At 33.6% G+C, this 119799-nt stretch overlaps 8 protein-coding genes and 2 long non-coding RNA genes across 28 annotated transcripts; 5 read left to right on the forward strand and 5 right to left on the reverse strand.

The window, feature by feature from the left end:
- Positions 1–586: 586 nt before the first annotated feature.
- On the forward strand, positions 587–22708 carry LOC105333291 (serine/threonine-protein phosphatase 6 regulatory ankyrin repeat subunit B). 7 transcript variants are annotated; one of them, XM_066075493.1, is made up of 25 exons: positions 587–752; positions 1781–2783; positions 3202–3324; positions 3657–3835; positions 4234–4306; positions 7134–7261; positions 7488–7591; positions 8094–8253; positions 8681–8775; positions 9135–9198; positions 9322–9419; positions 9715–9835; positions 10033–10103; positions 13583–13688; positions 14186–14260; positions 14514–14736; positions 15129–15334; positions 15973–16115; positions 16475–16557; positions 16796–16856; positions 16971–17012; positions 17640–17722; positions 18505–18713; positions 20158–20276; positions 20897–22708. In XM_066075493.1, exons 2-25 carry the CDS (start codon positions 1940–1942, stop codon positions 21042–21044), a joined length of 3558 nt encoding a protein of 1185 aa, XP_065931565.1. In that variant the 5' UTR covers positions 587–752; positions 1781–1939; the 3' UTR covers positions 21045–22708. The 7 variants fall into 7 exon arrangements, with proteins under 7 accessions (XP_065931565.1, XP_034302687.2, XP_034302688.2 ...); XM_034446796.2 differs by having other exon boundaries at positions 16989–17012; XM_034446797.2 differs by lacking the exon at positions 16971–17012.
- A 7104-nt stretch (positions 22709–29812) lies between these two features.
- On the reverse strand, positions 29813–30811 carry LOC109619388 (microtubule nucleation factor SSNA1). The gene has a single exon (XM_034443852.2). It carries the CDS (start codon positions 30418–30420, stop codon positions 29881–29883), a length of 540 nt encoding a protein of 179 aa, XP_034299743.2. The 5' UTR covers positions 30421–30811; the 3' UTR covers positions 29813–29880.
- A 14366-nt stretch (positions 30812–45177) lies between these two features.
- LOC105333288 (retinoic acid receptor RXR) lies at positions 45178–62440 on the forward strand. 8 transcript variants are annotated; one of them, XM_011436198.4, is made up of 8 exons: positions 45178–45202; positions 54158–54563; positions 55122–55279; positions 56112–56150; positions 57504–57652; positions 59688–59814; positions 59975–60199; positions 60404–62440. In XM_011436198.4, the coding sequence occupies exons 2-8, from the start codon at positions 54190–54192 to the stop codon at positions 60658–60660; spliced, it is 1329 nt and encodes a 442-aa protein (XP_011434500.1). In that variant the 5' UTR covers positions 45178–45202; positions 54158–54189; the 3' UTR covers positions 60661–62440. The 8 variants fall into 8 exon arrangements, with proteins under 8 accessions (XP_011434500.1, XP_011434492.1, XP_011434495.1 ...); XM_011436190.4 differs by lacking the exon at positions 45178–45202 and adding an exon at positions 46129–46279; XM_011436191.4 differs by lacking the exon at positions 45178–45202 and adding an exon at positions 49663–49815.
- A 1074-nt stretch (positions 62441–63514) lies between these two features.
- LOC105333287 (uncharacterized) lies at positions 63515–72866 on the forward strand. Its single transcript, XR_900928.4, has 3 exons — positions 63515–63762; positions 66640–66727; positions 72424–72866. It is a non-coding gene; the product is annotated as an uncharacterized lncRNA (long non-coding RNA).
- Positions 72867–73389: 523 nt separating this feature from the next.
- LOC136272830 (uncharacterized) lies at positions 73390–74822 on the reverse strand. The gene is made up of 2 exons (XR_010710849.1): positions 74535–74822; positions 73390–74229 (listed from the first exon to the last, which is right to left on the reverse strand). It is a non-coding gene; the product is annotated as an uncharacterized lncRNA (long non-coding RNA).
- Positions 74823–74933: 111 nt separating this feature from the next.
- LOC105338875 (uncharacterized) lies at positions 74934–79204 on the reverse strand. Its single transcript, XM_011444158.4, has 7 exons — positions 77347–79204; positions 76900–77068; positions 76688–76806; positions 76333–76446; positions 75844–76017; positions 75375–75490; positions 74934–75127 (listed from the first exon to the last, which is right to left on the reverse strand). Exons 1-7 carry the CDS (start codon positions 77438–77440, stop codon positions 74960–74962), a joined length of 954 nt encoding a protein of 317 aa, XP_011442460.3. The 5' UTR covers positions 77441–79204; the 3' UTR covers positions 74934–74959.
- A 1844-nt stretch (positions 79205–81048) lies between these two features.
- On the reverse strand, positions 81049–84183 carry LOC105338874 (L-fucono-1,5-lactonase). Its single transcript, XM_011444157.4, has 8 exons — positions 83956–84183; positions 83605–83766; positions 83372–83448; positions 82881–83038; positions 82459–82506; positions 82201–82314; positions 81900–81966; positions 81049–81391 (listed from the first exon to the last, which is right to left on the reverse strand). The coding sequence occupies exons 1-8, from the start codon at positions 83996–83998 to the stop codon at positions 81200–81202; spliced, it is 861 nt and encodes a 286-aa protein (XP_011442459.3). The 5' UTR covers positions 83999–84183; the 3' UTR covers positions 81049–81199.
- Positions 84184–84310: 127 nt separating this feature from the next.
- Positions 84311–94219, forward strand: LOC105338873 (serine/threonine kinase-like domain-containing protein STKLD1). 4 transcript variants are annotated; one of them, XR_004596215.2, is made up of 21 exons: positions 84311–84362; positions 84457–84543; positions 86299–86343; positions 86542–86616; positions 86789–86893; positions 87421–87491; positions 87770–87897; positions 88085–88284; positions 88471–88491; positions 88721–88788; positions 88905–89008; positions 89197–89436; positions 89688–89749; positions 90086–90152; positions 90321–90449; positions 90727–90855; positions 91300–91431; positions 92205–92357; positions 92491–92570; positions 93318–93400; positions 93790–93856. XR_004596215.2 is itself a non-coding variant. In XM_034446819.2 (20 exons), exons 1-20 carry the CDS (start codon positions 84336–84338, stop codon positions 93862–93864), a joined length of 1998 nt encoding a protein of 665 aa, XP_034302710.2. In that variant the 5' UTR covers positions 84311–84335; the 3' UTR covers positions 93865–94219. The 4 variants fall into 4 exon arrangements, 3 of the variants coding, with proteins under 3 accessions (XP_034302710.2, XP_034302709.2, XP_011442457.4); XM_034446819.2 differs by lacking the exon at positions 93318–93400 and having other exon boundaries at positions 93790–94219; XM_034446818.2 differs by lacking the exon at positions 92491–92570 and having other exon boundaries at positions 93790–94219.
- A 13245-nt stretch (positions 94220–107464) lies between these two features.
- LOC105338872 (uncharacterized) lies at positions 107465–112217 on the forward strand. 2 transcript variants are annotated; one of them, XM_011444153.4, is made up of 5 exons: positions 107465–107596; positions 109563–110151; positions 110730–110924; positions 111256–111312; positions 111641–112217. In XM_011444153.4, exons 2-5 carry the CDS (start codon positions 109563–109565, stop codon positions 112162–112164), a joined length of 1365 nt encoding a protein of 454 aa, XP_011442455.3. In that variant the 5' UTR covers positions 107465–107596; the 3' UTR covers positions 112165–112217. The 2 variants fall into 2 exon arrangements, with proteins under 2 accessions (XP_011442455.3, XP_011442456.3); XM_011444154.4 differs by having other exon boundaries at positions 111256–111306.
- A 2843-nt stretch (positions 112218–115060) lies between these two features.
- On the reverse strand, positions 115061–119383 carry LOC105338871 (mediator of RNA polymerase II transcription subunit 22). 2 transcript variants are annotated; one of them, XM_011444152.4, is made up of 4 exons: positions 119283–119383; positions 117638–117814; positions 115604–115684; positions 115061–115427 (listed from the first exon to the last, which is right to left on the reverse strand). In XM_011444152.4, exons 2-4 carry the CDS (start codon positions 117758–117760, stop codon positions 115209–115211), a joined length of 423 nt encoding a protein of 140 aa, XP_011442454.1. In that variant the 5' UTR covers positions 117761–117814; positions 119283–119383; the 3' UTR covers positions 115061–115208. The 2 variants fall into 2 exon arrangements, with proteins under 2 accessions (XP_011442454.1, XP_011442453.1); XM_011444151.4 differs by having other exon boundaries at positions 119244–119367.
- Between the last annotated feature and the right edge of the window lie 416 nt (positions 119384–119799).

Here is a 119799-nt window from a genome sequence, read left to right on the forward strand (position 1 = left end):
ACTCTGGCGTAGGAATACACACGACTACAAAAAACTTCTAATTGTTCGTACCATTAAAAATCTGACTATTTCCAAGGTATTTATAAATAAGTTTCCTTTAAAAAAAATGCTTCAGCGTATATTACATCAAAGTTATTGATTATATTCAAGAACGAAGTCTTGTCAGCGGCGATGATTTGTGCTTAGGTGCAAACACAGTTTCAGTTTCGGTTTGCTAGAGTAACTGCATAGGAGAAATGATTAAAATCAACTCCCCAAAAACACAATTCCTGACATGAATCATGAGTACATGTAACAATGCTTGCTACCCTCTGAAAATTTAACTCGCCATTAAACATCCCTTTTTTTAAAAAATGTTTGAAACGATTACATAAACTGTGTTCGACAGATAGTTTTCCTAAAACATTTTCTTTCTTTTTCAAAACACGTTTTATATACAGGCTTTCAATCACAACACATTTTTATAACAAAAGCAGAACTGAAAGTTTAGTCATTATAATTTATTGACACCATATCACATACATTTTCAACTCGCAGCAACAACGGAAGACCTACTCGTGGCTTTGCCACGAGCTCTGCTCTAGTTTAATCTGTCATTGTTAACTTATGCAAATGCAAGCTAAGCAAGGAAGTTAAATACGAATGGTCTCTTTCATCGATCGTCTGATAACAACAAATATAATCACGTGGTTATAAATAGGATTTGCAGTACAATTAGAACAACAAGTCAACAGCAAATATCACAATCACAGGTAGGTCTATGAACTACTGACAGCAGTTTTCCCCAATCTGTTATATGCATAGATATATGTGTAGTGGATGAATGTAGATAAAACTTTGTTTAAAATAGGCAGCAAATTTATTTATTTTTTCGAATTGAAATTTGCGCATAAATTAATACCATGATTACATAAACATAGTTTTTGGTACAAATGATACTAATAGATTTTTAAGACTTTAAATTTATGGAAATGTTTACTTAATTAATGAATTTTAACAATGCATGTATATTTCTTCAATTTTTATGTCTAAAATTGTTAATTAACATAGATGTTTTCAATGCTTTGACAAAATTTGAAAGTCAAATATATAAAGTTACAAGCGAGTTACAGAGGTTAGAATTCTTTGTATTGTAAACAAAGCTCGAGTCCTGTTAAATATGTTCACATATTTGTTGTATTGATATAAGTTTCAATCTAATGTTGCTGTTTTTTGTGATAAAAGTTTTTATGAACCCATTGAATCAGTCTATCTTGTTTCCACAAGTTATTTTTATAAAGAAATGGCAATTTCTTTACTTTACAGTATTTGTAAACAAATATAAGACTCAAGCTTTGTTGACATAACAACTTCTTTCCTCTGTATCTTGCTTGTAACGTGACTTAAATTCTGACATTTAAATTTTGATGAATCATTCAAAATACAAAAGTAAACTATTTTGTACATAAAAATCAAAAATAAAATTTTCATCTGGTGAAATGGTGTCCAGATCCCTTTAACTTGTTTTATTATAATTGTTTTTCAATCATATATTAAGTGAAGATGAACACATTTCATTCAAAAATGTCGACCTTAAAACTATGACCAGTTTGGAATATTCCCCCCTTCTGCTTTTCAAGTTATATATTATTGCACCATTCAATCTAATTAAAATTAGACTTGTAATTCCGCTCCTCTACGATACGCTTGTATAGCGTATCGTAGAGGAGCGGAATTACAAGTCTAATTTTAATTAGATTGTTGCACCATTCTAATAAAATTTCTTTCAATTTTTTCCCAGAAATTTGGAGTTTCTTATCCAGAGGATATGAACAAAGCTGATACATGAAACACACACACACAAAAAAGCATTGGGCCACCCATGAATTCAGTCCCTTAGTGTTTTTACAAAGATCATGCAGAGAAGTTGTATCAAATTTAGACATCTTTTCTGTCAATCATGGCTTCAGAAGACTATTTCTGTAAGTATTGTGCATTGGAGTCAGAAGGATTTGAGGATCCATTTGGATATCAGTTAGACCCTGGGAAAAAGAACTACAAAGAAATATTTCCTGAACTTCTTCATGACTTTCAATCTAAATCAGAATATATTTGTGCAAGACATCGACACGGGATATCAGTCCATCAGTTTGGAACAGTGAAAAATTCAAACAAGTCTAAGGATGCTAATGTATCCAACTTCAAGTATAATATTGCTAATCCTATAGCAAGGGAGGAAAGGAAAAGGGTTGATGATAAAAAAGTTCAACAGCATGGAGAGAATGTGACATTCATCAACAAAAGCACCTCCTCTAAGCCAGCTTCACCAACGATGGAGAAGACAAAAAGTAAACCCTGTACAACTACTCAAGGGCAATTATCAAATCAACTAGGCCGGGGGTCAGAGAGATTGAACCCCTCCAACAACCAGTGTTGTTGCTGCTCGGAGTACCATCATCACACATTCGAATCTCCTGAATTTTACGTTCCTAGAGATGACTCTTGTTCAAAGTTGGAGGCATCCCTTTCACAAAACCATCAGGATGTGGAGAAAGCAAATGAGACTTTCCTTAATATAAGCAATGCATTTTGGTACCCCAGCTTGTGTCTCAATCAGTTTTCCCCTGAGTTTCTGTACACTAACTTTGAATCCCTGTGGCCACAAGAGGACGTCTTGAGAGACATTTTAAGGGACAGCATTCAGAATACAGTATTACGCAGTGCCATACCTCAGCTGACCAAAGTTGCTATAGTGTGTGGGCCAGTTGATATGTTAAAATCTCTCATCTCTTTGTCATTAGTCAGTAAGTATACCCCAAATGTACCATGATGGTAACTACTCCACTTACATGTACTTAAAATGCGTGTTAACAAATTTTCTATTTTAATGTTTTGCAATTGATCCATGATTGGAATATAATGAAGATACACTCCTCTCAGTTTTATAATTTGGTTGGAAGACATTTAGTTGAAAAAAGAAAAATACTAGACAAGTATATCATGTATATATTATAATTACTTATTAAGTTGATTTAATGCTTCTCATAGGAAGCATTATGGAATTAATATTCCAGTAGAATTTGAACTTATTATTATTCTTTAAATATTGAGAGGTAAAAAACAGCATATATACTACTTCACTATCATGGTAAAACAAACCAGAAAAGATATGCTAAATTGCTATGTTAGTGTGATTGCCACCCAACTTTTGTGATGTTACAGGACTTGATACCTCTGTAGAGGAGGAGGCAGGTCTTCTCCATTATGCCTGTTTGTTCAGAAGACTGGATGTGATCACTTATTTAACCAGCATAGGCATTCCTGCAAAGCTGAAAGATAAGCATGGTATAACCCTAATCATTCATTTATTGACTTTCTGTTTTAAACAGGTAGAAAACTTTAAAATATTGATGATTATTTTTGCTTGAAGATTAATAGAACAGAAATTGTTTTTATGTAGACGTGTATATTTCATTGTCATACTGTCACAATTTATGTTACATGGCATTGTATGCAAATTGTTTTAGATTCAACTAATAAGATCCAATTTGTAAAAGACTAACTAAGATATATCAGTTTTAGCTTCAATTTCAATATGATGTTGAATTTGTTTTTATCACTCATTGTCAATTTATTAGTTACAATAGTTTAAGAGGCATAAATTTTTCTCTTTACAGGAAACTTTGCCAGTGCTTTGAGTTTCAGTTCTAAGGTGTATAAGCATCTCCCTCACAAATACCAGCTGACTCAGGCCCCCCAGTCCGCCCCCAAACTTCCCAGTGCTCAGGACAGGAATGTCATCTTCTCTTTGGCAAAGTCCCCCAGATCACTCTATGACATACAGAGGAAGTTACAGGTACTTAAAATTTCCTAAAGATTTCCTTAAAATTTCTAATTGAACATGATGAATTAATGTACAAGTAATATCACAAGAAGCATCTCTGCATAGATTTCAAAATCACACTTTCATTTTCCTGACGGTGCTAAATATATTAATTGTAACAAAAGTTCAGCACTTATGATTTTATGTTGTGATTTAACACAAAAAAGTGGAATCGTGGAATAAAGTACTTTCGTATAATAAGAATCTACTGTATTACATTTTTTTGAAAAATTAAGTACACAATATTTTTTAAATGAAGGATGTTCACTGCATTGTTTTAATGTTATAACTTTGTTTTGATCAATATTTGAACTCTATATGTAGGTAAATAATATACATGTTTACTATCTTAGTGTCTATTTACATTTCAGTCATTTGAATTCAATGTCAACACTGAATGTGATGAAACTGGTAACTTCCTAATTCATCTGGCTACCCAGACAGGTATGTGTATAGTTTAAGAAATATTTTATTCAAAAATATACATATAAGTATATAAATGAATCTGGATTGAACAGCAGGCAAAAATAGCCTATATTAGTTCTCTCCATCTGAGAGGTACGTGTATATGATATCAATTATATATCAATAAATAATAGGAATCTGAAATGTGATTTGACAAAAACATATGTACAATGGAAAGATAAAAAATAATGCAGGTGTAATTTGAAAAGATTTTATCTAAATAATCAGGCATATTTACAAATGCAGTGTTTATCAATTAGCAATGATAAACATGTGATAGAAAACAACTACGGTAGGTATCTAATTGAATTCATCAGGAGTAGACAGGTGTCATCATTTAGGTTTAGAAAAGGGAACAAGTGGTTCTAAAGATTGACATTCAAACGCAGTAAATGTTTGAGTACTTGTTCAATGTCATGTACTATTACTTATGTATTAAACTTATCAAATATTGTTGTGTAAATAAGACCTTGATCCCTATACATTTTGATAGGTAAAATGTATTTTACCTGTATTTATCTTCCTTGTGTGTTTGTCTGACTAAAACACTTGATATGCGTTCCGGGCTCAAATTTAGATATTATGATGAGGTGTATATACAAACGAAAAAGTTAGGGTATTTTGTGTTATGTAACACACCTAAAAAGAACATTTGTATTATTTGGTTCATTGTAATTGAAAATTGGAGCAAGTTGATATGGTGGTTATGCAAATTATGTTATTAGTCCCCTACCGGTTTCACCGGAGGGGACTTTAGCTTTCCTCTGCGTCCGTCTGTCCGTCTGTCCGTCCGTCCGTCTGTCCATCTGTCTGTCCGTCCGTCTGTCTGTCTGTCCCACTTCAGTTTTCCACACTTTTTTTCTTTATGCATTTGAGGAATAATATGAAACTTGCTGAACAGCTTCAAAATGTCAAACTACAGATCAAGTTTACACTTTTGTAGCGTCTGATTGACATATTTTTGAGAAAATTAATTTTTCATATTCCAATTTTTTAATGTTCGGGTTCGTTATCGGGTTCGGTGTGTATTGAATAAACGAGGCCAGTATGTAGTCATTAATAATATCTTGCGTTACTTGTACCATTCCTTTTATCATTTCTAACAAACAAATAAATTCTGTAAAATAGTGACAAGCATTGTGTTGTAAATTTAATCGGCAGGGTTTTTTTTGTATTATTACAATCGGGTTCGTTTTCGGGTTGGGCTGTTTAACTGTTTGGTTTGATGCGGGGTACAGAAGACGGAAAGAAATGATATTTTTACCAGCGAATACAAAATAGACTTGGCGAAATTCCAGGAGATGAAGTAAAGAGTATTATTTTACCTATTTTGTACAGTATTTAATTTCTATATCAACTATATAGTTTTAATTTCCTCTGTTCTTTTATCTCTGATTAAAGCATGACATCTCGTTTACAATAGCTCTGAAATAGTTGTGTACTTGGAAGCTTTCATAGAACAATACAAACCGGTAGGGGTTTGCTTATGCAATACTCTCAGAATGCTTGTTATAGTTGATTTGAACATATTTTATTGTATATATATTATATACAAAGGGTTCAAACACAAGTTCTTGCAACTTACTAGGTTCTCGCCCTAATTATAGTTAGAAATGTGTATTGATCCTTGCTCTTTTATCAGCTTTTGACATAAGGATTGTGATGGTATTCTCATATATTGATGATAATTATAACAAATAATTATTTATATTGATATAAGTATCCTATATTTATAAAGGATATATAATTTCATAAATTATCTGTTATCATTATGTACATTTACCAAAGTGTAACTGGTTTCTAAGCTTATTCTTTGTTGAACGATCATATTAATGTACCTGGTAAACCAAAGTGTTCTGTTTAGTCAATAGTGTAATATCTTAGAGTGTTATTTTATATCAATTAAGGACATCTGTTAGATAAATGATAGATTATCATTCTAGAGTCTACACTGTTATCATGACAAGTGTGATATCCAAATATTTGTTGTTACACATTGTTGCATACATTTAATTACATGTATATCATAGTCAGGTGAGAACAAGTTGTGGCGTTCTGTCACAGTAACTTACCTAAGTGTTTAACTTTGTCTGTTTATCAGTTACTAGACTAAGTAACCTTATTGACATATTTATTTTATATAACATCAGGAGGTGCATAGAACTTGAAAACAATTCTTAGAAGTAGAACTGCATATTATGACCAGATGTGGGTCAACAATTAATACATCTGTTTTGTACAGTTCATGGAAATGATTTTTTAAAAACAGCCCTGGAAAAAAGCTTGAAAAAGTCTAAAAAGCAGCAATTTATGGAAAAGTGCTAAAAGGACTTTTATAAGGTCCAATTTCTGCCCCATTTTTACATATAATTATATTTATTTTACAATGGCACTGTTTTGGAAGAAAAGCTGCTCAGAAATCGTACAGGTTTGTCCTGAAGAAGAGACAGATATCACAAAACACATTGAGTGTTTTACCACATATACTAGTATATCCTATTGTACTGCCAAAAATTCACATGGAAAACTGTACTGAAATTAATAGCACTTTTGCTCAGTCAAATGTTAACCAGTCTTAAGTAGGGCTTTAAAATTTGCTTTAAAAGTGCAATTGGTGTTATTGAAATATGATTGATTTTAGGCTTTATGTTTCCTGATTCAGTGCAACTTAGCCGTTTCATCCCAGCCGTTGGAAAAAAATCTTCAATCTGTGCCTGATTAGCAGATTTTCATGTAATTTATAACTAAACAAATTAGGTTTTATTGTTTACTGTAGCTATGACTGCACCTCCTTTCTTTTTGCTAGGTCTGTGTCAGCTTCCACTGATCTACAGCCTCAGACACATACAGCATGCAGACATTGAGCTGTGTAACTCGGACGGGCTCACCCCTCTCATGATAGCAGCAGTGGAGGGCTCCAACATACTCTGTGATGTATGTCGTGCCATTTTCCTCACTTTTTTCAGTTCTATCAACTAATTTTTATAAATTAACCTTTTTATGTACAATTAATGTTAATTTAAAATTTGATATATATTTTTCATGATTGCTTACTGGGCTTGTTGCCTTTTTAATAGAACTGTGTATACAAATATTTTGAACACATAAATTGTTATAGTTCTTGTAATTTTCACTAAATATATAAGTTCAATCTGAACAGGTTCTTATTTGTGTGTTTGGAGCTGACCCCAATAAAAACAATGTTCACAATGGCCGGACGGCATTACATTATGCCACACAGTACAATCATGTCAACATCGTTACGTAAGTTGTTGTAGTTACCATTTTTTCCCTTAAAAGAATATGATACTAATTTTTTTTTATCTTTTCTTCTCATTTTATTTCTTTATTGTTTTTAACATATTTTATTAATAAAGCAAAAGGATTGGAAGCAAGTTCTTGCAACATATGAGGTACTGCTAGGCAAAAACGTCCTGGGGAAAACACTGAAATTCTGTATCAGCGTCTACTGTTGGTTTAGAAGGTGCAATCATTATTGTGCCAGCCTCCTGTATTTTACACTGAAGAGGCTGTAATTAGCACTTAACATATACTTATATAGTTACATATATTGGTGTGGAAATGAAAATGTTAAGTCATAAGACTTTATAAACTTCCTGAATAGCTGATATACATATTCACTCATATAGAAGTGATAGTGGGTGGTACATGTAACATGTTTGTCTGAAGTGTTGATTACTTTTCAGAATTCATGTACTGTACTTTGATATTTAAAAAATGGTAGTTTGCATCTAATATTTTTCAGGACTTTGATCAAGAGAGGGGCTGATTTCAATAAGGAAGATTACCGAGGCCTACGACCTGATGACCTCAATATCAGCCTGTATCACCATGACGATTGTAAAGACATAATAACATCACATAGGGCACTCAGGCTGAAACATCTCACAGATGTGGTACAAAGTGTAAGATTTCTTTACTTTGAATGCATTTTTTCCTAAATTTAATTATGAACATTTAAATGTGTTTGTTACATAAAATCAAACATAGACATTCATATCTGTTTTTGTAAATACATAGTGCAAAAAAAAAAAATGCTACCTAAGATATTAATTTTGCAAATCTGTCAGCCATAATTTGAATTGAAGATTACTTCACTCAAAAATATAAAATCTTGATGCAATAGGAATAGATCAAAGAAAATTGAAAACTTATTTTGTTAATATTTAATGAGTATAAACATTAACTTAAAAAACTTAATATTGAAATTATTAACAGTTTTAGATTAACAATACTGTAAATCATAGGTATTGGGGAGAATATAGTCACACTGGTTCAATGAGTGCCAACAAATTTTAAGATACAAGGTATCGGTATATGTTCTTGTTACAGGGGACGCTGAAGAAGACTGATCTGTGGGAATCGGACATTAATGTCACCGACGAAAACAACTTCACTCTGCTGATGGTGGCAGCTCTTCATAACAGGTATATCACATCGTGTGTGGATTCCTTGCAAAGTTGTAGGGGACGGTATTGATTGTAGTAGAACTATTATTTGTATGTGTGTGAAATAAGCCATTGTCAGATGACTGTATCTCTGAAGTGAGCCTAATTTTGGGTCCACAATGAGGGTGATTAGGGAATTTATTGATTTGCTTCATATAGATTAATTTTTCTGAGGCACTGGAACTTAAAATATAATACATATTATGTAATAATAGTTCAATAAGACAACATAATACCCCGCTACACATTTTTATCTTTCTTTCTTCTTGTTTGATATTAAATGTATCATGAATCAATTTCAAAAATGATACGAAATCAATCATCTTTTTGTACTGTAGAGCTGATAATGTTGAAATGATTCTGGAAGTTAGTGCAAATTCCATCAATGCCCAGTACTACCAGGTAAGGATTTACATGTATTCAGGGAGTACATGTGTAACAGAAAAACTAAATGAAGTTGTTGTTTAACTTTAAAAATAAACTCATTTAATTGCAAAGAAATGGTATTAAATGATTATTTTGCAGCTGAATGAGGATCCTTCCAGTGATTGTAACACAGGAATGACAGCATTAAGTATGGCTGCCATGAAGGGGCATGCAACTGTTGTCCATCTTCTCCTGTCGTAAGCACTTCAGTTTTAAATCAAACTTACACATTATTAAATTATAAAGTTCTCTTTTATAAATCATGAAATAAAATTGAATAAGAACTCATTCATCAAATGATTCATACATTAACTTAAAAGTCTTATAAACACTTCATCACAGTTCATATGATCCTCATGGTTTTTTCTCGCACAAGAAGTGAAGTTTATTCTTTAAATTTTATTGTTTAACTGGTACGTGTATGTATGATGCATGGGCATGAATTTAAATCAAACTACCTGTATTTCCTATAACCAGTATTTCATATTGTAGGAAGGGAGCTAACCCTGCAATATCAGACATCATGAGGTTGTCTCCACTGTACCATGCAGTTTTGAACAACCATGAGGAGGCTGTTAAAGCAATACTGGAGTTTTTCCCCACTACCTACTGGGTAAAATTTCCCACTGTTTTCTGAAATATGTACAGAAATGTAAAATCCAGATCTTTGACCTACTAAAATATTCGGATATTAGTGATTTCTTTCTCAGGATACTTCATAAATTGGTTCAAAATGACAATGTTTGAATATTAAAAGAAACTTCACCTGTTTGGATTTGGTCTAAACATGTCTCCATGTTATAATTACAGGGCTTGTTTGAAGCCATGAAAATTAGTAAGAAGACACACATTTACAGCCTGATCAAACAAGCCTGGCAAAGGTGAGCTAGAACTCATCTGTATAATATATATCATCAGTATCAATGACAGAGCAATTCAGCCCAGAAAATGTTGCTTATGTTTTAATCTATCAAAACATTGTGATTAAATTCTTCTTATATTAAAAGTCTACACTTCCTCTTGGCTGTATCACAGATCTTGTCACAGATCATTAAAAATATAAACCAGATTGGTAGTTTAGAATGTAATGTAAATTGTTTGGAACCATGTAGATGGCCATTTCCTGTATACTCAACCAGACGAACCTTTTATCGCTACATTGATTTTCGTAAATAAAAAGCAAGCAAAAAATAGAAGAGTTGCTTTAGTATTAAATGTGTTAACTTTTTAGCTCACCTGAGCTGAAAGCTCAAGTGAGCTATTCTGATCACATTTTGTCTGTCGTCCGTCTGTCCGTCTGTCTGTCTGTCCGTAAACTTTTTACATTTTCAACATCTTCTCAAGAACTACTGGGCCAATTTCAACCAAACTTGGCACAAATCATCTTTAGGCAAAGGGGATTCAAAGTTGTGAAAATTAAGGGCCACACTCGTTTTCAAGGGGAGATAATTAGAAATTAATGAAAAATTTCGAGAAAGGACTATGTGCAGTATGGTCAAATATCTGCCCCCGATTTCAACCAATTTTTTAAATAGTATCGTATAAAAATTAAATCTTCACAAATCATTGTATAGAGGATGCCTTAAACTTTAATCTTAATTTTAGTCATCATTGCTTGTTTGCTGTTTATCTATGACGTCATCTAAATGACCTAATTCCCGCAAATTTGCAAACAAATGAAAATATTCATATTTTTGCTCTATATTTTGCATTCGGAAGTATAGAGCGCAGGTCTGCTCAAGTGCCATTTTAACATATATTTTTCTTCAGATAGTTATACACATTATGCCTAAAAATGGTACTTGAGCAAGCCTGCGCTCGATGTTTCCCAGTCGAAAAACCATCGGAAAACACCCATATTTTGCTACAAAACAACAATTTATCAAAATAATGCAATCTTCATGACGTCATTTCTACATTATGACGTCACTGTGGTGATAACCTTTAACACATTTTTTTCCAATATGATTTTAACTATCTTTCACCTTATTTTTAAAGCTCTTTTTAAAACTTTGATTGGGGGGGGGGGGCAAAGAATGAATAAAACCGCACATAGTCCTTTTCAAAAATCTTCTTCTCAAGAACCAGAAAGCCAGGAAAGCTGAAATTTGTGTGGAAGCATCCTCAGGAATTGTAGTTTCAAATTTGTGAAAATCATGACCCCCGGGGGTAGGGCGGGGCCACAATGGGGGGTGGAAGTTTTACATAGGAATATATAGAGTAAATCTTTAAAAATCTTCTTCTCAGAAACTAATCAGCCAGGAAAGCTGAAACTCGTGTGGAAGCATCCTCAGGTAGTGTAAATTCAAAGTTGTGAAAATCATGACCCCCAGGGGTAGGGCGGGGCCACAATGGGGCGGTTGAAGTTTTACATAGGAATATATAGAGTAAATCTTTAAAAATCTTCTTCTCAGAAACTAATCAGCCAGGAAAGCTGAAACTCGTGTGGAAGCATCCTCAGGTAGTGTAGATTCAAAGTTGTGAAAATCATGACCCCCAGGGGTTGGGTGGGGCCATAATGGGGGGTCAAAGTTTTATATAGGAATATATAGAGTAAATCTTTAAAAATCTTCTTCTCAGAAACCAATCAGCCAGGAAAGCTGAAACTTGTGTGGAAGCATCCTCAGGTAGTGTAGATTCAAATTGTGAAAATCATGACCCCTGGATTTAGGGTGGGGCCACAATGGGGTGGTCGAAGTTTTACATAGGAATATATAGAGTAAATCTTTAAAAATCTTCTTCTCAGAAACTAATCAGCCAGGAAAGCTGAAACTTGTGTGGAAGCATCCTCAGGAAGTGTAGATTCAAAGTTGTGAAAATCATGACCCCCAGGGGTTGGGTGGGGCCACAATGGGGTGGTCGAAGTTTTATATAGGAATATATAGAGTAAATCTTTAAAAATCTTCTTCTCAGAAACTAATCAGCCAGGAAAGCTGAAACTCGTGTGGAAGCATCCTCAGGTAGTGTAGACTCAAAGTTGTGAAAATCATGACCCCCAGGAGGAGGGTGGGGCCACAATGGGGGGTCGAAGTTTTACATAGGAATATATAGAGTAAATCTTTAAAATTCTTCTTCTCAGAAACTAATCAGCCAGGAAAGCTGAAACTTGTGTGGAAGTATCCTCATGCAGTGTAGATTCAAAGTTGTGAAAATCATGATCCCTGGGGGTAGGGTGAGGCCACATTGGGGGGGGGGTGTTAAAGTTTTACATTGGAATATATAGTAAATCTTTAAAAATCTTCTTCTCAGAAACTAATCAGCCAAGAAAGCTGACACTTGTGTTGAAGCATCCTCAGGTAGTGTAGATTCAAAGTTGTGAAAATCATGACCCCCAGGGGTAGGGTGGGGCCACAATGGGGGGGTCGAAGTTTTACATTTGAATATATAGAGTAAATCTTTGAAAATCTTCTTCTCAGAAACTAATCAGCCAGGAAAGCTGAAACTCGTGTGGAAGCATCCTCAGGCAGTGTAGATTCAAAGTTGTGAAAATCATGATCCCTGGGGGTAGGGTGCGGCACAATGGGGGTCAAAGTTTTACATAGGAATTTATAGAGTAAATATTTAAACATCTTCTTCTCAGAAACTAATCAGCCAGGAAAGCTGAAACTTGTGTGGAAGTATCATCAGGTAGTGTAAATTCACAGTTGTGAAAACATGATCCCTGGGGGTAGGGTGAGGTCACATTTGGGGGGGGGGGGTGTTAAAGTTTTATATAGGAATATATAGAGTAAATCTTTTAAAACATTCTTCTCAGAAACTAATCAGCTAGATGATTCTTTATAATTGTTAAGACTTTGGCTCCAGGACAATTCTATGGCCTCACAAGAAGGTTTAGAGTTTGATGTAGCTTAATATCCCATATATAAACAATTGTAAAGGATCTTTTTGAGGACTGCAATACTCAACATGTGATATGACTATAAAATCATCCTGTTAGAAAAGGGACTAATGATTATAAACATAAGAATATCCAGCGGGAAAAATGGATTTTATTTATACAGGATCTACATGTATTATTGTACATTGTCCAGATTGTTTGTATTATGACTCCATTTTAAAAGCTGATTTTATCATACCTATTGTCCTCAGGTGAGCAATGTGGCCCATGGGCCTCTTGTTCTGTAGGGTTTTTTTTTTCATTCTGTATCTTTAATTAAGTTTTCTGAAATGTTGATGTATTTCTATGAGAAGGTAGTAAATTATTATTTTAAACAGCTGTTTTAATTGTATCATGATAAATTTTTTCTCACCCCAAATCATACAAGAACTACAAAGCCAAATGTTTGTTCAATTTTAATAGATTTCTCATAACCATCTTCATTTGACTTCAATTCTTGCTTCCATTTTATACTTTGTGTAGGAGACAGGATGAGATAGTAAGCCCAGGATTGTTTGAGTCCTGTATGTCAGGGAAGGCTGATCAGCTGTACTGTATGTTAGAGGAAGGAGATGTTGTAGACCCAAAGGTAAGCTCATGTATTATTGATTCTTCCATGTCAATATGTATTAAGGGGTCTTGTTGGATTAGTCTTCCATTGTACACCCTAAGTAAACTACAAGTAGTAATTTACAAGTATGTTGATTCTACTGATGTGTAGGTACTTTTAACAATATATGCATATTCAATTTCTGTTTATTAAGTTTATTAGTGTTCATGTTTTAGTATATTGATTCTACTATTCTATATACATGTAAGTGCAATATAGTGTGCAAATATTTACTAGCAAATAAGAATTCATTACTGGTAATTCAATGAAGTATCTTTAATCATTTTAAGTTTTTCCTTTTATATTAGGGCAAGTAAGCAGAAATAAATTTGAATATTGTTCAATCAAACTATAGCCAAACTGTCTAGAAATAAAGAAGTCTCACTGTACTATGTAAACTTTCCCATGTAATTGATTAAGTACCTGCAGTATATTTGTACTTTATAATATACTCATTACATATATTTCATCTCTAGAGTGGTGTTGGCAACTGGCCATTGTTCTTAGCTGTAGAAAATGGACATTTAGAGATTGTCAGATTACTATGTCAGGTAAATACATTTGTTTGTGAACTGTATATAAAATTGTTCCTACATAAAAAAGCAATTATCACTGAACTTTCATTCATTTGTACAATTTAATACAAAATTACCTGCTGATGATCATTCAAGCATTTTTGAAGTATTTTGCAAAGAATTCTATTTGAATTAATGAATGATCTTTTATCTGTCAGTGAATTGTTCATAGGTTAATGTTACCTTATGTAGTCTGCTGTGTGAACACTGTTTTTGTCTGCTGATTCAGAAAGGAGCAGATATACGGAAGCGTTACACCCCCACTGGATCCACCCTCCTACACACCGCAGCGCAGATGGGGCGGGGAGAGGTGATGGACTACCTGCTGGGGCTGTGTCGACCCCTGAAGAAGAGCGAGGAGGAGTACAAGTTAGGGTACTTTCACCGGGGGCTGGACATCAATGCTGTCAATAAAGAAAACAAAACAGCCCTCCAAGTGGCTGCGGAAAAAGGTGAGGAGCTTTATAATTAAAACATTATGGTTGTAAATCCCTGTACCATGGGTAAATCTCTGGACAGAATGTTAGGATTTTGAATTGAAAAAAATTGTTTGCAATGTTGCAAAACTAAAGAATTAACAAACACAATAACATTTTTATACAAATTCAAAATTGACCCTGTTGTTAGTTTTTGAACTTAAGGTCAGAATCAGAGGAATGTTTTGTATGAGGGGGCTTATTCAAAAGTGTGAAATGATGAGATGTATTTTTCATTGTTTTCGAACCTTTTGAATAACGGATGATGCAAATTTGAAACTAACAATTATTTAATCTTTGTTAAATAAAAATAAATGTTACTGGTAAATACTTGAGGGAAAGGTTAGAATTGTTTAACTTATTTACAGGTTACCTCAAGATTGTGAAATCTCTGCTGCTTCACGGAGCTACTACCTCACTGCTGGACTCCAATGGTGCCCTCTTCTGCCTCCCAGAATTTGGAGGAGTCTGGCAAGAAATCAGTGACCACAGACAAAGGCATTCCAACCATATCTTTAACTTCATCACTCTGGATTCCAAAAAGAACTTTGCAGCTCTCATGAAAATATGGCTGGTGAGTTTATTGCCTGAGTTATAAGTTTTACTTAGGGAATGAATTCAATATTTATTTGTTTTTTACGATATAAATTCGTTTGGGGCAGTTCACGCTTTATAAACCGCGAAGCGGTTTATAAAAAAGCGTAAACTGTTTCAAACCATTTTATATTGTGTAAAACTAATAAATATTGGATTCATTGCCTATAATTTAATTTTTTTACTCTTCATTGTAGATAAAAACGGTCATTTGACCTTTAAAATGATGTAAAATTGTACAAAATTCAAACATAACATCAGGTGTATTGATACGTTTTTGACGTTAGTCTTACTATGACGTAGGCAACATTTCTTTATGCGATATAAAATAATCTTTTAGCCAATCAGAAAGCGCGTTACAACCAGAATTAAGTTATATAGTAATCAGGAGAACATAGGCTATACATGTAGTATTTTATTTTAGTCAGAATGTGTTAGGAAGTTGATACAAATATAAATAATAAAAGATTGCGTTTTTTAAGAAAAATCAAAAACCTCACAAATGCTGATTATAATGCTGAATAATTTGATGTGTTTGTTATTAGACAAAATTTCAGTACTATTGATTTTACGGAATATCAATCATTTCATGTATAATCTAATCTATTTCTCTGACAGCCTGGGTTTGATCACAATCTGCGAGACAAGGGGGGAAACACCCCTCTGATGGTGGCTTGTCAGGTGGGCGTGTCTGAAATCATCTCCTTCCTGTTGCAGTCAGCTGTCTACCCACAATCCCTGTACGAGGATGATGATGCCATGTAGGAAACAAACATGATTATGAATAACTGTGTATTTATTGAGTTTGGCGACATTAATGAAAACACATATAATAAACTATTAAAATAAAGTATTACTCAAATTTGAATTTTGAAATAAAAAAAATCATTTGTATTTTGAAATTTTAATGTGATCGAAATATTTTTATGATTTTTTTCCAAATGGAAATAAAATATTTTTTTTTGTCTTTTGTACTAAAGTATATGCATGGACCTGGTTTACTTAACACGATCAATTTATCCCTCATTGTTATTTATTTCTTAAAAAAAAAATCTTTTTCTAGTTACTGGTTGATTGTTATTTGTAATAAGTTTCTGATTTTCTGCTTCTCTAACAATAGCTCCACTTATGATGACAATGACTCGGGGGTCCAAGACACAGTGCTAACCCCACCCACCAAACAGTATGGCTCCTACATAGATGGTAAACACCCCACCCCACCCCACCCTTAATACATTTTGTTCCACATTAATTCAAAGATCATATATTCATCAACATGTATTTCACAAATGATGCTGATAGCTTAAAGATTGTCAGTTACAATTATCTTTCATGTAAAGCATTTACTGATTCAATGAGTTTTACCAATTAACAAAAATTTGTATGTACGGTAAAAGTAATGTTATGTGTGATCTCATTCTTGATGCATCTTTCTTTACAGATGATTTACTCAGGAGCTTTGAGTTCTCACGTGATTATGGTAAAGAAGCCTTTGCCAACAGGTAAATATGATTGTAAAAAACATTGAAATTACACCGTAACATACATCTGTGAATATAATTCTGTGTTCAATCTTCAGACTTTGGCAAATTTAATCCATGTGCTCCATGAAATAGGTTAAACTTTTTGGACAGATTAAAAAAAAAATTAGTTTCCCGGTAAGTAGATTGTACACAATTTGTAACATTTTAACAATCTGCTTTAATTAACTGTTGAAAGGGGAATAATCTTGTCAATGCAAAACTTTTTATACAGTAGTAGACATGAAGTTTTTTGTTGCCTAGGTAGGTAATCAGGGCATGGTTAATGATTCTACTTCTGCAACAGGCTTTCAATTTATGTTACAATTTTAACTTTTGACCTAAAGAATTTTAGTATAGTACATTCATTTCTGACATCTAATAACTTTTTTACTGCGAGCATCCAATGCTTACATCTTCTACAATAAAGCAATTTGTTTCTGATTTTTTATCATACAAATATTGGTACTGTAGATTCCTTATTTTAGGCGAGTACTTAATTCTGCAGTTCAACCATTTTGCATCAAATCCTAAAAATATAGAATTGCGAACGCCAAATTTTTATCATACTTTTATTTAATTTACATCTGACGGAAAGATAAAAGCAGGATTATAAAATCTGCAAGATTTGCTTCTCGCAATTTTATGCAGATATGAATTCCTCGCGTTTAATTAGGAATCTACAGTATCCTATGTCATATTTGAATCTGCTTTACTTCTTATTTAAAATTAATGTGGTTTGTTTTTGTTTTTCTTTTATTTCAGATCAGAACAAAAGAATTCATCAAGTCGACTTGAAACATTGTTAAACGATGTAGATAAACCAAAGGGACTCTGTATTTTTCACGGTTGGTAATTTTTATTTTCAAGTAATTAATAGGAGCTACACATGCAGAGGTCTATATGATTAATTTAAAAGGCCTTCATTTAGTTCTTTAACGCTCTTTGATAATGCCAAACATAGGGACTTGTAAACCCTGCAAAATCACAACCAGAATATGTTTGGTATTAACAGGACCATAATACAGCAGTGCAGTCTGTAAACAGTTTTCACTCATCTTATTTAGATTATATCATTAAACAATACCTACTGATAATTCAGTAATTCAGTATCAAACAGTGACTTATTGAAACTAAGTCATGTTTGGTAACATTTAAGAAAGGTCTGGAGCAGATGTTCATTCAGCTTTTTAAAATAATTTATAATAAAAATTGGAGCCCAAAGTTAATATTAAAAAAACCCATTGAAACTTGTATTAATTAAACTTCACTAAGTGTAAGAGGAAGAGAATTTGTTTAATTATATGTGTTATATGTCAAACAGTACAATCAAAATAAATGTTAGCTTAATTTGGGTAATAATTAAGATTTTAGTTACTGCCTAAATTCTGAAAATTCATATATTAACTGATTATTCTATCTATAGTATACAGGTTATGAGGATGTTTTAGATGGAATTTAGAGTTATGTTTGTGTTGTATCTATTTGTTTTATTTATATTTGTAGATGGACTTGTGAGTCACGTCTGTGCTGTATCTATTTGTTATATTGTATTATATTTATTGTAGATGGTCTTGTGAGTCACGTCTGTGCTGTGTCTATTTGTTATATTGTATTATATTTATTGTAGATGGACTTGTGAGTCACGTCTGTGCTGTGAATCCAAACAATGGTTGTACTGCTCTCCATTTGACTATTGACAAGGGGGATAACCCTAAGATTGTCTCCCTTTTGTTGGATGCTGATTCAAGTTGTGTAAACATGCAGGACAATAAGGGACTAACTCCTCTACATTACGCCAGTAGACAGAAACGGAAAAAATGTGTAGAGCTGCTTCTGGTAAGTTTTATATTAGTTAATATGAAAGATTAAGGTTAATCATTCATCCTTAATATACACCAAAGACAACATCACAAAGCCAGTTCATATAATTATTGTAAAGTCTCGTGTGTATGGTACGCACATTTTGTACAGAGTGCCTTGAATACATTATCAACACTTTCAAACTGGTGAGTTTACAAAAATCTTGAAAATTTCTTTATGTTTTGGACGTGTACTACTGGTACTATACCAGTTATCGGCTAAGACCAGTTATCGGCTAAACTGAGGTTTCGGGTTTATAGCACGTGACAATCGAAGATTTTTTAATTCAGTCGTCTTTTTCGAATAAAGAAAAGTAGGTTTGCTTGAAAACTTTCTTGAATATGTTTTAAACATGAGCCTAAACGATCATTGTTTACCGCTGATTTTACATCTTTGCACTTTCAGCAGTGGGGAAAATGACGTAATAAGTTAAAAATAGAATATTACCTCTTTGTGATAGGTTATTATATCCCTTCTTTGATTTGACATATAATATCAAAACATATAACATGTATAAACAAAAGGAATTCATTAATTTCCGAGAGATTCGTAGCGCAGTTGAACGCCTGATTGCACATTTATGTATTGAATACGTGTACGATTTGGTGAATTACCGTATGATAATAAAAGAATAATTAATTGAGTTTTGTTTATAATGTATCACAACCCCGACTACTTTAGTCTGACCCCACAAGGGACATAATTCAAATTTCATTTAGCAGAGTATAAAATCAACATGTTCAGGGATTTTACTATGTTATTATCACGAAGCCGATAACTGGTACAGTAGGTCGTAAAAACTCGGCAAATTTGGGGCCTTATAAAAATAACAAAACAAGATGTTTGCGGTTCTAAGAAATGATATAAACTAACGGATTGATAAATAAGGAGTTCATTATTTAAAAAATGGCAAGTTTTATCCAATGATATCAAGAAATAAGAAAATACGAAAAGAAAACATTAAATTTTAGCCGATAACTGGTACAGTGCCAGTATACATAACTTTTGGGGATGTGTATTATACATTAGACAGTAAATTGAAGTAGAAAAATCATTAGTGAAAGACTTATCAGTATAACATGACATAAGTGGGTTATGATAGATTTTTCAAATAAACTAGTTTGTACAAGAAATTTATTACACTCCAAAAAGTAAAAAAGGTACAGTCAAACCTTGTTATCTCAAACTAGATGGGACTGGTTAAAAACTTCGAGATATCCGAGTATTCGAGATATAAAGGCTAAAATACTAAAAGTTTATGTGTTTGGGCCCTAAAAATCACTTAGACATATCTATTGTATTAGAGATATTGGTGTTCGAGATGCTGAAGTTCAACTGTATTTCTGTTTTACTTCTGAGTGAGCATCACCCCCAGCAACCTGGCAATTCAATATCACACAAAACTTTTTTAATGTTTTAGAGTGTTGAAGAGATAGATGTGAACATCCTGTCTTTGAATGGCAGCCTGGCAGAAGACTTGACCACCGATAAATCAGTGATCAAACTGATCAACAGTCACAGAAAGGGACAGCCTGTCAGGTGGGGGAGCTAGTTTCTGTGTCTTTGAGATATTTGAAAAACAACAATTTAGCAAGTGATGCAACTGAGTTAAGAATTCCAACATAGATCAAGTGTCTCAGTTGTTGTAACTTAAGTACTGTGTATTCTGGGTTTTTTTTAGTGTGTCACAAAATTTGCGAAAAGAGTGAAAATGTTTAGCATTTTTAATATGCATCAATCATTTTGTGCAATTTGAAAGCTTCTTATATAAAATAATACAGAATATAATTTCTGTATATTCAATAATTCACGTTGAAAAAGAGATTGCAAAAAAGCGAAAATTAGATCATTGTGAAAATTACCAGATATACGTGAATACAATTGAACATAAGAATGAAGAGGAATTATGAAGAATTAAATTTTAGTTGACGATTGGGACATTCAGTTCTCAAATACTAATTGTAATCTGTAGAACATATATTCTTTCTTTTACCCCAGGTGAATGGTACCTGTATCAGTGTACATCTTCACTGATCTTTTCAGGGGATTGTGTGGACTATATGTACATGTTATAATGTGATACACATAAAATGTTCAATTTGAGCAATAATACCTTGTCCTCTTATAGTTACATTATATACATGTATTGACAATTTCAGACAGAGGACCGACCCAGAAAGTTGTGGTGCTTCTGTGGTGTCCGATTTTGGTCTCCGCTCCACCCCCAGCACACAGAAGGCATCCACTGTCAATTTTGAGAAAATTCAAGGAAGATTTGAAGCTCTCAAGAGACAGAAAAAGGAGTAGTCCTTGAAGGTGATACTTTCAGCATCTGTGATACTTGAGTTTTATGTTTAAATCAGTTTTGATAAGGCAAGTGTGCAATATATACCAGTAGGACCAGGAGATTAATTGAACATTCCACTTGATATTTCCCATCAAAAGGGTCATTTTAGAATATTCTATCACGTCTTTAAAGACTATTCTTAAAAAAGAGATTATATTGTGTAATTTGTTTGGAATACTGTGTATAGAATACAAATACATATCATCTGTGTGCTTTCTATAACAGTTGCAAATATCAAAACACTGTTAACAAACCAACAGAATTCCTCACAAAGTCTTATTTATGATATTAATTCTATAAATAAAGATTTTTTTAATACTCCTGTCATCAAATTGAATTGAATATTTCAATTTTAATGTTTTTACTTTTCTGGTTACTACATATCAAGGTTTTTAAGATATTATCAAATACCCTGTAATTTTTGGAAATCTACATAAAAATACAATTTACTCAAAAAAGTGGCATCAATGATCATAAAAGACTTTAATGCTTGAAAGTTATTCTGAGATTGCATTAAATATTAAAGGCTTTGGTTTTATATTTTGAACTTTGTTCGACATTATGATGTGTTGCAATGGTGTAAGTAGGTGAGGTATATACCACTTAGTGGGACACTAGTCAGATCAAGAAAACTGATCTAAGATTGATATCGTTTATATTATTCAGAGACATCTCCTCAGATACTAGCTCTCACACATAAATATTTATCTCACCCAAGTATTTGCCTCAGTCTAGTTGACAGGTATGCAAATTACACAGACAGTTGAGTAATGTTACACTCTATGTTTAGATGCATTTATTATAAAGGGTTACACCAAGTGGTAGTGTAAGTCATAGCATTGATGTAACCTTGATAAACTACTGTACAGGTATATCAAATTGTCCCTGATAAAAGACAGATATATTATCATGAAACACCTTCTTTCATTTTTTGCATAATTGCCATGAGTAGAATATTATCAAAGTGAAATCAAAATAAATCTTATTAAATAAGCACTTTTCTAAACATACCATCAAAGTTTTTGGTGAAATAAGTAGTTTATATATACATGTTTATTCATCTTGGGATACAAGCTGTAAATATGTACCCATACTAAATGGGAGTTTTGCCTATAGGGTTGTACCATATTGTTGTATACATAATGAGATAATGAAAACTCCTAAAATGATAGTTGAAAACTTTGCAAATGGCTGTTAGAGGTTTCTTATTAAGATTTGTCTGCAAGCTGAATGCTCCAGCAACCAAAAGAGTTGCCGAAAGTTTTTTCTAACGGGTATTATAAATAAATTGCATATTTGTTAGCTATTCAAAAGTGTTCATTCCGTCAAAGCATAGTAACTTTCAGGGCTGATATATACTTTCGTTTTTATTTTCCACAAATACTACAATTCTTCCTATGACCTGTGTTAAGATCACCTCCATATAGCTATTTACCGCACCACATCTTTTATATGGCATAGTTTGTATATAATTGTTGCAGACAAAGAAAAGGGTCAGTAACTGTAATGAGTGTGTCAGTATTGAATATATGCTAAATATAATTCTGTATGCTTAATTATGTCCCACTTGATTAGCCGAAGGAAAGGAAGTAATCATTGTATTTGCTAATAATGCAGTTACTTTTATTCTGTTGTTCTTTTATTGTGTTTGTTGAATGGATGGTGTTTGTTACATGTAACCCTATTTTATTTCGAGATATTTTAACTTGTTATGCCATCAGTGAGTATTCAACTGATATTACTTGTTAAAGATTTTTTAAATTTTCTATTTGTTGCTGTTATTATACATATATATCAATAAACTTTCAAATCTATCTTGGTTTGAATCTTTACTCTTTATTCAGAATTCATGTTTCAGTTTAAGTTTTTCATTTAAGGGCTGGATGGCCTTGACCATTTTTTAGACAATATTAATCTCCTTGAGAAAAAGAGTTCTATATAAAGATAAAGAAAAATATTCAATTTTTAGGTCACCTGAGTCACTCAGGTGACCTATTGCAATTGGTCTTCGTCCGTCGTCGTGCGTTAACAATTTTACATTTTTAACTTCTTCTTGAAAACTACTAGGCCAATCGTTACCATTTTTGGTGTGAAGCATCTCTATGGTAAGAAGAATCTTAATTGTGAAATTCATGGCTCTACCACCTGTGGGGTGCCACGGGCGGGGCCAAATAAGCAAAAAAAGCAAAATTTTCAAAATATTCTTCTATACTCCCACGCATGTGAGGAAAAAACTGGTTGCATATTTATGATGTCCATGAAGCCCTCTACCAAAATTGTGAAATTTATGGCCCCTGGGTCAGGGGTTCTGGCTCTAGGGTGGGGCCAATATGGCCATTTAGTAAAAATGTATTAGATCTTAGAAAATCTTCTTCTCTACTACCATATATATTTTATAAAAACTAAATGCATGATTATGATGTCCATGAAGCCCTCTACCTAAATTGTGAAATCATGACCCCTGGGTCAGGGGTTCAGGATCTAGGGTGGGGCCAATATGGCCAAATAGTAAAAATGTATTAAATCTTAGAAAGTCTTCTTCTCTTCTCCCATATATATTTGTTAAAAACTTAATGCATGGTTATGATGTCCATGAGGCCCTCTACCAAAATTCTGAAATTCATGACCCCTTTGTTAGGTGTTCAGGCTCTAGGGTGGGGCCAATATGGCCATATAGTAAAAATGTTTTAAATTTAAAAAAATCTTCTTCTCTACTCCCACACATGTGAGCAAAAAACTAAATACATGGTTGTGATGTCCATGAGGGCCTCTACTAAAATTGTGAAATTCATGACTATATCCTTTCATGATCATATGGTTATGATATCCACAATCTCCTTTACCTAAATTGTGAAATTCATGGCCCCTGGGTCAGGGGTTCAGGACATGAAAGGGGGGGGGGGGGGGGCGCAATATGGCAATATAGTGTTAATGCATATAATGTTTAAAATTTTCGTCTCTATTCTCACACATCTGTATAAAAAAAACTGACTAATAATTATGTTTACCAGGAAGCCCTCTACTGAAATTTTAATTTTCATGTCCCCTCAAGGATGGGTTTTGACTCTAGGGCAGGGCCAAAATGGATGTATAGATGTTAATGCATATAACTTTAAAAAATTATCTTCTTTACTCCCACACACCTGAAAGGAAAACTGAATTCATGATTTTGTAGACCAGATCTTTTAGTTTTTCACCAAAATTATAGGTTTCACAGTTCTACTATTATGCAAGCATCCTCAAATAATGTAGATTCTAAATTCTTACAATTGTGACCCCGGGACCAATACTGAGACCACAAGACCTGTTCAAATTTTAACATAGAAATATATAGGCAAAATGTTTAAAAATCTTCTTCTTTAGAACTACAATGCTCCAATGTGTGATACTAGTATTATTATGCAAGCATCCTCAAATAATTTAGCTTCTAAATTGTTAAAATTATGACCCCTGGACCAATACCGAGGTCCCAAGAGGGGTCCAAGTTGAACATAGATATACATAGGGAAAATATATAAAAATCTTCTCAAGAACTACAATTATACCATTTGTGAGATTTCTATGCAAGCATCCTCAAATTATGAGGTTCTAAATTTTTGAAATCGTGACCGACGGACCTATACTTGGGCCTCAAGAGGGGTTTAAAGATTAACATAGAAATATAGAGAAAAAATGTTTAAAAATCTCCTCAAGAACTACAATGCTACTTTTGAAATTACAATGCAAGCATCTTAAGATGATGTAGATTCCAAATTGTAAAATTTGTGATCCGCTTGTGTAACAAACTAATACAGGGTCCCAGGAGGTGTTTAAAGTTTTTACGTAGAAATAAATTGGTTAAATGTTTTTTTTTTTTTAAAAACTAATATTAAATGATACAAAGGCAGTGTTGTTCAGGTGAGTGATGTGGCCCATGAGCCTCTTGTTTGAAATTGAAGGCATGTCTAATGGTTATTTATTGACCACTGACCCTCTTTCAAGAGGGCTGAATGCTTGGTTGTGGCCATTTTCAGACCATATTGATCTCCTTTAGAAGAATATGTTGGAAAATACTCCAATTTAATCACTAAAATTTGAATTTTTTATTTCAATATAATACTTTTATGCTTAAAAAATCATTTCAAATAATTGTAAAGTAGGTCTGATGGGTAATTTATAGACAATCCAGTCTCCTTAAGTTCTGTATGGTACACTGATTTAGGTACAGAACATTTGCTCAGTCTACCTATTAGAACAGCAAGGCTTAACAAGCAGTTTTATTAATCATGATATAAAAATCTGATGAGATTTTTATTTATTACAAGCTGTTACTTTTATCCTAACTTGCTTAGGTTCTTTCTAGAACACATCACTGAGACTTAACCTTTTCCAATAAATCATTATTAAATGTAGTATTTACTTATTTATATATTATTTACATATTGTATATATTGCCAGATCTGAATGATATTGATATGTCTTTCATTGTTGCATTTGATGTATGTATCATTAAACTTAATATTTTAATTGCTCAAAAACCATAATCCTACTTTTGTGACCTGCCTATTTTTGTTCATTAATACCAGATGAGGTGCATTAATGCTCGCATTTAAAAATGTTTTTAAGTATTTTTGTGGGAGAAGGCTGTTGCCTTGTTAATAGATTGTTATTAATAATTCATTTTGCTTTTTTTTTTATAATTCTTGACGAAATAAGATGTTCACATTTTAGCTATACAACAGTTTTATCAATATTCAAGCCATCAATTTGTGGTGACTTTTGCGAAATGCGCAGTTTCAAGGAGTTATGTAAAGCCCCTGTCACACTGTTACGATTTTGAGCAACGATAGTGTACGAATTAAGTAATCGCACTTATTCTGGGTTCATCGCACAGATAGTCGTAGTCTCTCTTCCTTCATCTCAGCAAATCGCCAAACGCGGCGATTCTATTGAGCATGTTCAAAACAACCGTGCGCACAGCACGATTTTAAAGTATTCGTAGACTTTCGCACGACACTTGCACTGCACTCGGGCACAAAGTCGCAAAATATCTTCTACATTCGTAGGAAACTCGCGAAACTTCGTAGTACTTACGATGCTACGACTATCCTACGATCTACCATGAGAGTTCTACGAGTTCATGCGATTGTTTCTCGATTCTTCCCCGAGTGTCCTCCCAGTGAATGAGAATGTAGTTCGATTTGATGCGAATATAATACGAAAACAGGCGATTAGGGGCAAGTGCAATACGAGAACCTTGCAAGTGAACTACGAGTTAGTACGAAAATACGAGATTAGTTAGTGTTTTGCAATAGTATTCTTCTTTTTATTACTAAGGACATTGTTCAGTAATTATGTAAGTTTATTACAGAACCTTTTCTTTCGAAATTTTACATATAATTCTAATTTCTTCATTCTAAAAAAATGAATTTTTTACTTCATTGATAATCGTATTCAGGGAATAAATCAAACATTACTGCTACCACTTTCATGATTATTTAAACAATTCATGAACTAAAACAATATCATGATCTCCTTGTTCGTTTATAAATAGAGCAAATTAATATGAAAACAATTTTACTCACAATTGCAAACATTGTCACGATATGTATTTGTTGGTAATCTTAACTCACAAATTTACTTCTACCTGTGCGTGTTTTCATACATCTTTTGTAATCTATATGAATATTAATCTGATTACATTCATCTTATAAGATCTCAAAACGTTTGTTACTTAATCGCCGAAATTCGTACATGAATCGCCACAACACGTCCTGCTATCGCACAAACATCGTACATTGTCGAGCAGACGTCGTAGTCGAGTCGTACTAGATTTGAAAAAGCACCGTTTGTAGAATAATCGCAAGACTGACCTGGCGAATAATGGCGATTTTTAACTTTTAGAAATTCGTAGGCAATCGTAGTATAAATCGTGACAGTGTGACATGGGCTTTATTACCTTCCAATCTATCATATTTCTGTACTTTGTTGAATATTTAATTAAAATTATCAGCTAAACAAAATCCTGTAGATCTATAAGAGAGGTTGTTATTGCTATTGGAATGAGGATTTGTTGATTCTTTCATCTTCTTAAGCCTTGTTGAAGATTGTTTAAATCATTGCTTAATTTTAATTGGGCCAGACTTCAATTTGGTAGACATGAGAGTCTTTTTGTTAGAATTATGCTCAGGCCTTCTTAGAATTCAAAACAGTTTGTTTATTACATGACATTTTCATATATCATAAAATGTGTTAATTGGAGGGTGGTAATTAATGAGCAGTGACCCTCGCTGATGACATTGGGGATCCACAAATGAAAGTACTGTATGAGAGAATGAGACCGGCCAGAAAAATAATAGATAGAAGGGGGGATTTGTTGATTCTTCAATCTTTTTTCAAGTGCTTTTAAAGTTTTTAATGACCATTGCTCAGTTTAGGACCAAATTTCAATTTCTTAGACTAGAACGTCTTTCAAAATTATGATCAGGCACTCTTACAATTCAAAACATTTTGTTTAATAAATAACATTGTTATAAACATCTTAATATGATAACAAGTGTTTACTGGAGAATGATTGTGATAATTAATGGGCATTGGCTTTACAATGATGAGAGCATTGATTTAAATGTAAGTACATGTATCTTATCAGACTTCAATGAACTGTAGTAAAATACAACGCAGGTTAGGTGTCGTACTCAACATTGTCAACGCTTCTACTGAATAATGGGATTAGTCAAAGCATTGCCCACCGAGTCATCTCTCTCCATGAGTCAACATTACATCAGCATAAACATTTCATATTTGAACAGGATCAAATACCTGTTTGTACAAAAAGAGCAAAGGGAGAAAGGTTTTGAAACTAAACAAATACTTTTTTCTGTTTTTCATTTCAAATTTCTAATACATCGTTATACAAGAACCAAGCTATCAAAAGACTAAATCCGAAATTGTATAGTGTTAGGGTGAAAGACTTTTAACATTTTAAATTGGTTGTGCGATTAGCTAAGGGTTAGATGGGCATTATCATTGTCTAAATCTATCTTTAAACTTGTATCAGTATATCATATGTATTTGATACGCAATGAAAAAATAGACTGTATTCTTTCGCACTGTCACTCTCTTACAGATAAATAATCATTTTTTTTTAGTAGTTTGCAATCATTCAACTAATAAATACAATTCTTGGGTTATTAGATACCAGTTATTCATAATATGACCGTTACTACGATGAAAATAAATCGTAACCAACTTAAATATAAACCACAGAGTAAAGGATATATGACTGAGTTTCCAAACCTAAATAGCCTTGACCTGAGACCGCGGGGCAAAGGTTGGACTAGTAATTAAACGGATTTTTGTTTTCCTGTATACCTCCAGATTTTTTCAATGGGATTTCAGGCGGACATGAACTTTAACAGTAATTTATGTTGAAGTCAAATTGTTTTTTTGCTTCGAGCATACTATAGAAGATTATAGTCTTCGCTATTCTTTGAAACTCGATAAAGAATATAGTATATAACACTGGTAAATAACATATAGATTGTAGATGCTTCTTCTTTTTTACAAATCTATTTGAGAGGGCTTGATGGTCGTGGCCATATTTAGACTATATAAATTTCCTTTAAAAGAAGAGCTTTGTACAAAGAAATAGAAAAACATTCATATTTCAATGTTAAAATAAATTGAATTTTTTCTTCACAAAGTAACAGTTAATAGCTAAACACGCCATTATTTAAAAAAAAAATGAGGTAGATCTGATATGTAATTTGTAGACTTCCTAGCCTCCTTAACGAGATTAAGAGGAAATGACGTCATATCTTCATCCCTAGGACTGACATCTTTTATCCCTTCCATGAGCTGACATTTTATATATCTCTCTCCATAGAATTAGAATTCTTCATGCATTAAAGCCTTTATTTAAAAAAAAATCTGAATCCGCTCCTAATAGCATATATATCTCTCATCTGAATTCGTGACATATCTTTACTAAGATTGTGATCACAAATTTAAATAGTCAATGTCTCAGAGTCATGCATATATGTGTGTGTATGACTGTTAATATTTAAGGGAGCCATTGGTGATTAAATTATTCTGTACCAGGGCCGAATAAACTGGCTGATTTATGTGGACTGTTCATTTACTCAAGTCACACTAACAGGAAAAGAACGCAACATTGATTTCGCTAATGTTTGAATTAGACTTCAACTTGTATGCTTACACACTTGATTCGGAAATCATGTATTTGAATCGACACTCGAGTCCTAGATTTCTTGACTTCGATGATTTTGCGATGCAAACCAAGTAGGAAAAACGGTGACAACTGTTTCTGAAATTCATGGCAATTTATGTTGTATAATGTTTTAATTAAATTAAATATTGTTTGTTGTTAATTTTTACAACAAAACGTACTCTAAGAGAGTAAATGGTTTTTAGTTTTATTTTCATATGTTTTGAAACTCAAATTTGCAACCAATTTTGTAACATATATGGGCAATGTCTATAAAAATTGATAATGGAAATAAATGCCTTTTATTACGCAGTACAATAGCATTACATACGTGAATTTATAAACCAGAGAATGGGGTGATGTTTTGTATAACGACACCGGGATTGATTTGTCAGGTGCATGCATTATTGATGTGCAGACCCTTTCTCAAGGTATCTGTACATGCATACTTGCACACACACACACACACACACACACCTGTTAATGCGAAAAGAAGAAAAAAATCAGACATGAACTTGCTGATTCATATAACCGTGAATTTTATTAAATATAGATAAATAAATAAATAAATGTATCTTAGTTCTGTCTGTTCACTGTATCATAGACTCGGCCCTGGATTCCTGATGGCTGTAGTCGGTCCGGGATTCCCGCCTTGAATCTCTTCGTCCGTCTGCTCGTGTCTCCGCTCGCGTGCTGACGCTCATCCGTGAAGATCGCGGGGCTTGGCGCGAGGACAGCGACGCCGCTTCGCTCTCCTCCAGAATCACGCTGGGAGCCACGGTGTTGACGGCGCGCCTGACGTTCGCTAGAAGCGTCTGCTGGCCGTACAGGAGTTTGTTGAAAGCTTCCTCGTACTCCCTGAGCAGTTCATCACACTCTGTCTGTTGTTTCATCTTTTTACACAAACTCTCGTTCACTCTCGCGAGTTGACCAGTCAGTTGAGTAACGTCATACTCCAGTTTATGCTGTTCCTCAGAAAGCGTTAAAATATCCCTGTGAACCTCGTCTCTTTTTAATTTCATATCGTCGATACATTTTAGTAATTCCACATTATATCTCTGAAGAAAAGCATCTTCTTTTCGAGGTTGAACTGCCTTTTCACTTTTCTTTCTTCTGGACGATGTAGCCATCTTCAACAAACAGGAATAACGATTTATCCTTCCCAATAAATAAGATCCACGAAATATACGCACTATAAACACCGTTATCGCAGAATGGTCGCCTTAGCATCTGTCTGGAAGTTACCCATTGTGGTTATTGATGCATTGTGCTTTTGAACATCTCTTATCTACACCATGTTTAAGGTTCAGTTCTTATCACCGTATATAACAATTTAAGTTGACAAACTAAACACCCTCAGAGACGGAAAGATACAATCTCCATTCAGCTCCTTAAACCCCCCTTTTCAAGTTGCTTGGGACGGTTAAAAGCTACAGGTCTCAAGCACCAAACAAACAAATCCATTGTGATTGCTTTATTAAGGAACGTTGATTTTTTCAGCACTGGGTTTTAATTGTATCCTCCTCGGCACTCTAGATCAAATATTTGAACAACTTCTGTACAATCGTCAAAATATGAGTATTTGTTCTATATATCCAGGTGTCAACGTAATTGAAATTTTAGAGCTTACTTTTATACGTGTGTGTTCTCTCGGGAATTGAGAGAGAGAGAGAGAGAGAGAGAGAGAGATTATATTACATGTACTAGTGGAGCCTTAAAGTCTTATTCGAATTAAATTTTTTTCTTCTTTACGTTAAAAGATTAAAAATAATATTGACAGATATTTTTAATTTTATCTTGAGATACGTTAGAAGCAGTTATCAAAATTGATTTATAGCTCTGATTAGAATACACTGCTAATCCAGGTGGTACTAAAATAGAAAAAAACGGTGACAGCCGCTTTTATGAGTCTACGTACTTCTAATACTCCAAATGTTTTATCGATTTTAAATGAAATCTTGTGTATAAAAACATCGCAATAAATTGTCATTAGTGGGGACTCGAATTTTGTTAGTTTGTAATAAAAAAAATCACTCTTAAAGCCCAGAATATATACTTCCTTGTACTTTTGGTTAATGACATTCATTCTTTATATGCACAAGAGAAACATCTTTTGGCATAGGTTGTTACACATAATTAAGATACAATATTGCAGTAATGGTATGGTTTATGTACATATATAATATGTACATTGACAATGTAAATATAATATTTTTTTACTAACAGGTGAAAGATAACAACAAAAACCAAAAACAGAGAATTTTTCTTAATTATCATGATTTTGAAAAGCTTAGTGGAGATACTGTCCTAGATTATACAGTTCTTTAAAGTTTTCCGCACTTAAAAATTGTATAGATTTGTATGTTATACAGAAGGTTTTTTTGTCAATAATACTTCTTTATATATTATACTGTCGACATATCAAAACAAAATGGAATTCATCTTCAATAATGGTTGTACTAGTTATTAGAAAAGGAGATCTAGATCGCTGTTTGCCCGTTATGACCATAACGATGATCAATTTTAAGAATTACCTTTAGACTGTATTGGTATGACTTGGCTTAAATTTTCATTTATTATGTATTAAATTATCTTGGCATGAATTTTTTCATCAATATTTATGAATAAGATTCGTCTGATTTCACAAGTTTGTAAATAAACAAAGTCATTTTTTGAATACACCGCAGATTTTAATATTCGTCAATTATGGCATGACTAGATATCTTCTTTTTTTTTTTACGGAAATTGATTGTAATTCATAAATGCATGACAAAACCGAAATCTAGCTATCCAAAGCACGACCTAGCTGTGGGCGTGAGAATTTACGCTTGAATTATTTCTTGATTGATCGAAAATAATGCTGCAATGAGAACACGAACTCCTCGAACCTCAGCAAGTAGACTGTAGTTACCATGGCAACCTTCACATGTATGGAAAATTGGTTGTTCCTTCTTTGCAAAGTTTAAATCGCCAATAATAATGATTTACGTACTTTTACTAACTTAGTATGAATAGCTGATTAAATATTCAAAAGTAGATGTAAATATAAACAATAAATGCTTTTCTATGGAGCTTTATTCTTGATATGAAGGTAGCTAGCATCGTTAAAAAAAATTATCATAACCTGCTAACGCGATGCTAGCTACCTACATACCAGCACGAAATTAAAAAGAAAGCAAATGCATTTTATTGTTTAAATGACTCTCGAAACTTACAAGATCATATGGATGTGATAAAAAGAACAATTTTGTAAAAAAAAATTTCGAGCCTTTTGACTGATACAGATCGGTTTTAGTTTTGTAGTTGCGTACAACAAAAATATATCTTCAAGCCACTTGATGTAGAATTTAAAATGCCAGTATTTTTTTTAAAACATTTACTAAGTAATAATTAATCTTGAAAAATCCTAACAATGCAATTAAATGTGATTTAATTAGTAGTAAATGTTGTTTATTTTTGTAAGAAATTAATGAGCAATACAATCTTAATTGCATTCATTTGAAATAACAAGCTACCGTACCCCTTAGATAAAAGATACATGTAATATGGTTAACAATGTTGCCTACAACTTCACGTTATTTTTGGTACTCGTATCTAGTCTTGCATATAGTTATTAAACAAGATTACTTTATGTTTTATATCTGTAACATAAATCTATTTTTATCAGCCTATAAAAAGTATGTCATTTTTTTTAATGTCAAATGTCTTCGGTACCTGCGTGTTAATGATGAAGTAAACTTGAACTTCTGCCAATAAACTAGGACTGGTTTGTTGCTTTAGGTAAAATCAGGAAGTCTCTGTAGAGTTATCAAACGATGAGGTATACAAATTATATCATAACTGAGGTATACATTATATAAATAGTAACTGTTTGGGTCGCGTCGGTTGACAATGGTTGTCTCGGGGTGTCAATTTCAACAGTTATCCTCCCAAACAGGCACTATTTATTTTATTATACTGAATGTCTTAATTTTAAAGAAAATTTTACTGCTTTTATATAGAAACGAAGGTAAAATCAACCGACGCGAAGCGGAGGTTGACAATGGTTTTCTCGGGGTGTCAATTTCAACTGTTATTGACACCCCGAGAAAACCATTGTCAACCGACGCGAAGCGGAGGTTGACAATGGTTTTCTCGGGGTGTCAATTTCAACTGTTATCCTCCCAAACAGGCACTATTTATTTTGTTATACTGAATGTCTTAATTTTTAAGAAAATTTTATTGCTTTTATATAGGAATAACGTGAATTCTACAGCGAACCGTACGCGCATAATTTTCGCGCATGTAACATTTTTTAATGTTACCCGTTGCTAAGTGCGTTGCTAACGCTGAGGGTAATAGAAAATATTATTAACTGCGTCTTAACCAATCAGATTTCAGTATTTAACATGAAAGTATAATAACAAAACAAAATAAATAGTGCCTGTTTGGGAGGGTAACAGTTGAAATTGACACCCCTCGAAAACCATTGTCAACCTCCGCTTCGCGTCGGTTGACAATGGTTTTCCCGGGGTGTCAATTTCAACTGTTACCCTCCCAAACAGGCACTATTTATATAGTGTTACCCGTTGCCAAGTGTGTTGCAAACGCTGAGGGTAATAGTATACAATTATTTAATGCTTGAGCAGTCAATAGACCAGAATATTTTTCCCGATGTGCAGGGAACAGCTCAGTATGATCTATTGCCCGAGGCCAACGGCCGAGGGCGATAGATAATAATGAGCTGTTCCCTGCACCAAGGGAAAAAAATTCTGGTCTATTGACTGTTCAAGCATTAACTACTTGTTTTATTACCTAATTGCTTTTTTAGTTTTCCGGGTTTACAATTTGCTTATTGCAGATGGTTTTCGTGCCATTATGCAATATACTAAGATTTTTTTTCTCCATCTTTTACATGCACCAAACCTGTTCCATGCATTACAACATCTCAATTTAATATTAGTTTACACAAAAAGGAGAAGTCTTCAACCCATTAGATTTTAGATAGCTTTTTACCTTATATGAGGCTTTATTTGATACTCCATTTTGATAACATTAAATTTGGTTTCACCACGTACTGAAAATAGCGTCTATGTAAAGGAATATACATTCCCTGAGAAAGGATGTAACATTATAACATACACGCGTTCTGATATACGTTGCCGGTCCAATAGATCACAGTCTATTGACCGGCGGTCCAATAGATCGCAGTCTATTGACCGGCAGTTCAAAATAGAAGAAAATATTTAATTTGTAATAAAACAACAAAATCCCTTAGATTAGGTAATAAAACGGATTACCAACTGCGTCTAAACCAATCAGATTTCAGTATTTAACATGAAAGTATAATAAATCTATTTATACCGTATAAGACAGAAAACTGAATGATGCCATTGGAGGTACGTGTAAATTATTCTACTATTCAATCGATAAGTTTATTTCAAATAAAAATTTCAAATCTGATCCGTGTCTGTTGTTGTCGTCCGTGACGATTACTTGTACTTTTGACTTTTCATCTTCTTCTATGTAACCAAGAAGCCAAACATGTAGCATTTGTCAAAGACTTTCGAGTTACTCAGTTGTAAAGACAGATGGCATGCAAGCTACAGCAGATATTTAATTCAAAATAGAAGTAAAATTGGCTGAAATGGTCCTGGGGCCTGGTATTCTAAACCATGATAATCCTTATGTAAGGAGAATAAGCCATATTCATATCCTTTACCTTAGAAGGTTATAATTATTATACGCCTGTATTGTATTTTCTATTGTGACCGATGTCTGCAAACTTGTATCCTTGACCCAATAAGTACACGATTGGAAATAAACTCTATTTCATTCTGCATTTTCATTATACATGTTCAGGTGTATAGTGCGTGCTGTTAATCAATGATGACGTTATTTTGATGACAACAACAGAAATAACTTACAAGAACATTGTAGCTAGCTTACTGCTGCAACGGAACTACATCGATGCTGATAGACTCAACTCAGAACAAAAATGATTTATTTAAAAAAAAATTTACTTTTCATAAGATGTTGTTTTCAGTTATTTCTGTACGTTTCCGTTTAATGCATCCTATATCTATACCTCTTGGGGAATATAAAATTACGCAACATGCATATGGCGTCCATCACGCTTTAGGAACCACGAACTCGGCATTGTCGTCTAGGTGTTCTAGAGTCATTTGCAGTATTCTTTCCCCATAGTAATTCCGAATAGAGTAATTACACTTTACTAAAATGATTTTAAAAAGTTATTTTGAATAAGGCTCCGTTGTAAACATAAAACAGACTGCGAAGCCTTTTAGATATCAGGCACTTAAGGGTGTCATTATGCTGTCCAGGTTCTCATGACTTCTTTCATCTGACATTTCTCTGACCCCCAGTCCTTGTTACCTAGAGGACGCCAATTTCATGCGGGAAGTAGTTTTTGTACGTAATAATGATTTTAATCTTTTCGACTTTAAAAACAATGGTCGTAAACACACAGACTTTTTTAGTCGTTTTAGCTCACCTGAGCCTAAGAATTAAGTATTAGTCAGCCTTTCTGATAAAAATTTGACTAGCGACAACTGTACTACTTAACTGGCATCTCGGCAATCACATCTCTTGAAAGCTATGATTTCTGAAATTAGAACCATTTTAACAAGACGTGGGACTGTCAGTAGGACGTAGCTATCTAATTCTTGCGTCAAAACAAGTTAAAAATGACGCGGTTTCAAGCGAAATATGCACCGATTGCGTAGTCTTAGCTCAAAATCAAGACAAACCTTGTTGATTTCAGAGAGCCATGCTGACAATGAAATAGACAGGCCTACGTCATATTGCTGTTTGACACAGCTACTTAAAGTGCAAGCTCTTGTTAAAATGGTTCTAATATGGAATCGGGATAGTCTGAAGACATTGAGTACCATGAATTTTGGACCATATAGAGAGCCTTGCAAACGGGTTCTGTAATGATACACCGACATTTATTATGCTTAAGTTTATCGTAAGGGTAAATTTAGATGTTCCCTTCATATTAAATCTTGGCAACGGAAGAAAAAGACATACATTAAATAACAACTGAATTTTAGATAGATAGTTAAAATAAGCGCGAATCTAGAAAAAAATGAAAAGGTTAGGGGAGTTGGCGGGGAGGGTGGAACGACGTATGTACCATGACTGAATAGGAATCATATAAATCTGAATGAATAAAAAAAACCCTCACTTATTGTATGCAGAAATTGATGCCAGTTAATTTACATAGGAAGAGAATATTATTCATTGGTTTATTATCGGTTAATTTGATAAGTGAATTTAAAAAGTTTGAATTCCCCCACTCCTTTAATCCGCGATTGCATGCAACATCCTATTTGGACATTTCTAACAACAATTTTGTTCTTGTTACAACGGGTTTAAGAAGAATATTTATATATTAAACAAATACAAACGTCACAAGTTCCAAAACTTCGAATTTAGAATTGAACAAAAGAAACAGAATACTTAATAGATGATTCTGTGTGAGTTTGAAATCGATCTTTATTGTAATCATAATCAAAATGTACTTGCAGAGATAACAAATCGCAAAGTAATACATGTAATGACACTAAAAAGGCCTTTACATGTAGCACTGACTTCGAATACAACCGCAGTACTTGTAAATGACATTTAAATTTGTTATACTTTCATGTTAAATACTGAAATCTGATTGGTTAAGACGCAGTTAATAATATTTACTATTACCCTCAGCGTGAGCAACGCACTTGGCAACGGGTAACATTAAAAATTGTTATACTTTCATGTTAAATACTGAAATCTGATTGGTTAAGACGCAGTTAATAATATTTACTATTACCCTCAGCGTTAGCAACGCACTTGGCAACGGGTAACATTAAAAAATGTTACATGCGCGAAAATTATGCGCGTACGGTTCGCTGTAGAATTCACGTTATTCCTATATAAAAGCAGTAAAATTTTCTTAAAATTTTTAAAAAAGACATTCAGTATAACAAAATAAATAGTGCCTGTTTGGGAGGATAACAGTTGAAATTGACACCCCTCGAAAACCATTGTCAACCTCCGCTTCGCGTCGGTTGACAATGGTTTTCTCGGGGTGTCAATTTCAACTGTTACCCTCCCAAACAGGCACTATTTATATAATGTTACATGCGCGAAAATTATGCGCGTACGGTTCGCTGTAGAATTCACGTTATTCCTATATAAAAGCAGTAAAATTTTCTTAAAATTTTTAAAAAAGACATTCAGTATAACAAAATAAATAGTGCCTGTTTGGGAGGATAACAGTTGAAATTGACACCCCTCGAAAACAATTGTCAACCTCCGCTTCGCGTCGGTTGACAATGGTTTTCTCGGGGTGTCAATTTCAACTGTTACCCTCCCAAACAGGCACTATTTATATATTAGCAATCCGCGGTACTTACAAATAACATTTGAATCTAGCATTTAATACAGGCATATATTCTGACATAACTTTAAACTTTCCTTTGATTTAATAATATATAGATGTAAGTGTCCAAGGGATTCATACTCATTTTTAGCAGTTTCTAAGAGTAGAAAAAAACAGCGGTTATTTTATTAATGATCTCTTAACTGATTGTTAATAAAGTATACCATTTATTGAGATATGTTTGTTGATAAAATATGAATTCATCATCAACGTGTTGCATACTGCATACGGAAAGTCGGAAAGGAAAGTCCTTTACAGCATTACATTGTATTTGGCGGTTCGATACAGATCAGATTAATTCTAAAGTTTATTTAAGACAAAATGCAGAATGTAGAGTTTTTAATGATTTAAAGAATATTTTATTATGTAAAATATAACATGTACATAGTCTAATTTAATGTCATTTGTGAATCACTGCAACATTGCATCTTCCAATAACTTAATTCATCGATGCAGTTAATCATTACCTTTTGATTAAAGTAGAGTTTCTTGCATATGTTGTTTGTATATTTAGGAAACAATTTATCTCCTGGGGGGAGGGGGGACTTTTATTTCAGAATTTGAATAAAACAAACCATTTTGCAACCTTTCGTGTTGGTTGGATTAAACAAATTGATCCCTATGGGGTTTTTTTCTCGAACAAGTATTTGATATAGGTATTGTCTGATCCTGAGAGCAGTACATGTACTAGTGCATTGAAAAAAAAACCCATGGTAATACACCGTAAACAACAATGTCACCGTTACATCTGAACAGAAAATGTCTTGATTATTCATTTTTTCCTAAGATTTGTTAGGATTTGATCATTGTACTTACAAGGTTGATCATTTGTTCGACTGTTTCAACTGTATGTAACTCAAAGCAAGTCGTATATTTTACAAATCATGCATATTTTGACCACTCGATAACCGTGAATTTGAAATTTGTCAAATAGTTTCGAAGTGTTTGAAACTACTAGACGCATAGAGAACTCGGACCAATGACCGACACAAAGTTTGACTATCGCTGTCTTCCATGCGGTATATCTTTTTTGGAAATACTTCTTATAAATACCTACAAAAGGCGTGACCTAAATTCCTTCCGTCTCCGAAGCGAAGAAAATCGACTCCCCCATGCGTTGAAATCGACTCTCCCCTACTTTTTGTCGACTCCCCCGCGTTAGGGGTTGTTTACGGTGTAATACAATGGCAACATTACATTCTTAAATTACTTTGTAATCTAAACGCAGACTTGATCAAAATCTATTAGAATCAATCACTTATATCTGTAGTCATAAACTTGGTCAGCAGACTCTTAAAAGACTCTTAAAGCCATCTAGCCAAATTTGAGACCAAAAGTCCTCATTCACAAAAAGTGAATGTGTACCTGTAACATAAGTCTGTCTGTATACGATGTTTTGTTTGGTTGTCAGACATTCTAAAAGCGAAGGGGACCATATTGCAAGCTGACGAGTATTAAACACAGACATAGCTGTTTTCAAACTGATGCTATATACAGGGTAAAACTGGACGTCATCAATATCTTATATGCTTTCCCTGCCCCCCCCCCCCCACCCCCCCGTTTCCCCCTCGCCATACATGAATGCTACACCTCTCATTTCAATAATTTCTATGTAGTTTATAAGCAAGTTCAAATTCCATGAGGGTCAGTTTTCAACGTGTGTGTGTGTGTGGGGGGGGGGGGGGGGGTCGTATAGATCTACAGGTCTGGAATGGTTTTTTACTGTAGGAAAAGGACCCTACTTGTCATAGAATACTGACCCTGGGTTAGTTTTCTCCGTAGTACAATTTGACCCCCGGGTCAATATTCTACGTCGTTACACCGCCTTGAACAAGGACAATTTTTTCTCACTCATTAGTTTTGGCTAGATATAAACATCTCTGATTAAAATATTTTGTTTGTTTAAGCATACGCTCTACATGTATGTTTTCTGAAAGAAAAACTGCTTGAAAACAAAGCCATTGCAAACAATGGCAGGAAAAGGTTATCTTTACGATGCCATGTTTCTAAATTATAGGCACTTAAATTAAAATGATAATTATGAGGGGGAAAAAAACATTACGTATATATCTGTTTAAAGAAAACAAAGAATTACAGTAAAATAATGATGTTCATTTTACGGGGACCATTTTAGGCACACATCATGTATAGTTTGTTGAACGATCTATGACTTAGGTCAAAGAGCAAATGTATATAATTATGTTGATTGTAACCATTTTGGTTTTTTTTACCATATTGCCTTTAGTTGAAAGCTGTAATTGTGTTGTGATTTTATTTTTATTTATTTCATTTGTTATTCGGTATATACGTGCCTTTTAACAATATACTAGTTTAATGCGCAACGAGTCGCTTGGATTTTCTGTTACAACTTATATATACATGTACTAGTATTTACATATAGTATGGATGCTTAGGTGTGGTTTTATTCAAATGCAGTTTCGTTTAATTTGTCACCCATATACCAGATCAAACTAAGGTTTGATCGGAGTACTTTTAAGTTTATTTAAAATAATTATTTCGCATTTTCTTTAGAAATTCATGTGTACATGTATGTAGTCTTGCGACTAACTTAAGTTTTCTTACAAGAGCTATGCTAAGGTGTATTACCGCGTTTTTTATAAGTTCGTGTTCAGAAGACATAACCACTGAAACATGATGATTACGTTTCCGCTTGGCGGGTTTGGGACGCTTCCCATTAATATAGATTAGTTTATGTATAATCCGGAAATGATTATCTGAATAATTTACGGAGGACAAAATAATCAGTGTGCCAAAGAGAAGGGAATTTGTAGACTAGCATTTTGTAGGCTGATGTTAACCATCTGCACTGATACAATAGAAAAGGAAAAACAGGAATTTGTAGATTATAATGACTGCTTACTTATGTTTACAGAGTATAAGTTCATTCAATAATGCGTTGCGTTTTTCTTTTGTTTTTTGTTTCGTTTTTTGTTTTCTTTTGTTTTGGTTTGTTTGGTATTTTTTCCCCTTTTGCTACCACTGCCCTTTTTTTAGTTAAATATATATATAGTTTATAAATTTCGTTCATACGGGCCCAATATTATTGAGAAAAAATAATTTTAAAAATTAATTTTCCCATATCAAACATCGAGCTTTCTTTTAAACACTGTGCGTCATCTAATCAAATACAGAACAGGTAATGGTTATTGTATAGTTAAAACAGTATTAATTTGTAATGGGCCTTAAGTTTTGTATAAAATTAAGTTCATTCATAAATGGCAATAAAGTCGTTCTCCGCAGATCATTCATTGTGGTTTAATGCAACTAGCATTGTGACTCGAGAAAACGTTGTCGAAAAAACATTATTGCAAATACTGTTATAGTTTTAGTTATATGTTTCATTTTAAACGATGAAATGCTTTCTAAAGTGCTTCATGTGAGTATGAAAGTAGCTAACATTGCAGCATTGTGATTTTTTTTCTGCATTATACTGCTTATTTAAATCATTTGATTAATTCAATCCATAAAATTTGAATAAAACGTATTGCGTAAATTATCATCATTGTTGATAAGAACGTTACACAAAAGGAACAGACAATTTTCCATGAATGTGAATGTTACCATGGTACATGTAACAGCAGCTACTCGGATGTCTGATGTCATTACGTGCTAGTCTGTCGAGTTAGTGCTCTCATGTAGCCTTAGTTTCGATCGATCAAGACATAATCCTCGCATAGTCAACAGCAAATTAAAAGTACAAAGAATACATCAATGATTATTGACAATGAATTGTTTTATAAAAGGCTTAACAATGCAAAATTTTACTGAATCGCGTAGAAATTCTGTCTTATTATGCATGTATGAATTACAATCGATTCTCTTAAAAATATTGTGAAAAATACTAAGTGGGTGTGAATACATTATTTTTAATGGGGTCTTTTTGGATATATATTTTGAAATACCGTCTTATATCTTAGTGACGGGAAATATCCTAGCGATAACAGACAATCTGTGTTCCGCCATCAGTATGAATCCGAGGATTACACTCACGGTACTGTGCCAGTTATCCAGTGATATCCAGATCATGAGTGTTTGATTAAGTATTTGATCTAATAAATAACTTCTTTGAATTGAAAGTGTATGGTTATCAGCAATTAAATTTTATAAAATGTAAGTAAGAGTATGCATGAACTAGTGATAGTTTACATTGATAATGACAAAGAAAATTTTGTTTTCAACAGAATTGAAAACCGATACTACATACATGTTGTTATACCTGAAGTTCATTGGCCAAGACATTTTATTTATCTTTGCGTGCATGTCAAGCTACACTAAATGGGGTTGGAGGGCAAAGACCTAACGACACACTCACTCCCACTCCCTATAGAAATACAACTTCCGGATAATCTAAAGCCATTGCTCTCTTTTGTCGATATTTAGTACAGTAGGTGACCGCCCCCATCTTTTTCTGTAAGTAAACATTTGTCATTTTTTATACCTAATATTAGTTTTTAATTATTTACTTTTTCTTAAAAAAATTCTCTATTTGCTTTGTTTTATTCTACGTACAAAATAAAATGTTTTTGAAAGCGACATTGTAAACATTATGCTCAGGTGACCGTTACAGTCCATGAACCTCTTGCTTTGATTTGGGGGGCATTGTAAACCTTATGTAAAAATTATCAAAGTGGAGGGGTCCACACCCCTGATGAATTAACCAGAAAACTCATTAAAATACACCAAAATACATGTATTAGATAAACACAAGAATTAATACATAGTCATATAGTATGGTTCAAATGTCAATTTTTATTTTATCGTATATGATAAATATGGATTACTTTGACCCTGATATCATCAAATGTGTGCTGTATTAAATATGATATTTCAAATCTGAAGTGGGTCTTCATTACAGGCTTTTGATAATTGTTTTTTTTTCTCTCGGTAAACTTAAATTACACAGGGACAAAAATATGAAGTACAGAACCACTTCTAAGAATTATGGAATTGAAAAAAATTGATACACTACTCCAGCGATATTTTGCTATATAAACACTGATGAGAACGAATATTTGAGGAAATGTAAGATATATATTTTTGGTATTTTTTTTCCAGTCTCTTATTTGTCCAACATTATGGTACTAGTATCACTGTCATGTTGTAAATTTTGAAGGAAAAAATTACAACATGTGTCATCATTAAGTTTTTCTAATACAAAAGATTGGAGCTTTGTATCTTAATATCTGCATCATATAAACTTATCTATACCGTTATATCATTTGATTCGGAGACTATGGTCGGCACACACTATTGATAAGACAGCTAAAATATTTATGTAAGATACGGTTAGACGCTAAATAGCTCAATTGATAGAGCACCCCACTGGAGATTTAGGGCTAATGGTGGTGTGGCAATAGCAATAAAATAACACCTTCTGGCCCCGGGGCCATAAAACTTAAACGAGCTCACTTTTGATCTCAGTCTCACTTTTCCACTATATGTTTCTTTTGTAAAAGTGAGACTTAGATCAAAAGTGAGCACGTCTACTTTTATGGCCCCCAGGCCTGAATGTCTACGATAGGAAACTGTAAAAGAAAAAACAATACATGTAACTTGCGTTAAAAAACTCTCTAAGGTATAAAGTATACAGTACATACAGTACAAAAGCAATATATGGAGTTCCATAACTTTTTTTTTCTAATGGAGAGGGGGATACGAGAAAGAACTTTGTTTGCCGGGGAGGGGGTCCATGGCCTACTTCCGGTAACTTCACTTCTTCAATTTAAAAAAGTTTGAATTTCCTAAAAGAAAGGGATAACATCCTGACCCCCCCCCCCCCCGCCTTTAGATCTGAACAAAAGAGTAATAACATGTACATGCATACAAATTGGTGTGTGATTGATGTATGTGAAAACTGCTGAAAGGATTATATGCATGGTAATTCCACCCCTTTTACAAATTCCTGGATCCCTCGATCCATTCATGCTATGTGTATCCTGGAAAGGCTGGGGGGGGGGGCTATAGCGTGTTTTAATTGCAATGCCCCTTTAAAGCAACATTTGACCTTATTTATTCATGACAGAAATCCTAAATGTCAAAAACTGTGGTTTACAATTTTCTGTTGGTTATGTTAAAAAAAAGATAGTTGGAGCCTTGGATGGACATCAAATCCGTATTACAGAATATTGGTTTCCTGTGTGTATTCGTCAGTACAGAAATATTTCTTATGATATTGGAAAAATAACGATTTGATTTTATTAATCATAATAGATTTAGGTTACAAAAAAACACCATAATAGCACGTTTTTACAAAAAAATTGAATTTTAATGAACTACAACTCGTGTTGCTTCAAATTTAAATTGCATCACGCACAACTTTTGAAATACTGTTTAACTAATCATTGGTAAGTTGTGTCATTAAAACCGACACAGCTAATTTTCAAAATATGCAGTTTTGTAAGAATAACCTTGAATTTTTGTTGTCGGTTGAAAAAGAAATGGGCATCAGGTGCGGCAGTAAACTGGGTTATTTGGGATTTATAATATCCGTGCAGCGCCATGACGAATTATTGGTGATATGCACACAGCATTTAATACGATAAGTGTTATCTGATTCCTGAATTTTTATAATGCAATATCGAATGCAGAATGGAATTTTTTTTTAATTCTATCGTATTTCTTCTCTAAATATTTGCAACACGCTGTCGCTCTAGATTTCCGATATAGTGCCGAGGTGTAGTTTTTGCGTGTGAACGTGCAGTTAGGACAGTAAGCATCTTAGCCCAAAGTACTCTGGGGAGATGCAAAAAACACTGATGCATTCATATATCTAAAGTAGTAGATTCCTTATTGAGATAAATCCATATTGTGCAATAACGAGAGTTAACGGTAGTAGACAATCAAATCTAAAAGACATATGCTTAAACTTTGGAAAGATTACTTGTCAGTGATCACATTTAGAAGACGAAGGGGGTCGACGCCGATCCAGCAATGAAAGGGGAGGGGTTGTAATATTTAGTCTACACTGTATTTTGGAATGAAGAAAACAATGCAAAGAAGCTAAATTCTCTCTCTCTCTCTCTCTCTCTCTCTCTCTCTCTCTCTCTCTCTCTCTCTCTCTCTCGTTTCATCGTTCGTTCCTTCGTTAGAAATATAAGAGTATAGTTTTTATGTTTGAGTTAAGAGAAGTAGATGGTTACATGGGGGCTCTCCAATGTCTAATTCCGTTCTTTTATAACTCCGCTGCTCAAACAAATAAACGCACCGACCAATCCTTAAACTTGATATCAACAAAATTAATTTACAAGAAACTTGATTCTGACACCTGTATTTTCTTTTTTAAAATTCAACGTAAAAGGCAGAAGAAGAAAATTGGCAGGTGTACATGAATGTTTGTGAAGTTTACAGAGGACATTAGATTCCCATGTAATATTAGCTGTCGACATACTGGTTGTACAATGGAATTTGCGTTTCAATTCCAGATATCTTTTTCTTCTCCTTTGGATGATGAGTACAAAAATACGGTATGTTTTAAAGATGCATTCATCTTTTAGTTTCGTGTGCATATAGATAGCGATTACAATGTTAAGGAAAGTAAATACGAAAACAAAAAATTGAATTCAAGTCGTGACTGTGAATAGAAACGGCCCCATGAAATATTCATCTAAGACATGATCCTGAAGGTTACGTAGACCCGTATAAATTTTGTTTTATTTGATGGAAACAAAACTTTTAAAAGCCACCTTTCATGTATATGGACTATTTGACACCCGCACTTTCGCAAAAAATATAACCCTATTCAAATTTTTCGTTTCTTTGTTATCAATTATTTTTTTGAAATTTCTTTAATTGTCATTTACTACATTCATACGCTTTGTTTCTTGAACTGCACCTATAATCAATTCTTTTAAAGGAGTGGTATAATTCTCTCATCGAGCAATATTCAGTTTTCAAATTTGTCCTTTGAAAACACTAGATACTAAGTATTACTAAAACATAGTGTCTGTTAAATAAAGTAACATGTCGGGTATTACACTATTTGTACGGCCCTTGATTGCGAATTTTTCTCGTAAACTCTAATGTTAAATTATTGAAGAATAAATTATTTTGAAGATAATTTATCATTTTTTAGAAATCATAGAAAATGACGGAAAAAAGCGTCTTTATTAATGAACACGCGAGTAAACGTTGAGATTGTGCACCTGATGATTTTATTTTTATTTTATTTTTTGAAAATAACCCTTAGTCGCTCAGGTCGGTGATATCCCATCTACGCCATGTTGCAGGCCTGTCAGCAGCAAATTAAGTTATATTTAGATGCAAGGTGAAATTGATAATCTTCACATGTGCAAGATAAAAAACAAGTTTTTCTGAGTCCGATTACTGAAGGTTTTCGGGGAAAATCGTACTTCGCGAACTTGGGGCCAATGTTAGCCAATCAAAATGAGGCTTACATATTTACGTTACCTACTGAGGCTATTAAGTTCGTACATATGAGTTCATTACTTCAGATGCTCCATGTAAAACTAATATGGTTGCTAATTTCAAACCTATAGAGACGGAAAGTAGCTTGCATGGGTTGTGGATTCCGCCAATAACAGGTAAATAGGAGTTTTTTGTAATTAATCAATGATACTGTTACTTTTATTTTAATTATCCCATGCACTGGTCTGTGTGTACGCATATCTGACAGGTAATAACAAACTGCATGATGTATCATATAATTGATCGCATAACATAAAATTTGTTACAATTAATTTTTTCTATTTTATATACAATTTAAATTTGTTGGTACCATTCTCGCTTGCATTATTCTATTGAAGTATACACAATTTAGTTGATGAAATGACGGGAGCACAACAAAACATTATATGACAGATGACAGTAGCATTAGGGGAAGCGGGTTACGGTGTCGCATGGTGAGAATTACAGTTACATGCAGGGTATTATTTTGAAATTAAATATGAATGCTGAGAATTTCTCAAAAACTCGGCCAAAACAACAACAAAAAAGGCTGTGCGTCAGACAGACCACATATATAATGCGGCGGGTTGTTTATACAAACTGGACGGCGATCAATGCCATGTTCAGGGGGCATGCAAGGTTTGTGAACTCTGTCCGAAGCCGCTCATACAATTTGAATAACTGGCCGATTAAAAGCAATCTGCCATTGTTGCAAGGAGGAAATGAACGTCTAGGGAAATTAGACATTTGGAGGGGAAAAGAAAAATGGGCGTTTAAAACAAAAATTTAATTACCAGGCCCGCTTATTGAGAAAGTGACAATGATTTATTGTATAATTCACTCTATAATGTCGGTCGTCCCATTTTCTCCATAAATATGTACAAGGGTCGGCGATTTCAATTAAGAGGAAAGTTTTGTAACCTCGGATTGTGTAAGCGGGCCTCTTTTTATGTACCTGGGATCGTTTTTATCGCATCCGAGTGTATCCAGTCATGTTGCGACATCCAGACAGATCAATCAGCGGATCCCGACTGATGATGTTTTAATTCATACTTACATAATTAAGACTCGAGCCGACAACGTAGAAGGGACCGAATGTTACACAAGTGGTGTATGTTATTTATACTTATTTACTGGCTTAATTGGATACAACGAGGCAACGACACCACTCCACCAATTTTAAAACCTACTGATTTGTTAAAATTCCTATATTCCAACCACGCGTAAAATTTACTTTACACAGAAATCAAAGGAGTCGAGTACTAAAAAAAATTCTCTCTCTCTCTCTCTCTCTCTCTCTCTCTCTCTCTCTCTCTGTGTTATGGAAATGAAATTACAAAGAATCATTTCAACAGAATGTTTCTGTCTGATTGCCTGAATAAATATTTCATTTGACACCTTATCTATCGGATTTGGCCTATTGACTTCACTTTTCGCCCCATGGCTAAAGCTTTTGTGGTGTAATTTCTCCGACGATTGTGTGTTATGGAATCATTTAAATCAAAGTCGAAAAATTATCAAGGTAATTACGGTTCAAAACAGTGATGGGATATGTTGCCTAAGAATAGTAATTCCATCAATTGATATTGATTATAGCGTTAGTGACTATCCAAATTATTCTGATCAAAGCGTAGGAGGCTGAAATGTATGCTCTGTACGTTGGCGCTCATTGAGATCTCTGCATTCTGATTTATTTCCGAAGATATTTTTACTTTCAATCTCTCAATAATTACCCACAGATAATGGCAGGTCTTCGGGACAAAAGTCTAGAATGTGATCGCAGGATAGAGATTACACACGAATATAAAAGAGAAACTTCTCGTGGATCTGCATAAATTGGTTTCCGTTGTTCTTATTTAGGATGATAAATGAATTTGACAGAAAGTGGAACGAGAGGCATCAAGTACAGCATACTGCAAACAGATATATCTAGATCGCTTTCTCGTGTACCTTATAGGCATTGTTGTTACACGGAGTTAATCAGTCTTTGCCTGACTTACCAACATGTAAAAATGTCAAACCTCCTCGATAGAGATATAATGGTATGGTGCTTTCGTATAAGTATTTGAACGGAAAACCTTAAATAAGAGCTCTTGACACCATTTTTCTCATGCTATGGAGTTATTGTCCATGCAAAGACGTTCGCTATTCTAAATTTAGAACATTACTGATGCACAGAAAATCGAAAACCACGGTTGAAAACTCGAAATCACAAACTGAAACGTCATATTCACATGATTGTGCTGTTTTAACGATGCTCAACTAAGAAGGAAGTAATATGAAGATGCGTTTACGATACGTTTACGTAGATGGGTACTTGAATTTGTGGGGTGTTTGGTGGGATATTTCACCTTCAGAAGATCGAGATCTAGAGTCGTTTAATTTTTGAATTACTTACATTGCGCCATACTTACATATCAATTTTAAAAAAATCATTCTAATAAACGCGTATAGATATCCTATTAATAGAGCGATGTGTTTAAATATGATAAATAATTTTTAAAAAAATAAGGGACATGCAGTACCCAAATTTTGTTGGTAGGATTCAACCGAGGCTTATGGTTAATAGACTGGATGGTAGAATTTTTTTGGGGAGCTACTTTACAAAACTCTCTCTCTCTCTTTCTCTCTCTCTCTCTCTCTCTCTCTCTCTCTCTCTCTCTCGAAGTGATTTGTAATGTTATCGTTTGTAATTATTCTAACAAAGATAGAGCACGGCTATAAAATCTATTATGGAATATTGTTAGATAGAGGTCACACAAAAATGTGTCTTTGGTGTGTGGGGGGTACAGCAGGTAGTGCCTTTTAATCATTAAATTCAAACAATGATATATTTCACTATAATCCATATTAGACTTTATTGCTATGCTCTATCTTTGATTCAATATAATGATTAATGAAACTCGGTTCCGAAAAAAAATTGGTTCCGGTTCGTTCAAGATGTTTCGAAAGAAGTGAGGGGAGTATGGGACCCCCGGGTCCTTATGCTACGCCCTTGGCTGAAAGTTTTTAAACTTTGTCGCTATCCTCTACTGTAAAATAGAATCAGCTTGATATAAATATTTACAATATCACGGATTGTCCCTTCGCAGATAGATATTTTATTTAAAATCTTTAAAATTTGGCACCATTTTCAATCAAATGATTACTTAGTCGAAGTAAGTTGAAAAAATTACCTAGATTTTGAAAAATATCAATTATTAATTTAGATTTAAATGCTAATAGATGTCACAATTTTTCTAAGATTACGCCTGCGTGGTTTTTACACAGTCAGTTTGTGAGAAGTTCTTCTTAAAGATACTTGATTTAATTTTAGAGTACATCAGGTGTAGAGATCCATGGAATTAATTGTAAGCCCTCTTCGTTGACACAAAAACAAATAAGTAGATCTTAGAGCAGTCTAGTTGTTATCGATTTTTTCTGGTTTCAATGCAAGGTGAACCCAATCAGGGTTTTGTTATTGTCAGCTGCATCCAACAATTTAGTCACCAGACATCTTTTCCTCCGAAAGGTGTCCGCTGCTAACAGCTTATATATAGATCGAATCAGTTGCATCGTATGGATCAACAAGTGTGCTAGGCTAGTTTCTACGCTCCTCGGTTGGATCCCCCCATGTATAGGTTGGATCCCCGATATTCGGACCGTTTGAAGAATATATATCGACAGCATCACCGTAAGTATCCAACGCAGACTTCACTGGAGCTAGAGAGAAAACATGTCGGGGCGACATGACTTTTTTCTATTGATTTTTTCCCGTTTGAAGCTAGGACTTGTAAAAGGGGATTGTCTTCTGTCAAGTATTTTAGGGATAATGAAATTCATTTCTTGCGAATCTTGCCGATTTATCATAAAAATATTATATTCGTTCGCAATTCATTAACTTTGCGCCAATTTCTTGTTTAATTAGTTAAAATCATTTGTATTCAACTATCTACTAATTTAATGATTTAGTATGGTAACATTTGCATATGTATCATACATGTACTTTTTCCCCATACATAAATTGATTTTCTGTTGATTTGGTTAAAATCATTCATTTAGGTATATTTAATAAAGTCGGCAATTTAAATTAAAGTTCACCGTTTATTTTTGTGTATTATTCCGAAGATTGCCTTAGATTTCAATGAAGAAATATCTACAGCTTACAAGACATAATGTTTAGTGGGGGAATATTAATGTTATATAAGATTATATACTGAGTATAAAACTCTCAAAATAATATCTTATGATTATTGTTTTATTTTTTTTATCTGCGTTCTTAAAAAAATCCAAAATGACTTGGTCTAACGCCAAATGTAGACAACAATGCACCTTCCTGTTTTGAAAACAATATAATAACTGCGATGATATAAATAAATATAAATATATATAAATAAATATGATTTATAATATAAAGAATAAATCTTATCATAATATAATTAAACTGTGTGTGAATTTGTGTAATTTTGTAGTCATTGTTCTTTATGATCATGATACATATACATTGTCCGTTCCCAGGATAGCCGGAAAGAAAATATTTGCAGAAATGACCAATATTGTTTATATATACATCGCCAACATATTTTTAGCATTTTCTCGTGTAGAAAAGGGGCTGTGGTAACTAAATATTAAGTATTTGTTATTATATGGAGCACGCAAAAGTATGTGTTCCTGTATCGCTCTTTCGTAACTAATGCCGGATTTGACTGCAGTATATGGCCAAATCCCTAAAATAAGATTTGTCGGACTTGACTACATCGTGTCTTGAACTAGGTACCAAAGATATATACATGTTAACGTATAGTTATGATATCTTTATGGCGATTTCAATCTTTAATGGTATAGTTATATAATTCTCAATTTAATTTATATATATTAAGCTTCCTAATTCATATACATGTAACTTGTATTATCCTACATTGAAAAAGAACAAACATTTTTTTCTTTACCCCCCTCCCCCTCCCCAATTTTCCTGCGTGTCTCTAAAAGATATTTTGTAATATGAAAATAGATCTTATGGAAAAAATAACACATTCATTTATTAATACAGTTTATATAAAATTGATGAAATTATTGTGAACATCTTTACATTTTTTATATAAAAACATCAGCTGAGTTTTCACATAAAATGACAATATTTTCATGTTTTTGCAAAATTGCAGGAATTGTGTCAACTAGGTGACGTCATAGATAAACAACGAATGAGTAATGATAACTAAAATCAAAAATAAAAGTGATTGGCATCCTCTGTACACTGATTTATTGAGATTTGATTTTTATACGACACTATTTTAAAATTGGGGCCAGAAATTAAACCATACCAAATATAGTCCTTTCTCTAAAATTAAAAAAAAATTGGATGCTACAAGTTTTTCATCATGATGTCAGTCTTACCATCTGCCTCCATTAATAAGATCAGGTTCATATGCTTCATGTTTATATTTACTATCACTAAGGTAGTTTTATATCATCAATCTAATTAAAACTAGACCTGTTCGCTCCTCTACGATTCGCTTTACTTGTATAACACAGGGAGGTAGATATATACGTCCTTCTATAGCATATCGTAGGTCTAGGGGCGGACTTAAATGTCCAATTTTAATAAGAGTGTATATCTCTTCTAGTATATTACACAAATAATAATTAATAAGTGTTGTCTAATTTATTATATAATTCTATATATATCAATTCAATTCATTTATTGACAATTACAGTCTGTCATGAATATGAGTTAACGTTACATAAAACAAAACATTAAACATAGCATGCAAAAGATATGTGTACATATATCAATATTTACACATCGTTTTGACGTTCTCGGAGTTAAAAATGTGTCCAACAAAATTGCAGTACCTGTATGCACATTTTTTTTTAAAATTAATTAGAATTACGTGTATGTTACAAATTATTCCTCAATACCCACACTTCGCACATTTACATATACGTGCACTGGTCAGAAACAATCGGATCAATATCGCTATAAAAAATGTATGGAATATCATAAAATATGATACTACTTAAATTAATGAATTAGATTAATTGATATGTTTATTTATCATGGTAACTTAAATTACAAAACATGTACGGATCTGAGGGATGATTGTGTCTGTCAGGGTGGTGTGGCGCGAAGCATATTTTTGATAATTTAACTATGTGAATTAGATAAATTTTAGTTTTACAGATCTGCGCAAGCATTAGACACGTAGCATCGATTTTAAAAGTGGGGGGGGGGAGGTAGACTCTTCAAAAAAAAAAAAAGGGGGGGGGGGTCGCAAATCATAAAGATCTTACCGGGGGAGGGGGTATACCTAACCTATCCAACTATCCCGTAACTTCTCTTTCACTGTTTATTTTCTTATCATAACTTTAAACATGCTCCCAAAAATTTGGGGGTGGGGCAAATCCATGATAATTCATTTTTATCATAAATAAATATAGGAAAACTGATGCCCCCCCTCCCCCCACCAATGGTCTCCCTGATGCAGCGTGTAACATGCGCGGATCGGGTCGGGTAAAAAAAGAAGAAGGTATATCCCACCACCCGGGGGTCTTTGATTGGCCCTCCCCCCCCCCCCCCCCAACAAAAAAAAATCGTCCGATTGGATTTTTCGTTTACGAAGTGCGTTAGGCTAATTGCATTGTTTGAGAGTGGCTTGTCCTATGTGAATAAAGTAAATTATTTGCAGCTAATTTGTTGTAAACATGCTAAGTGCTCAGCGGATTTGCCCAGGTAACTGACTTCTCCGAGCAATGGCTCCCAAGTGTTTACGTCACCTCGTATAAACCTTGACCCCGTGTATCGTGGCTGATACCACTTTCAGAAAATGTTATTAATCTGAGCTATGAATTAATAAATGCATAATCTTATTAAAGAGAAATGTTTGCAGCCGAAACTGAATGCTTTTGCCTGTTTAACATAAGCCCTTTTTCTTGGTAACTTACATGAATGAATTTCAGCCCCATTGCATTGTGGGAAATTCCGAATCTCCCATTTTGTGGTAAAGTAGGTCAGATAAATTTCAGTGTAATGAGGTCTACGGATATGTTGCAAAACGATTGATTTATTTCTCTATTCTGGTTATTATCTGAAGCTATAAACAAAGGCATGGACCCATCAGAAATGGGTGAGTATATATTGAGAAAATATTACTTTTCTGATGAATGTCAATTGCAAATCGCATGATAACGTAGCTCGTCCACGAAATAAACATTGGCAGAGCCGCCGCCATTTTGTAGCATTTGGGGTTGAGCGTACCTGTAGATGGGTTCACCGGGAACATTTTCATGCCCGATCTCCGGTTGTATATATAGGACGATTGGCTGGCTGAAAATTATGTTTTAGTTCGCTTATTTTAACTTGGGAAGGGGAAATTCGATTGAAATAAAACTAAGAGAGGGCTAGGTCAATGTGTCTTGCGTGGTCTGCCCTCTGGATGAACCTTTGGGTGCCATACTACATTATAAATAACGAGGTACCATGCAAAATAACGATTTTTGCAACAAGTCTAGATGCGAATTTTAAAATTTCTTATTCAATTAACTTTTTTGGTCAGCTTACAAGAACAGATTTGTAGAAAATATTTTTTAAAGGGATTTGACAATTTTTTAAATCATGTTTTAGGCCTACTGTATGCAATTACTAATTATTTTAAATGAAATGATTCACAAATAAGCTTACGTCAACATATTATAATGCACTATGTCAATTAAGGATATATGATTATGTCAGCTTATGTCCAGTTGTTTGTATACTATATATGACATTTATTGAGTCATTGAGATTGAGAAGCAGTTTATTTTGATAATTCAACAAGGATACACATGCATGACTATATCAGTATGCTTTAAGATATAAAGTTAGATTCTGTGAAAATGAATAATAGTTTGGATATAAATTATACTTCAACATGTTCAAGTACATGGATACAACTATGAGATATTTTTCAAGTATATTTTCAAGAAATCTAAAATTCCTAAATGTGATCGGAATCTTGAACTACAAAAAAGTCAGTTTTTCATTTTTTTCCTTGTTTTAGATTCTCTGGATGGGGTAAGCAGCAACTCCAACATGTCAACTACTGCTAATATGGGGATGGGAATGTCTCCATCCATGGGAATCAGCTCAATGGCACAGATGGGATCTCCTCCAGACATTAAACCAGATATCAACTCTCTAGTGTCCCAGTCATTTTATCCTTATGGAATACAGCACCCTATGTCCCAGTCACAGGCGTCCCCTGGGTCTCAACCGATGATGTCACCAGGTCTTCACTCACCCTCCTCCTCAGTAACATCCCCTTCCATGATGTCCATCGGTTCCCCTGGCTCAGCATCCTCACCCCCGGGGTCCAATCCTCACATGCCACACAGTAATCTCAATAGCAAACATATCTGTGCTATTTGTGGTGACAGAGCCTCTGGGAAGCACTATGGAGTTTACAGGTATACCTTTAAAACCATTTATTGCATAAGATGTTATGCAATGATTCTCATTTTCCAGACAACAATTTCGCATTTTGATGAATTGTTTTTGTAACATGTTGAAACCAAGCATTCACCAAATAGAGGGGATAAAGTGCTGAAGATAACTAGTGTGTGGCTTTATTTGATTCATGAAATTGATACAAATATAAATCTAAACAAAGATGGGAGAAAATAGCACAAGGAAAATTAGCTGATCATTACTAATGACATTAGTCATACTCATATGACATAATATTTAGTATGTTATTAATAACATTAGGCATTTATTCCCTGAAACCACCTTGTGACGTCCTAAATGTTAGCTATATAGAATTAAAAGTTAGAAGTTCAAGTTAGAATTTATGAGTTTAATAAAAGTAAAGTAATAAACTTTATATTATATGCACATGTTGTATATACCAAATTTTGAGATGTAGTCATTTTCTCTACTCTATATAATCACGTAGGGTTATGTTTTAATATTTAACAGTAAATGAATTCTACAGTTTGACATTCCTTTATTTACTCACATTACAGTTGTGAAGGTTGTAAAGGATTTTTCAAAAGAACAGTTCGTAAGGACTTGACGTATGCCTGTCGAGATGACCGCAACTGTATCATTGACAAAAGGCAGAGGAACAGATGTCAGTACTGTCGATACATGAAGTGTCTAAACATGGGGATGAAGAGAGAAGGTACGTTGATTTTTATGTGGTTCTGTGGAGTGGGGCAGACACGTCGTCTTGTAAAGCTTAGATTTTCACTACGAGCTTGTATTTATATTGTTTCATTTCTGAAGCCACAGGTTCATTAATGCATGCAGTTTATATATATGTTGCTATATTAATATTGTATATTGGTAGTTGAGTCCCAAATCTGAAACGAATGGGAAGTTACACAATGCATTGTATTTTATAGATTATTAGAAGACATTTTATAAATCTGGCTTGATTTAACGACCCTAACATTTTAAAATCATGTCAATGACTTTGCTTTCTATAAATAAATGAATTAGAATAGAAAACTGAGATTTATTTGTATAAATCTGAGACGGTGTAACTTATGTAAACAGATGTTCAGCAACACATAAATATAATATCCATTTACAGAAACTTTAACTTGGTTTTAATATTTTCCAAAATAAATTGAGGAAGTTAAGTAGCATCATATTTTTTTTTTTGTTTTAAATGCTTAATGTTAAAATCAAGGATCGAGTTTACAGTTTAGAACAAGTCATTGCATGTTTTGTCATTTAAAGTCATCAATTTGAATATCCTAAAAATCAATTTTAAGGGTGGGAATGATGTGTAAAGGAAGAATTATTCCGTGGTTTATATTTTTCTTCGTTTGATCGTTTTGTAAATGCTGGTTTCCATGTTTTGTTCTGTTTATGGCTTCCGTGCAGCAAGTTGAAGGACGGGGGGACAGTTACGCAACTACTAATGACATATGACCACCCCACAGACTGTGTGAGGTCTGTGTTGGGTTTATATGTTATTTCACATGTGCTTCATGTTGATATTACAGATGTTAAATGCAGCACCGATGCAGGGCGCCAAGGATCATGTACGTAGGAGTGGTAAATAGGTTAGAAGGGAGGGGAGAAACAAAGACAAATGATACCAAATGTGTTTGGCATTAAAATATCTCCATTGCTCTGCATTCAATTTTAAATCCTCTCTTGAGATGTCTTATCACTGAAAGTGAAAACAGTGTTTCTCAAAGACAGCACATTATAGAGCTTTCAAACACTTTGAGAATGCCAGCTTAAGCTTTGCTTTTAGAGCATCTAAAAGATGTCAAATAAAGTATTTGTTCCCTATCTTCTGCCTATTCATCAGTATTTTAATTAAGATATAAACAAACAAAACAAAAAAAAAAGTTAGGAAAAAAGTGACTTGTAATTAAGGGGGAATAACTTTGAATATGTAATTTAGGGCATGTATTGCCAAGCATATATTTACATGTTCTAGTACTAAACTGTAGTAGTGACAATTCTCTGTGTGGAAGGGTTACTTAATACACTATTATCTGTTAACTTTTTTTCCAGTGACTTTAGAATTGGTGTTCCCTGATTGGTTCATTCAAATCTTTTTCCGGGCTGTGATCGGTCTAATTTTACCTATTTACCACTTCTGCATGCCTGATTGAAAATATGTGTTACATGTCTATAGATTTAATGATAGGAATTTTAAGAAGGATCAGATGGTTATTTACTTGTTTGTAAAATGTCAGTAGGAAAAAAAATCATTTGTCACTGACAGTCACTACTATGGCTGTATTGTAAACATTAAGTTTCCATATTGCTTGCTAGTGCATGATTTCTTATACCTTCTTACGTATGAAACATATAACAGCTAGTTATTACTTCAATCATTAACAAAGGAAACATAATGATATGAAAACTGCTACCACATTCGGCATGACATTTTGTAGACTAAACATGTTGCTGTAGTTTTAAGTTCTTAACAGCATGTGTCATACTGCAATATAAGGCCTAAACCAAATGTTTGTTTTTGTTGGATGTATTGTGCATAGTTGGTATGGATTTTTGAATTGCTATGCACACTACCTGAAGAGTGATTTCTTAGAGAGCTATTAGAAAATCACAAGGTTTGATAAGATGATATCAACTATCTTAACAACTAGGGGGTGGGGGGGATACACAGAAAATTGTTTTTGAATATTTAATAGTGCCAGGGGTTTTTTTTAAGTGACGTATGTAATTAACAAATTTTAAAGGCTTGATGACATGTTCAAATTTTCAGAAATGCATGGCACTGCACTTAGGTTTGAGAAATCTTCATCGAATAATTTTCAGCAGAAGATACTCAACTTAGTTTTAATGTATAGATGTTTATGTGTTTGGTGGGATGCTGTGGCAACTGTTCTTGGTTTATGTGAATTTTTATTTGACAGCTGTACAAGAGGAAAGACAGCGAGTGAAGGAGAAGGGAGAGGGGGAGGTTGAGAGCACCAGCACTGCCAACTCAGACATGCCAGTAGAGAAAATCCTGGAGGCTGAACTAGCTGTGGAACCCAAGACAGACACCTACATAGATGCTCAGGTAAAACTAGGCTCTTGATATGAAGATTTATATAAGGCTAAGGTGTATCTGTAGTCATGGCTTGATGGACACTTAATTAGATAGTTGGGTATATTATATTCTGAAAGACATATTTACAGATGCACAGCAGTTTGATTTAAATAAACAATTGTTAAAGATACTTAAGTTTATCAGATTCTGATAAACACATGCCTTTAGGTGTTTGGATCAGGGAGAAATAGACTAATGTAAAAAAATTTCTTATCCCCCAGATTGTCCAGTCTAAAAGATTTTAAAAAAAATTTGTTTGAAAATTAGCAATTCACCTTATACCCAGTATCAACATATCGTCCATAGAATATGGTGTAGATCAATTCTTTGACAGTTATCTAGTGATTAACAGGAAGTGTGTCCCATTGTTCATTCTATTCACCCTAACATCAATAGTAATGCCAGTGTCTCTTTAGAGAAAAGATAACCCTTTATCTGAAATAAAGCCATGTTAAATTGACATGAAGACTCAGAAGAGTGGGGGACAGATTCAGTGGTATGTTTATCGCAAGATAACAGTGTCAACATTGCCATCCAAATTTATGCAACAGACATTCATTGGTTACTAGTGAAATATAGACATCACCCATTTTATCCAACTGACCCACATCCTATAATTTAAACATTCCTTTAAAATTTTATTTGTATTTCCTATTAGATATGATTTTATTAAAATCATAAAGCTTTGCAACAGCCTGTACCTGTCTTTATAGATATGACAAATCGAAAAAAAACCCGTATTTTTGCTTTTTGCAATATTATGTTTCATCCAGATATTGATGTATATTTCTAAAAATTACCAATTTTAAAAACTGAAGACCAAATGTTACAGTATTGATAGTTTCATTTAAATTGGAGTACTGGTAAATTTAACAATGCCATGTAGATTTGTTTTCTTTTGTCTTAGATCTATTTTTGGTGTATTATTCTCGTTCCTTTGTTCATGGACTATTTTTATATAACTACGGTAAATGTTATACAGCTCTGACTTACAAGTACCGGTAAAAGTTATTTACAGAAATCTTGATATGATGAAAAACTCTGTTTTAAGGAAATTACACTTTTTCCCAATACCCAGTCAGAGCTGTGGAAAAATGCCGGCAAGACCGCCTTAATTTAGCAAAGACCGACATAAATTGGTTAAATGTCGGACCGGCTGACCGATGTTGTTTGCCCCGTCAGCATAAGGCAAAATTAAAAAATTGCAAAATGTGATCGCTGTAAATGTGTCGTTTCTTGATGCATCGGTATTCCTCAGACAACTTCCCTAACAAACGAGTACCCATTATTGCCGAAAAATACATAAGTTTTCTTTTTTACTCTCTTCATGTAAGCTGTCATTTAAAAATTTCTAGGCAAATCACTGCACTGTTCATTTATTTAATTTGAGGAATCATTTTTATTTTATTCTCATCAACATTGACTTACTTCTGGCTAAACTTAAACCCTGTCCATGACCTTCGATTTACAGGAAGTTTGAGTACCCATTATAACCGCTCATATCTTTTCGGTAATTTCCAGTAAATAATCGGTAAAAGGTCAAAATTCTAAAAGAATCTAACAATATAAGATAAAATGTAAGAATGTAACATAAAAAATTATGTCATAAACGCACGTGCAGTATGTGTTTTTAAATTTTATTTTATTTTTCCAAACATTATTTTAACTGTTGGTATTCATACAGGCATAATTTCATTCGGACAGGCAAAGTTTATTGAGATGTCTGTCCGAATGACTGACTTCCAAGAAAATATTTACACAGCTCTGCCAGTGTTAAAAAATTTGGTTATTTCTGTATCCAGGAATATTAAGGAAGTTACACTTTTTAGGAATTAAGGAAATTACACTTTTTCCTTATCCCCAATGTAAAAAAGTTTTGGTTATTTCTGTATCCAGGACTTCCTTGTATAAAAGATATTCAAAGGCAAATGAAAGTTTCAAACTGACTTTAGTCTTGGTTTTAAACAAATTCAGAAGTTTGAATCTCCTTAAAATTGTTTTGCAGAAAGATACAGTGACAAACATTTGTCAGGCAGCAGACAAGCAACTGTTCACTTTGGTGGAATGGGCCAAACGCATACCTCACTTCACCGAGTTGCCTCTAGAAGATCAGGTCATTCTACTGCGTGCAGGTAGGCCATAGACCTTCATACTTTGTCTATTTTTCTTGATTTTATATACTGAATAAGTACATGTATCAGCTATAGACCATACAGACTACTGCTGTGCATGATGAAAGGGGGACAACTTCTATGTCCATTGTTTTTCAATGTTTGAATATTTTATGTCCAGGTTGGAATGAGCTGCTGATAGCTGGCTTCTCACATCGATCTATCGTGGTAAAGGATGGTATACTGCTGGCCACCGGCCTCCATGTACACAGGAGCAGCGCTCACCAAGCAGGTGTCGGAACCATATTTGACCGTGTCCTCACAGAACTTGTCGCTAAAATGCGGGAAATGAAAATGGATAAGACAGAGTTGGGATGTTTAAGAGCTATCGTACTGTTTAATCCAGGTAAGATTTTTCTCTCTGCAAGTTACCATGAAATGTTGTTCTTATGAGCCTAACATGTAGGCATGTTCTTGTACCTTTAATCGTCATTCTTATTGTTGGAGGTTTGTTTAAAATAATAAGTATTAATTACTTACTGTTAATTACTTACATTAGTAGTTTTTAATCAATAACCTTTTTTTTCATGAGAATTAATTTTTATTTTAGATGCTAAAGGTGTATCTGCTGTCTCTGAAGTGGAACAGTTGAGAGAGAAAGTGTATGCTTCACTGGAAGAATACTGCAAAATGCACTACCCCGACGAACCAGGCAGGTTTGCCAAATTACTGCTTCGATTGCCAGCGCTCAGAAGTATAGGGCTCAAGTGTTTGGAACACTTATTCTTCTTCAAATTAATTGGTGATACTCCCATAGACACTTTCCTTCTAGAAATGTTGGAAAGTCCATCCCCAAGCAGCACTTGATTATGGAGCTCCATTCCCCCATGTGTCCTCAAGAGGGTGTGGAGATGTTTTTCAAGCAAATATTGTCGAAGCAACTCTTTGTTGTGTTTTAAACCATGTATACTTCTGATGGGCTTATGCACAAACTCCTGATATCTTTATTGGGCAAAAAGCATCCTGTTGATCCGGAACACACAGAAAATCAGTGTTTATTTTATGCTTTGGATTTGAATTTTGATTTGCTTCCTTTGGTGGTGACAGAATATCAATAGTGCTAAATTTTTATAATTACAAACATACTAAATTTCAGGGGTTATTTATTTAGTTTATGCCCTTTTAATCAAAATGTATTCATTCAAATTATAGGTAGGTGTTAGAATGTACTGTTTTTGTGATATGCAGAACTAAATCAAGAATGATAAAGGAGAAACGTCGTATCAACTAATTTCAATATATGAATTATTGTATGCATCATTTAACCCTTTGTATTCACATTTTATTTAAAGAATTGACAGAAATAGTTGCAGCTGAACTTCTAAATGTAATGTGTTGATATACATTGTGTAGCATTTTCAAAATCATTGTCTTTCATTATTCAATTATTTTTCATTCAAATGGATTGAAATACTCTGGTTGACTTCTGTTGGGAATGATAAATAGTTTGGGCTGTTTTAATTTGTGTTCTTAATTTTATGGTAAATGGAAATATTTGACCGTTTATATGTCAGTGAAAAATATAATGTTGGAATTGAAAATAATTAACATTGGAAAAATATGAATTGTCTATGGCATGGAAAAGTAATTTAGATATTGCTATAAAAAATGGTTCCTTTGGTTCTGTAATAAAGCGTACTACATGTATTTTAAAGCAAAGAAAAAATGCCAGCAACTGTTGTTAAAAATGTGATAGGCTTATTGATAATTTTTATGCTTGTATATCAAAACAAAAATGCCCAGATAAAAAAGGATGATCAGTGATTTGTACATACAAGTTCACCCTTTCTGTGTCACCAATACATTTTGTAAATTCATAAGGTATTCAATGCTTGTGTGGAGCTATTGTCAAGGCACTTTATCAGTTCTCAGTGGCTACCTTACATGTCTGTCCAACTGTGTTTTTTCCAGACATGTCTTCATCTGGAAATGTTTTTATTTTTCGTAGACATTCTGTTTTGCAGATTGTAGTTCATATTTTAGTAGACTGGTATGGAAATAAAAAATAGTGCTATCTTTTGAGTTGTCTGACCATGTTCCTGTGCAACTGATTGGGTGATGCTGTTCATGCGTGGGTTTTATTTGTAAAGTTTGTATGATTTTTGAATGTTCTGTCAAATATACACATTGACATATACCTGATTTTCAATCATTGTTGTTCAAACTTTCAACGAAAACTATGTAAATCTGACAGTGATTACAGATGAAATAGAATTTATTACAGTATAGACATGTGTATGATGTAAGTTAAAGGACTTATAATAGTGTTTGTAAAAATGCTCAAAATTGTATTTGAAAACTATTATATTATACAAATTTTTACTCTTTGTACAAGTTTGAAAAAAAAAAGTTGGTTAAAACTAATGTAATTTTAGAAAAACTTTGGTCTTTTAGTAAAGGTTTTGTCTGAAGAGCTTTTGTAATAATGTTGGACTATATTGTTTTAGGGGACATCTAATGTCCCGAGTTTTGTTGAAGGTTTTTCCTGTTAAGTGCTATCTTTTATCAGATCCTATGTATATATTGTACATTATTCATTTATGTAGATGAAATCGTTATTTTACATAAAAATACAATATGTCTAATATTTGATGTTTTATTTTTTGGTTTTAATGAGATTTTCGGTAATGTTCAATAAGAAGTGTTGCCAAGAAGAGCAAAAATTATCTAATATATGATAATAGAACCAAAAATTTAAGGAAATCCTTCCCCTCCAATCTTCAATAAAATACAGTAATGTCTAGTTCACGGATATTTTGGTCATACAGAAACTAATTGTTACCATCATTTGTATTAAAACAACTTGCGTACATGACTGTCATGTAATATTGGTAGATCGTTCGGAAACATCGATCTGTGGTGTACAAGATCTGTTGTGGAATAAAGAGTACTACAAGAATTTGAGAAGACTTACATTTCTTCAAGAAATGTTCTGTTCAGACTTTTAGTGTAGAATACGTTAGATCTGTCCATGTATTAGTCTTTTGTCGTTATTTAGAGAAACCCAAAGATTTATTATCTCAATTGCGATGTCGAAACAAATTCTACAAAGGATGTATACAAGGAGGGGAAAAAATTAATTTTTTTTTTTTTAAATAAACTCCTCTGAGCAATAAAACTCACCCGAAAAAAATAGAAGATTAGAACTGAAGTCATTGAAACGCATTTAATTGAATACATTATGTAAGTTTTCCTAAATGTAGCCAATATTTCTGTGTGGGTGTCCGCTATTTATTCCGGCGGACTATTTATTCAATAATAATATATGTCATCTTTGATATTTTTATCATTCTTTTCATTTGCTCAAAGAGCAATAAGCTTAAATTGTGACTAAAATTTATGAGACTTTCCAAGAGACTTCCGCTTTTGATAAAAATGTTACTCGGGTATGTTCAGACAGTAAACTCCCGTAGAATCGAAGTTCCAATACTTTGATTTCATTCATGTCTCTATGTGATTGGTTCCTGTCTGTAATAAAACTATAAAGGTCGCTGGCCAGCTCTTAAAACCTCTTCTGTCTTCAAGCAATGCCAACATTCAAACAAGACAATAAATGTCTCGAGTCAAGTGAACGCTAAAAAAGATAAAGACTTTTGATATATACGAGTTTTAATCTTTTTGCATCACACCGATAAAGAACCAATAGCTGTCGAAATCGCCCCTTAAATCTGTCCAAAAACTTCGATTACGTCTCCTTCGGGCAATCCAGAAAATCTTTTACGATAACCTCTTATGTACCTTTTTAAAACCCCTTCCTGGAGTTAGATGTGTCAGCGCACCTCGGCGGTCTTATCTCGATCAAAGTCACATTGGATAATCAAAGTCACACGGCTCGGATTGCGCTTCCCTCGCGGACCGCCCGTCCAATCTGACAGATTATCTCTTGTGTATTGGATCATGCACCGTTAGGTAAGCACGACCCATGATAATCTAGAAGGGAAAATACTTATTAATGAAATCAATCAAATTTCTTTTAACGTATTATTACCGTTTCACATAAACGTTCTTCCAATATTCATTAAAATATTAAGGTGTTCAGCATAAAAATGTAGTAAAATATCTAGTTTATTTCGACTGATTTTATAATATGAATGTAAATTGCGATGATTTTTATATTAAGCGCTTTTCTGTCACTTGTCATAGAATAAAGCAGACCATGTCAACTAAGCAGATGTAACAACCATATTTACATTTTATGAGTGAATAATCAAAGCGACACAAAGAAATGTTTGTAATAAAAACCTGAATATATTTCATAAAGTTGATGGCAATGACTGATTGGACCGCGTTGCTACAGAAGAACAAGATTTGTTTTGAACATACAAACTTCTAAAACAGTGCTGTACAAAAAGCGACAGGCATGCAGTGGAAGATATTTATACAAACGCTCAGAGTTTAAAAACATTTGAATTATCTATTATAGACCACGAAATATTTAAAAGATTTGGTGCATAGATTTTAATCAATGGTCCGATCATTTAAAAGATATCAAAATAAAGGTATCAGTTCTTGCCTCGGCCAAACGTCTGCCCTGAATAACGAATTGCCATCGATATCATATTAATTAAAGTACATTTCATATGATGTCAGTTCAAACTCCCAACAGAAGGAGTCGCGTTAATACTGTATAAACTTGTAGAAACATCGTTCGTATCTTCTCCGTTTATTAAAATGCATGTATGTCCTTTTAAACTTCTTTCACTACATGTATACTTAATTTAAATCGTTCAGGACTAAATAATTTAAATAAATAAGGCACATGATCTACAGCTTATTTGTGCATTTAGGGTCTTTTAGCGAGGGTGACTTCAATCAATGATTTACAAATCATTGATGCATACCAATCTTTTGATATTAAGGGTGGATCAAGGATTTGAACTGGGGATGGCAGGTGATTAGGTAGTGGGCCTAATTCATAAAATTATATTATAAAATAACACTTAAAATTTATAACAATTAAGATAATATAAAGACATTCTGTAGATCAAATTTAACAAAAAAATGCATTCTTTGGTGGTTCACGCGGGATATGAAGGTGGCGACATGGCAGAAAATTACATAACCCGCGTTCTGCAACATATGGTGAGATATCTCTGCCCCTTGTGTGAAAGTTTTTTTCTATCAAATTTGTCGACATGCAAGATAAATATGTTGAAATGCAAGATAATTATGTCAACATGCAACATAATTATGTTGACATGCAAGAAAATTGCAATCAGATAAGAATTATACAAAATCTCAAAAACTCTCAAATATCGCCCACCTGTGACATCCAAGATGCTAGATGCTACCTTTTTATGCCGACATGCAACTTATTAATGTCGACATGCAACTTATTTATGTCAACATGCAACTTACTTATGTTGACATGCGAGGTGAATATGTTGAAATGCAATTTATAAGTTGTATCTCAAGATAAATAAGTTGCATGTCGACATAAATATGTTGCATGTCAACATATTTATCTTGCATGTTAACATAACTAAGTTGCATGTCGACATAAATAAGTTGCATGTCGACATAAAGAAGTTGCATGTTAACATAAATAACTTGCATGTTGACATTAATAGGTTGCGAATCTAGCATCTTGAGTGTCACATGTTGGCGATATTTGAGATTTTTTATAACTCTTATTTGATTGCAGTTTTCTTGCATGTCAACATAGTTATGTTGCATGTTGACATAACTATCTTGCATGTCAACATATTTATCTTGCATGTCCACATAATTAGTAGAAAAATAACTTGCACACAAGGGGCATAGATATGCCACCATAGCAACATAACCTGCATGAATCATCAAAGAAAGCATTCTGTTGTTCATATTTCATCTTCTAATTAATTAATTTATTGTAAAAGGACGAAAAATTTACTATATTTTTGTTAATGTACATTGGTATGTTAGCTAAAAGAAACAGCCGAATCGTCCAATTTGCACACTTTAAAACAACATTTTAAAACCACTATTTTTTCATGTAGCACTTCGCGCGGCGCAGCCAATACCGTATTTCGGTTAACATGCTTATATTTACATCTACCGAGTATTATTTCCTATGATGTCAGACTCAAAGTCTCACAGGAGACGACTTGGCTGTTTCTTTTTAGCTAACGTACTTACGTAGGTTAACAGTAATTTAGTGAATTTTACTTACTTTCGATAATCAATTTATTTATTAGTCAAAAGAAAGATGTAAATATAAATAATAAAATGCTTTCTTCGATGATTCATGCAGGTTATGAAGGTATCGATCATTGCAGAAAAAATTTACTTCTGCAATGTTGCTGCCTTTATATCCCGAATGAATCACGAAAGAAAGCATTTTATTGTTTAAATAAGACACGCCCATTTTCTGTCACTCAACTTTTCTGATGTTATTGGGCTGTAAGGTTCAAAATTGATTTGTAATGTCATCACAGATAAAGACAGTTGAAAATGTAAATATACATAATTAAAAACAATTTAGCCAGCCAGACATAATGTTTAACATTGAAATACAATTTGAATAAGTCGTTCCAGGAAGAGATTGAACTTAACATAATCAATCAAACTCAATTACTCACAGGTGGTTGAAAGTCTCACAAGTCGGTACAATCATTCATTTTCTTTAAAAAGAGGAACTATTATGCATCTTAAAACTGACCATTAATAGGGGGAGGGGCATACCGGATGTTCCCCCTTTAAATCCGCAACTGGACATTAATTACAAACTTTATAATTTATAACGTATATTCAAAATATTCATGCCTGCCAAAGGATTTCACGCTACCTCTGCTTCCTCTTTTGCAGCATTCTAGAAGCTCTGCAGCAGGACAGCTGGGAATTAGACGGAGTGACGTCCCTTTAGGCAGTGTAGGGTGCCCCCAACGAGAACCATGTAAGTGTCCTCTACACTACCTCTTCAATATAAAATGATTTCTGTGTTTCGTCGCTTAATATCCGGGACAGGGATTAAGGAAGTGAAAGATAGTTATAAAAACCACATTATTATTGTGTGATATTTGACCATAATCCAACCTCTTTTAACAAGTAAACCTCATTAAATTTTGTATATGACTCTCCAGTCGGCTCCCTTGGTCAATCGACGTAAGACTTAACGTCATGAAGGCATGATGATTGAAAGAATAAATCAATATGAAAAACATGGATATAAATATTTTAGTACTCTTTTGTACCTATCAATCTCTTGTGTATTTAAAAATAATGAGATAACTTTTCCTTCGTAAAAGATATGATATTTCTATAATTATATAATAAAATATGATTTTTTTTCCAATATTAAACCAAATCTCACCCTTTACATGTTTACTCAATAATCATAAAGAAGACTTGTTGTGGGTGCTTATCAAGCTTAATATCAAACTGGGCATATAGCACCACACGTGTACCTGTAATTAATTAATAAACAATTCCAGGGGAAAATCCACCTGAAACGGTATCCTTCTTGCAATACATTCCTTAAATAATCCAAACTATTCGATGTGTGGAGTGGCAAAAGTGTAAAATATTTTTCGAATTCAGAAACTAGAATATAAACATTTTACAGACATGTAGGTTGTATTGCTAACAGGTAAATACTTGAATTAAACTCTAGTAGATGTACATATTTCTTCTCCTAAAACCTAGAATCGATTGGTTGGCTAAGATCAGTTTTACAAGCTGGGATTTGAAATCCCTGTTTAGAGAACAAATTGATCCTAGTGATCATTAAATTTTCCCTGCCCTTGAAACTAACCCGTTATATAGAGAAATCCAATACAAACTGGACAAGCACGTCAATGTAAACTCTTCATTAACACATGTATTGAAACAAGGAAGCGTTATCATGATAAAATAAGACAAGAGGCCCATGGGCCACATCGCTCACCTGAGGAACAATAGGTATGATAAAATCAGCTTAATGGAGTCATAATACAAACTATCTGGACAATGTACAATAATACATGTAGATCCTGTATAAATAAAATCCATTTTCCCCTGGATATTCTTATGTTTATAATCATTAGTCCCTTTTCTAACAAGATGATTTTATAGTCTTATCATATGTTGAGTATTGCAGTTCTCAAAATGATCCTTAACAATAGTTTATATATTAGATATAAACGTACATCAAACTATGAACCTTCTCGGGAGGCCAAAGAATTGTCCTGGGGCCAAAGTCTTAACAATTATAAAGAAACATCTGGCTGATTAGTTTCTGAGAAGATTTTTAAAGATTTACCCTATATATTCCTTTGTTAAATTTTGACCCCCCCATTGTGGCCCCACCCTACCCCTGGGGATCATGATTTTCACAACCATGAATCTACACTACCTGAGGATGCTTTCACACACGTTTCAGCTTTCCTGGCTGATTAGTTTCTGAGAAGAAGATTTTTAAAGATTTACTCTGTTTATTCCTATCTAAAACATCGACCTCCCATTGTGGCCCAAACCTACCCCCAGGGTTATGATTTTCACAAATTTGAATCTACACTACCTGAGGATGCTTCCACACAAGTTTCAGCTTTCCTGGCTAATTAGTTTCTGAGAAGAAGATTTTTAAAGATTTACTCTATTTAATCATATGTTAAACTTCGACCCCCCATTGTGGCCCCATTCTACCCCCAGGGGTTATTATTTTCACAACTTTGAATCAACACTACCTGAGGATGCTTCCAAAGAAGTTTCAGCATTGCCGGCTGATTAGTTTCTGAGAAGAAGATTTTTAAAGATTTACTCTATATATTCCTATGTTTAACTTCGATCCCCCATTGTGGCCCCACCCTTCCCCCGGGGGTCATGGTTTTCACAACTATGAATTTACACTACCTGAGGATGCATCCACAAAAGTGTCAGCTTTCCTGGCTGATTAGTTTCTAAGAAGAAGATTTTTAAAGATTTACTCTATATATTCCTATTTTAAACTTCGATCCCCCATTGTGGCCCCACCCTACCCCCGGGGGCCATGATTTTCACAACTATGAATCTACACTACCTGAGGATGCTTTCACACAAGTTTCAGCTTTCCTGGCTGATTAGTTTCTGAGAAGAAGATTTTTAAAGATTTACTCTATATATTCCTGTTAAACTTCGATCCCCCATTGTGGCCTCACCGTACCCCGGGGGTCATGATTTTCACAACTTTGAATCTACACTACCTGAGGATCCTTCCACACAAGTGTCAGCTTTCCTGGCCGATTAGTTTCTGAGAAGAAGATTTTTAAAGATTTATTCTATATATTCCTATGTAAAACTTCGATCCTTCATTGTGGCCCAACCCTACCTCCGGGGATCATGATTTTCACAAATTTGTATCTACATTACCTGATGATGCTTTCACACAAGTTTCAGCTTTCCTGGCTGATTAGTTTCTGAGGAGAAGATTTTTAAAGATTTACTCTATATATTCATTTGTTAAACTTCGACCCCCCATTGTGGCCCCACCCTCAGGTGAGCTAAAAAGGTTAAGTTTACAATACAATAAGTTGTTAAAGTTGGTTTCTGGAAGAACAGACTTTGAAAATTTTCTTAATAAATATTGACAAATATTTTACTTTTTTAAGCTTTAGTTTTTAAGATCTGTGTACAAACATAGAATTGTGAGCAAATCGCTGTATCTTGCTTATAATTCGAAGCTTAACACTCAAATATGGTTAGTAAATAGAAATTGTAAACAATTAAACACAAGAAACATGCACTACATGTATAACAAATAAAGAACACAATTTATTTTTTCGAAATGAATCATATATATATACATGTATATACCTACATATTTCCGTCAGCGATATCAAACTCTATTTAAACTGAATAAACTCGAAAAAATGCCGAGCATCTCAACAAAACCTATTGCATTAATCTACATGTACCATTACGCAAAAGATAATGCCGAATTACCGATAGAATGAATTGTATTTCAGTACCCGTCCCCTACATCCGATTTTGCTTAATTTGCGCAGGTAAACAGTTAACTGTTTGATTTACCGAAGTCTCTGTTTGATTTGATACGTAAAAATCACGAAATACAGACGATAGTTTCCAGGTTACAAAGCATAATGAGAACGAAACGAAAATCAGAACAAGCTAACACCAACGTCATGTGTGAAAACTGTCAACGCATTGAAATATTTAGCCTCAATTTACTTCACAAAATCGACACCAATATATTTTGTATGTTTCAAAATTTCCCTTCATACGCGAACTGTTGCACAACAAGCAAATTCATCATAGTCAGATCGACCCTTTTTCGTATAATGTCATGGCTGCTTTAAACAAAGAACCTCGTTTTAGAAGTATGGAATCATTTTACCGGATGCCGAACCCGAAGCTATTAAACTGATTGAAACACGCATTTCCTTTATTATTATTTTCGTAATAACTCAGATTTGAAACAAAATTTCCACTTAATTTTTGCAATTTATATTTTCCTTCCCATAAGGATAATTTATGCTAAACTATGTTGAATTTGCCTCGGTAGTTCTTGAGAAGAAGATTTTTAAAAATGCACCCCCCTTTTTCTACAGTTTCAAGGTTTTCTCCGCTTTGAATACAGATCAAACTTTTATTTCTGCAATTTATATTCGCCCTCCCATAAGGATGATTTGTGCCAAATTTGGTTGAAATTGGATAAGCGGTTTTAGAGAAGAAGTTCAAAATGTAAAAAGTTTACAGACGGACAGACGGACAGACGGACGGACAGACGGACGACGGACAAAATGTGATCAGAATAGCTCACTTGAGCTTTCAGCTCAGGTGAGCTAAAAAAATGGTTCTTGTAATTTAGCTTCAAAGTTTCAGTTGTGCTATTTTTTCCTTGCTTTTGGTGTTAATTAACCTACTTTTGAAAAATTCTATGCACTTGGATAAATATATGAAATGGGCCCATATTTGGGTTAAAAACAAAAGGTACAAGAGCCTTATCGGTGACCTGTGTATGATAAAACCCTATTAAGGATCTACACGTATATTGGCAATTTAATAGCTACATTATGATGAAATAAACGGATAGAGTAAAATGTTTAAATCAAAAACAAGATTCACAGAGTGATGAAGGATGAGGAATATAAATAAATGGACTGGTATTCTGAAATTTTTATATTATTCGATTCCATTCAGTTTCAACAGTTTGTAGAATTATTACCAACATGAATAAATTTTTCGTCGGAAAGCCAAGGCCAACACTTATACTCTCACTGATCATGTGCCAACTCATTTAAATTTTCTCGTTTTCATAAATAATTCATTCCAATTGGCTCCTTTACACTTTCGTGAAGGAACCTCGCCAATTACGTTTATGAGATATGTATCTACTATCAACAGCGTGTTTTTATAACATGGTCTTTTTCATATTCCAAACAATTAAGTGTTTCCCCCTTTCGTTGGTGGATTGAGATAACGAATACTAGCATTCATGAAAACGAGAAAAGTTCAATTAGTTGGCCCATGGTCAGTAAGCATATTTAAGACTGACCATGGGTTTTCGACGATGAAGTAAGCATGGCTTGAATTATGGAAAACTTATTGCAAGTTCATTGGTAAGATACACAGAAAAGAAACTCTAAATATAAGCTAAATTTATTTGAGTGGGAAAACAAAAAAAATATCAAACACAATAACTTGGTTTAAAAGTACATGTAGCTCTCATTTGGTTATGACCATCTAGCCCCCTTAACAAAGAGTGTGAACAATCACTTTATTCTTTAAAACCTATTTTTGTCATATGACAAAAAAACTATTTTTAATTCTTCTTCAAATACAAAAAAAATCAACCAAAAAAATGATGATAAAATAAAATTTAAAAAAAACAAAACAACCCCCCCCCCCCAAAAAAAAAACAAAACAAAAAAACCCCAAACAAACAAACATAACCAAAAAAAAACAAAAAAAAACCCTCCAAAAAACAAAACAAAACAAAAAACAAAACACCATTTCTCCAACGAAAGTAACATTAAATAAATTTATTTCATAATTTTTCAAAATTAAATATTGAAATAAATTTGTTTGATACATATTTCGTATCTGTTTTAGAAAGACAAAGTAAGATACAAATTGTACACTATATAACTATTATAGCCCTCCCTTCCCTAACACATTAACCATTGATTCAATAGCCTTTTGATTACACCAAATTTTAATTTTTACAAAACTGTAAAATTTGGCACGGTTTAAAAATTCTTTTTACTTCTATTTTTTACCCAAAATTTATAACCCCTGGGTTGGGGGTTGTGAATTTCATAATTTATGTTCCGCTCCAACTTCAAATGCTATGCACTAAATTAAGATTACCCTACATATAGTAATTTCAGAGAGGAAACTAAAATGTTCAAATGTTAAAGCCCGACAGACAAAAACAAATCTCAATATCTCACCCGAGTTATTCGGGTGACCCTTTATATTGTGTTTGTAATAACCAATTGATTTTCATCTGTAAAAGATGGCGAAAAAAGGAAAAATCTTTAAAATACCGGTACTTATCTGAACCGAAAACTCGTTATCTGATTGAAGCTGCATTGAAGCAAAAATGTAACAGTAAATTTGTTTAATTTAAGGTATAACAATAACGCTGAATTTACTTTTACTCTATTTTTTTAGGTCACATTTATGTAAAAACACCAAGCTTGATCTTCATAACAACCTGAAAGAGACATTAACATCGGCGTTTCTAGCCGGAAGTATGAATGGAGGGGAGAACTTCCGGCGATGGAAGAACTATCTCATGCGCCATTGCAGGTTTACTCGCCACGAATACACCACCATTAGACGAGATTTTGTTTACCTGGAAAAGAATGACCTCCTAGCCGTGGGAGACTACAAGTTTCTCATCAAAATGTTTGAACATATAGACAAGAGGGCCATTCCTCTCATCAAAAAGACTGCACTGAAAATCAACGAGGCGCCCATCGTCAGGCATAAAACAGGCTTCGTCTACAACTTTAAGCTTTAACCGATGATTTTTGTTGAGAAAATGATATTTATATAGAGTAGAAGAAAGATTTTTATTGTTGAACACTGTTGATTAAACCATTGATGTTATGTTTACAATATTATCCATCCTAAAAACAAATTCGGCGGGAAAACTTTCTCAGACTGTTTGCTGGGTTTGTAGCTCCACTGTATTAGCAGTATTTGATCGAAATGTTGTCTAACTCAAGTCATTATTATATGCTAAGAATATAAAAAAGCCCTTGCAATTTGGTAAAATGTACAACAAAGTTTACAGAACATGTATTTTGTTTTCCATAAATCGCATAGTAGTATATGGACTGGTAGCCAAATATTGACAAAGAAACGAATGTTTCAGATGCCATGCCATGTAGGCTAAGAAATCTTTATTAACTTTTCAATACTAAAGAGTAATAAAAAAAAAATACAGGTTACATGAAAGGGGGACTTTTCATATAATGAATCATAATAATTTATAATTATCTTTTTAAAAAGTCTTAGAAGGTTAATTTTCATTCATACCAGTGCAAACTTCAACCGTGTCCAACAGCTGTATCCTTACCATTTGCACTTGATATCATTTCGACAATCACAAACAAACGGAGACAATTTGCACCTATTTCATGGCAATTTATTGTCATATAATCACTGTTAAAAGCTTCGAACCCAGTGGCAGTAAATTACTGGTCTTATTTATTCAAAAGTTTAATTTTAGCACTGTTGATAATCTGTACATTAACTTATGTGTATAAATTAACGATAACGATGACAGAGTGTAAAATGATCACCCCTCTGCCATTACAAAGTCATACAACTTAGGGACTTGGGGTTCAGTTCGTGCATTATGGTTTTGAGAAGCAGGAAACACCCTATTTGTTGATGCATTACTGATTCCGGAAACAGTATAATTTCTGTTCTGGTTATTGATTTCCGGATCCGTAGATATATTTTTGCCTTCGTCAAATCCGAGCCCAGAAGACACCGGTGACTTGGTTTCCTGTCTGCTGAACAAACTGTATACAGAAAGTCTAACACTGGACATGCTACGCAAAGACGGGCGTATTTCTGAGTAAAGGCTTCCATTTGTTAAAGTTTGAATAGAACCTCGGGATGCTTTATTGCTACGAGACAAAAGTGATTGCCTGTTAATGATAGAGGACGGGTACTGGCTGTGAGGGGTTGTGTTACGACTGTAGACTTGGGACGCATTTAACATTTCTTTAAATTGGTTACTTCTCATCTTGTCAATTTTCTGAGCCCTTTTGATAGTATGATACCGAGGCTTGGGGCGACCGTCGACGGTGGGTATCATTTGTTTGATCCCTCCCTCCGTCGGCCGTGTATAAGTTAGTTCCGGTACACGTGTACCGTCCCGTCTAATTGCTGCATTTACGTCAGTGGTCGTCTCAGATTCGGCCAACAGCTGATCTCCTCTAGTCGGTAGTTCTTTTGGAACTGAATAAAGCATAACATAAAATTATAAGATACTAGTAATCATGATTAATGAATGCAAACGAGCGTCTCCGATGTTTTAAAACGGTTGATCAGAAAACAATACAAACGTTACCAATCATACATGTGTCAAGTTTAATTTTTCCAATATGTTTTAAATTTTGTTAACATGTACATGGCCTCGCAAAACTTTACACATAATTATTCTTACGGATCTTTATATTGTAGAATAACAAAAATAAAATAAATAGATAAATAAAAATACTATTCAAAAGTTCGATCTTTGATAATATAACTAAACCACCTACTTATGAAAGCTTTACGCTGCTTTCGTCGTTTCCAGTAGATCCGACGATAGACATAGAGGAGTACAACGACAATCACGTAGATGACAAACAATGGCGCCAGCACAGACAACACAATCACCAAAGTGTTATCTTCTGACGACTCCGGGGAAGTTGTCGGGGCTAAATAATACGAGAGTTATTGCTGCACATGTACAGAAGATAAAAAAAAATCTGCCGGGTAATTATAGATTATAAAAGATAAAATTAATGATTTTTCTTCTGTGTGTAAAATAAAGAAAAATAAACTTACCACAAGAAACTGAAATAAAAATTAGGATAATTCAGAATGTTTTCTTTACTCTTGATACAAGCATAACCGGTATTTGCAATAGATCACGATTAACAAACTCTGATGTATTTATAAGACACAAGCAATCAATTTTCAATCAAACAAGATTAAAGGAAAAAATCATTTTTTTTACAATTAAGTAAAAAGTACCTGTTTGTGTCAAACTAAGCAAAGCCCCGGAAGTTGGTATCACCTGAGCAGACTGCGAAGTTTGGCAGTGGTCAGGTGACTGAGAAATGTTCACGTAAGTTCCGGAAGACAGAGCCTGAAAACAAATGTCTGAAATCTGTATCTTGGTAAGCAAAATGGGTCTAAAAAACTTTTTAACGAATCTACAACAAGTTTTGTAGTGTTTCAAATATGATTTAACGAAACTTTCAAAATAAAGAAATGGGGACCACATATTACCAGTAATTTAATCCAATTAAATGAATGTTAAAAAGCAACAAGCATTTTTTGAATGTAATATAACTTTTATTATCTGAGCATAAATGGCATACATCATTAATTACCAGACAAGAGTATCGACGTGTAGCCGCATTATCAACAGTAGAGTCAAAATTGTACAGCCCCACGTAGTACGAACTTCCGGACAGGATGCTAACGACACAGCCAAGCTCCCCTCCCGCTGTAACCAAATGTGAAAACTTGTGATGTTTAATGGTGAATAGTGACTATCGAATGATAATGATTTAAGTACTCTATTGGTTTAGACATTGCCTGTGTCTATCCATCATTCCTAAAATAGAAATCACTCAAAAAAAATTTTTTCAAAGCATTCCGGAAAATTTTTACGCCTTTTGTTAATGTTTTTTAAAACCAAGAATTTGAAATGCTAAACTTCATTGCAAAATCACCTCTTATTCTCGCACAGAAACCCAAATTACAACCAAGCATTACAAATGTGGCGATATTCAAAACGGTTTATACAATTACAAAAGTTGTGAATCGCCAGTTACTATGGCGGCGATGTATGTATACCTGAGTAGGCCACCGTCCGGCTACAGAGGGTGTAGTTGACCTTGACCCGCGAGGTGTCGCTACACCCGTCCCACTCCGAACCCGACCCACAGTAAGTGGAGCCATCATAGTACGTGTACCGGAAGGAGCCCAGTAACGGCGGGGGACACGTCGTCATAGCACTAGTCTCTGATCCTAACAACATATAAATGTTGTCACAAAAAATATAATGCATGCAGGTATGACTTAGGCTACAATCTTCAGAAATATTACCGGTAATAAACAGGCCCCGAGACCATAGAACTTAGATGAGCTCACTTTTGATCTCAGTCTCACTTTTACAAAAGGAACATATAGTGGAAAAGTGAGACTGAGATCAAATGTGAGCTCGTCTAACTTTTATGGCCCAGGGGCCAGGTCTACATCTTTGAAACAGACAGTTAATTAGTGTTCTATCTTAATGCTTTTTGATATATATTAGTTTCTTATGGATCCAATGATTAATATTACCCTGTTTGACGAGGAGTTGGAATAGCTCCACGGGAATGGTAGTAGTACATACGTCAGACATCGTATATGTGGCAGTAACGCTGCCCTTCATGCGTCCAAAATCAATACTGTCCTCTGCGGAATGAAAAAAAAGTGGTTTAAACCATGTTTCTTATATAGTAATATCCTTGAATTCAAAATAAAAAAAATACCATTGCAAAAGTACCAAATGGCCATTTTCTGGCAACGAAATAGTCATATCATGCATTTGCTTTCTTCACGTCTCATCGACATGAAGAATTACAAGTAACATCGAGATTATTACCGGTAATACGATTATAGTTTATAATGCAATATAATAGATCTAGTCATTTACCTGTTTGTTGGTAATAATAATAAGAATATTGCGTAACCATGGTGATATCCATACAAATGTACAGGTAAACCTGGAGATTTCCGAGGAACCCGGAGGTTAAGAGTACTGTAGAGGCTGTTCTGTTAGAATAAAATACCACAAAAATATGAACTATTGCAATAAAAACCTTTTTTTTATATATACGATAACAACAGAACTGGAACATGGTTAACCTGGCGAGGTATCGGGACCCGCTGGCTGTGTCACACGTCCAGTTTGTGCTTGTGGCCCCCGTGCCGTACCCGGTCTGTGACATAAACATGGTACTCCCAGAGAACTGTATCGTACCATACTTGCTGTCTGTCCAGCTCCCAGTAGAAGGTGGGAATGAGCAAGCGCTTTCTATCAGTAGAAAGAATTTTAAAAAAGTTTTTCCACAGTACAATTTAGACATCGATGTACTATATATGTAAATTATAAGTTAACGACACAACCAAAGTTTTCCTTTCAACAAATTGGGAATTTACTGACTCTGGCCTAATTCTTATAATTTTTTCATGACTTCCGAATAAAAAGAAAATAAATCTTGGTTGTAATTGTAAATCTCTATTACGAAAAAAATATTGCAAAATCGCAATGATAGGTGTAAAATCGCAATGATAGGTGTAACAAAATCCTACCTGTGTACGGAATCAAGATCAGTACAAAATAATATATCATCTTCAAGTTATGGTGTCCCCAATATTTAACATGCCAAACTCCATCATATATCATTCACATGTTTTTCTATTTTACTCAAAAAAATTAAATGAATCAAGCTAAGATACAGTGTATTTTGGTATCCAAGTTGTTTAGATCTGGCATTTTAAAAGGCATGCAGGGAGTGTTGAACTTCACTAGTATAGAAGAGACAATGCGATTCACTGCAGTGTGAAACCCCAATTGTTTTTTTAAAAGTCGCCAAATTGTTAGTGATTTGAACAGTATTTAAATAACGTTTATTAATGATAAAATCGCTGGGTATATTACACGACTATATTTTCAGAAGAGTACGAAAGTTAATAAAATCAATTAGTTTTTAAAACTGAATTTATTGAATTTTGTATGAATACACTAGAATGACGAAGAAGCTTCTGGAATTATACATTACGTATCAATGATGTTTAAGTCCTAGCCTGTGTAATGACGTCATCAAATGCAGGTAATGTGGTTGAAAACATTATAATTATGACATTTTCGTCGGAAACCCACGACCAGTCTCCCAATAGCGTATTTTCAAGATACTAACAGAAAGAGGGTTTTAAGTAAGCGTATTCGAGATTGACCGTGAGTTTCAGTAAGCGTATTCGGGATCGACCGTGAGTTGTATAAGCATATATGAGATTGACTGTGAGTTTCAGTAAGCGTGTGACATTGATTGTGGATTTCAATAAACAAGTTATTGATTGAATGTGGATTTCACTAAGCGTATGCGAGATTGACCATGAGTTTCAGATCGACCGTGAGTTTCAGTAAGCGTTTGCGAGATTGGACGTCGGTTTCAGTAAGCGTATACGAGATTGACCTTGAGTTTCGGTAAGCGTATGTCAGATTGACTGTGAGTTTCATGCAGTAAGCGTGTCTGAGATTAATTGTGGGTTCAAGTAAACATATACGAGATTGACTGTGGGTTTCAGTAAGCGTATGTGAGTTCGACCGCGAGTTTCAGTAAGTCTATAAGAATTCGAGAGTGAGTTTCATTAAGCGCATGTGAGATTGATTGTAGGTTTCATTAAGCATGGTCTAGATTTACTGTGGGTTTCAGTAAGCGTATGCGTGGTTGACCGAGGGTTTCGGTAAGAGTATGTAAAATTGATTGTGGGTTTCAGTAAGCATTATTGAGATTGACCGTGAGTTTCAGTAAGCTTATGTTAGATTTATTGTTGGTTTTAGTAAGCATGTTATAGATTGAGTGTGGGTTTCAGTAAGCATAAGGGAGGTTTACTGTGAGTTTCGGTAAGTATAGTGAGATTGATTGTGAGTTTCAGTACGCTCATTCAAGATTGATCGTGGTTATCAATAAGCATATTCCTGATGAACCGTGAATTTTAGTAAGCATATGCGAGATTGGCCGCGAGTTTCAGTAAGCGTTTGTAAAAAGTACCAAATAAGTACCAAATAACCATTTTCAGCACCTAAATCGTTATGTATCATGCATTTGCTTTCTGTACGTCTCATTGGGAATTAAAAGTCACATCGAGATTATTGATACGTTAATAGTTATAATGTAATAAACTAGGTCCGTAAAATATAGTCATTTACCCAGTTGTTGGTAATAGTAATAAGAATTTTAACTTTGTTGATATCCATACAAATATACAGGTAAACCTGGAGATTTCCGATGGACCCGTAAGTTAAGAGTACTGTAGAAGCTGTTCTGTTAGAATAAAATACCACAAAAACAAGAGGCCCATGGGCCACATCGCTCACCTGAAAACCCAATAAATATGATAAACTCAGGTTAATTCAGTCATAATACAAACTATCTCAATAATGTAGTATAATACATGTAGATCCCGCATAAATAAAAATCCGCTCCCCCCCCCCCTGAATATTCTAATGTTTTTTTTTATCATAAGTCCCTATGTTAACAGGATGACCTTATAGTAATATCACATGTTGAGCATAATTGCAGTTCTCAAAAAGATCCTAAACAATTGTTTATATAAAGGATATAAACCTACATCAAACTCTGAACCCCTTGTGAGGCCCAAGAATCGGTGAAGATTTCCTCTATATATTCCTACGTACAATTTCGACCCCCATTGTGGCCCCACCCTTCTCCCGGGGGTCACGATCATCACAACTTTGAATCTACAGTATATGAGCATGCTTCCACACATGTTTCACATTTCCTGGCTGATTAGTTTCAGACAAGAAAATTTTCAAAAATTTACTCTATAATTTCGACCCCCCCCCCTTGTGGCCCCACCCTACTTCCAGGGGTAATGATTTTCACAACTTTGAATCTACATTACCTGAGGATGCTTCCATACAAGTTTCAGCTTTCCTGGCCAAATAGTTCTTGAGAAGAAGGTTTTTGAATTTAAAAAAAAAAAATTATAATTCCTAATTAACCCCCACTATGAAAATGGTGTGATCCTTAATTTCAACAACTTTTTTTTTATTGTGAATCCCCTTTGCCTAAGGGTGCTTTGGGCCAAGTTTGGTTAAAATTGGCCAAGTAGTTTTTGAGAAGATGTTAAATATGTGAAAAGTTCACAGACAGACGGACAACAGACAAAATGTGATCACATAAGCTCACTTGAGCTTTCAGCTCAGGTGAGCTAATAAGAACTATTGCAAAAAAAACAAAACCCTTTTTATATACGATAACAATAGGACTGGAAAATGGTTAATCTGGCCAGAGACATAAATAACATTATTTATGTCTCTGATCTGGCGAAGTATCGGGACCCACTGGCTGTGTCACACGTCCAGTTTGTGCTCGTGGTCGTTTGTGAGATTGGTTGTGGATTTCAGTAAGCGTATTCGAGATTGGCCGTTGGTTTCAGTATGTGTAATCAAGATTGATCGTAAGTTTCAGTAGGCGTATGTGATATTGGTTGTGGGTTTTAGTAAGAATATTCGAGATTGACTGTAGGTTTCAGTAAGCGTATTCGAGACCGACCGTGAGTTCCAGTAAGCGTATGCGATATTGACCGGCGTGGGTTTCAGTCTATTATTCATGGCTCTCCGACGATGATATGACATCAACATATTCGCTATATAGAAGTTGAGAATAAAAAATCGGACATTTGGCTAGCGAAGATTTGACATTTACAGCTTTGTGAATCATCACACGAAACTCGAAACATAACATTGGATAGAAATATCCCACAATTAACATTGTGAAGCACTTGAAAAAAAATCAAGTCTACTGAGAATTTCAAACTATCAAGGCACGTTATTCTTAATATACAACAAGAGCGTTGGCAACTAAGCTACTTAAGCAATTTTTTTTTTAGGAAAATCGATGATAAACCTATGGTCATAATTTCAGTGCACCTTTTCAAGTTTGCATATCTTGAACGCGTATATTATTATAAATGAACACAGAGTTTAAAGTAACGAAAAAGGAGTGTCTTCACCATGCAACAAAATCAATGTCAAAACCCACAAGATTGTTTAAGAAAAAAAAAATTTGGGGTTTCTGGCAACAGGGGACATGCAAGAGGATAACTTTGCTTGAAAACATCGTTACAATAACAAGCTACACCCCAGTGTTAAAAAATAAACCAGTAATCCCTGTGCAACTAAGAAGATAAAACCAACAGTGAATAATTAACACAACAGATTTATGTGACATAAATGAAATAAGAAGTTAAAATAAAAATAATAGATGTTTTTTTTTAAATATTTATTCAGTACAATGTGCAGTCTGTTCTAAATATGCAATCATGTCTTATGAATTTGATATTTGGAAAATACATGATTTTTTATGGCACAGTAATAATGAAGTGTGCATAGTTGCATTAAAATAAATATACATTCTTAGTTTAAGTCCAGCTTGTAAAACTTTGCTGCATTCTCTCGGAAAATCTTTTTGTTGTCTTCAACTGTCATTGAGCTTAAAAGATGTTGCAGCAAATCAAACACTCTTTTATAATCAGCTTTAGCTAGAGTACACACTGGCCAGTCAGACCCAAACATACATCTGTCCACTCCAAAACAACCCAACACATGCTGTAACAAATATGTACGTATATAATTTAAGGCAAATGTTTCTACCAATTCATTTAAATTAAAGACAATTCATTCTTTTAAAGTATTTAAGGATCAGGATAATTGAGGGGGGGGGGGGAAACAATTTCAGTTATTCAAGTATCTGCCTCTTCACTTCAAATAGGGAATTCTCATAGGATTAATTTCTATTAAAAAACTTGACAAATGAATTGGTCGGAGTTAAAGAATAATAAGAGCCACCTATTTTTAAATTATCTAAAAATTAAAGCAGACAAATTTGTAAAAGATACAAAATGTCATTTATGTCTAAAATCTTTCGGTTATAAATGCACTTTGGTTAAAAATGAATTAACATCATAAAAATGAAAACTATTTGAGTTACAGCATAATAAAAGTGCTAACTGACAGTCAAATAGACTTTGGATTTGCACCAGAGAGCTCCTATACTCCATGATGGGACACAATTACATAGTATATTAAAATATATCATAATAAATGTACCACTTACATCAATATAAGGTTGGAAATCCTCATTTCTCCAAGATTCCCAGTCTGCCTCTGTCACAAGGCCAGACCTGAAAAAGCAAAGAACATTAACTCTGCATATCTAAATTTTGTTCATGTATTAAACTAAAAAGGAATCTATTTTTATTTGCAAGCTTAGATGTAACTCAAAGGCAATTTTCAGTTAAATTTTTATGACAAATGCTTTCTAAAATGCTGCAAACCAACACAAAAACAGATCAATGTGAATCTTATTTGTACCATTTCTTATTTTGATTTTATGTCTTGACATTGCTGCAACTTACAGCTTGCAATAGACATTGGGATATTTTGCTATCGCTGCTATTTCTTCTTTCCATCCATCAATTTTCTTGTCCTTGATGTATGGTTTGGCAATGTGGTCGACCACAAACTTTAATCTAGAAAACATTTTCATTCAATGATTCATTTCAATTCTTCACATAGTATTATATTTTCTAGAATATGTCCATATAAATTTAGATAAATTATTGAATATTCAATTTACTTCAAGACTAAAATTCCACTAATAAAATTTAACTCACCTTGGAAACTTTGAGACAATGCCTGGTATATATTTTAGCAATGGGGGTCTAAAACAATAAAAACATAAAACATAAAATAATAAATACTCTAACATTACAAGTGCAGTTGTAAATGATATTAAATAAATTTTAATGATTTTCTTTTTTTCCTCTTTCAAAATGTAGAAAATATGTCATAAAAAAATTAACATACATCAACAGATACATGTATTCAATGCCAGCACAGGTAATAACAATTTCTCCAACAAACTCATGTATCATGATTTGACAATTTTAAAAATCATATACAAAGTAGATCTAATATGTAGCATAATTAAACCTTAGGTGTACCTGAGGAGTAGATCATAGGGAATGCCCCGGTCCTCCAGAACCTTCAGTCCTGTGTGAATCTAATATGTAGCATAATTAAACCTTAGGTGTACCTGAGGAGTAGATCATAGGGAATGCCCCGGTCCTCCAGAACCTTCAGTCCTGTGTGAACGTCCTCCCGAGTAATCCAATCAGGCTGCTCCAAGTCCAGAATATGTCGCACTCCTTTAAACAACGGAAGCTTCTGCATTTCATCAAGAACCTCTGGCAGCTGAAACCCAAAAGAAACCATTAGATTTCTTTTTATAAAACTCTTAATACATAAAGGACTTAAATAAAAGCTGACCATATGATTCATGATAAAACTTAAATAAATAGGTAACAATTATTAACTAATGACTAGTTTCTCCCTACCCTTTCTATCACATATACCTTTAATTATCACTTTAAACAATAAACATAAATAAGAGTTATTTTACATTTTTCAGCTTAATAACTTAATTTGGTACCATTTCAGTGAAATTTCATTACAAAGTATATTATTATCTAAAGAATACATTTTCTTTGAGATTCTTGATCTCTAGCTATATAGTATACAACTTGCCTGTGGACTGGTAAGGTCTATTCCTGCCACCACTCCTTTGATGAAGGGGTGACTCTCTGCTTGACTGATCACCCATTCTGATATTGTGATTCAATTTCAGTAAGTACATCATAACATGTAAGAAAAAAATTTATGATATTCTGAATTATAATATATATTACATTTATGGATAATTAATTAGTTTCTATTTTGATTTTTTTAAACTGTTATTTCATGTATTGTGAAAGCATTACTAGCTTCTTCTGGGGTGCCATTCAGACACTGGACAAACACAGCATGTCTAATTGGAGTATTGGCCAGGTTTTGTTGCAAATCATCTGGTGAAAAATTCCTGTATATTGCCTCTTCTTCTGCAGTTGGCCACGGATATTGAAACTTCTTTAAATCCCATATGTCTGTATTTAAATATGAATGCATCAATCTATATGATATAAATTAGTTTATTTTTTTTTTTTGTAAGTAGGTGGATCCACTTATATATAGGCCTATACTGTTGAATCTGACATGCAATTATTCACCAGCTGAAGCCTATAATCAGCTGGTGCATAATTGTATGTCGGATTGAACAGTCAATATAAACTTACGAAAATGAGAATCCACGCAGTCAAATCCATCAGGTTTCGACATTATACTATTGTTTACGGATAGGACATTTCGTGGTTTAGATAGATAAGATAAATCAAACGTCTACAAAGTATGTTTACAGCGGAAGTAAAATTTAGGTCTGTGGGAGGCGGATCCATGACCTATTTACGTTTTGCCAAGGATAAGTAAATTCCTTTCCTTGGTTCAGAGTTAATATGTAAAACGTATGTTACGTTGAACGAACACATTTTAATTTTGGTTAACGTTAAACTGGCAATGTTTTACAGTTTAAAAATCCATGGCCATAGAAATATTTCGCGGGAAAAGTTATACAGTTTAACGGTGAATCAGTTTAACGCATGCGCATTGCCTTAGCTTCATGTTGTCAAGTATGGAGAACTACAAGGTACTCGCTGATTTTACACGAGTGAAATTTATTGTTTTGTCTCCATTTTAATGTTTATTCTGATCTTCTATGTCATTATAAATTGCATTTACAGATTTTGGAGCAAATTGGCAAAGGCGTCCAGTTCACACTTTACAAAGTGGAAAGCAAAATAGATGGCAAAATCTATATCGTGAAAAAGGTACCTGCATGCATTTTACACACGCCAGAGAATCTCGAATAAAATCAAAATAATAACAGGAATTAGTTAGATTTATATGATTCTCACTCCTTTACACAAGTGTAAAACGGTATATGGTCTAGAGGTTGATGGAATAGATGTGTATATATTCTGTTGTTATTATGTCCATTGGGACCCCTGATTGGTCATATAAGTATACATGAATAGGAATTGAACACATTATTTTTATTGATAATATGCAAGAAATTGTATATAGAATGCAATATTCAAGAAATAATTTGACTAGAAAGAATAATCTTAAAGACTTTAGTTACCACATTGACCTGCATGGCTATGCATGCTCAGGTCACAGCGAAGGGGCTTGTGTAGAATAAAAAACATCGTTAAAAAAGTGGGTACCTTGGAAGAAAAATAACATTGGAGTATGCCATCTTGAATACTGCCTCTCTTCATCACCTAATTTCTCATTTTAAAAGGTATATTTGAAACTTGTACCAATTCATATTCCTTTATAAATGATTCTTCATTAAGATCCGTTCTTCAGTTTAATTCTTTTCAAGTGAAGTCTACATCAACAAATTTAATCTTTTTTTCTCGTGTAAACATCTGAAATCGACAACACACTGGCTTTTCTCATAACTGATCGTGTGACAGAGATCTCATATGCCGACTACCTTCGCTTTCTACAGAAGCCTATAGGGAGTTGACGATTTTGAATGTTTACGCCAAAAATCAACAAGTTTGTTTATGTTGGTGTAAAACAGAAACTTCAAGGTGATAGCTCTAAGAAGAATCATTTATAAAGGAATACAAATCAGTGCATATGTCTAGTTTAACAATTTAAGTGAGAAATTAGCAGATGAAGAGAGGCGGTATCCAAGATGGCATCCTCCCTTGTTATTTTTCCCAAGAGGTACCCAATCTTTTGACGAGATTTTTCCCTACGCAAGCCCCTATGGTTACAGTAAGAATCTTTCACATATGCTCGCAATGTAGCATTCCCAAAGTGGATCTGCTTTGCATTGATTTTAAGTCTGTGAGAAATAATCTATAGGGGAGAGATGTGTAGGTATGAAATACAAGCCCTTTTTAATATTTGTATGTTGTTAAGTTTACCAAATGTCTATTTAATGGGTCATAATTAAGCATTTTGAAAATACACAATTGAATTAGCTCATTTTACTGGAAATTACACTCAGAAATTTCAGAATTTTTTCACTATCATGGCAACTGTAAATAGAGAATATTTCAAACCTGATGATAAGTGGTAATGCTTTGTTACGAGTACAATTTTATAAATGTGGTAAATTGGGGCTATAAAATTGCAACAATGTACATGTAAGTATTTGAGACCAAACTTATGAAATTTTAGGTGATATCTAATGTGATATTAATTTCATTTGCTCAATAGCAAGTTTAGGTCTGTAGGACATCCATCTTTGTAACAATAGAATATACTATCTAATAGTAGTCTAGCTAGTAGGCAATATGTGTGTGTATTGACGATGAGTTTCTGCCTTGAAATTACTTGATCAGTGTCAGAGCATCCATATAGAAAAACCCAGTCATCCGGCCAGATGTGATTCCCAGCTAGTCCACCCACAAACTTTAACATTCCCATTTCATTGTAATTGCAGATTATATTATCATGTACACTATCACTTTAGAACATATTCTATGAATTTCTCAAAGTAAGAATTATTTTGTATAAATTTACCTTGTCCTGAAATAAAATCATATTTCATTTTACTTCAGGTTGAATGCCATGATGAAAGTCAAGCAAATTTAGCCTTTAGAGAAGTAAGTGTTTTAGACATATATGTAAATTAATATACATAAACATGTATCAATTATCATCTACAATCAGTTAGTTTGAAAAAACAGTTTTTTCCTTTATATTTCAAAATTGATTTTAAGATATGCTGAACTTAGAAACCATGAACTGAATGTTTTATTTACTGTATTTATACTAATGCAAAGAAATCTTTCACATTTTAGGCAGTTGCTTTACAAGCTTTAGACCATCCTTACATCTCAGGATACAAAGAGTTCTTTGTCACATGGGAGAAAGAGGTATGCACTTGCAATTTTGAACATAGGATATATGTACCTCTCTTTAATTCATATAATGTAAAGGTATAAATTGTTTTTTATACAGTTGCATTTTGATTTCTCTAAGATGCTATGCTCTTTTTGTGTTATATTTGTTAATGCTCATTCAGTTAAGGTTGGTATTTTTTTCAAGGAATCTTCAATGTATATGGTCATTGTTATGGAGTATTTCCCTAAAGGACACCTGGGTAATGTTGTACAAAATGCCAGAGATAAGAAGCAACCTATTCCTGAAGAGGTGAGTACTGGTACTTTTACCATTATATGTGCTATGTAAAGCACAAGAACTTGCATGGATTTCATTTAAATATTTCATTGTTGTACATGTATCTAATAGGAAAGAATGAAAATCATGCACACGCAATCCAATTTTTGGTTTTTGTAATTCATATTCCAAATACATTTACATTAGAATCATTAAAATTTATGGCCGGCCAATTTTCCTGATTCCTTGGATACCTTTTGCCGAAGAATTTAATTACACCCTTAACAATATTGAAAACAGTTTTTATTCATTATTTATCAAGTATATCCCCAAAATCACTATATAATCAATGCAAATTGGGCCATACAAATTAAAAAGTTTTCATGAACACACATTGTGTCTTAAAGAGTTGATATCGTTATGTGATATGTTTTGTGAATCTCTACGTTTTCTTTGTTTCAAGCACTTTAATTTTATCAATTTTTATTGAATATTTTTCTTAAACTGTGCTACTTCCAAGGTTCTGGTTGTTCTAATAGTTTGTAATAAAAATGTTTCAGACAATAAAGAAATACATTGGACAGCTTATGGAAGCACTGGTATATTCACACAATAAGAACATACTGCACAGGTATGGTTAATGATTTAAGGTGCATGGCATTATCATTTTAAATTAATAAGATGATGGAGTATTCAATACAAGGAATAAAAATGATTAAGTATCTAATAATCATATTTTTCCCCCTGAAATCAATATATTTGATAAGTTTGATGTTGATTAGAAACCTTTGTAAAGCAATAAAAAAGTAAATGTTAAATTGGTAACAGTATGTAATTTTTTCATGCCAATGAGATGACACATATTTATATAGAGTCATTATACTGTCAGTGGTAACCTTCTAACTGCAGAGATTTGAGAGTGTCCAATGTGTATTTGGTGGAGGAGCCACTGCTACAGGAAGACATCCTGATTCTGGGAGATTTCACAGTGGCGTCAGTCATGTGTGACACTAGGACCTGCACACGCAGAACCAACAGTAAGCAATAGTATAGTTGTCTAAACATGCAGCGAAAGTCATAGAAGTAATGTAAAAAATTGTGTTAGTTTTATTTGTGTCCTTTGTATCATTTAGTAAAAAATACATGTATAAATAGGAACTAAACAATGCATTACATCAGACACTTAAATTTAATTATACCATAAACAATTTTCTGTCATTTCAGAACTGACAAATTACCTTGCCCCAGAGCTGACTGAAAAAGCTGCAGACTTCAGTGAAGCCACGGATGTGTGGTCCCTGGGCTGTGTTCTCTTTGACCTGACCACTGCCTCCTTCCTGACGGAGGAAGAGGCCGTCGCCAGACTGGGGGAAGTCCGAGAGGACCCCTACAAACTGGAGGAAGTGTTCGAAGATGTTGCCAAGGTATGACCTGCTATTTATCACTGAAAAAGGCTATATATCTTTACAATGACCTGGCGCTTCATTTTCTGATTTTAGTAAAACATTTTTTATGGGGAGAAGCCCAAAATGAGCTATTTTGTTGAGTTATACATGTAAATGTAATTCATTATATCTGACATATTATAAAAGCATTTTGTTATAAAACAGGGAAATGAAACTGACTTTGTTGTAAGTGTGAATTTGTTATTAGCATGTTTGTTGTCACCATGTGTTTTACTGTATCTTATGTTTTTATATAAAAACTCAGTTAGACTCATCATGCATGTAAAAGTTATGGTCTAGGTTAAGTTAAGTCATATAAATGTAGATATTTTACATCTGTTATTGATATCCAATTAATGTGCCATCAATTCAAGATTTGATAATAGAAGGTACTTATAAGACTTCTATTTTTCAGAATTACTCTGGAGACTTGATCAATTTGATTAGAGCCTTGTTAAAGAGAAATAACAGACCCACAGCAAAGTAAGACCAAGCCCAATGATCAATTCTATACAATTAAAAATTGATAACAACATTCTGTCAAAACATTAAAAAAATATTTGGTTTTATATCATAAAGAATTTTGATTTTAATTCCAGAGATCTTGTTGAAAAAAATTTATATGTGAAAAGCTGCATTGAGAAAAGTGATGCCTCACAGCTAGAAAAAAGAAAAAGGCAGAAGTCAGGAAAAAGAGTGAAAGGTACTAAATCTTTCTAAATAAATAGTTACATCTATCTGCACGTAAATATCTCACCTGCTTTCAACATCTTTCATCTTTCAGTTGAAGAATGATGAAAATGAGGCATATACTTGAAGCTGTAGATATGACTTTCTCAAACTCTTAGGAGCAATTGACATTCATCGAGTCTTGTGACTGTTTATTTTTAGGTCCTGTTCCAAAAGAGGGCAATGTATTAAAAGTGATGGAATACATTGCAACAATGGTGGACTTTGAGGAGTGTGTGGCAGAGGCTTTAGAGTACTTAGTGGAACTCTCCAAGCAAGACGATAACTTCAACTTAGACATAAATGGAAAAAGAATGATTAAGGCAGCCATGAGGAATAATCTTCCCATAAAGGAAATCCAGATTGCTGGATGTAACTTGTTCAACTGTCTCATCATATCAGGTAGGTAGTCAAGGGAGTACTCTCTAATGTTTATGTGTAAGGATAAATATGAACATGCATACATGTATGGGTGAGGGAGACCAGCATCACTTCATTTATGATATCAGGGCCAATTTCCAGACATATTACATTGTGAGATATTTGATTTATGTCAATTATGCATACTGAGTATTTATCAACATTGATAAAAAGATTCTCTCAATTTCAAAATTCTGTCATGCATATATCTAACAATAAATTTACGTTTACAGCTAACAAGGATGATGTAATATTTACATCAGAAATTATATCAGTCATCCCCTTGGCAATGGAGGTAAGGAAACTTATAATTGATAATAATTATAACAGTATCAGGAACAGCAACTCAATTCTAACTAAATTCAAGCAATTTCTGATCATAGTTTTTGTGCATATACATGTATATATATTTATCATTTCATATCTGTTTATATTAGTCAGTTGTCTTTTGTGTATTTTATTCAGAAAAAAATTCAATATATACAACTTCACACTTATTTCATTGGTTACCCCCCCCCCCCCCCCCCCATTCAAATCTTGGAGACAAAAATATATATCCCTGATCTTGGCCAGATTTGTCTTATGTTTAAAGTTACACTTGTTTGTTTCAATAATAATTTTTATTTTTTAGGAACACGAAGATTGTGTTGAATTACAACAGGTGGCTTGTACACTACTCATGGCAATAGCTGCACAAGGTCAGTCACAATTCGCATTGCTCAAATTACTGACATGAAAGGGAGAGGACAAGTGAGTTAGTCTATACTGTATACCGATACCAATATTTAAATTCAAGACATCTCTCTCTCTCACCCTTTCATCCCCATATATACCGGTATATAAGAAGTTCTGACATTTTTATGCAGATTCTGCCGCCAGTATAGCTGGTCTATATGGTGCTATAGAGAGAGTCTTGTCGGCCCTAGAGAAACACATCAGTAACCCAGAGCTCTGTTCCACAGCTTGTCACGCCCTCTGGAGCCTGGCTGTCAATGGTGAGATTGGGAACAAGTTCTGTAATTTACAGCTGCCTTTTTATTTATTTTTTTTAGCTATAGTTAATTATTATTACTTTTGGTCTGCAACATTTAAAAATTAAAGTATGCTTATTCGCTAATACTTTTTACAACAAAAGCATCAAAATAAGAGTTTTTAATATCATAATTTGAATGAAAGCAGTATATATTCCCTAATTTAAATATTTTGCAACAAAAACTGTGCACAAAGTGTAAGTGTTGTGTATAAGTCCTAAAAAAGTATTTTTCTTTACAGAGAACAATGTAAAGATTGCCTCAGATGTTGATGCCATGGACAAAGTGTGTAAAGCCCTCAAAATGCACATGAACTCAGCGGAAGTAGCCGAGGCTGCATCAGCTGCACTGCTCTCCCTCACACTCAATGGTAAGCAGAAAGCTTAAACTTTTATTAATTCTAATCCTGAACCCTCAAACTTAATTGTAAGCCACTACTTACAATACTTGCTTTTATGTTAGACCATATTCCTAACCCAAAATGGTAAAATCATCCCTCACATAAAATGGTAAGACCACATTTCCCACTTCATTGCAAGCACACCTCTCACATTTAATGATCAGTCTTTGAAAGTTTTTCATGTCAAATCAAATAAAATACTCTGCAAGATTTCATTTCAAGGAAAAGTTTGAATGCATTTGTTGATTATTTCTCTCTCTGTCCTTCAATTCATCTTTTTGTGATTTCTAATGATGACAATGATTGTATCACAGTTTTAACAATGTATAAGAATTTTTGAGTTTATAATGATACAAGCTTTGTATCATTCTGCTTGACTTTTTTTTTAAAGATTAAGGCAAATTTATCTTTCAGACAAGAATTTTGATTTCATTGGTGATTTGGAATGTGTGGCCCTACTTATCAGTGCCATTGACACTCACTGCAAGAATGCCAAAGTGGTCAAGAATGCCTGCCTGGCTCTGGCCAGTCTGGTGGAGCCTGATGGTAAGGATAGAAATTTATTTGACGCATACGTCCATTGTGCAGTTAACCATAAACAAATTTTAGTTAATTTTTTTCTTTCTGCAACAAAAATTGGTTTGTTGTGTACATGTTTATTGGAAGTTTGTAGATTGGATATGTTCAGAGGTTGAAATTAATTTTATTTGGTAAATATGTGCAATTATTATTAACTATGAAGAGTAATTACTGCGAAATTATTAGAATTTGTTGTGGCTCAATTTTTGTGGGTAGCCCTTACCCACAAATTTACATACTCAATGGAAACTAATTTTGAAAGACAAAGTTTTCTTACTGAAACTGAATACCGCTGCATCTACAAAATTACAATCCCACGAATACGCAAAACGGCCATGAAAATTGCCCCACCCCCACCCCCCCTCCCGACCAAGGAATTTAAACGATTCCACAGTAACAAATAAGCAATGTATTGCTATTTATGGTCAACAAAAATCATTAGGGTTTTGTATTTGAAAGTGCACTGTAAGTTGCACGGACAAAATGATAAAACCTTCAGTATAAAGATACTCCCTCTGTTGAAGAAATTTACTTTTTCACCTGATGTATATTGGGGAAAGTTTTCTAATATTCACTGCTTCATTAAAGCAGTAAATTAATTTCTACAAAAATATGAACACCAAAAAAAAAAAATCTTCATGAGTGTCAAGCAATTCATGAAATTATTTACATAAATGAAAATTTATATTTGAAAAGCTTGTTATTTTGTGATTTACTGATCCATCATTACCTTTATACAGAGGAGAGTGCCTACAGAGTTCTGACAGATGAGGCACCGGATGGAGGTCACATTGCTGGAATTCCGAAGATCATCAAAGCTTATGAACTGCATAAGGATAATGCTGAAGTTGTAGCCAGCATTGTTTCACTTGTGATGGAGCTGGCAGAGTATGGTAAGTATTTACTGCGAGATAGAGTAAGATATTGACAAATTTATATGATAAACATAAATGTTTTACGGTACTTGTAGTTGAAAAGAAAAATCAAGCAATGGATAATTTAATCCCCATGACATTATTTTTATAGATGAAATATGTGTTGACTTAGAAGGTTACAAGGTTAAAAGTACATTGAGAGAAGTTCAACAAAAATTTGTTAGGAATGAGGTGAGATGACACAGGCCGCTGGGTCTGTAACATCCGTGCTTAGTGAGTCTGTAATATTGTCCTTGTTGTGACGTTTTGGCAAGATATCAAAAGTTCAATATATTTTTTACTAGGAATTTAAGTCTAGAATGTGGTATACATTGAAATTGAAGTCAATGTTAATTGAGGGATGATAAAATTTGTATGTTGAACTTTTGTTTGGTGATGGCTTTACTTGTAGGTGAAAGTTGATGAGAAGTTTGTTTTGTTAATGCACAAAAGTATTCATTATGTGTATAAATATGTATTGCTACATGCATTAACTTTATAAAAAAACAAAACAAACAAAAACCATTAATGTTTATTTGGTAATGGATAAGTTAATTTTAGAATGAGTGTTTGTTAATTAACAAGGTTCATAGATTTTCTTTTCGAAATTCTCATAGAATTCTTATTCCAATTACCAGGTACAGCTTTTTTGAGAAAAAAGTCATATAGACAAAAATATTTCAATGATTTTTTTTATCTCTAAAACATTGTAATTTTAATGTTCATATGAAATAAAAATGATAATAAAAATAATTATTAATAAAACTTTCATTTTATCTACATTGAATCCCCCCCCCCCCCCCAAATTTGTAAATTTAAAATGTGGTACATGCAGCTTTGGAATGGCTTGAATAGACACAAGGAATTGGGGCTTTGTTTGTTATTGCTGTGTACTGCTGTGTGTGTTTAACAGAGCTTACATGTTTTATGTTGCTGTAGATGATGTAAGGGCAGAAATGAGGCATTTGAATGTGGGACCAGATTTGCTTTCTGAAATTTTCAAACGTTTCAGAGACAACAGGGTAAAGTATTTCCATATATCGGTATACCATAGGTCTATAATCTAGAATGAAATATTCCTATTTTTTTTTTATCAAGGATTATTGTATACTATTTTATATTGATTTTCTTTTTTAATCCGCGTTATAGCTGTAAAAGACTGATGTAATGTTTGCTGTCTATAAAATGATACAAAAGAAAAATCTTTAATACCGGTACTCTCTCCATAACTGTGAAGATTCAAAGACAATAAACCCTATAAGAAAATTAAGGAAGTTTTTGAATGACTTTACCACACCCTATACCAGAAATTTATTGGCAACTTCCATGTAATTTTAAAACTTTGTAGTTGATGGCAGTGCTGTAAATCTTTACAAGATAATAAACAAATTGTTTGTTTGTTTGTTTCCAGGACATTATGGGTCCTTGTGAGAAGGCTTTGGCAAAGTTACAGCAGTCTTCTTCGCCTCCCAAAATATCAGCATAATAAACTTACTATATGTGTTGTACTAAAGACAAACCAAGTCTTGTGTCCGCTGGCACATAGCATTTGTAGAAACACCAGTATTACAGACCTTGATCTAACATTGGAACGACTTCAGCTAGAGACAAAAATGATTCATACTAATGCAACAAAGTAATTTTTATTTTGTCTTGTTCAAGAATATAATTATATATATATTGATCTATTGTGATGTTCACTGAGCTGTGATATGTCTGAAGATTTTACATTTGATATTTTATTTAACAATATTACATGTAAGTGTTTTATATTTTGTACATAATATGATTGTTATGGTTTAATAAATAAACTACGTTGTACATTGATAACGCTAAGACTTTTTGCGATTTGAGTTGTTTTGTAAGCTATTCTATTCAATGTGACAACAAACATTAAACAAGTCCCATTTTTTAATGTGAGGGATGTTGGCATTTTAGCTCACCTGCACAAAATGCTAAAATAGCAAGAACGCGATTTGTAAAATTTTCTTCACAGATGTGTGAAGGAACCAATTGGATTAGGTGACGGTAATGACGGTATTCACGAGAATAAACAAAAAAATTATGAGTCTGCCCACCCTCAATAATCGAATGCAAATATACCCGTAGGTTTTCTGTCGATTTTTGTTAAGATTCAATTTAAGGGACTCGGTACCTGAAAATTTAAGGGAATCAGTACCTGAAAATACAATCTCCAAGCTCGCTCAAATCACACACTCCCTTCTGGAGTAAAAAAGGCCCACAGTGGGGATCTTGGTAGTCTTCTGACTAAGAAAAAAAAAAGATTGCTATTAAAATATATCTCTATATTATGCTATTAAAATATATCTCTATATTATTTTGATAATTACAAATTTTAACCGCAATTTTATGCTACTTCATAATTTTAAAAATGATTGTTTGGACCTGAGTCTAAATTGCTTCATGATTCCGAAACCAGATTTTTACGTGAAATGGATGGACAATTTTTATTAAAAGTTGAAAAGGAACAAGTTGATTTATACAGTTAGTTTTGAAGCAATAAAGTTACGTTAGTTGATGTTTTTTCTATCCTTTTGAGATTAACAGAATGTTTATTTAAATTGTGTATCATGTAGAAAGAATGTTTTTGCATTCTGTAATGAAAGAAAAAAAAATCAACAAGGTACTCGATATAAAGCAACTACCAGTATCCGAGTGTTACGTATTTTCTTTTATTATTCAGCAGTATCAACGATACCAATTTGTTTTAGTAAATCCTTAAATGACAACATATGAGAATCGATAAAAAATATCGGACATTTTATTGGTAATGTGTACATGTCAATGCTAAGAGACCTGCCCGATACTTGACCCACACTTTATCGGTCATGCAAACAGTAAACAGTTTATTACTGGGAAATGTTATCCACCGTTTGACATATTTTGGTTGAAAATTTAATTTCATTTTGACAACGGAGCAAAACTGGGATTAGGTATTTAACATAGGTCAACCGATTTCTAAGAATTAGATCTATACACATTGTTTGACCGAATTTTCATAATATGGTCGTTTGATAGTTAACTGTTTTAAATATTTTTTCACGCAATTTCCATAGCACACTCTTTGGGACTGTCCAATTTCTGATCAACCAAAATTTAAAGTGACCAGGGAATATGTAACATAAGCATCGTTTACAACAGATACATATGTTGTAAACTGCATACCGAGTTTTAGTTTTCGCTGACTGTTAGATTTTAGTTGAAGCTTGTGTATGTGAGTCAGAATAATCTAAGTTGCAAATATGAAAAAAGAAATCATAAATTCTCGACATACTATTAAAAAAATTAATAGTCTAGAACAATATTTTAAAATTTGTCAAAATACGCTGAATGAAAGCGCAAATGATAAAAATTAGTTACGTTACAATGATAAATAAGGTACATGGGATAGCATATACATTGGTAACCTTTTCAGGCCCATCCCCACTCTCACAAGAATGATATTTTTATCTGCATACAAACTGAATTAGACTTATATTTTTAAATTATTGAAGTATAAATTTTCAGATCATATTCCGTAAATACTAATTATTGCTATGAAAACAAGGTGGCCAGGGGCCAAATCGCTTACCTAAGCAACAAAAGTCATAACTTTGATCTAATCACCTTTATCTAATCAAAAACAAACTATTTGGACAAACGTGAAATGTAGAACTTGGTATTGTTTAAAGAGATCTTTCATTTTTTTCACGAATTCTTATGTTTAAAACAAGCCACTTTAATTGTTTTAGTATTTGAGAAGAAGATTTTGAAAGATTTTCTCTATACATGTATTTCTAAGTAAAAATTCACCTCCCCCATTTTAGCCCCACGCTACACCCAGAGATCATGATTTGATCAAACTTGAATCTGCACACTTGTGGAAGACTCAACACAAGTGTTATCATTTTTATCAGTTTGTTTGGTTTTTGTTAAAAAACTCAATAGTGGTGACGTTCTAGATCTACCCCTGGATATCATAATTTGAACAAACCTGAGTCAACATAGGTGACCTATTGCAATTGGTCTTCGTCCGTCGTCGTGTGTCATGCATTAACAATTTTACATTTTTAACTTCTAAAAACTACTGGTACATTACCATGTTTGTTTGAAGCATCTGTATGATAAGAACAATCTAAATTGTAAAATTCATGACTTTACCACCCCGCCGGAGTCTCAAGGTCGGGACAAAACATGCAAAAAAGCCAAACTTTCAAAAATCTTCTCTATTACAGAACATGTGAGAGAAAAAAACTAAATGCATGGATATAAGATACATGGAGCCCTCCAACAAAGTTGTGAAATTCGTGGCCCCTTTGTCAGGGGTTCAGGTCCTCGGACGGGGCCAATTTGGCTCTATAGTATAAAGGTATTAAATCTTTAAAAAATTCGTCTTCTCTACTTCCATATATATATGAGAATAACTAAATGCAAGGTTATGAAGTCCATGAGGGTAGTTAACATGCCCCGGTCAAGGTCAGGGGTTCAGACTCTAGGACGGGGCAAATATAGTCATACAGTAAAAATGTATTACATGTATATGGTTTTTATCATAAACAATCCCCCCCCCCTATATTCCCATATACATTAAGTAAACGCATGGCCATGAAGCCCTATACCTTAATTGTAAAATTCATGACCTCTGAATCAGGGGTTTAGGCCCCTGGGTGCGGCCTATGTGGCCATAAGTTGAAAATTATTTAAATTTCAAATATTTAATATATAGTGAAAATGAGTTTTTTTCCGTAGTTCATTTGATACACTGTGGTAACTTATTGCCGTTGGTCGTACGTATGTGAACAATTTTACATTATTAACTTGGTTAATAAATTAACGACATTTAAAGGCCTGCAGACTTTTAGCAAAAGTTAACATATTTTGGCCTCTGAGGCTTGGGTGTAGATAATCTGAGATTTTCCTGACTCTTGCTGCCTCCCCGTCCCCTTTATGAATAAACAGTTTTTAAAAAGCAGATAATAATTGTCAGGAATACATACCAGAGGAATTTTGGATGACAGGTTTAGACTAAACAAGAGGCCAATTGGCCTTAACGGTCACCTGAGTAGCATATATCCAATACACAAACTTGTCATGGAGTCTCATATATGCATCTAATTAATTTGGTTTCATACTGGAGTAGAAAAATTATAAATTTGTAATGACAACCACATTTAATTCAAACTGTGAAACCTATGATTTTGGTGAAAAACTAAAAGATCTGGTCTACAAAATAATGAATTCAGTTTTCCTTTCAGGTGTGTGGGAGTAAAGAAGATAATTTTTTAACGTTATATGCATTAACATCTATACATCCATTTTGGCCCTGTCCTAGAGTCAAAACCCATACCCCAGGGGACATGAACATTAAAATTTCAGTAGAGGACTTCCTGGTAAACATAATTATTAGTCGTTTTTTTTTTAATACAGATGTGTGAGAATAGAGAAGAAGATTTTTAAACATTATATGCATTAACACTTTATTGCCATATTGCCCCCCCCCCCCATGTCCTGAACCCCTGACCCAGGGGCCATGAATTTCACAATTTAGGTAAAGGAGATTGTGGATATCATAACCATGTATTCAGTTTTTTGCCCACATGTGTTGGAGTAGAGAAGAAGATTTTTTAAGATTTAAATCATTTTTACTATATGGCCATATTGGCCCCACCCCAGAGCATGAACACCTTACCCAGGGGTCATGAATTTCACAATTTTAGTAGACAGCCTCATGGACATCATAATCATGCATTTAGTTTTTAACAAATATATATGGGAGTAGAGAAGAAGATTTTCTAAGATTTAATACATTTTTACTATTTGGCCTGACGGCCCCATCCCAGAGCCTGAACCCCTGACCGAGGGGTCATGAATTTCACAATTTAGGATGAGGGCTTCATGGACATCATTATCATGCATTTAGGTTTTAACAAATATATATGATAGTAGAGAAGAAGATTTTCTAAGATTTAATACATTTTTACTATTTGGCCATATTGGCTCCACCCTAGAGCCTGAACCCCTGACCCAGGGGTCATGAATTTCACAATTTAGGATGAGGGCTTCATGGACATCATTATCATGCATTTAGGTTTTAACAAATATATATGATAGTAGAGAAGAAGATTTTCTAAGATTTAATACATTTTTACTATTTGGCCATATTGGCCCCTCCCTAGAGCCTGAATCCCTGACCCAGGGGTCATGAATTTCACAATTTAGGAAGAGGGCTTCATGGACATCATAATCATGCATTTAGTTTTTAACAAATATATATGGTAGTAGAGAAGAAGATTTTCTAAGATTTAATACATTTTTACTATTTGGCCATATTGGCCCCTCCCTAGAGCCTGAATCCCTGACCCAGAGGTCATGAATTTCACAATTTAAGAAGAGGGCTTCATGGACATCATAATCATGCATTTAGTTTTTGACAAATATATATGGTAGTAGAGAAGAAGATTTTCTATGATTTAATACATTTTTACTATTTGGCCATATTGGCCCCACCCTAGAGCCTGAATCCCTGACCCAGGGGTCATGAATTTCACAATTTTGGTAGAGGGCCTCATGGAAATTATAACCATGCATTCAGTTTTTTCCTCACATGTGTGGAAGTAGAGAAGAAGATTTTTGAAAATTTGGCTTGTTTTGCATATTTGGCCCCGCCCGTGGCACCCCAGGGGTGGTAGAGCCATAAATTTCACAATTTAGATTCTTCTTACCATAGAGATGCTTCACACCAAAAATGGTAACGATTGGCCTGGTAGTTTTTAAGAAGAAGTTAAAAATGTAAAATTGTTAACGCACGACGCACGACGCACAACGCACGACGACGGACGAAGACCAATTGCAATAGGTCACCTGAGTGACTCAGGTGACCTAAAAATGTATTATGTTTTGAGCGTTCAGCTCAGGTGAGCTAAAACGCACTGTTTACGTTGTAGAAATTTTAAATGCCAGCCAGAATTCTCAGAAACCGTTGAAAATTTACAAGGGGAATTTAAGGACTGCTGTCAGATTTCATTTGCTGTCTTTTATTTTTTCTTCCTCTTTCAGTTTTAGGGAATCTATATAAGAATACCGTTTAAACGTCGTTTGAACACAACTGAGTTTTCACGCTGGAAGAACGCTCGATTGCATAAAACTTTATTTTAATTTAAGAGACATGGCGCTTAACTTTAACAGGGTAAACTTCAATGTCCGTAATACGACTGTCGATGCCACCGTGCCTAACACACCTGTCGCCCGTCTGATGTATTACCTGAACTGTCTATGTTCTGTCCTTCAGTTGAATACCTCAGACTCTCCAAACCTGCACCGATTGACCCAATACAGCCTCCACTGGGCCCTGACTGCTGCACAGAAACGAGAACTAGCAATTCTCTGCTGGATTCTTTCTCCGGATGAATTACTGAACAAATGCATATTCATTGATAATAATCTGAAGAGGCTGAATGAGTTTTATGAAATCTCTGCCGTCCAGAACCAGTTGTTCGTCTCTAGCAGTATCATTATCAACGGTAAGCGGAAGAGGATTAACAAGATCATGATCTGCCGCACTTTCTGGCTGAACAAAAACTACATAGAACCGATGAAAACCATGTCGTTTCTTATGAGGATTGGTGCAATTTAGAAAAAAAATCGTTCAATATGACGAACTTCCCTTTTATCAGATTGAAAAGCTTTACTGGATGACTGTGATGCACGTACGGGTATGCTCTTGTGATTGATAAATTGTCTTTCAGACTGCTGAACTTTTATAAATGTTATATAAAATGCTCTTTGTATGAACCATAATTACTGGTATAAATAATATAAAAACAATAGTGATACATCAGGTGTTGCTCTGTAAAGATTCACATTTTACACGTGGCTTAACTGTGTTTCAAATGTTCTATTTCGCTGTTAACATTTTTTTTTTGCTTTTTGTTTTTTACAGAGAATGTATGCATTGCTTAGCTGTTATCATTAATACAATAAAACAATATTGTTTTGGAGAAAAAGTCTTCTCTATCACTGCTTGTCATTGGCTCCTAATGGTCTTGTTATTTGACAGCTATAATATGATCATGTATTCGACGATGCACACATTGGGTCCTGCGATTTATCGGAAGAAGATCCATTTTTAAATAAATGAAGTCTTGTAAAATCATATTAAATTTATTGATGTCTTGCGTATTTCGTAATAAAATAAACCTCCTTGGTAGAATCGGATTCGTGTGACATTATGCGTTCAATGAATAACGTGTTTTCAGTACGTATAAACTGGATTGTCCGGGTCGTCAGGGAATTCTATTTTCATCTTGACAATATGTTTAGGCGACACGAACCTGAAATTAATAGATCTCTACCAAAAGGACCGAATTCCCTACTGAACGTTAACCTTACATTCCATTTCGAATAATAAAAGTTATATTTTGGTAAATATCTCTTGTAAAATTATGTATATCTTGTAAGTCTTTGTTTCACTGGGTGGAGGTTCATTCCCGCTTTTAAAATTGGGGTTTGTTTTTTTTTAATGAGAAATGCATTTTGTCACTAAATTCAGACCAAAGATCTCAAAATTCACAAGACTGGACTAAAGATCTAAACAATAGGGTTTTATTTATCGATAAGACATGAAGTCAAATTTTTATTACTTCTTTGTTTTTCTGTTGGAAAATTTTTAATACCATATATGTTCGCTATCTAGTTTTTCAAACAAAATTAACAAAAAATTGTTATTTTCCCTGAATTTTAAAAACTATTTTGTAAGTTTTAAAAGCTATGATTCGGATTTCTTTGCGCATACGAGCATCAGTGCGTTGTGCATCTTTTAAATTGACAAACTTCGATTCCATGCACAAAGTCACAAAACAAGACACATCAAAACGCGAGGAAAGACCGTGTAAATGTAACAAACATATTTGAATGATATTACATATGAAAATAATTCAAAATATACATAAAAACTTTCGTTCACATATTATTTATAAATATTCTCGTATTTTGTCTGCTTCTCGCAGAAATAAATTAAAGGTCGTTCTTGCTATTATTCGAGCTTTATTAATTATGATTTTCTACAGTCTAATTAAAATTGGACGTTCTGAATCCGCTACCGCTTCTCAAACAAGCGGTAGCGGATTCAGAACGTCTAATTTTAATTAGATTGGATTTTCTACGACATTCTTCTGCGTTCAGAATCTGCTTAAAAGTTGAGCTTTTTATCAATAGTTTTCCATAAGAAGTCAAACATATCCTAGGATAAGCGCCCTGCATGGTTTCATGGATAAACATTCGTTTAAAACTTAAACTAGCTTAAACAGAATCAATATATATAGTGTGCCCCTTTCACAATTCTAATATTTCATATCTATGAGCTATTCATCTGAATCTTAATTGGTGTTGAAACACTATCCTCATTTTCTAAAAATAAAATCAAATGCGAATACCCTGTTATTGAAAAAAAAAATGAATCTTTAGTTCCAATCATATAAAGCAGTTTATAATGTCAACAAAATTTACGATCTCGATACCATGCAATGAGTGACCGATATTTTTAATAATTGTTTATCATTCTATACTTCCTTTCTTTGAAAACATTTAACGCTCCTCCCCGATTCCACCGATAAATTTAATAGACCTCATCGATGCCATCAATAGTTAGGTACATATACTGTTACATACCGGTAGAACTGCATTCCGACTTCTTCATAATGAATGAGGGAATTTTTAGTCGATGTACAATAATTTCCAATGAAATTGGCTTTCATTTGCGAAATCGAGAAGCGACCGGTCATACATGACCGCTGAAGATGAAAGCAACAACGCTGGCGATCTAAATTACAGATAACTGATCAACCGTAATGGCAGCCCTCGAAAAAAATATACCTGGTATATTAAAGTTTTCGGAAAATACGCAACCGTAGTACAATTACCTTTATTAACATCTACTAAGTAATTTCTTCTCAATATCATAAAAAAATCCAATTGTGAAGAGCTGGTATGAAAAGAAACAAAGAAAAATAGGAATAGAAATAATGATTGATATGTGTTATTTTCATCTAAAATTAAAAATTTAGATTTTTTCCCCACAGTTAAATGTTAGTCATTGATGCCATGGATGCATAACTCGGAAGGAAATTGGGGAAAGAAAAAACAAAAAAACATTTTCGTTACTCCTCCAAATCCTAATTTTGAAATTGAAAGAGTTTGTGGGTTGGTTGGGGTGTGGGGTGGGGGGGGGGGGGGTGGTAACTGTGGTTGAAATTTAAATGATTGGTTATGATTATGCGGCCTATTTTTGCAAAAAAAAAAAAGGGGGGGGGGGAGTCTAATTTTGTCTCAATTACACTATTTCACTGTTGAAAATGTAAACAAATGCTATCTTTGATTATTCATGTGGGGTATGAAGGTTAGAGATTATTGCAGAAAAAAATTACATCTGACCAGATAAGAGAAAAACGATGGAAGTGAATCGGCCATGTCCTGAGAAATGAAACATAAGAAGTACTTAAAGGGTCGCGATTTTAATCAAAATTAATTTTTTCCGATTTAAGTGCTTACAATGCCTCATTAAGGCATTTTTAATTGTTAACCAAATCTGGGTGTCAGTCGTCGAGTTATAAGCGAGATGCAGAGATCACAAATCTTTGATAACTAAACAAGGATCGTGCCATGTTTTTGTTAACATTTTGAATGTTGAAATTTTTTTTCTAGGTTTAGACCTAAAAAGTCGCTTAAAACTATTTAATAAATGTTCATAAGGAATTGGCAGATAGAAAAAAAGGTTGAAAAAAAAACCCCAACATTTACCGATATTATAACCTATGTAAACAAAAACATGACACACGCCTTGTTTACATAACTCTGTATATTGATTATAACTCTCTACGACTAACACTCAAAATTTGGTTGATCATTAGAAATTAATTACCAAAACATTGTAAACAATAAAAGTAGAAAAATAAAATTTGTCCAAAATCGTGACTATATGCTCCCTTTAATATGAACCCCGCCTGGAAGAAGAAATAGACGGTGGCGAAAAGGAGATGTGGCGGAGGTTGTAAAAGAGATGAAAGATCATGGATGGACTTGGTGCAGATATCAGCAGGCAGAAATGGCGGTTCTCTTTGAACGCCATGCGTGCTTTAGGCACGAAAAGGACTAAGTAAGTATGTTAGTATCTAGACAACAAAGGTTGTGGTGTGATTAAACCAATAACCAATTTTAAAAAATATAAAAATTATGTAATATTAATTTGTATCCCCTTTATGGTTTCTTTAATACCTCTTACTCTTTTCCCTATCATATTGAGAGCTGTTTGCACAAGTGCAATCGCTGAAATCTTAAGACCTATTTCATTTCTATTTTTTTCAAATACATTATAACTATAGTAAATAACTCAAGTATAGTTATCGTCATACCCAATATTTATAAAAGTAACATTTATTAGTTAACAGTTTAACATTGCTCTGGCTATCTTTTTACAGGTTTTGATCATACATTAATTTTCTAGTCTAATTGTTGTCCATAAATCAAGCAATCTTTGAGGTGTCAAATGTACTTATTCTTAAATGATCATGCTACAATTTCACATTTAAATTAATAAATAAATAATTTTTTTCTCGAAAATATGTCAACGCTGCAAAAGTGTAAACTTGATCTGTAGTTTGACATTTTGAAGCTGTTCATCAAATTTCATATTATTCCTCAAACGCATAAAGGAAAAAAGTGTGGAAAACTGAAGTGAGATAGACGGACGGACTGACGGACGCAGAGGAAAGCTATAGTCCCCTCCGGTGAAACCGGTAGGGGACTAATAAAACTATATGAAATTACTAGTATTCTTGCTGTCATCTAACTGCGATATATACGCTGGGTTAAAAGGTTTACTTGAAATCTGTAATTCATCAGTTCGAATCCCGCTCGGGTTTTTACAATTTTTACCTCTCCAAATATTTTTAAAAGCTATTTTTTGGTTAAATATTATAAAATTTGAAAATTCCAAACCGGTGATAGTATTTCAATTCTAAGTATTTTAAAATTTTTAATCTACATTTATATCGACAGATGTCCCATACCACCTTAATTCTTTGAAATCTTTTCCTTTGCTCCTAAATATTAGGCAGATGAACTATAAGTACATACATGTTTTTATTACGAGGAAGAATGCCTTTTCCAAAATTGTGAATTTCTTGGCCCCTAGGTTATGGGTTCTGGTGTTAGGGTAGGGCTCTAAATGAATGCAGTAATTTGTTGAAAATCTTGAGTTCTCCTTTGCTCCTTGGTATACTCCAATAAATTAGGTACAGAGCTATAATGAGGAAGAGTGTCTCTTTTCAAAAATTGGGAATTTCATGGCCCTTGTGTCGGTGGTTCTGGTGTTAGAGCAGGGATCTAATGATTATATAGAGTAGGGTGGTGTTATTTCGACTGATTATTTTTTTGTACTAAAGATTTGTTCAATTATGTCACTGTATGTTATGCTAGAATTTTTTTTAGAATTAAGAAAGCTTATTGGATTAAACAATCCTGGAATATTAAAAATGATTTAATTAGCCCTGTAATTATAATGCACATGAATATACATTGCAAAAGTCACATTGCAGTAACTCGGGTGACCGATAAGGCCCATGGGCCTCCTGTCTTCCTCATGTTATTGATCCAGGAAAAGTTCCTCTTGTGATGCCCCAGTCGTTAGTTCTAAGCACATGTATGAGTGTATTTGATTCCACAACTGATGTCAAACTCAACCATCCACTTTTTCTATGTCCAACCATCCATAAGAGACTGTGTTTCATTTTCTTTTAAATTATTTTCTTTTAAAATATTACTGGCTAGAGTCAAATTCTAACAGAGCTGTTTTTGAATATACGTACGCATATTCAATAAATGTAATAAACACGCTTATCTGTGTACTTCTGATTTTGATACCAACACACATATAGAGTTGTAAATTACCTAGTATGTTGTAAGAACGTGTGTTCTAACCATTCATTTGCATATGAGATTATATAAATGATGTTCTAACTAAGAAATCAACGAGTTTATAGAGATCTGGCTCCAGGATCATAAAGTAGTTTTAGACTTAAATCATAAAATGTTTGTTATAATTTGGCGATTGAAATTTGTAATTAACAACTTTATATCAAGACTTTTTAACAGCATTTAAGTTTGGCACTGTTTTCAATCAGTGATTTTAAGATTAAGACAATGTTCAAGATACAAGTAAGATTGCTTCATGACCTTTGAGTCAGGACAACATGGATCTGTACATGGATGCTCCATTTTTCTGGTATCGAGCTAGTATGACTCCCAAGAAAGGCTAAAAGGAGTGATCGCTGTACTTGTAAAGCTAGAGAAGTTATCAGGAGCTTCCAAACTTTTTACAAAAGGTATGATTTTAATATTTTGTGTTTTATACTGATAACTGATTATATTTTGGCTTTCATACAATAGATGTTGCAAGTTATTTTAGTGGATTATAAAAATCCAGAAATATACAAAATCCACTTAATTATGATTCACAAAATTCATATGAAATGTATGAGGCTTGTCTATTTCCAAAGAGAGATAACTCTACATTTTGATTGGTGGCTACATAATAATAATAGTTTATTTCCAATTTTAGGCCCAGAGGGCATACAAGATTACAGATATTAGATAGAAATGCCTTAAAGATAGATTCTACATATAAAAATAGTCCATACACATACATGAACTTGTAACAGTTTAGTGATTATTTAGTGATTATCCTATGTAGATTGTCGTTTTCGAACCTTAATTGTTATTTCACATATTAATAATCAATATGAGAGTTAAGTTGAGATATTTTGTATGATACTGATTAATTGTGTTTTGGTTCCTAACAAGATATTTTGCGTCACACTTTCGCAAAGCACAAGCTAGTGAATAATTGCACTGAATCAATCTGCCGCTTTGAAAATAAAGCTCAGTGCATTGTGTTGAGCACTTGTAGTTAATTTCTTACAAATTATAGGATGTTTAGAAAACCATGGGATCAATAAGGATTTGAAATATAGGTAGCCATGTTACGATGACAATGAATTTCGTTTCCCAACTCGTGCATCAAATGCCAATTGCTTCTTTTACCCATAAATAAAATTTTTGTAGCTCAATGCTTTAAAAACAAAATTTGATATATTTTGGAGCTGTTCATCTTTGTGGGATTTATAAAGTCACGCCAATTCAAATACAAATTGTGTAATTTCAATAACTAAATGATTAGTTTTCATAATCAATTTCGGTTATGTTAAAAGTAGAATTTTTAGTTTCCCTTTTAAATAAGCGAGGGAAAGTATCAAACTTTGTTAATTGTTAGTAAACAGAATTCCACGGACCTGGTCAGATCATTGTCGGGCGATCACGTCTGCAAAATGGGCGCAATTGTTTTAAACTTGATTGACAGGCGGCATCGTTTTGAAGAGTACAGGTTAAAAAAAAAGGGGGGGGGGTCGTAAAATGTTCGGCTTTTAACTTTTTTTTTAATATGAGAATCATCGACAGGTCTGTGTATGGGCTAGGGTTCTCAGGTGACTTATCGGACAGAATTAAACAAGACAGTTCAAAAAATGTTTACATTTTTATCCTGAAAATGTACAATTAAAATGTCTGCAACCTTCTTTAATGTTGTACATGTAGATGTGATGTACTTCCTATCAAAATTAACAAAAAAAAAAATAAAATAAATCAAGCATATCATTTATTTCCTCTCCCTGAAATGTTATCTGACCGTGTAGCGCAAAAGAATATAAAATTTTAACCTTTCCAAAACTTTTTAACTGTATTTTTGAGGAAAATGTAAAAGTTGAAAATGCTAAACCTGAGAAAGTATTTTAATTATAATGCACTTTAATCAATATCTGACATACGGATGTCCCATGCCATCTCAGTATATTTTATAGGTGACCGTTTGGTCGCGCATTTAATTATTACCGTCATAATCTTTATCATTAGTTTAAACAAAAAAAACCCATAATTTATCATCTACTGCTTTATTAAAATCTATTAAGTTGAAAAAATTAACATGACTAACAACACGTGTTTGACAATTTGACAGTTCATATTTTCGCGGATTTTTTCATGGACGTTTTCATGATTATGGTGTTCCGAACGGACGGATCGCCATTTTGTTTGTTTATACTCTATCTCGAGGGAAAATTAATCGGAATTTGTTTAATTTTGCAAGTTTGTGACGGATTTTTAACTCCAAAAAGGTAAACTTCACAAGATTAGCATTTAAATCATACTATCAATGCATCGTTTTGTCCATCTTTGGTGTTGATTTGCCATAATTCGTGTGTAAAATACCCCCTCCGGGTGAAAATCTTACTATAATTGGCTTAAGAGACACTTGGATCAGAATATATAGGCTTTTAAAAGAGGAGTAGCTACATCAGATATCAAGAATTGAAGTTATCGTATTGGTTATCTCATAAACATGAAATCTGTTGTGAAACGATGTCTTTTTGAACTAATTATATTTAGGTAAAAGATGAGCATCCGAGGAAATTCGAGTGCGTGTTCCTATCCTAAACCTTTAAGAACATATTAAGTGATTTTTACTAGCAATCAAAATTATAATTTCGAAGAAAATAAATCATATATCTGTAGCAAGACTTTGAAAATATATACTTTTTTACTCAAAGCACTGCATCTATTCTATGAGAAAAAATAGTGTGATAGCACCTGAATCATAAAAGACCAATAACTGTTAATAATAAAATACTTATATATCATATAAAATTTTATTACATGTATGATGACATATTTGATTCAATATTACATTGTAGGTAATGGATATTTTTAAAACTCACTTACATACATGTATCTATTTGTTACTATATTCTCCCAATATCAGCAACATTTCTCTATCATAAATGCCACTTGCATGAACAAACAAAATATCAGGAAAAACATTTTTACTTCTTTATAGTTTTGTTATATTATACATGATACATGTAGTATATCATTTATTTATATTACTTGGAGAAATTAAGAAAAAGAGTATGTGTAATCTATATATTTATTAATTTTGATTTCTTAAAAAGTATATTAAGTTTGTTTGTATTTATATATAATGACATTGTATTATCTCATGTCCCTCTAATTGATAATTTGTTGCAAAACCAGACCTTTAAGAATATATACCTTAGGTTGCTTTTCAAACTAATAAATAATGATATGGACAATTCAAATATTGTAAAATATTTTGTTCAGAGACTTATAATTATCTATGATTGTATGTTTCTTTGTTGAGGGAATTTGATGAAATGTTGAATAAACTTCACCTTTTAACACGGATATGGCACGCCAAATTCACACAAATGAGCTAAACATAGTTTCACAGTCGATAAACTAGGTTTATCAGCTGTTAACTATAGTTTACGGATGATTAACAACTCTAAACTATAGTTCACGAATGCAAATTGTATCTGATAAATATAGTTTCACAATCGTGAAACTATATTTATCAACTCTAAACTATAGTTTACGGATGTAAACTATAGTTTACAGATGTGAATCTATATTTATCAGCAAAATCTATTGTTAACGTGTATTTCCAGACAGAAAAACATAGATTTGCATTCGTAAACTATAGTTTACAGATGTGAAATATAGATTAATGTTGGTAGGATCCGTAAACTATAGTTAACAGCCGATAAACCTAGTTTATCGACTGTGAAACTATGTTTGGCTAATTTATGTGAATTTAACGTGCTTTAGATTTGTAAAACGTAGTTTACTGATCATAAAACCCTCTTTATCAGATAAACTATGTTTAACATTCGCAAATGATTGTTTTCAGTGTTAACTATAGTTTACAGATGTGAAACATAGATTATCGCGTTAACTATAGTTTACAGATGTGAAATATAGATTAACGTCCGTAACTATAGTTTACGATCCGTAAACTATAGTTAACAGTCGATAAACCTAGTTTATCGACTGTGAAACTATGGTTATAGCTCATTTTTGTGAATTTGGTGTGCCATACACGGAAAGTAAACCATTTCATAAAGTAAATTTATGTTGTTTATTTTTAAGGTCCATTCACTGATTTTGAACCATTATTATTATAAAAGTCCTGTCTATATTAGACTGAGTATCATTTTTGACTCTGCTATCGAGGCTCTAGAACTATTGGACTGTCAAGTTCCTCACCTATTTCTCTGCTTACAGATGACTGCTGACCTGAGTCACTTTACCTCTGTCTTTCCTTCCTTGATGGAGGCTATAGCCATTGCCTCTTCCCTAGCAGTTATTTTCATAGACTGGAATCACAACTTACGAGAGAGGTCACAGCTGAGGTTTCTTCAGAGTTATCTCCCGCAATGGAGAAGTCAAAGCACCAGGCAGGGTTCATACACATGCCTGGTCATTTTAGCTCTAGCAATTATATACAACAACTCCATGAAAAACTTTGCCATCAACTTACAAAACTGCCTCTTTGCTGGAGCTTCTTTAGTAGTATTACTCTCGTTTTGGCTTCAGAGTAAAATAAAAATACTAAACACCTCGAACAAATCAGTAGGAGGGTCCCCAGTCACTCTCAGGGACCAGGGAATCAGTGCCCACACCTGCTGTGGGGCCAGGGTACCTCAGTTTCTCCTGTCCCTGCCCACCTCCTCAGTACCTCAGTGTGAGGTGAACATTGAGGAGGAGATGATGGAACCTTACGTGTTGGCCTTCAGGTCTCATTTTGAATTGGAGGAGGTATCTAATGAGAAACTGGCTACTGCAATAAGATACCTCAACACACTCAGGGGAGGTAAGTCATACCTAGTGCAGGTAGTCATTCAGCTTATTTGTCAGATTTAAAGACACATAATATGCTATCTTTCAGAATTGCAAAATTACCAATGTTTACAAAATAAATATTGTTTATCTAAAAAAAAATTGTGTGAAGAGAATACAAATGTACTATGACAAATTATATGACATATCTATTTTATATGTGTGATTCAAAATATGTACAACCTAACCCAGAAGCCATTGTTAAACACTGCAAATACATTCTTAGGCTATCATTAACACGGTCTGGACATCATGCAATCAAGATTGCTATTCACAAACCAATACAGAATTTCATTATATTTTTGAAACATATTTACTATAGACACTTACATGTAAATCCCAAGACTTTCAATGCTATAACACATTCTTTGAAATGTAATCTTCAATCATGTCTTGTTAAAACTGTTGACATGCTTTTAATGAAAACATAAAAATTTACAGTGCCAGTACTTATTATTCAGAATATGTCACAGACACTGACCAGAATTGCTGATGTATTCTGTTCCATACTTCTGCTGCTGTATTTTCATATTGATACTCTTTTCTTACCAGGGATAGAGGCTCACAGAGACTCCAACAAGCTGATAAATGCGGTGGACCACATCGACAGTATGAGGTCACGCCTGGATGACTCCGGCTTCCCTCAGGAATATTCTTACGAGGAGCTGCACCACATTGTGGTGGAGGAAAATAAATATACATTTGAAGATTTCGAGAGGGTGGTGGGAAAATGTCTAGAGAATAGTGGTGAGTGTCATTTAACTTGTTGATCTTAGCTGATTAAGATAATTTCTTTAATGTTACATTTTATTATTGGTAGGTGTACTTTTTCATTCTGAATTCAGAGCAATAATAGTTTATCTGAATGTTGGTTGCAAATAAGAGTTATTTCCCTTCATGAAAAATATATGACACACTAAATGCAATCCAAAACATATGTTATTGTAAACAGAAAATGTAATACATAATGTACTATTATTATCATTACTGTTAGAATAGGACCTGAAGTAAAACATATTCATTTATTTGTTCTCTTGTTTTTAATAATTAAGTAATATTAAATGTATTTGTTTTCCAGGTTTCTTACCTTCTCCTGAGGAGTTTGCTGAAATTCATTATGACATGAAAGGTATAGGTAAATAACAGTTTCATTATCTTGATTGTAATATCAGTTTATATATCTTTATTGGGGTAAATGTTTGTTTTAATCTGTTAGTAAATGACTGCTGAATTACTAAAAGACAGTGACAGCAAGTTATATTTTATGCCCATGTATTTGATATTTCAATGATATACCTGGAATTTGACATAAATTAAGATTCTACTGGCAGGCTGATTATAAAATGATACATAGATACTATTTCTTGGTAACATCAACTTAATTGAATCAATGATTTGAATAAAATAAGCTAGATAAAAAGTTACTGTAATATAACATTTTGACAAAACCATTTATTTAATAGTTCAACTGGAGAGAGAAGTAGCAGAGACCAGTCAGGCCCTGGAGAGGAGTCAGCGGGTGGTGGAGGAGACCACACAAGTGGTGGTGGAGTCTGAACAGAAGGTCATGTCACTCAGACAAAGGCTGCAGCAGAAGGAGAGACTCATCCTACAGAAGGATCAAACCATACAGCAGAAGGATCGAATCATCCAACAGGAGAGACAACTGCTGCAACAGGAGAGACAACTGCTGCACCAGGAGAGACAACTGCTGCACCAGGAGAGACAGAGGGTAAGAGAGCTTGAGCTGAACCCTGAGGGTGTTTTCCAGAGACGTCTTCAAGAGCTTGAGGAAGAGATCCGTCGTCTGTCCACCCAGTCGAAGCGTGCACTGTGTAAGATCTGTCATGATAGGGAGGTACAGGTGTCCTTCTACCCCTGCAAACACATCATATCATGTGAGGGCTGTGTGGACAGTCTCCCTGAGAAAACATGTCCCATGTGTAGGAAACCCATTCAGGATACCATTAAAATGTACTTCGCATGAGTTGAGACTCTAAATCACAAAGCCTTTATTGGATTGAGTGTTGGCAGCAAGGTCTTATGGTCAAGTTTTTTTGTTTAGAGTTATGAAAACAAAAATGATTTTAACTTTTTAAGTGCTATAGATGAATTTTAACTCTGTTAACCATTAATCGGTTAAAGATGCAATTCATGATTGACATGTTCTAATCTTAATTTTTGGTATCTTTGATGCTTTATTGTACCTTATGTGGGCCTTTTCCCCTTTGCTATATGGAAAGTGAAGTTAGTTTGATTCAGTATGAATAAGTCACTATGATGCAGTTTGAATTACTTAGTTTTCTACTTATGAATTATATTATTCATCATGAATTTTTTGTTTTTAAGAGTGACAAAACAAAACCAGATTGTTGAAGTCTTAACAATCTAAGTTTGGGCAGCTTGTGCAATAAATGTTTTGACTTAGTGTTATGTCTCCAAAGAATGAACATAATGAAAGTGCTAATTTAAAAAAAAGTAAATTTGTATTGAAAAAAGAATTTAAATTTATTTTTAAAAATTTCTCTTCATTCAATTAATTTTTTATTGATGTGTTTCTACAATATTTTAGTTCAACTCCAAATTGTGTAAATGTATTAAGCGAGTCTGACGATCTTTAATAAGAGGAGTAGTAAATCTATATTTTAATGAACTTTACATGCATGCTAATGCATAGCAAAAACCTTTTAGATATTGTGCATATGAGTTTTAATAATTGTATTATGTCTTGTCTACATGTTACTGCGTAATTCCCTGTCAGTTTATATGCCTGGGTGTGCATGTTGTTATATATGTTATGTGTGTTTTTGTAAGGAAATCCAAGCGGCTGTGATAGCAAGGTATTAGAATGTGAAAAGAATGTGTTTTGAGCTGTGTTATGGTTGTGTTATTACATGTAGTTGAATGATGAGAGAAGAGTGCATACAAGTTTTTCATTTTATATATTATCAATTTGGCAGCATGTATACAATGGTTTAGTTACTGGTATTTACCGCTAGTCTGATATTGAACTAATTAAGAAATACCGGTAAATGTATTTTGTAAATTGAGAGCAGCATTTCTTTTCAATCAATCACCTAACTTTAATAATTTAAAAATATTTCAGAATGTAATTGGTAGAACCATGTTTTTTGAAAGGGTTTTGAAAAACATTTGGAAATTCAAGGGTGTAATATACTTCATATATACACATATAAAGTTTTATGGTGTAGTAGACATTTTCAAAAACTTTTATGATTTTATGTAATGTAAGGGTAATTTATGGATGGTTGAGTTTGTCTACAGCTGTCTTTTAGTCTTTACATAATGCTGAGGGTCAGAATGCGGAAGACTATTAATATAAAAATTGACCCAAGCTTTAACTTTAGGACAACCAACAACCCTACCCATTTCTGTGTAGTATATTGTTTACTTTTTATGCATGATAAAAGGGATGACAGTTTCGTCATTGTGTGATTCAAGCAGGGTATGGGAGATAATACTAGTATTTGTTGAAAAATTGTTCAAAGTGTGGTAGGGAATATGTTATACATGTAAAATGTATTTCAGTATGAGTACAGACTACACTGCCCTAAGATGCAGCATTGATCGAATCAGTTTTACTGAGAGCAAAGACAACATGCTCAGGGATTTGATATCATTTAGAATCATGCAGTTTAATTTATGTGGAATGAAATCCCATTTACCATGAAATGTATTAGAAAGAAATGTATAAATACTGATAATGTATAAAATTTATAATATTTTGGTACTTTATTTTATGGTTACCATACATGACTATTTCTAGGATACCTGAATGGCCAGTCTTGTTTGAATGGCGTAAAGTAATGATAATTGTTGTAAATGTACATATATTTAAGAATAGTGCTGATTTATTTTGTAAACCAAGTTTTATTTTTTTTTCTTGGTCTCAATAAATTAAGATTGAACCTGGGAGTTTGAATTGTAATCATGACAGGGCTCTCAATAAGGGGAGGCAGGAGGTAATGTTTCACTACTTTAATGATCAGATCTGATTGCTGTGAATTTTATGGTTGACAAATTTAACTAATGGAAATATATGTCTATATAATTCTTTAAAAGAGTATAATTTACCTCTTCACTTTTAATTTGTTATTGAAAGCCCTGAATCATGTTTACCTGTAGATGGTAGTTATCAATTTAGTATCTCATTTAATAAGTGCAAACTCTTGTTGTTTTGAAATCAGTGAAAGATATTTTTGCACCTTAACTCTTCATCCAGTTTTTGGATATTGGCAGCGATGAGTGAATTTTATTTGATCAACTATACACTGTACATTGAATGGCTCATTGTATTATTTGTCAGTTTGAATAGCTTTCAAAGATCTGTCATCTCTCTACTTACTCTATTTTTCTGTCATTCATTATATTCATTACTCTTGTTCAAAATATGTCCAGTCTGATTGATGTAAATAAGAATTACCAGGGTAGACAACACTGTGTATGAGTAAGGATTGGATGGACATTATCATTTACAATAAAAACGGTGCATATACCGGTACATGAATATGTGTTATTTCTCTCTTTATAAATTATTACCTATGTAGAAGTAAATGTTGTAGATAGAGTTCAGTGCAGAGTATTGGTAAAAAAGATGTGTATGCAAGACCTGAAGTTACACATCAGTTTATGAGTACAGGATCTCAGGAATTTCACATTGTATATTAAATATGAATTATTATTTGATACAATATCAGCTGTAAACAATTTCCTGTTGACTCTTAAACCTGTTTCAAGATCAATAACAAGTACCGGTAATTCAATTAAGAGTCACATAGTTACCAGGTAGCTCAGAAATAATGCCTAATAACCAAGAAATCGGTCAAAATAAAGCACCACAACTCTAAAGAACAATGACAAAAAACATTAAAATATTTTATTGTTTAAGTAAATGTTTAAAGTGATGAAAGATGATTAAGAGTTCCAATTGGACACTACACAGTGATTACATGAAGCCTGAGTGAGTTCTGTTCCTGTAATATTGGCTGATGAGTAGTGCTGGTCCTGCAATCACTTGTAGGCCGACGAGTAGTACTCATCCTCAAGCTCAAACAGGTCCATGGCCATCTCATCTCTGAGCGAAGTGAGCTTGTTGTCCAGGTCCTGCTGCTGAGACTTACAGTTCTTGGTGTTCTTAAGGATGGAGTCGTTCACAGAGGGGAAGTCATTCAGGATCATGAACTGTTTGAGGTCAGAGACAAACTTCATCAGAGATTCTCCTGCTCTCACCTTTGACCCAAAAAACATTCATAATGGAAATTATGAGTTTTTAAAGGATATAATTGTTAAAGTTATACAATTTATACGGGTACACATAAAGTGTATAGAAATTTTATTCCTTAATACCATATACAGACACTTTACTGTGTTTACAATTCAATGCATGTTGAAATATTTATACATACAATATTAGCTGCCCGAACTTGCATTTCATATTGGTCTTCCTCAGTCTGAGTGTACTTGGAAATCTGAGAATCTTCATCCATCTAATAGACAAAGGAAATTTCTTTCAATTTACGAAAGAAGTCCAATAAAACTTCAGTTTCTAAAATATCTGATCAAATCATATGGTGTGTCATCAATAAAATTTGTCCTAAATGTCATGCTACATGGATTGCAAGTGACATTTTTTTTTAAAATAAATGTATTAAATGACTTTGACAAATAAAAATGAAATAAATGTTATATTTACTTTTTAAAAATCAAATTTCAACTTGAGGTTAAAAGAATATGAAACATTACATAATCAATCTCATTAAAATTAGATCCTTCACGCTCTCGTATTTGATAGCCACAGCGACATATGAAATCCGAAAGCGTGAAGGATCTAATTTTAACTGATTGATTACCTAATATACATGTACGGTATACATATCCAACTAATAATGTTCCTTCCATACACAATGTAGCATGTATCGTTTTAGAGTGATTGGGGAATACCATATGAAACAAGACATGTTTGTAAAACACTTATTCCCCCCTCCCTTGGAAACATCTGTGAAGAAAATGAACAGAAACTACAAATAATTGAAATTTTTCTAAGTCCATGGCATAGTACTCTGTCAAAAAAATGCTTGACCGTACCAAAAATTAAACTTGTTCTAGATATTATTATGATAAACCTGTATACATTACCGATCAGACCCAACCTAACACCAGAGTAAACCCAACTAAACCCCGGGTTTATTTTTTGGGTTTACTTTGGGTTTACTTTTTAAAAATTTGGGTCCACTCGGGGTTTACTTTGGGTTTACTTTGGGTTTACTTGGATATTGCTTTTGAGGTCGACAGTACGCACTGAAGTGTGAAGCAAGCCCATCTTTTATCTTGCCATCCTACTGCCTGTAATTTCTGCCCCTTGTACATTCCGAATACACAGTTAGCGTCTGTTTTAAGGGGCATTCTTCTAACTGGGTTTACTCTCTGTGTCCACTCTGAGTTTACTTTGGGTTTACTCTGGGTCCACTCTAGTAAACCCGAAGTAAACCCAGCAAGTAAACCCAGGGTTTAGTTGGGGTTTACTTTCTGTAAGGTTGGGTCTGATTGGTACTGTACCAAATTTCATTTCAATATGTGCATCCTATGCGAAGAAAATGAACGAAAACTGCAAATGATTGGAATTTTTCTAAGTCCAAGGAGCATAACTCTGTCGAAAATTGAATGATCTTACCCAAAATCAAACTTGACCTAGATATTATTATGATAAATCTGTATACCAAATTTCATTTCAATATGTGCATCCTCTGCTAAGAAAATGAATGGAAACAGCAAATAATTGGAATTTTTCTAAGTCAACAACACATAGCTCTGTCGCAAATTGCTCGATCATACCCAAAATTGAACTTGATCTAGATATTATTATGATAAACCTGTTTATTAAATTTCATTTCAATATGTGCATCCTACGCGAAGAAAATGGACAGAAACTGCCAATTATTGGAATTTATCTATATCCAAGGGGCACAACTCTGTTGAAAATTGCTTGATCATACCCAAAATCAAACTTGACCTAGATATTATTATTATAAACCTGTATACTAAATTCAATATGTGCATCCTACACAAAGAAAATGAACGGAAACTGTTGGTGGACCGACCGACAGACAGCAGCAAAGCAATATGCCCTTCCTTCTATGAAGGGGGGCATAATAAAATAAACATCCCTCCCAATCAATCAAGCTTAGAGTACCAGTAGAGTGTTACAAATTGATTGGCTGACATTCCTATATACCAGTAATATCTTTGTCTTGCACCCATGATAGTTGTTGAATTAACCTTGGTCTTATCATGCACACCACAACAACAAAACATGGATTAAACTAAAAACATATTACAAAAATTCTGATCTGATTATGATGTTGTCAGGGTGATTGTAAAAAAAAAAATATTTATATAATTTTGACTTGCTTTGGCAATTGTGAAAGAACTGGAACACATACCCTGGCTAATTTGATTATCTCCTCAAAATTGACCAGCATGGACTGGATATCATCCTTCAGTTTCTTATTGTAGGACTTGAGGAGAGCCTCCTTGCTCTGTGGCAGGCCCCTAGCCTGGGACATTGTGGTTAGTTATCAGAAACCAGCAGGAATAGATTACATTATGAAGTTCTTGACCTAAAAGACACAGACCCTGTGTAAATTAGAATGAATTGAATGTACATAGTACATGATAAAAAGGAAAATGAAAAAATGCACTTTTTATATACCTTAAAACGTACTAGCTTAATAGTAAGAAAAAATATCAAATACCAATGACTACTAGACATTTATATAAGTTTTGGCCCTTATAATAAACGAAAAAGTAATAACCTTGAGAGGAACTTCTCGATAAAAAAAATGAAACAATATTGTACTACCAATTAACTTTTATTTTTTATTTTACAAACAAAATCTAACAACTCGATCCTGGGCAAGCTCATTGCAGTTCAATGCAATGCATTGACTATTTTTTTTTGGCTTGCTCATATCTTTTTAGCCAACAACAGCACTGGTGTTAACAACTGTGGAGGATTGGGCACTAATGTAGGATATTTATATATACTATATACTTGCCCATTCATGTTAGTTGTGAGTATGTATAAAAGCCTAGTAGAAGTTGGTCTGTTGCTTTAATTCTTTAATTACTGTAAACTACATGTATCTTTAATTCATGACTTTATTTCATGATTTATCCCTGGCCATATAAGCTGTTGGTGGCAACTTATTTTCATGATCAAGAAGTAGACTATCTGAAAATTGAAATACCAGTGACATTTCAGGACTGATTCGCTGCAATAATTAAGAATTAATTCACAACAATGAGGCCTTGTGAAAATTTTGCTCATGTGAATAAAAGTTGGTTTACAGTATTGATGCTAAAGTCTGCCATGTTCTCAATAGTTTGAAGCTGCCTTGGAAGCTTAACAAGGTTGTTCTCTTTGTACTAGGGCTTAAAAAGGGAAATCTTTCCTAAAAGATCATTTTTAAAGCCTTAATAAATAACCTTCACAATTAAATTAGGTTGTAAACAGTATGTTCAGTGATTTTAAGATTATGGTAACCCCATTTACTATTCCATTTTGAGAAGTGGACATGATGAAGGCTATATATGCCTGTCCACTTCTCAAAAGAGAATACCCCATTTACTATCTATATGTATGCATAAGTTAATATTGAAATCCTTTAAAAATTGTTCATTTCAAATTATATGTCAACTTCTCTCAAGTTAGGCCATATCAATCATTTAATCATGTTAATCAATCAAGAAAATCATCAGAATTTAACATCTGTATTTCTTATATTCTGAAAAAAACCCCTAAAAGACTAGATTTATGCATTCAACGTTATCAGTTATACTAGTAGTAACCTGGCACGTTACTCAATGGCATACATGTACATATCATGACTCATGTACATGAAATTGAAACAATAGAGAGCATTAACCAGAGAGTGTTAACTTTTGTAGCTGATTTTTAACACCGACACGTTGCAAAAAATTAAATATCAGTGTTCATGATAAAAAAGCACTTTCTTCCTTCAGAAAATAAAGGATCTATATACACACCTAAAGGTTTAGAATACAAAATGTGTAAATTTGACTCACGTTTAACCGAATGAAACTGAAAGTACGCTGGTTAACTCACACGTAAAATACATGGCACGAATTTAAAGCATGATATGATATCATTTGATGGTAGCAAATTTAAATAAATATAATAAATTGTGTGTTATTTAATTGATTAATGATAAATCTATATTTATAATTCACCGGTGCAGTGAAGAGTTATTGTGTAAATCAAACTTCGTACAACTTAATTCAGAATGTGAAAACGAGATTCGACCTCTTCCGGGTCAGTCAAAATGGTAGGAAAGACGTGATTATACTATATATCAAAGAAATCGACTGTCATCTATGCTACGTGGTTCTAAAATGAACTGTTTAACCAAATCATGAAATAAAATGATTATCATTCTAAAGATTTAAGAATGTTTTGATGTTTGATAAGTGCAGTTTACTTTTGAAAAATGATGTTTAAATAGGACATGTCGATGAAAACAAAATTTGATACTTGAAGCAGTTGGTAGTTGTGAAAAAAATGATATATGCACATAACATCCAG

The sequence above is a fragment of the Magallana gigas genome, chromosome 2, assembly GCF_963853765.1.
Source record: "Magallana gigas chromosome 2, xbMagGiga1.1, whole genome shotgun sequence".
Classification (NCBI taxonomy): Eukaryota; Metazoa; Mollusca; class Bivalvia; order Ostreida; family Ostreidae; genus Magallana; species Magallana gigas.

Coding starts and splice junctions, on each gene's coding strand:
- LOC105333291 (XM_066075493.1), top strand. CDS start 1,940: ATGGCTTCAGAAGACTATTTCTGTAAGTATTGTGCATTGGAGTCAGAA. Junction 3,325..3,656: donor AAAGCTGAAAGATAAGCATG/GTATAACCCTAA, acceptor TTCTCTTTACAG/GAAACTTTGCCAGTGCTTTG. Junction 20,277..20,896: donor AGAAAGGGACAGCCTGTCAG/GTGGGGGAGCTA, acceptor TGACAATTTCAG/ACAGAGGACCGACCCAGAAA.
- LOC109619388 (XM_034443852.2), bottom strand. CDS start 30,420: ATGGCTACATCGTCCAGAAGAAAGAAAAGTGAAAAGGCAGTTCAACCT.
- LOC105333288 (XM_011436190.4), top strand. CDS start 46,210: ATGGTTGCTAATTTCAAACCTATAGAGACGGAAAGTAGCTTGCATGGG. Junction 55,280..56,111: donor CATGGGGATGAAGAGAGAAG/GTACGTTGATTT, acceptor TTGATATTACAG/ATGTTAAATGCAGCACCGAT. Junction 59,815..59,974: donor GGTCATTCTACTGCGTGCAG/GTAGGCCATAGA, acceptor TTTTATGTCCAG/GTTGGAATGAGCTGCTGATA.
- LOC105338875 (XM_011444158.4), bottom strand. CDS start 77,440: ATGATATATGATGGAGTTTGGCATGTTAAATATTGGGGACACCATAAC. Junction 77,069..77,346: donor GATCTTGATTCCGTACACAG/GTAGGATTTTGT, acceptor TTCTACTGATAG/AAAGCGCTTGCTCATTCCCA. Junction 75,491..75,843: donor CCGGACGGTGGCCTACTCAG/GTATACATACAT, acceptor ATTTGGTTACAG/CGGGAGGGGAGCTTGGCTGT.
- LOC105338874 (XM_011444157.4), bottom strand. CDS start 83,998: ATGTCGAAACCTGATGGATTTGACTGCGTGGATTCTCATTTTC. Junction 83,767..83,955: donor CTGCGTGGATTCTCATTTTC/GTAAGTTTATAT, acceptor ATTTAAATACAG/ACATATGGGATTTAAAGAAG. Junction 82,315..82,458: donor ATTGTCTCAAAGTTTCCAAG/GTGAGTTAAATT, acceptor AATGTTTTCTAG/ATTAAAGTTTGTGGTCGACC.
- LOC105338873 (XM_034446818.2), top strand. CDS start 84,336: ATGTTGTCAAGTATGGAGAACTACAAG. Junction 87,898..88,084: donor CTGCACACGCAGAACCAACA/GTAAGCAATAGT, acceptor CTGTCATTTCAG/AACTGACAAATTACCTTGCC. Junction 90,450..90,726: donor CTGGAGCCTGGCTGTCAATG/GTGAGATTGGGA, acceptor TTTTCTTTACAG/AGAACAATGTAAAGATTGCC.
- LOC105338872 (XM_011444153.4), top strand. CDS start 109,563: ATGACTGCTGACCTGAGTCACTTTACCTCTGTCTTTCCTTCCTTGATG. Junction 110,152..110,729: donor CCTCAACACACTCAGGGGAG/GTAAGTCATACC, acceptor TTTTCTTACCAG/GGATAGAGGCTCACAGAGAC. Junction 111,313..111,640: donor TTATGACATGAAAGGTATAG/GTAAATAACAGT, acceptor TTTATTTAATAG/TTCAACTGGAGAGAGAAGTA.
- LOC105338871 (XM_011444152.4), bottom strand. CDS start 117,760: ATGTCCCAGGCTAGGGGCCTGCCACAGAGCAAGGAGGCTCTCCTCAAG. Junction 115,685..117,637: donor AGATAATCAAATTAGCCAGG/GTATGTGTTCCA, acceptor TTTGTCTATTAG/ATGGATGAAGATTCTCAGAT. Junction 115,428..115,603: donor AAGTTCGGGCAGCTAATATT/GTATGTATAAAT, acceptor TTTGGGTCAAAG/GTGAGAGCAGGAGAATCTCT.